Genomic DNA, 108,855 nt, shown 5'->3' on the forward strand with positions numbered 1-108,855 from the left:
CCACTGATGACTACTGTCTCCTATGGTTTTGCCTATTCCAAAATGTCATGTAGTTAGAATCATCTAGCATGTAGCCTCTTCAGACTGGTTTCTTCAACTTAGCAATATGCATTTAAGGTTATTCCATGTCTTTTTTTTTTCATCTCTTTTCATGGCTTGATAGCTCATTCTTTGTGTGTGGGAGGGCGGCATAAAATATACATAACACAAATTTTATCCTTTTTACCATTTTTAAGTGTACATTTCAGTGGAATTATGTATATTTGCATTGTTGTGCAACCATCACCACCATACTTCTCCAGAACTTAGCTTATCCCTGTTTATCACTGAATAATATTCCATTGTATGGACAGACCACAGTTTGTTTATCCATTCAATTCTTGAGAGAGTATTTGTGTTTAAATAAGAACACCGGCTGCCAGATGGAGGGCCAATTGGCCGGCAGCTAAGAATGCAGGCAGGGAAGCCAGGGAGGTGGCTAATACTGTCATCCAAGCAAGAAGTGACAGAGGCTTCAACTGGGGTGGTCTGAGTGCAAGTGGAGAGAAGGGGACAAATATGAGAGAATGAGCAGATGGAACTGGCAGAAATTGAAGACAGATGGGGTGTGGAGATGGAGGGAGAAGGAGGGGGTACGGTGAGGTCCAGCGCTGTCGTTGGAAATAAAAAGAGAAAGACAGGTTTGGGAGAAGACCACAAGTTCAGCTTTGGATCTGATGCTTTGAGTTTGAAGTGTCTGAGAGACAGCCAAGTGGAAATGTGAAGTGCCCATACCTCAGACCACTTTGCCCTCCCTTACCAAACAACCCAGCCCACTGACCTTGATTCCAATCCTGAACAGGCCAAGCTTCCTCCAGCCTCAGGGCCCGGAACACTTCACGCCACAGATGGCCATATAACTAGCTCCCTCTTAATGTTCAGACCTCAGGTCAAATATCACCTAATCAGAGACTCCTTCCTCGGACCCAAGCTAAAGGCAGCACAAGGAGTGAGCAAAGGACCCACTGGTCAGATTTTGCTGTGACAATGCTACATAAAAAACAACTTCTAGAAACTCCGTGCTTTCAACAGTACACATTCATTTCTCACCCAGGGGTCTGTAGGTCAGCTCGGATTTCTCAGGGTTTTCCGAGCTGGCGGGGCTCGGCTCCAGGCTCCAGGTGGAGTGCAGGGCTGCCTTGCGTGTCTTTCACTCTGAGTCCAGCCTGAAGGAGCCCCAGTAATGGGGACTCGTGGTTCTCATGGCCGAGGACAGTTGCTCAAGGAGGATGAATGGAAACACTTGGTGTCTTGGAGCTGGCTCCTGTCACTTCCACACATACTCTTGTGATCAACGCAAGTCACATGGCTAGGTCCAATATCAACAAAGTGGGGAAGTATATTCCTCCCACGATGAGGAGGGCTGAGGGAAGTAAATATTTGCTGAACAATCTACCACAAGACCCAACTCTTTTTTTCCTACATGGTCATGTTTATTGAGTTATCCCAGTACACTCACCATCCTGTATGAATGAATGAATGAATGAATGAATGAATGGGGGAATGTGCCTTTCAAGGCAGGAAGATTCTCCTCACTCTTCAAATGAGGAACCTGAGGCTCAGAGAAGGGAAGTCACTCTCCCGGGGTCACAGAAACCACCTGTGGCAAGCCCAGCCTGTCGGCCCAGTTCCCTACACACAGCGAGGCAGGAAAATGCCATTCTCTGGGCAGGGGGACCATATCACCCATCCTGCCCACTCTGAGGCTTGGTTGACATGCACACAGTCAGGAGACAAGTACACTGGAGGGTCTGTCCGCTAATTCAATCTCAGGTCTCCCTCCAAAGCAGGTAGGATCTTGATTTGTCATTTCCGGGTCCCAGATGGTAAGTGCATGCTAAGCAAATGAGTCATATGTACAATGGTGGCTTTAATTGCTGATTATGTGTTCCCTGAAATTCTGCGCCCCACCCTGACTGTACCTGCCCCTGGGGTACAGACAGACATCTCTACTTCTGTAGGGGCTCTGCAGTGTCTAACGCAGAATGGGGCACATAGCAGAGCTCAAAATCTGGGTACTGGCATAGGAAAAGTCTGGAAGGACATGCCTCAAATAAACAGTGGCACTTCTTTTGAAGCAGGCTTACTTAGGACTTTAACTCTCTGCTTTAAATCTCTATGTAACATTTGCACAGTTCACAATGAGCATAATTTGCTTCTGTAATCAGTGAGGACAAAGCAGTCTGGAAATATTTTAGAGTCTGTACTGGCGTGCAAAAAAGCAATCACTCGCTGGTTGATTGGGAAACCCCTGAAAATCATCTTCCTTCAGAATCCTCCTCCCACACGTTGTTAGAAGCCTGTTTTCAGGAACTGAGTCAATTCCCAACCACTCCTTCTGTCAACAAGCCAGTAAGCACCTACCATGCGTCAAGGGCTAAGTGAGCCACCAGGGTGACGAGTGACAAGCTGGGGAACAGGTGGCAGTCCGAGTCAGTGAGGTCTGCCCTCATACCACAGCCGACATGAATAGGGCTGGCCCACAGGCCAGACACTGTGCTAAGTGTTCCACATGGATTAGCACATTTAATCTGCACAGCAAGTCGATGTGGTAGGAGCTATAATTATCCTGCTTTACAGCTGTGGAAACTGAAGTGCAGAGAAGCGAAGGAACCTACCCAAGGTCACAGACTGGCAGATGGTAGAACTGACATTTGAGCCCAGAGCCTGTGCTCTTGACCATGACCCCACACCGCCTCCCGGAGGAGTCTGCCCACATTCCATAGGCCGGACGTGGCAGAGTCAGCATCCAAACCAGCCTCCATAAAGTATGCTCTTCAGTGAGCGGACGTCCTTTCCATTTCTCCCCCTCCCCCCTTCTGGATCCAACACCACCAACACGCTCCCCGAGCCTCAGTGTCCACAGCGGAAGATGGGAAGAATGTTGCTTACCCCGGGGGAGCTGAAGAGGCTCGTGTGAGAGGACGGTTCCTCCCATGGATCACGGCAGGCATGTTCCACGAGTTCCCTGCCGCTGGCCAAGTGGACCTGGGAGCAGGCCCGTCCCAGGAGCTCTACACCGGGGGGTGCATGAGGTGCAGTGAGGCCGGGGCTGGGCACAGGATGAAAAGTCTAGGGTTACTGTGTGTTCAGAAAACTCAGCTGAGGGAACCGTGAAATAAACAATCCCTAGAAGGGGGAGGGGAGGAGGTTGGTTCGTCATCTTTCCTGTTTTCCCAGTCTGGCGCAGTCCCAAAGCCTCTTCTTAATCTTGTCAGGATTTTGGCCCTCGGCCCGAGGAAGGAGCCGCCAGGAGGCCCACAGTGAGCCAAGTCTTCAAGGAAGTGATGTCTTCTCTGGGTCAGGAGAAGGGAAGAGGCTTTCTGGGAGAGAGGGGAAGGCAGGGGCAGAACAAGGGGAGGGCCCAGCTGGCAGGCCCCTCCTTGAATCAGTGGAGAAACCGAGGCTTAGAACAGGCAAGGTTTAGTCATTTGCTGGTGGCAGGAGTGGGGCAAGTAGCCTACAGCAGGTCCTCGAATAATTCCATCTCATACAAGGTCTCTTGTTATAACATCTCTGAGATGCCTTGGAACTTAACTCTTGTTTACATCAATCAGCATATGGCAAAATTGGTTTCATTATACGTCATTTTGCCCTGGTTCCAAGGACTTATTGAGGATGTTAAGTGAGGGCTTACTGTATACACCTGCCTCCCAGTCCTGAGCCTTCTCCAAGTGCTCAGAACCAAGTGCTCACTCCCTTCCTGTTCTTGGGCTACCCAGGCATGGGTAGCTGCCGCCACCCCCTTTTCCCCACAGATTTTCCCAGGCACATCTCTCCATAACTTCGAGGGACACTTACTAGTAAAAAAACAGGTGTGAGTCCTGTGGGGACTGCAAAATCTTGTTGGGTTTGACCACGTAGAAAATGGGGATGATAGACTCTCTGAAACAAAGAACCAATACTTCATGACCACCTACTGTGTGCCCACACAGTGCAAGCACATTCAATCATCACACTAACTGTGGGAAGTAGATCACATCCCTATTTTGCATATGCGAAACCGGGGGCTGATGGGAGGGATATTTCTGCCAACTCTATTTCCACCCCATAACTATCTTTTGAGCCCCAGACCCAGCTATCTACTTTGTCTTGGGCATCCCCATCTGTATACCCCACGCAATTCTCCAATTCAACTTGAACGGAGCCTGAACTCATGACCTCCTCTAACCACAGACCACTGCTTTCTCTCATCACTGTTCACTGTTCAGCCTTGACTCCACCCTCTCTCCCCTGGTCCCTTCTCCAAGCAGTCGCCTGGACCAGTGACCCCACTTCCGATTCTATTTCCCAGACATTGGATTTCCTTAATTCCAGGGTTGGTTGCATTGTCCAGACTTTCATCGCCTCACTCCTGATGACTCCCACGGCTTCTCATTAGGGCTTAGGCCATTCTGCCTCCGGGTTAGCCCTATGCTCATGTGCGCTTCACCCTTCACCCAAATGTCAAGGTAATTTTTTCTAAAATGCCAATCTTCCTAGCCTCACCCAATGAAAACACCTCGGTGGCTTCTCAGTGGCCTCAAGAGAAACCCCTTACATGGGCTTACCAGGCTCCCCAAATCGTGGCCCTTGCTGCTTACCTTGGTCTCAGGTTGGATGGCTCCCTTCCCCCTGAGTACCCAGCCCCCAAGACTCGGATGTCCTGGAATACTCAGTTCCTCTTTCACTCAGGGCCTTGGCACATGCCATTGTCTCTGCCTTCCCTGGCCAACTCCTTCTCATCTTTCAGGTCTCAGCTTAGTCACCACTTCCTGACTACCCTCCATTAAGCTTCGTGAGCTGTCACTCTGGTGAATTCCCACAGGCCCCCTGCCCTTCCTGCCCTGGGCTACTTGCCCCCTTTCTCTCACACGCCCCTGCATCGGCCAACAAAGCCTTGGAAATGGAACGCATGCCAGGGCCATGGATAACTATAAATTTTCTAGTAGCCACATTTTAAAAAGAAATAGATAAAATTAATTTTAATAGCGTGTTTTTACTTGATATTTCAAAAAACAGTCTTATTTCAACATATAATCAATATAAAAGTATTAATATTTTATTTTCTTCTCTTCTCATACTAAGACTTCAAATCTAGTGTCTATTTTACACTCACAGCATGTCTCTGCTTGGAGCTGCCACATTTTAAATGCTCAGCATTACCATGTGCTAGTAGCTACAAGATTAGACGGTGAAGTTTTACTTTTTAAAAAATTTGATTTGAGAGAGAGAAAGAGAAACATTGATTTGTTATTCCACTTATTTATGCATTCATTGGTTGATTCTTGTATGGGCCCTGACCAGGGATTGAATCCAAAACTGTGGCATAACAGGAAGATGCTCTAACTAACTGAGCCACCTGGCCAGGGTTGGACAGTGGTTTAGAGCAGTGATCACCAACCTTTCGGACCTCTCAGACCACCAGTGGTCCGCCGCCCACCGGTTGGTGACCGCTGGTTTAAAGGATGCTTAAAAACGAACTGGCCTGTATCATGTTGTGGGAGACACTAATCTTAAGAAATATTCCTAGGCATTCTGTAGAAAAAAAAAAGGGTTCTATGTCCAATAAGTCTTGAAAACACCAACAGAGTGAAACAGGGATTTTATGCTTCAGGACCTCCCAGAGTCTTATCTGTGCTAATGTATGATGTGATACTAGACACTGACCACAGAGCATGTAGCCTTTACACAACTCATCTGAGCTCAGAGCTGTTTTCGTAAAGCATCGCTGGGGATCAGTGTCCAGTGGAATGTGCCCTGGAAAATGCTGGTTTAGCCACATCCCAGGCAATTCTGGGATCCCCATGGGAAGAACCTGGGGTTCAGGGAGCCCACCTCATGTGCCTCTGAACCTGGTACAGAGGAAGCACCTAAAACCTGATTGAAATGACTAATTCTTGGAAGCTGTAAAAGTCAAGCTGAGAATCAGCAACCAAAAAAATTGCAGCATATTTGAGCTCAAACAAGAAAGTTTTGGGGGGTTTTGTGTGTATGTGAATGTTTTCAACAGTTTAAAGCAAACTTGCCAGATCTGTCTGGAAAATACAATTGGTGGCCTTGGAAGATGCTGATTTCTCCATCACTGGGAGTGATCAGGTTTGGCGTTCTGGGGGAGGGAGAAGGGAAGGGTCTTCCCCTGAGTCTCCAATTTCCTTCCTTCAGAACAAAAGGAAGGAGAGGAAGAAAGAAAAAAGAAAAGCAGCAGTGGGCACAAGAACTTGAACTTCAGAGGAAGTGATCAGAGGCGCATGCAGACATGTCTGAGCCCTTTATTAAGAACACACGTTGGGACTCTGGCAGCCCAGTGGAGGGTCAGTTTACAGCCAAAGCTCCTTTGAGGCTACAGGCCCTTGGTTGAATTCAGAAGAGTTTTTATCTAGTTTATAAGCAGTCAACATCTGGTCAATGACTATTTGAATCTATCAATCATCAACCAATCAAAATGTATGTCTGGGGGGTGGACAAGAGGATGGCCTGTTTTAAAATTGTTTCTGTGGGACAAACGCAGGCAAGACCAATCTGTGCTATGAGAAGTCATCAGAATGGCGGTTAACTTGGGGCTAATGACAGGAAGGAAGCACAGGGGAGCTTTCGGGGGGGTGGCAAATTCTGTTTCTTGATTAGGTGCAGGTTACACAGATGTGTTCAGCTGGTGAAAACTCACCATCTGCGAATCTGCATCCTTTCGATATGTGCACATTTCTGTGTATCTCACACTTGGGTCAACAGTTTTAGAAGTTGCTTTTGTGATGATATACGACTTAATCACACTAAGAACTAAAGTGTAATTGCGATTAACCTAACTAAAAATTATCAGGCTGGTCTGAGATTTGAGCTGAGGAGGAAGAGGTTAACCAACAGCCAGATGTTTCTCTTATAGAGTCTGAGCAGCAGTTTTGCTGGCTCAGAGGGCAGCTGAAGGTTAGCCATGCTGAGGTGGCCCCTACCCATCCACAGACAGGCAGCAGATGAATTCAGATCAATTGTTTTAGATCTGGAGTTGACCATCAATAGGACACTTAGAAGTGTCTGGAAACTGGAGCTTTAAAGATTGGGTTCTGTGTCCCCATGCCATGCAGGTGTCCTGGCACAAAGTAGGTGCTCAACTAGGTGTCCTTTTCCTTCCTCTTACATGGATTTCAGGTATGGCAGTCCCAGATGTGCCAAGGCCTTCTGTCAGAAGAGGCTGGAGGTCCCATTTAGAGCCAGCAACGATCTCAGAGGTGGGCACAGCTGGGCCGACAGTAGAAGAGGAAATGAAACCTTGCATGGCTCACATGTGCTCAAGTAACTGCAAAGAAGCCACCTGCGGTCAGTTGAAAGCATGGATGGGGGAGAAAGACGGAGCTTCAGAGAACTGGTGAAGGTGATGAAGAACGTGCATTTCAGGAGATAGAGGGGGGGGAGGTAAAAAAAACACACAGCAGTTAAGAATAGCAGATAACACACCATGGGTTTGGGGGTGGGGGAGGTAGTCTTCAGGTGGGAAATGTCAAAGTAAACAGCAGTTTATAATAGGCAATACACTATGGTGCCGAGGAAAGAGACCCTGGACTTAGAGCTCTGTGGTGTTGGCGAAACACCTAACTAAGCAGTTGTTTCATCTGTAAAAATGGGACAATAATAGTTCCATCTTCTAGACCAGTGGTTCTCAACCTTCCTAATGCCTCGACCCTTTAATACAGTTCCTCATGTTGTGGTGACCCCCAACCGTAAAATTATTTTCGTTGCTACTTCATAACTGTAATTTTGCTACTGTTAGGAATCGTCATGTAAATATCTGATATGCAGGATGTATTTTCATTGTTACAAATTGAACATAATTAAAGCATAGTGATTAATCACAAAAACAATATGTAATTATATATGTGTTTTCTGATGGTCTTAGGCGACCTCTGTGAAAGGGTCGATAGACCCCCAAAGGGGTCGCGACCCACAGGTTGGCGACCCACAGGTTGAGAACTGCTGCTCTAGGGGTTGTTGAGAGGATGAAATCAATGATGCATGTGAAAATATGGTACAAATCTCATAGCTGCTGTTCATAAAAATGGTATTGGCAAGAGCATGGCAGGGAGAAGCTCTGCTTCTGAAAGAAAACCAGGTGTACTGCTCTGGGAGCTACAAACCACCAGAAATAGAGGGGAGGGGGGAAGAAGAAAGACCTCCTAGAGGAGAAGCTCTTAATTAAGGTGCCCCTGCATTTCCATGCAAAATGCTGTATTTACAAGTATATGTATTTTTTTGAAGGGAGAAGGCCCATGGCCCACATCAGTGTCCTCAAAGGGGTCTGTGACACCACCGCACCAGTTGTTTAAGAATGACTGATCTAGAGAAATGAAGGGACACAAGAGGGAAGCAGATGAGGCAAGAGGCCCACCACCATCCATAGATGGAGGGAGGCGCCTCCATGAACCTAAGACCCGGGTTTGGGTTATGGAAGAGAGTCTAGAAAGAGGAGGCAAAGGAGAGAGAGTTTGCTGGAATGAAGACGCAGAGAACCAGCCAACTCACAGTGGGGCAGTGAGGATGGGGGTGGGGGTTCAGCTCAATCATCCCTGCAGCCCCCAGAAGGCTGGGTAAGTGAATGGATGGGCAGGCAGCCCAACCCAGCAGCTGAAGATTCGGAAACTAGTGGTGATGGTGGTGGGTGGCGGGTAGAATTAAGTGACCTTGGCTGTGTGTCTGGGGAACTGTGAAGGGATTGAGTGGAAAATTCTTTCCGTTTGACTGGTGTGATGGGAAAAAACTGTCAGCCAGTGTACAGTGTTCTCCACCTGAAATACTTCTGGCTCTGTGGATGAGGATGTGCAAGAAGGCACACTGCCAGGGTGGGGGAGGGGGGACTCTTAACTGCTATTTTATGGCTGTCTCAAGGACACCCCAGGGTGGAGTGGGGAGAGGCAGAGACTTTGCTATTTAACGTTTGTGAGTTTGTATCCCGATTTGGCCATTTCATACATTTATTCACGCAGCAAAGATTTCTTAAGCACCAACTATGTGCCCAGCTTTCCACCGGGTGATGGAGATGCCACAATGAGTAAGAATGGTCCTTGAGCTCAGAAGTCTTGCATCTAGTTGAGGAAATGGGCAATGACAGTGCAGAATGATAGGGACTGCACTGGTTGCTATGGGAACAGAGAGGAAGGGCACTCAGACTTCTCCAATCTCCAGCCTCTTCTGCAAAATGTGCCCCTCACTGCAAGGAGAAGTGAATCGTGTCACTCACGACAAGTTTCCTGGCACATTCCAGGCCCACTGCTCGACACATGGTAGGAGGAGCTCACTGCAACCCATTATTATATTTAAAAAGTATTCATTGAGCATCGTGTGTGTGCCAGGCACTGCTATAGATGCTAGAAATACAGCATGAGACTAAACAGACTTGTTTTAAATCCCTGCTTTCATCAAACATATTCCAGCAGGAGGAAAATGAACAATAAATAAGTAAAACATTCAGTATTTTGTGACTAAATACTGAAAAGTGCCTTGGAGACAAGCAAAGCAGGAATAAAAGGTGGGGACGTGATGAGGGAAGGGGGTTGTAATTTTTAAATAGAGTAGTCAGAAGAAGTATCACTGAAAAGGAGATATTTTAGGAAGGATCTGAAAGAGGTGAGAAAGTAGACCATGGAAGTATCTGGAGGGAGGATGTTCTAGGTAGAAAGGTCCTCCAATGAAAAGGTGCTGAGGCTGGAGGGTGAGTGGTGGGTGGTGGCTGGAGAGGGGTGATGGAGGTGGAGAGCATTAGCAGATGAAGCTGGAGAACCAGGGGTGGGGGAAACAGGTAGGGTGGCCTCTAAGGCATTGTAAGGACTTAAACATTTACCCTGAGTGAGATGGGAGCCACTGGAGAGGTCCATGCAGAAGAGTGGCAAGATCTCACATTCTCAAAGGATCACGGTCTTAAAGGATCACTTGTTCTGAGGATGTCCCATGGGAAGACAAGCGTCAAAACAGGGGATGTCAATGGGGTGGCTCCTGGTTAAGCCAGGTGGAGATGATGAGGCTTGGGTTAAAGTAGAAGCAGAGGGAATGGTGAGAAATGTTTAGCATCTGGATATGTGAAGATGGTGTCCCAAGGGTTTGCTGACAGATTGGATATGAGGGGTAGGCGGGTGAGAGGAAGAGTCAGGGATGATTCTGAGGCTTGGCCTGAGCATTCATTGTGATAAGGAAGACCAAGGGTAAGTGAGGTTTTGGAAGAAAGACAGAAGCTTGGTTTGAGGTGGTGTGTTTAAGAAGCCCATTGGAAATCCAAATAGTGATGTTGGGTAGAAAGTTAGACATACAAGCCTGAAGTTTACAGTTATAAACTTAGGACTCCTCAGTATGCAATGGGTATTTAAAGCCACAAGAGTGGATGGGATAGTGAATAAAGAGAACAAAGAGATCTGAGGACTGAGCCCAGGGGCTCTCCAACATCCGACAATGGTGGCCTCACCTGCTTGTAATTTGGAGATTCCAAGGCTAGTCTTGGACATTCTGTAAAGTTTTGTGTAAATATTTTCTCAGTGTTCTATCTCCCAGTTCTGAATACACATGCTCACTAGGAAGAAAAAAGTTTGCAGAAGGAAAAAAGAAAATCAGTTTGAAATAGATTGTGCTCCATGTTTCCAAAATAACAGGAGGGCTAAGCTCTGGGTCTTGAGGAGGATCTGAAACCCTCAGCTTTCTGCCATCAAACCCTGGAGGCTGGGCTCCGGTGGAAGAGTCTGTCCGATTTGCCAGGCCATGTCTTGTAATTTATGGTTAACGTGTTGGTCTCCTCTCCTGGACTGTGGGTTCCTCCAGGTGGAGGCTCTGTCTAATTCATCACAGTGCTACTACCAGGGCCTGGCACCAACAGGCATCAGAAAATGTTAGTGGAACTTAACCACATTGCAGAATCTGAGAAGGAACACCCATCCCCCCCGGGCTCTGGATGTCCTTCTCTGGCTCACCATGAGCTGGTGTCTGTTCTGCCGAGTTCTTTCCCTGACACATGCAGCTGAATCCTGCAAAGGCAGAGACAGATTCTGAAGGGCTGGACTCTGCCCTTTGGGAGGAGACTATCCCTAGGGGCCTTGATAAGCCATCCTGCAAAACGAGTTCCCTGAGTCAGTCCTCACCCTGGAGATGAGGTTTGAAGCAGCCTGTGGCCTCTTAGAGGCAAGGAGGAGTGTCTCCTCCAAGGGGACCTCTTACTGGAAATGTCCTTATTTGGAATTCTTGGCACGTCAACCCAGTGTGCTAGCACTTGGTCAGAGGGGTTGGGATTATCCAGAAGACCCTGAACTAGAAATTAACAGGCCCTCTTATTCACATGTCTTGTCCATCAGAAAACAAACAAAGAAACAAGCCAACAAACAAAAACCCTCTTAACCCCAGGGTACTCTAACTACTGCTTTATGTTCCTCCTCTTGTTTATAGCCAAACTTTTGAACAACTTGTCTAAACTTGCTAGCCTCTACTTCCTCACCTATTTACTTCGTAACTCAGGCCTGTCTCTAAAATTAGGCTTTCCTTCCAGGCCCTGCCAAGTTACCTCATCTAGTCTAAGTACTTCAGGTACCACCAGGATGTTGATAACTTTCCAGTCCCTCTCCAGAGCTCCAAACCCATATATACAACTGCCAACTAGATATCTTGACTTGGCTAACCCACAGATACTTCCAACTGGAATATATAGAGCTGAACTCATCATCTTTCCCCAAAACCAGGTCAGGTCATCCCCAAGTATTCCCTCCTTTGTGAATAGCATGTCTATCCATAGCCTCGATTCCTCCTCTCTTCCTTTCTCTGACATATATATTCAAACCCATTTTCTGCATTGTGGGTAATATTTACTAAAATGCATATTATGTTCCTCCATTGCTCAAAACTCATCAGTGGCTCCCCACTAGTCTCAGGATGAACTCCAAACTCTTTAACCAAAAGGCCCTGAGTGAGTTGGGCTTTGCTTACCCCTCCAGCCTCATCTCTCATCACCCCTTCTCACACTCTAACCCTCAGCCATACTGCAAGTTCCCCAATGAGCCATGCTCTACCCAATTTCCAAGTCTGTGCCCTCCGGCTCTAGTGCTCATCTCCCTCACTTGCCTTCTCTGTCTTCCCTAACCTTCACCCGACTAACTTTTGTTCCCACTTCAGGCCTCAGTTTAAATGTTATTTCCACTTGGAAGCCTGGTTGGACTCCTCAATTCTGGGATGGCAGCTCCTCTAAAGGGCTCTTCTAGCAAACACACTACTTTATCTCCAAAGCACTTCTAATATTAAGTGGCAATTACTTGTTCTTGTGTCTGTCCCACCTCCTAGGCCCTTGAGATCAGGCACCTTGTCTGTTGAGTTCACTGCTGAATCCCTAGCACCAGGCATGACACCTGGCTTACAGTTGGTGCAGTAAGAACTCTAGGGAAGGAAGGAGAGATAATTACAGAAGGAGGCTTGGCAGACTCTCAGAGGTAGTAGCCACAATGGGATATGGAGGAGGATAAGGTAAACTCAAGAGGCTCTAATTCTGTCTCTTGAGTTGAGCCTGTGAGACTGGGAGTAAGTAGAGCTATTCACCGAGCCGAGACCATAGAAGGAAAGGGTAGGTTCAGGGCAAAAGTTGAACTCAGGAGCAGAGGATTCTGGGGGCCATCAAGTGGACACATGCAATAGGTGGATGTAGCTCCAAAAAGAAGTCAAGGCTAGAGACATCCATTTGAGGAGCTATCTACATAAGTCAATATAGAATCCATAAAGCTTCCAAGAGGAGGGTGTGTAGAGAAAGAAGGTTGATGACAGAAGCTTTGGGACTGTTTACATTCTGCTGGGAGAAGAGGAGGCAGGAAAAAAAAAAGGCATTTCTGGAGGTAGGAGGAAAACCAAGAGAATTCATGTCGTTTGAGCCAAATGTAAAGGACCCAAAGAATGTGCCATCCACATCCTTGAGTGCTGCAGAAAGGCCCAGGAGAATAAGGCCGCTCTATTTGGAAACTGGGCAGTCTCTGATTAGAATAGAAGTCACATCAAAAGTTTAAGAGATGGGAAATAAGGCAGAAAAGGCAGCAAGCGTGGACGAACTATCCTTTCTGAATAATTCAAACAAGATGAGGGAAACTGACCTAAAGGCAACTTTGGAGGCAGTACAGGGACTCAGAGACTGGGCTCCACAGTGAGACTACTTCGGTTCAAATCATAGCCCTACCACTCAATAGCTGTGTGACTTTGGGCAAATTAACTTAGTCTTCTTAAGCTTCAGTTTTCTGGTGTGTATAATGGTAGAACGAGTAGTACCTGCTTCATAAGGTTATTGAGAAATAATGTAGGTGAAGTATTTAGCATAGGGCAGAGCACATGATAATTAATGTGAGATGTTATTTTTTTTAAGAAGGTCAAGGGGTAATTGGGAGAGGAAGCAAGTGGAGAAGTTGCTATGCAGGAGGAAGAGAAGATGCTGTAGTGAGTCAGGCTCTGTGGAGGTGAAGGCGATGGGATTGAGGACTTGGGGGGCTTGTTCGGGGTACAAGGAAGTAGAGCTTTTCAAAACCTGATCTGTCTAAGCTGTCACCTGCTGATTACTAAGTGCAGCTGCCACTTCTATTCCATTTTCTTGGAGAGTCATGCTGAGTCAGCTTGGGGTTCCTCTCCCAGAATTTTACAGTATTTCCTGGAGCCCCAGTTCCTACCTCTCTGCTTCCCCTGCCCACTGGTTCTCAAGTGGGAGGCAGCGGGTCTGAGCAGCAGTATGATGTCCCAGCAGCATACCCTGTGAGAGGAAGGTTTCAAGCAGCGGTTCTCAACCTGTGGGTCGCGACCCCTTTGGCGGTCGAACGACCCTTTCACAGGGGTCGCCTAAGACCATCCTGCATATCAGATATTTACATTATGATTCATAACAGTAGCAACATTACAGTTATGAACTAGCAATGAAAATAATTTTATGGTTGGGTCACAACATGAGGAACTGTATTTAAAGGGCCAGAAGGTTGAGAACCACTGGTTCAGAGAAAGCTGCTGTCATAGCATCTCCTTGGGCTGTACCCTGGACACAGGCCAATAGCCTCTGTGCCCTTCACAGTCTGCATCCTCACAGTCATTCCATGGTTAATGATGCTTCTGAAACACTTCCAGCAGTCTCCATAGGCCTCCTGAGTAATCCTCCCATTTCGAACTGTCCCCAACTCATGGTTGTTCTCAAACCCCTGGCATAGCTTACCCTGCAGTTGCTTGCTGTCACTGAGGAGGCCTCTCCACCTTTCCAGCCTCCTTATCTTCTCACTTCCCTTTATTCTATTCATGCCCATGACTTTGCCTTTGCATAGGATGCTCTTCTTCCTGCAATGCCTTCCATTCTCTTTCACAGGCCAGCCCCTCCTCATCTTTCAAGAATGGCATCCAACTGAAAGCCTTTCTTAATGTCCCACCCCCCCAACCGCTGGTGAGTTGGATATGCCTCCCCCACCCCAGTGTTCCCATAGCAACTGATGGCTGGCCATCTCATGCCTGTTATTCCTTGTACCGTATGGTAATAGTTGGGAAATGTCTATCTTCTGATCAGACTAGAAGCTCTTTCAAAATGATGATTAGGTCTTCTTAATATCTGTAGCATAGTACCCATCTACCACAATAGTTCCCCCTCCCTCATTCCTCAGGGAATATTGGTTGAATGAATAAATGTCCTCAGGGCAGAAAGGATGTCTTCTGGCGGGAAGACAAAGGAGGTATGTGAAAGTGGACTCCCTTCCTTGCTCTGAGCTACATGCCAGCTCCTACATCCTTGTTGCCTGTCCTCTCGTTCCATGACTCAAGGGTTGCCAGCTTTCCTGTTGGTTCTCTTCTTTGGCAAATGTCAACCTTTGCTGAGCCATTGAGGCAAAGGGCATTTCTGGTTGTTTCGGGGATTGCCAGCCATAGCCTCCTTTCTGGGTGTCAAGCAGATTCTTTTCTGAGGGTGTCCAAATCTCAAAAGGGCAGCAGGTCCTTAGACAGGGACAACTCTTTCAAAATGATGATTAGGTCTTCTTAATCATCAGGGACAACTGCCAGAAGTACTGCTGCCCCCAAACTGGCAAATTCGAGACTGTGCCAGGTGCCATTACACGAGGGGCGGTGGGGTAGGGCCAAAAGGAAAATAGAGGCCTTGAGAATGCCCAGGAGTCAAGTAGAGGCCTTGAGAATGCCCAGGAGTCAAGTATAGATTAGACTTGCATCACTTAGAGCTCTTGGTCTTAAGTGACCCATCAGAGCTCCATGAAATAAAAGGGGGGGATTTATTTAAAGGTACAGGAGCAGGAGTGAAATAAGGCCCCAGCAGGCAGTAGGAACCAGGGCTCTAAACTCCATCAGTGTCTTCTCTTTTTTCATTTACTTGTTGATTACACATCTGTTCTGTAGGCCCTGTTGCTGGGTGCTGAGGATTGAGTACTAAGCAAGATAGACGAGGTCCCCACCCTTCAATAGGGGAGACAGAAATAAAATCATTAATTACCCCCATTAGTAACTTAATAGCAATTGTGATAAATGTTGCAAAAGAAAAGGACTCTCCATGAGGGGCTCTTAATCAGCCTGGGGAAGAGGGAGACAGAGAGTAGGGGTGGGGAGGAGAATCACTTTGAGGAAATGATATTAAAATTGAGCTTTAAAGCATCCATATGAATTAATCCCAAAGTATTTACCAGTAGATGTGATAGGGACAATTTCAATGGTCCATGGGTGAACATTTTTGTATTTATTCATAAACTAGAGGCCTGGCGCATGAAATTCATGCATGGGTACAGTCCCTAGGCCTGGCCTGTGATCAGGGCCATCTTCCCTGGCTGCCCGCAGCCGCGCCCCGCCTCTCCCCCCCACCGACACCCACCCCCAGTTCCCTGTTCACCATTGGGCGATCAGAGCCTGCTGGCCGGGGAAAGGGACCGAGAGGTGGTCAGTGTGCCTCATAGTGACTGGTCAAGTGGTCATTCTGGTCATTCTGCTGTTAGGGTCAATTTGCATATTACCCTTTTATTATATAGGATGATTTCACAGACATTATTCCATATAGTATCATTTAGGATGAAAGTAAATAAAGAAGGGTACAATTTAAATATTAAGTAATAATAATGGAAGTGGTAATAGATAGGACAAAAGTCACAAAGGTCACACTTGAATTAAGCAGACCATGCAGGGCCTTGGCAGCTACTTTAAGTATTTTGAACTTTAGACTAAAAATGATAGGAAGTATTGTGGGAAAGGGATGACGGTTAGATTTCGGTGTTGAGAAGATCACTTTGGCTACTGCTGGTGAGCACTATGTGAGAGGGCCAGACCAAAGCGGGCACCCCTGTTAGGTGTATACTGTATTTTAATAATACAAGCAAGAGATAATGCCTACTCAGACAGGTGTGTGGGCAGGGGAGAGAAGTAGAAAAATTAAAGAAATGCTACCAGCTGGACTAATGAGAAATGAGGGAGAGGAAGATGTCCAGCGTGGAGCTTTTCTAGCCTGGTGGAGGAGGAAGATGGTGAGTTATCCAAGTGTAGATGTCAAGTAGGTGGTTGTAGGTCACATGTAATAGTTTAACTTCAGTAAAATAGGTGACTTCACAGAGCTAGTGTGTGTACTCACTCAGAAAGCAGAGGACACAGTCAATGTTCCATAAACTGCAGTTCAGCCCCGCTCTGTCCCATAGCGTGCTAGTGTTCCAGCGGTGGTCAACGCTTGGTTGCGGTTGTGTTTACTCCAGGCCTCCTTCCCCCTGACCCCTTGCATCACCCCCTTTCTCGTCACAATTCCTGGCTCACAGTGGATGCTCAATGTATGTAGAATGAACGAAAGGATTTTGCGCCTCTTGTGCCCCAGGGCTTCCTGGACCCGGCTGAAAACGGGAGCTGAACCAGATCTTTGGTTGGTTGTAAAATTAAATTTTAAGAAGTGTGCATGAAATAATACAGAAGTTGGAAAGCCTGGACAAAGGCCGGGGCGGGGGCTCCTCCCGCCAAGCGGCCTCCGAGTCTGGTGAATGAGTGAGGAAGCGCTGGTGGGAGCCCTGGGACCCCGGTCACCAAGGCAGAGCAGTCCTGGGGAGGTGCAGAAGCGGAATATCGCCTCCCGCCCGCCCGGCGCGGTCTGCCTTTAAAGGCCCACCACGTGGCCGCGCGGCCGGCCGGGTCCGGAGGCGGGTCCAGGCTGCGCCTGCGTACTGCCATCAGCGGGGACCGGGGTTCCGAGAAAAGGCTCCGGGAGAGGAAGAGTAGGTGTAGGCTGCTGAGGGTGGGCGGCCGTGGGAGGAGCCGGCTCCTTATGCAAATCACAGCGTCACGCGTGGGCTAGGGGCGGGGCCGTCGATGCAAAACCAGGTACTCCTTTGGAAGCGCGAGGGGGCGGTCCCCGCCACGCTCGGCCTCTTTCCACGAGTCTCTGACGTCGCAGACGTCCCGTTTAAAAGCGGCCGCGCAGGCGCAGTGAGTCGAAATGCGAACTTAGGCTGTTACACAACTGCTGGGGTCTGCTCTCGCCGCCGGCCCGGCAGTCTGAGCGTCGCCGCCGCCGCAGCCGCCGCCTCAGCGTTCCCGGAGGCTCGGACCCTCCGCCCCCGCCCCCGCTTACCCGCGCCTCCGGGAGCCTCCGAGAGCCCCCGTCCGCCCGCACAGGCCGGTCCTGACCGCCTGCGTCTCCTCGGCGCCCCTAGCCGCCCGCCGCGCTCGCCGCTCCGGCCGAAATGAGTGGGGACCATCTGCACAACGATTCCCAGGTACAGCCCGACCTCCGCGCCCCGCCTCGGCCCCCCGCGGTCTCCGGCCCCGGCCCCGACCTCCCGCTTTGACAGGCCGGAGCCCCCGGCCAGGGGCGGTCGGCCAGAGGACATCTGACCTCTAGGCCCCGGACGAAAGCTCCGAAGTTACGGTGTGGGGGGATGGCTGCCCCCTCGGGCCCTCCCCGGGGCCCCCACCCCTGGGGGGCGCAGGGAGGGCCAGGCCCCCGGTGCGCGCGCTCGCCGCCCGCGGGGTTCATGTCCCTGTTGTCTCATAGTCTCTCCTTTTCTCCCTCCAGATCGAAGCGGATTTCCGATTGAATGGTGAGTGTGCCCCCCGCCCCGACCCCGGACCCCCTCCCCTCCCCCCCTTCCCCCCGTCGCCGGCCGCCTGCCCCGCGCCCGCCGGCGCCGGCAGAGGACAGACATGGCGTCCCAGAGACTAAGTCCGGGCTCCTCGCTCACCGGCCCCATTGTTCCCATCGGGCCGCCTCTAGACCTGCTTTCCGGGAATCCCAGCCCCCCCAGATCGCAGCCCTCCCGAGAGGGGGCAACGGAGACCCCGTGTCGCCTGCAGCCAGGCCTCGGGCAGCCTGTGCGGGTCCGGATTTCTCCCGGGAAAGTCGCCTTGTCGACAGTCGGGACTTAGTCTCTGCGCCATTTTCTTTTTCTCTCTCCTCTCCTTTCAGTGCCTGAGCCTTTCTCTCCCTCCCTCGGCTCCTTCCCTGAGCTGCCCAGAGAGAGCTCTCTGCAGAGCAAAGCCGTGTACATCACAGCCCTCGCCGGGCAGGGAAGGGTGGGGGACGGAATTGTGACTTTTTTTTTTTTTCCCCAAAGTGAACTTTATTTTGGGGGTAATTCCCTTTCTGCTGCTTGTTTGTTTCCTTTTCTGCATCCAGAATGAAAGCTTCCCTCTGGCAACTGTTGATTTTTTTTTTGTAAGATGTTTATGATAGGAATTATGGCTGTAAAACTAAAGCCACCCTTTGTGGAGTTCTTCCTATTTTGAGATTGTTTTTCCCAAGTTGTGTTGTTTGCAAAGGTAGTAAGTAGTAGTACCTCCCTTCAAAAAGTTTACAAGTTCTCTATGGGCCACCCAATGTAAATGTTGAACTCAGGCATATTGATTTAAAAAAAATGAAGGTAAAGTGTGATTGACTAGAACTTTTCAAGTGGCTGAGGTTCCTAAGGCAGTGCTTTTTAAGAAATGCAGTTCAGTGTACTTGTCGGGGGGGAAAGGTTGTGGAGCATCTCATCATGGTCCTGGGGTATTGGCTTTTTCTTTTGGACTGTGGGGAAGGAAAAAAAAAATTTTATTTATTGAAACAAAGAGTGGCCAGCAACCCACCCTGCTTCCTGTTCATTCTTTTTCAAAAGCCGCTGTTTTTTTTTTCCAGGTATCAAGAGCTATTTGCTTCCCCCAGATCTTTATGTTTTCGAACTCGGTTCAGCCAAAGCAAGGCATTTATTCCTTGAATATTTTCACTTCAGTTACCCAGTGAAGATTCTCCCAATAAAAGGCTTACTCTTTGAGCCTTTTCAGCGTTCTTGGTTAAGGAGATCTGGTGTGCTGGGAATTCCCACAAATTCTGTTGGTACATAATCTTGTTCAGTTGAGTTGGGGTTCCAGGAACCTCTCCAATGGGAGAAGCTGATGAGTAGGTTTTCTGATGTTGTCATCAGCAGCCCATCATGTTAGCCTGCTCTACTGAGAGCAGCTGTATGTTCAGATTTTGAAGTGGGGCGTCCAGCAAGAGATGGTACTCTGGCAGGAGATAGGCCGGTTAAGTAAAAATGTGGCATTTCTTGAGCACCTAAAATGTGCCAAGCCCAGTGCTAGACCTCAGTGCTGCTCCTGCCCTCAATTCTGTCTATTGGGGGAGACATACTTAGTTAATTATAAGGTAGGTGCTGGGGCATATGTATACCCAAAGGGCTTTGGGGACTAGGGGACTTAATTTTGTCTGGGGGTGGGAAAGTTTCCCAGAAGGTGACTTCCGAGCTGGGTGTTATGCAAGACTACATAGATGCTAAGTGTCTTAACTATGTTTAGCCAGCCTAGGATTTTAAAAGAGGGTGATGAGACCCCTGGAGTTCAGAAAACTTCTGAGTATAAATATGCTTCTTTGGGATGTGGGAGCAAAGAAAGGATGTGGCAGGTAAGGATGTAAGACGTCCTTTTAAAACCTCTCTTGGAGAAAGGATCTTAATACAGAAAGAGTGTTCTTTTGACTTTCAGAATGGGGCTGAGTAGGTAATATATTTAGTAATGAAACAGAGTTTAGTACCTTCTCAGAAAGTTAACCTCCATGGTCGTCACTTAAATTATACAAAGGAAATATTGAATATGTGAGTGACTGTGGGCCATTTTTATAGAGGCTGGAGTAAACTGGCTGTATTGACTTTTAGAATGTGTTGACTTGTAATAACAATAATTGCTAATATTTACGGAATACATTCTATTTGCCAGGCGCAAATTGCAGCTCTTTCTATGGAGCATCTAATTTAATCTTCAGAAGGACACTTATGAGTTAGGTACTATCATCTCTATTTTACAGATGAGGAAATTGAGGCTTAAGTTTATTTACTAGCTTGCTCAGGGCAGTGAGTTGAGCACTCCAAAGCTCACAGGCTTTAGCCACAATGCTATATATGTGATTCTGAGATGATTCTGATGATTCTGTTTGAAGCTGCTCTACTTTCTTACAGAGCTGAAAAAGGCAAGAGAGGTGAATTGGATAGTTCGTCATTTGCTTACTTTTTCATCTAAATCTGCTCCTTCAAGAGAAAAAGCACTTTCATTGCCTCCCCATCCTAAGAGTCTGACAATGGAATGATTATCTTGTAGTGTGTAGAAGAAAGATGTAGAGTTAGTAACACTGTGCTTGCTCTATTAAGGAACACTGGTAATTAGCAATTGATATATGTAACTATAAAAGACAGTTTTGAAAAAATAAAAATCAATGTTTAATTATGCTCATGACATGTCATTATTGAACTTTGTATTAAGAGTTTGCTTAAGTTCAATTTTAAGTGGACCTAACTTAAAGCCATCTTACAGATTAACTATGCAAGTTCATATATTAAAGCAAACATCCCTCATTTTTCCTGCCCTCATCCCCTAAGATCTAGAAGGTTTTGCCCTTTGGAGCGCATTCTTTACATTAGTTAAAACTATTGGCTGTTCTTAGAAATTTAGAACATTCTGACCCATACTCAATTGTTGAGAAAATCTTTTATATATGAAATGTATTTATATTTAAAATATTGACCGTGAGCTGGGAGTTTCAGGAGTAGAAACTATATTCTCTTTTACCTAAGTTAAAAGACTTCCCTTCTAACTGTAATGGGCTGAGTCATGGTTACAGTACTGTCAGGCTATCAGTAGAGTTGATAGTGATAACATCAGGTTGTAGGGGTAGTGATCCTTTTGCTCTTTCAAAGACTTGAAGTCTGCCTATTTTGGAGTTGTGGGGTTCTTCCCTCCCCAGCATGAGCAAAGTAAGATGCTTGATTCCATCAGTGATTATTCTGAGGAATGTTATATGGGGTTGTAGTTTGACATCATCTTGTGTTGATTCTGGTTAGCTTAATGGATTCAAATGGGATGGGGGAATGAAATATAAATTGTTTCTGATGCTAGCAGGTAGTTGTACTTCTGTGCTGTTGGGTGCAGATTGGGGTGGGGGATGACTGATGATGTAGCTATCTGAAAGGTCCTATCACATTTTAAAAACGACAAACTTCTAATGAGAAGTCTGGCACATCTTCCTCCTCAATCCAAAAACACTTAAGCATCGGGCTCCAGTGTCGTCTTTCCCAGCGCTGTAGATTACTTGGGGCAATCTAATTTCAGAATTAGCAACCTGTTGTAGAATCTTTATACCACACTTAGATACAAAACTAAAGTTGCCTGTTAACACGTGTTTTTTATATTACCAGTATATCAGGACTCATAAACAAATTTTAGATTCTGATGTTCCGTGGTAAAACAAGAAAATCTAGGAGTTACTAAAGGAATCTGAAATACCTCATGGTTTGAAAGGTGAATACTGGATTAATACTAATTGTTATCAACTCACACTTTTCTTTGCTAAGTAAGGTAAAATGGAAAATATGAACCCAGGGTCAGTCCCCAAATCTCATTTTAACCAATAGTAGAAACAAATTTTTTGAATCTGATTATTTTCTTTAACATCAGCATAAAAATGGGTAATTGTGAGAGTTTGAAAAAGGGATTTGTTCATTTGTTCTGGGTCTTAGTGAATTAGTATTCATTTATACATTATACAGTGCCAAGGATTCCTAACATATCTTAAAAGCTTATATTCCAAAATTAAGCTCTTGGGTTTTATTGTTTTTGGCACGTGGGGATGGGGAGGTGTGCAAAAAAAAAAGCCTGCCTTTTTAGTCTGTAAGTATGTTAGAGAAAGCTTTGTGTTGTCTATTAATTATAATAACAGTTATCTTCTGCTGATGGTATGGGAAATGATTCTGTTGTACTTTCTAGATGTTATTTCACGTTAGGAGCCTTCAGATTATACTGAAATTGTTATTTCACATTAGTTGGGTGTGCAATGGGTGTGTATGTTACAGGTTTTTAACAACTTCTGCCATACTTTCAGTGCAAAATCTGGTTTTTCTCAAACCCATAGTTGTTTCCCCAGAAGCATGTTTTGTGAGGGATTGCATTCTTTCCATATGAAACTACATTGAGCACCAGTAAAGCTTTAGGTTCACTTAGAAAGTGGACAAAATTGTAATTATTTACGTTTGAATGAAGCTATGGAAATTATTGAAATGAGTATTTGATCTGGGACCCTGAGTTTAAAACCCTCTTGAAAGGTAAAATGTAATCAATTTGTTGCATTTAGAGGTGGAAGAAAGTCAGTTGAGTGACTTTTCTGTGTCCTGTGGTTTAGATGATCTGACTGCCCTTAATTTGAAACCATTAACTTCTCATAATAAAGGCATTGGAAAAAATGTTTGAGAATTTGGCTTCTTAAGGTAAAAAGTTGGGGATGGGAGAAGTTCCTAACTGGTCCTTAAGAAGTGAATGAGATACTGTGTTTAAAGGAAGCTTTCAATTGTGTTTAAACTTTGAGCAGTAATAGTTGGGACAAGTCTTTTCTATTTCCATGACTAGTAAATCTGAAGTTTGAGAAGCAGCTTTCCATCTCCATGGTTCCACACCAGTAGTTGAAGTAGGAAATCTAAAATAAAGTAGAGGCAAATAGCATGGAATGATTAGCATTTTGCCAACCCTCGCCCTTTCCCCACAACCTGCCTATCTAGGTGTCTGCAGTGTGCTCTGTGCTGATAGCCTAAGTCCTGGGAACGGGGGATAAAGATATGGGGAGTACGGTAGCCTCAACTATATTAGGTGGGAAAAGCTTTATAGTTTATAGTGGAATATCTGTTAGGTATTAATGGTATTTTTGGTAGTGTTATAGAAAGTGACTAATAGTTTGCTGAGGTGATTTAATAGCAAATAAATGTTTAACATGATTTTTATTCCATATGTTCAGGAAAGATTCTAAATTTTCTTTAAACTGGGAGAGAAGTGACTTTGCTGATTAAGTCAAGTATATCTCTGTGGTTTATGGGTTGTAATATCATCAAGCTAGATCACCCCTTATCAAAATCTGTATTAATGGCTGTCATTTATGTCTCCATATTTTAGAAAAGAAACTCCAAGTGAGCTAGGAAATTTAAGTTTTAAATTTATTTTTGGTAGCTATTCATTTTTAATTTGTTGTCTTAAGTTTTTAGATCCATTCAGTTATCTCCCTGCCACTTTTACCTTATATACTATTCTTGAAATATTTTCTGAAATGTCTAGCAAATTTTTATTTTTATTTTTTAAACATTTTTATTGATTTCAGAGAGGGAGATAGAGATAGAAACATCAATGATGAGAGAGAATCATTGATTGGCTGCCTCCTGCACAGCCTCCATGGGGATCGAGCCCAAAATCCAGGCATATGCCCTGACGGGGAATCTGTGACCTCCTGGTTCACAGGTTGATGCTCAACCACTGAGCCACATCGGCTGGGCAGATATTTTTATTTACATCTCCCTTCTGCCCTCCTGATTAGATTTGGGGTAAGGTGCATCTCTACCAGGCCTTCAATTCCTCTTTGAGCCTTTGAAGTTAACTTTGTGTCTTTGGATTTAAGGAGCCAAAGGACTCAGTTCATTAGCATTTCTGAAACACCTAGATAAGCTCCAACAAAAGGTGTTAAAGCAATCAGGGATGTTGGGGACTTTATTTCTCTTTGCTGTTGAATATGTTGAGAACAAGATAAGTAGATTCCTGGGTATTCTGACATTTTCCTGTATGTATTTTAACAACAAAAACAAATCAGTCAACCCTTGAACCCAGTAGTCTTTGTATTTTTCTTAGCACAGCCTAGCAAAGATAGATGCTTGGGAGATTTCTTGGAGGAGATATCCTTGGCGATTTGGTCCCCTCCCCTCACACCCCACCCAAAAATTTTATGTTGAAGGTTAGTCTTACAACAGAATACATTAGAAATGCACCCTTTGCTGTTTAGTAAAAGTTCAGATTTTGATCTTGCTACTATATATGAATGCCCAGATACATAAAGCTTCATAGGCAAAATACTGGTTGGGCAGAAGACTTACCTAGCAGGTGTCAGGATAGGTGGATTAGGGGATCTCATTGGCTAAGACCCCCTTACTTTACCCAATTCCTATAACCCCCTTTATTTCTTTTTTAAAAAATATATTTTATTGATTTTTTTACAGAGAGGAAGGGGGAGAGAGAGAGAGAGCCAGAAACATCGATGAGAGAGAAACATCGATCAGCCGCCTCCTGCACACCTCCCACTGGGGGTGCGCTCGCAACCAAGGTACATGCCCTTGACCGGAATTGAACCTGGGATCTTTCAGTCCGCAGGCCGACGCTCTATCCACTGAGCCAAACCGGTTATGGCCCCCTTTATTTCTTTTAAAAAAAGATATTTTTATTGGTTTCAGAGAGGAAGAGAAACATCAATGCTGAGAATCATTGATAGGCTGCCTCCTGCACGCCCCCTGCTGGGGATTGAGCCCACAACCTGGCATGTGCCCTGACCGGGATTGGAACTGTGACCTCCTGGTTCATAAGTCGACACTCAACCACTGAGCCACACCAGCCACGCCCCCCTTTATTTCTTTGTAGTTAGCTGTCAGAGCTCTTGCATAGCAGCAGAAGGGGAAATAAGAGGAAAGGAACTAATTTTGAGAGTTTCGCAAACACCACGTTTTTGTATTCATCAAATCTGAATTTAATGCAAATAATACAGATTACATAGGTTTGTGGGAGAACCAGGGACCAGGAAAGGAGACTTTCTTTTTACACCTTCTCACCTCCCCTTTTTGGTAGTATACTGCCTTTCAGATTCCAGAAATCCCACTCAGGTTGTAGTTTGTAAGCTTCTAGTACAGATGTCACAGCCTGCCCTTAATTATCTGCTGATAGAGATATCTTAGACCCCTTGCACCTGGAATGTTAGGTCTTCAGGAGATGCTTTGGTGTTAAGGCTGGAACCAGGTTGATATTGAAGGGTATAAGTGATGAAGAGGGAGGCTATGGGGAGATAGCATACTCTTGAGCAGCTGTGGTAAAGTAGAAAATTGGAATAGAAATCAGAAAAATCTAGATAAATCCCTGTTCTTACTATGAAACTTGCCCTGGCCACTATACTTTGTTTTGTCATGTACAAACAAGGATGTTATTTCTATTTTTCACAGACTATTGAGAAATAAATGAGTATGTGAACGTGCCTCTCTATTCACATTTTAAAATTTAAACGTTGGCAGACAGCTTCTACTTTGAAATGGATCTTTACTTTGAATATTAGGTTCGAAGTGGTGATGTTGGTAACTCCTTCCTTCACTGGTATTCCTTGTTAATGCTTTCAGTTCTTTCTGGCATTTACATAGTAAACAGTAGCATATAACAAGAGTTGGTTGAATCTTCACCTAACTGAACTGCATAGCCTACACTGATCTCTTCCACCTATCAAGCAATCACTGTGAAATAAGAGGTGGTGTATCTATGTCTAGGTTTGGGAAAGTAGGAGCCCAGTGTATATCTGGTTCCTACTTTTCTATAAGAACAAGTCTAAGGCAAGGTGGTCATCGCTAAAAAGAAGCTCTTCCAGCTATAGAGAAGACGGGTGTAGAAATGAAAGAAGTATATTGATGTGACTAATTTCTCAGTCCTTTCCTGTGGATTTTCAATAAAAGATACCCAGAGCTTTACCTTTTAGATACATTTAATAAATGAAATGCCAAATTCATTATTTGTGACTTTTTTTTAACCACAAAATACAGTGTATCTTGTGTCAACATGTTTTTTCAAAGGCCACTATTTTACCTCTCCCCTAACATTTTTAAAATGAGAAAATTCAAAGCATCCAAGTTACCTTAATTTTTCATTTATCCATATGGTTAAAGTGACCAACTCAACTTCCCATGAAGTAGTAATTCCTGGGAAAAAAGAACCCCTTAAATCAGTGGTTCTCAACCTTCTGGCTCTTTAAATACAGTTCCTCATGTTGTGACCCAACCATAAAATTATTTTCGTTGCTACTTCATAACTAATGTTGCTACTGTTATGAATCATAATGTAAATATCTGATATGCAGGATGGTCTTAGGCGACCCCTGTGAAAGGGTCGTTCAACCCCCAAAGGGGTCGCGACCCACAGGTTGAGAACCGCTGCCTTAAATAAAGCTGAGGTAGGTATGAGATTTTAAGTAGTGAAGACCATGTTAACAGTTGTGTATACTGTTGAGAGATTAAAAAAATGTAGTCAGCAGACATTTCAGTAATGGCTCATTATTTAATTGCCTTGAACATGTTATTTTGGAAGTGCTACTTGAAAATAAATCAGAGTCAGGGGTATGTTCACTAATGTCCATTAGATGAAGCCAAAAGGATCTTAGTAGAGGTCTTACACAAAGGATTATCAGATAAGCATCACAATAGGAGCAGACTTTAAAATTAATATTCAATCAAAGGTAGGCCAGAGAATTTAATTTTGTAGAATAGAAACTACAGAATAGGGTCTAATTTTAAAGAGTCTTCCAAGACTCTGGCTGGTGTGGCTCAGTTGATGGGTGTTGTCCTGTGTATGAAAGGTTGCCAGTTTGACCCCTGTTCAAGGGCACAACCTGGGTTGCCAGCTCAATCCCTTGTAGGGGGCCTACAGGAGGCAGATGATTGATGTGCTCTCACATCAATGTTTCCCTCTTCCTTCCTCTCTAAAAATCAATCAATAAAAAAATATATAAACATTTTAGGAATGTATGGTTCTTAAAGTATATGGGAAAAAACCTGTGGGAATGTGAATATTTGTTAATATTGCATGGCTATACTGCCCTCAGTATGAGTCCAAAATAGGATTGGATTTTTTAAAATACATTTTTATTGATTTCAGAGAGGAAAGGAGAGGGGGAGAGAGAAACATCAATGATGAGATAATCATTCATTGGCTGCCTCCTGCACATTACCTACTAGAGTCCAAGCCCACAATCCAGGCATGTGCCCTGACCAGGAATCAAACTGTGACGTGACCTCCTGGTTCATAGGTCCACGCTCAACCACGGAACCACACCAGCTGGATAGAATTGGATTTTTTAAAGTCTGCAAAACTTTGGCTTCTTTCTTTTATATAATTTTTCTGATTCAGGATGTTAATAGTTTTGGGGGGATTTGGGTGGGGCTACCCCTTTCCCCCCGCCCTGCCCCAAGTCAGGCATCCTGATATAGTGGAAAGGATAGAGACTCTGAGCCAAGGGGAAGTTAACCTCCGAGTCTTAGTTCTTCACCTGTGAACTGTCTAATACTTAACCTCACAAGGGAGGATTAAAGAGCATGTGAGGATCACTGTAGAAAGGTAAAGCTTAGAACAAAATTTTCAGTTCCTTGTCAGTCCTTAAAAAACCCCAAACACCTCTTTCAGAGATTGTTTCATTAGTCTTTTGTACAAAGGAAACTTCTTTAATTTCTTGAAATTTTGGTATTGTGAGATTGTACCCAAGGGGGGGCGGGGTCACTAGGGAGCCTGAGTATGCTACTATTGCTTTGAATCTGAGACGGGCTGGCTCAGGGTACAGACTTGCCTTGACTTTGTGGCCCTGTACAAATCACTTGTTACTTGTAAGTTAAATTACAGTTTAAGAATCTTTGGCAGTGAGTAACTTTCTCCCCTTTGAATTTGGGATAGTGCAAAAGGTTACTTATAAGCTAAGAATTTCATGTTTCATTACAAATGGAAAATTTAAGTTGCTGTATTCATTAATTCAAACATTCAGAACATAAATACTAGTAACGACTAGACACAGGTAAACAAGATAAACCCATATGGCTCTCAGAACAAACATTCTGAAGTTAGTCTGTTGTAGGTCTGTACAGTCACTTTCTCCATTGAGATTTCCATATTTTTCACTGGGCCATGGGACAAAGGCTCCTGTCATACCAGGGTGAATGGGGATGGAAGGTACTTTCTGGCAGTTAATGCTTTAGTGAAAGAGTGATGTAGAGAGAGTAGTTCCCAGTACTAGGAGGTTTTTTGTTGTTTTTTTCCTTAAAAAATTGGAAACCTAGGTTCTTACATTTCCAAAGATGTTCAAATTCGTAACTGTTCTAGAAAATCTTTATTTTTAGGATGCCTATAAGCTCATTAAACCTTTTCACATGTAATAGAAGAATAGTTTAAAGTTCTATACATTTATTTCTCAGTATTTCTTTGTATCAGACACCTGTACTGAATGAATTTTAGAATAGTAGTTTTCAGATAGATTTGTCAGAGTGACTAGAAATGTAATAAAGAGTGTGAAATCATCATCTTTGTAAATTTGAGAAACTAAAATCTTAGGGATTAGACTCAGTACTTAAACTCCTGGGAAACTAATTTTATGAAACACTTTGGATATACTTACTATTATAATTCCTTCCTAATCATGCAATATTTTGATATGGACAATACACTAAAGCTGTTAAACTCAGGAAGGGTCATAGTACATAGAGGTATTACTATATAGTGATTTGAGTACTGGAAAAGTGATTGAGACTAAATGTTAGACTTAACTGTACCTTATTCTTACAGTCAGTGTGTTTTCACCGGAATGGATGCAATGTCGGTAGTTCTTGCTATTTAACATTAGAAATAAAGAAACAAGAGCCTCGGGGAATTGATCATACCTCAGAACCTGTTTCATAATTTTTCATGGTTTCAGTTAACCCAAAAGGAACCAAAAAAGGAGAGGATGAACACAATTGACTAGTCTTTGTAACTGCCACTTGTTACACTTCCAAACAAGAAGCTCTCCAAGGCCAGATACCCCAACTCTGTGAAGTCTCCCTTAGCAGTGCAGAAGTCCTGGGCAGATGGGGTGGGCTCAGTGGAGGTTCAGCTGGTGATAGTTTGACGATAGTTATTACTTTTTCCCCTTAAAAATCAAATCACCTTCTTCCCTTGTGTGATATAAAAATAGGCATTTCAGCAGAACTAATCCTTTGTAGATGTTAGCACCAACTACCCTAATCTCGGAATGTTGGGAAAGTTGTCCGTTAGCAGAAGTATATTGTTTTCTCTGTGGGGAAATGGATTCAAGTTGGGCAAACAAGAAGTTAAAAATTTTCTCCTTGCCCTGGCTGGTTTGGATCAGTGGTTAGAGTGTCAGCCTGCAGACTGAAGGGTTGCAGGTTCGATTCTGGTCCAGGGCACGTACCTCAGTTGCAGGCTCTATCCCTGGCCTAGGTCAGGATACATGCAGGAAGCAACCATTAGGGAGGCAGCCAATCAATGTGTCCCTCTCACATCAATGTTTCCCTCCCTCCCACTCTCTCAAAATCAATGGAAAGAATATCCTTGAGTGAGGATTAACAAACAAAAAAAATTGTTTTTTTCTCCTTATAGTCCTGAAAATACTATAGAACTCCTTTAGGACTTGAGGTAACTCTAGAATTGAGATGTCAGATAATCTTGAGCTCAGATTTTTAGGGAAATAGTTTTAAAGTTATAATACAATATGATGAAATGTATCCATAAGTGACTGAAAACATACTAAAAGTGTTTGCATAAGACTGGAAGAACATCAAGCAGAATCCACACTGATTGCACATAGGTAAATATGTAGGCCAGTAGGTGCTATTGTACAAAAGTGGAGATACTTTGCTAAGTGCTTTTATTGAAAACATTTTGTTGTTTTTTAAAGGTCTTCTCCAGCCACCCTGTTTCCTGAAAATAAAGTTCAGTGTGCATTCTTTTCCCACAAATCTATGATCCTGTTTTGTTCTGTTCAAGTATTTCTTTTTACCTGGAGTGCCTCTTGGGTTTAAATAAGTATACCTAGGACTTCTCCAATTTATCACCTATTTTTAGGAAGGAAGGCAGTATTCTAAGCTCCTTAGAAATATCTCAGAGCCTGTTTTAGTATTGAAGGCATAGTCATAGATACTCTGTTTCCTTTCTAGTGATGTCTATCTGCAGTCACCACTAAACCCCATGCCAGAAGTGACCACTTTTCTCTGGCTTTCATGGAGTCCTTGTCCTGTTCCAGTTTTTCATTCTGGTCTGGAGAAATTTTCATGTTTTCTTACTTTATTAGGAAGTGGGCAAGATTATTATTTCATTCTGTATGTTCAATAAAGAGGCCTTCAACAAATATTGTGAAATGGGAAGCCCTTAGCTGATTGAAGATCAAATGAGAAACATTGAGAGCTTTCCACTAAATTTTCGTTGTAACATGTATAAGAATCACCTGGGAGTGTTTAGTAAAAATACATATAGTGGGGCCTTGACTTACGAATGTCCCGACTAACGAGTTTTTTGAGATACCAGCTGTCTCTCGGCTGATTTTTTGCATTGAGGTGACAGAGTAGTTTGAGTTAACGAGCTCGGTCTCGGAACGAATTAAACTCGTAAGTCAAGGCCCCACTGTATTCCTAGTCTTATGTCTCTAAGTTGATTCTGTAGTGAAGTATACTGAGAAATCTGCATTTTAAATATATGTTAACAATCTTAGGTGACTGATTAATTCAGGTGATCATAAGTGACCTTTGGAGAATCTGATTTATCTGGATTTTACTGTTGTAAATGGCTAAGATGGGTGTTTTGCCTCATTTGATTAAGGTACTCAATTGGTTGAGCTCTTAAGCTTATAGGATTTTAAAAAAAGGAACAGAATAGTATTTTCCAAAATATGTTTATTAAAGCTTGATAATTATCCCACTCTAATTTAAATAAATATCTTCTACCTTTCAATGAGCATTTACCTAAATAGCAGATACTTAACTGTCTTTGCAGCTGTTTACTATGTGTCTTGTCAGAATCTGAATCCTTTCTCCTACTTCCACGTTTAACAAGCTTATTTGATTCTGATGTCATCTTTTAGGATTGGGTGACTAAATGGAGCACAAAGTGAGAGGTTGTTTTCATGCTAATACAGTGGGGCCTTGACTTTAATTTGTTCTGAGACCGAGCTCGTTAAGGAGCTTGTTAACTCAAATTACTCTGTCAACTCAATGCAAAAAATCAGCCGGGAGACAGCTGGTATCTCAAAAAACTCGTTAGGACACTCTTAAGTCAAGGCCCCACTGTATTCCTAGGATGGTTAAGGCGGGGCTTTAGTGGAATGCTGAGGATCTAATCTTTGTAGGTCACTCACTCCCTTGAGATTAAGTTAGGGGTCTTTAAACTATTGATGGCAGTGATTGAAATGGTAGTATTTGAATAGAGCAGTGATTGTGGTTTCCTGATCACTAGCATTAGCATTGTCTAGGAACTTGGAAATGCAGTTTCATCCATACCTACCTCTGGGAGTGGGGGCTCAAACATCTAGGTTTTAAGGAGTCAAGTAGGTGCTCTGATGCACACTAAGGTTTCAGAACCAATGGAATAGAGTAAGATTTGAAGTTCTTTCTCCTGTTGAGCCTCACATTTTTAGGAAGAATGAAAGACAGTTGGCAAAGTCCACATGCTCCCCAGTGAAATATAACGTTGGGTTCAACTCTTTGTTAGCTGGGTGGCCTTGAGCAAATCACAACTCTATCCTAGTTTTCTCATCTGTAAAAATAGGGATAATAGCTACCTCAGAGTCATATGAAAGAGCACCTAGTACCTGGTCCTACTATTTCCCCAAAGTCAAATAATTGACAAGAATAAGATAAGTTGACTGATCAAATTCTTTAGTCACAACATTTATATGATGCCTAGAACTAGTATTATAGTGATTCAGCCTCTTTAAGCAGTGCTCTTTGTTTATTTTTTTCACAAGGTGGATAGCTGGGCCTCAGTAGTTGTTCAGTACTTGTACTTCCTTATAATTATGAAGTTGGAGTAATTCATAATGGGAGGAGGGTCCTCTGCAACATAAAAAGGAGCCAGTTACATAGCACCAGAAAGTCTTCTAAACAATCTGTGCTCAGGCTTAGTCTTTCTACACTTGTCCTCCAGAGACTGTCCTGTGCATGTCAAGCACCCTCCATAGTGGTACTCTAGACAGTGAAGGCCCCAGGTTTGAATTAGTAATAGGATGTATGAAGCAACACATCAACACACTTGACACCTTTATGGCTAGACAACTTGTGGACTTGTTGGCATTTTGAGGCCTATGTCCATTGGAAACAAGCTGCTTAAGCTGAGCTGTGGATTTCTGTGTAGCTTCGGCACAAGGTTTGTACTCACGTTCACGACTTCTCAGGCATTAAGGCCTCACTTAATTACAAGCAAAGGAGAACAAGTTGGCAGGAATGAACTTGTCCTAATTGAGCTGGTACATTTTCAGGTTAGACAAGTCCTTTTTCCCCTTTAAGTTCTGCCTCCTGGAAAAGCAGAAGCATTTTCAGTGCAGGGGTGTGCTTGTGACTCACTACAAAAGAGTATATGAAATGCAAATGCCCTCATAAGGGCTTTGTACTGCTTAATTACTTTAGGAGGCAAGAGTGAAAAATTCCAACTTTGTCTTCTATTTGAGAACAAAGATGTGTTGGTAAAATGGAATTTGTTTGCCATACTCCTGAAGCTTAAAATAATTGCTCTATCTAGGTTTAATTTCTACCTCGGTGGCCAGCACTCATTGAGGCTGTGATTCTCCAGGAGCCCTGTGCAGCAGTGGCCTGCTTTTTGAGATGGCCACTTTAGCCAGGCAAACTTCTGGCTGGCCATAAGGAACTACACACCATGTAGAGCTTTGCCATGTAGGCAAAAGGCCTCTGGGGTCCAGCAGGGGAGTTGGTGTAGGCAAGGCATTCAGACAAAGGAGGTCTCAACTGGACTTTATCAGCTGTGACCAGAGCAAAATCACACTACATGGTACCTCCTTCTCCCTACCAGTAAAAGGAAGGTGTTGACCTGGATCCAAGTGCTTGTCAGTCAGCACTGATTGAAATAGAACTTTCACTGACAGTAGAACTTTCTGTCATGATGGAAATGTTCTGTACCTGTGGTGTCCCATATGGTAGCTGTTAGTCATATGAGACTGTTGAGCCCTTGAAATGTGGCTAGTGTGGCCTAAGAGCTTAATTTTTAAATTTCATTTTACTTAAGATTAAAATAGCTACATATGTGGCTGGTAGCTACCATATTGGATAGCACAGTTCTAAATAAAATTTAGGTAAGAGTAGAGAGATTCAGGTTTATATTTTGCTTGGAATATGGATGGCTGGAGCTCTTGGAACTTAAAAATCCAAAACAGGTGTAAATTCAGTGTGTTACAAGTTTGAAAAACAGTCTTCCTTCTGTGTGCATACATTACCTTAGCTTGGGTGACATTCTAAGAGGACTTATGACTGGTAAGTTGTTTTTACTAAAGCAGTCGGAAGCCCAGACAGTTCTCCATTGTACTTTAGTGCTACACAAAGATGAACATTTAAGGCCTTTTGGATTGAATAAATTATCATTTTAGCAACCCTATCAGGTAGGCCATGTCCATTTTGTAGGTGACAAAACAGATTAACTTACATTTATATGCACCTTTATCCTTTAAAGTGGATGGATGATATTAGTTCACAACTTCATTTAAAATTGCAAGTTTTTAGCATGTTGCTATAACAAGTTAAATATGTATTTGTTAAATTGTACTCAAGTAATGAGTGAATGACTATAAGGATAAAGAATCTAAGATTGTATATGCAAGCAGACACACTCAAGAAGTTAAGTCATCCAAGATGTTGCTGATAGTAAAAGCAGGTCAGAACAGTGCTTTACACCCAACCTGGTGTCTTCCTCTCATTTGCATGCTTGAGGTGAATGTAGGCTGCCTCTTATAAGTCATCTAGCCCACAGTTAGCTAGACAGCAGTAGTCTGACGGAACAAATGGGATTGTATCCTTGGCCACTGTGCGAACACTGACATGGTGGATATAGTTGGCCTTAACACCTTAAATAAACTGTTTCAAGACCAGGAAATGTCCAGTTTCCTTCAGCTTTAGCTTCAATTATGATCAGTTATTTTAGATTGGGAAGAAGAAAGGGAAAGGAATGAAATAGCTGATAATTTGAATATTTACTGTCTCCACTTCACCTTTGAAGAAACTGAGGCTCAGAGGTTTATTTGGTTTACTTTTGAAGAATCTGAGGCTCAAGGCTGTGTGGGTTATAAGTAACCCACAGAGCTGGGAGGCTGATTAGGCCTATCTGATGCCACAGCCTGAGTTCTTAAATGTGACACAAAACAAGGTCAATCGGGGAGGCTGGGTGACTCAGTTGCCTCCTGGGGATTCTGGGTTAGTCTGATAATATATGAGTAGTGGAGCTACTACTAATATAGTATCAGCCTAAAGGCTCTCATTTCATAGAGCACTCGTCTGTACTTACAATGGATCCTTACCAAACTACTACCATTAACTAGTAGGCTCTGCTGCACTTCAGTGTGTAATCTTTTCCCTCTTGAGGAAAGCTTGCCTGCCTGTGCAGCAAAGACCCCTGGATAATTTATTTTTTAACACTTCAGCTTGGAGCCAGTTATTCCAGAAATCCGCGAAACCTCTCTTTATCTAAGTACTCAAGAAAAAGGATCTTTTCGTTAACCAGGGATTAACTAACACCCCCCATTTCAGAAGGATCTTTGAAGTCTGTATACTTTACTAAGGAATTTCATTGGAGGTGGTTTAGCAGTATGTGAACAACTATGATGTTGTTTCCACTTCAAGGGGGATAAATAACAAACTTAACCAGCTTGCTGCTTAAGAAGCAGAATTAGCAGTGGGCTCAGCATTGGCCTTCCCTTTGCACTCATGTGACTTAACTTTCTCTAGTTCTGCAGAGCAGGAGTAGATTTTTAACCGCTAATTCAAGTTGATGAATGGCTGCTCATGAGCTGTTTGGAGGAAGGTGAGGGTTGGGAGCCAGGCTTATCCTGGATATTGGTTAGGAGAAAGATTGAGTCAGAGAGGACTTATAGCAGTGATTCTCAACCTTCCTAATGCCACGACCCTTTAATACAGTTCCTCATGTTGTGGTGACCCCCAACCATAAAATTATTTTCGTTGCTACTTCATAACTGTAATTTTGCTACTGTTATGAATTGTAATGTAAATATCTGATATGCAGGATGTATTTTCATTGTTACAAATTGAACATAATGAAAGCATAGTGATTAATCACAAAAACAATATGTAATTATATATGTGTTTTCCGATGGTCTTAGGCGACCCCTGTGAAAGGGTCGTTCGACCCCCAAAGGGGTCGCAACCCACAGGTTGAGAACCGCTGCCTTATAGGTAAAGCAGGAAGGATATTTTCCACTCACACTGATTTGAGAAAGGCACCTCTCTTTATAGGGGACACAAGGGTTAGTTTCTAATCTATTAATTAGTGCAGTGTCCTGCAAACGGTGTCTCTTTTGTATAGCCCGTGAACTAAGAATGGTTTTTAAAGTTTTTACTGGTTGGGGGGAAGAATAAAATAAAGAATACTGTTAAGTATACCTGAAACTAACAATGTTATATATCAATTACACTTCAATTTTTAAAAAGAGAATGTTATTTCATGACATGGAAAAATGATGTGAAATTCAAATTTCAGTGTTCATAAATAAAGTTTTAGTGGAATGCAGCCATGCTCATTCATTTATATATAACCTGTGGCTGCTTTTGTGCCACACTGGCAGAGTTGAGTGCCTGCAACTGAGATCAAGTGTGCAGCAAAGCTTCAACTATTTACTACCTGTCCCTTTACAGAAAAATTTACTGACCTTTGAATTGGTAAGAAGTGCCAGTTGCTTACCTGATTGAGTGGTGCTTGTGTGTATCACTGGAGGTTCACAGCACTCCGTATTATCTGGTAGCCTCTAGCTCCCAAAGGAATCTGTAAGTCAAGTGTCAAAAGTGGACTGTGAGTTTGCAGCTTCATTAAGTCTTTATCCATTTTTTTCTCTAGTCATTTCCCCAACCGAGTTCCACTAGTAGGACTCAAGTTAACTGTTTCTGTCTAAGCATGGCTCTGCCCTCTGATGCACAAACAACAGAATTTCTATTCTAAAGAGCCTGACTACCCTGTTCCTTACCTAAGTTGGGGTAGCTGTGTAGATCTTGCTTCTCTTAAATAGGGCCTGGGATAATAGGTGAAAACACCTCTTCCTTCCTCAATTGTAGAGACTCAATATTCTCAGCTGTAAATTAAAAATAAAATCCTCAGGTATCACCTTGTGCCTGCCTTTTAAAGAAGAGAGAGACATAATTGAGGTAGAAACATTAAAATGAAATTAGTAGCATGTTTATTATTGCATGTGGCTGGTATTTGTTATTACTTACTGCTCAAAGTACCAAGAAACAACAAGGGATTCTGGGCGATGTAGATTATAGTCACCTGGAGAGCATGTGGTAAAATGCACATATCTGGTAAATCCCAGGTCTCATACACTGGAAAGTTTGAGAACCACTGCTCTTGAGCATTAAAACAATTTTTTTTTCCTTAATTTGTTTAAACTAAAAAATTTATATATATATATATATATATATATATATATATATATATATATATATATATATATTTTTTTTTTTTTTTTTTTTTTTTTTTTTTCCAGAGAGGACGGGAGAGGAAGAGAGAGATAGAAACATCAATGATGAGAGAGAATCATTGATTGGCTGCCTCCTGCACGCCCTACACTGGAGATCAAGCCTGCAACTCAGGCATGTGCCCTGACTGGGAATTGAAAAATGACCTCTTGGTTCATAGGTCAACGCTCAACCACTGAGTCATGCAGGCTGGGCTGACATAAAACAATTTTTAAAGGGCATAGAATTCTTGTGATTGGAAGTGTAAGGGGCCAGTGGAGATCATTTTACAAATTAGAAAACTGAGACCAGAGCAGAAAAATGAATAACCTAGGATCCCATCAGGACATTTTATATAAAAGATTTGGACTTGCTCTAAGGATGTCTTCTTACTGTTAGTGGAATTGACTTTTAAAATATTAGTATGTCATTTAGCCCTAGCCGGTTTGGCTCAGTGGATAGAGCATTGGCTTGCAGACCAAAGGGCCCCATGTTTGATTCTGGTCAAGGGAAAGTACCTTGGTTGCAGGCTCCTCCTCTGCCCCGGCCCCTGGTCAGGGCGCATGCAGGAGGCAACCAATTGATGTTTCTCTCACATCAGTGTTTCTCCCTGTCTTTCCCTCTCTCAAAAATCAATGGAAAAATATCCTCGGGTGAGGATTTAAAAAAAAAAAATTAGTTCTTGGCAAAATTAAATAACAGTGAGCATCTTGTTCCGGCCTGTAATTGTGTCTAGAAACATCAGTTCAGAAGACCTTATAGTTAGATAACATACTTTTTTTGAAGACAGTTTGGTAGTCCATCACTTAAATTGTAAAAAAAATACAATTAATTGGTTCCTGGGAATGAGAACCAGAAGAAGAAAGGAAGATGAACTTGAATTTCAGGAGAATAATGGAAGGAATGGGATGGGAGAGAAGGTTGTTGTAAAGTAAATGAAAATAGGGTGCATATACTGGGAGGGGCTGAAAAGAAAGATTAAGTTAATTGTAGTGTTGTAAAAGCATAAAAGGAGCCAAAGAAATTTAAATATGGAAGTGTATTGGAAGAGATAACATCCCCTGACCATTTAACCTTTTTTGTGTGGGATTGAGGCCTTAAAACAAACAAATTGGCTGCTTCTTGTGGTGTCTTTTGCTTGTCAAGGCCCTTAGGACAACATCTGGCCACTAATCTCAGGGTTGCTAATGTTTAGAAACCAAGGTAGGTTCTCAAATGTTTTTTAGTCCGTTTGTGGCATTTCTTCTGAATATGTAGACACTTTGGAAAATGTGACAGGTTTTAGAAATTTGAAATTGTGCTGCAGAGCTGATAAAAACAAAATTGAAAATGCTGGGCTTCTATCTTAGAGCAACTCTGAGTCTTTTAATGCAATGTACTTCTAAGTTTCTGATGTTGAAATTTTACCAAGCATTGAATATTAAGGAGAAAGACTTGAGCACTTTGCAAAATAATTGGCAACTTTTATGTGATTGTGTTTGACCCTTTCTTTGACTTGGCTTCCATAAGTTCTTATGAAGGTCTTTTCTAACTACAACATTAAACTCTGATTCTGGAACTTAAGTGGGGCCAAGTCCAAGGAAATGGGCAGTTATGGGAAATCCCTTTTTCCCTCGTTTTTCAAAGTTACTCATTGAACAGCTGCTGCTGTTGGGGTGGGTATTAATGCTTTATTATGGAACTTCATGAGGGCAGACTTGGTGTTGTTTTTTGCTGTATTCCTACACTTAGAACAATGTCTGGCCCAGAGTTGGCACTCAACAGGTATTTGAATGAATATTGTGAACCCAACTTCCTTAAGGAGAGAAGAAATATTTATAGTTCCAGATGTCTTCTCAGCTGGAGGTTTTGTTTGTTTTATTAGCCTGAGAATACTAGGTCCCTAATGGGTGAACCCCATTAGTTTTAATAATGAACAGATCAGGTCTATCCATGACAAAGGGTCTTGTTTATATAAAAAACACATTTGGGGAGAACAGATGATAATTTGGGCTTTGAAATTTGGAAATGTTACTAATTCCTTCTCTCATTCTTGAGTTTTAAGGTTTTTGTTGTTTGTTTTGTTTTGTTAAGAGCTGAATCCTACCAGCATTTTTCTTTTAAATTGTGGAGCTCTTTGAGCTTTTAGCCAGAACAGCCTCTGTCCTGCTTACTTTGAAAGGCTATTAACCATGCTCTGGAATTTTGGAAGTGTTCTCATTGAGAATCACTGTGGAATAGTGGTAAGTACTCTTCTGTGGGCCACAAATTAAAGTCATCCACCATTAAGATGGACATAGACAGGGTTTCCTGGATTGAAAGTGGACCAACATAGGTAAAGTCTAAATTTAGACAGCTATGTAGAGGAAGAGGGAAGGGTAGAATTCTTTCACCCTTCAACCCATCCCCCTTCCAGTTATGGGCTTTCAGGCTTCCTGACTGCTTTTAGTTTGGCATTAAGTTCCTGGGGAGATTTGCACACTCCTGATACTGACCACACTCCCGGATGCCAATCTTTATCACAGAGACCAGCTTGTTATCTGTCCTAGACAAAAACAGTCTTATTTTAAAGTGTAGAGTGTTAAGTAGAAATGTTGATTTTGTTTAAACTCCAGCTCCTGGGGATGTCGAAGGTCAGGGAGGAAGATGCAAGCATTATCCCGGTAGAAGTGATTTAATAATGAGTAGGTGATATCTTCTTTAGAAAATTAATTTCTTCACCCAGTGTTTTCACTTTCCTAATGCACTGGTTGTGTATTTGTGTGTCAGAGATTAGCAGGAGTTATCTTTGACAGAGTTGTGTTGTGAGTGCCTCTTTGGGAAATACAGCTTTGGTTGAGTAATTCTGTTCCCCATTCTCCACACACGACTTGATGACTGTCTTTGTAGGAGGAGCCCATCATATTACACATCTGCTTTAAGTCTCAAAAACCTGTTGTCAGAAGTCAGTGTAAAGAGGTCTGGCTCAAAGCATGGCAAAGAACCCCTCCTTTATACCAGAAAAGTCTGTCTCTCTGCTTTTGTTAAAAGGAAGCAAAAGACTCCTCTCTCTTGCTCTGATCTGATTGCCCCTAACCATTTAGAAGAATGGTGGAGTAACAAAATGCATAAGATCAAAGATTAGTTGATAAAATGATCAGTAATCTTTGCCATTCCTTAACCTTTCTCTCTTAAGAAAGTGTGAATGTTTATAGTACTTGGGTTGAAGTGTGATTGCAATAGAGACCATGGGTGGAATAGGTTTGGCAGCATTACTTAGCTACCTACTGATTGCAGCTAAACTAATGCAAGTGTTTTTTTATGTAGGAGGTGTAAATTGATTACCAGTGAATCCCTTGAAACCTGTAGGTTTTTTAGGCTTCTGGTTATCATTGTTAGAGCAGGCCAAAGTTTTACTTCTTTCTTCACAAGTGCTTTACTTTCCTGGGTTGGTGTATAGGAAAGAAAATCAGGTGGTCTTTTATCTGTGGTTGGCTGGTCGGGCAAGGTGAATGGGCATGGTTGCTGTCCTAAATGCATGATGCCTAAGTTATTTGGAATAATTGTGTAGTCTCAGTTCAGTTCTATGTAAATTAATCATGAAGAGGGTTCAGTAATAATTGTACTTTATTGACAGCTGTCAACATGTTTGTCATTTTGTAGAGATTAGTCAGGAATTCTACAACCATACACAAAGAATTTGACTTTTGAAATAAAATTCCTTAAGGTCACTTAAATATTCTGAGCTTTTTTTTTCCATCCAGAGGAGAGGTCACAGTTATCAAATCAATGATGAACAGAGATTTGAAGCTTTTAATCACTGACCTATGCTGCTTCTTTTAGACTCAATAGTTAAGTGACTTTTACCCAAGGTCACATAGTAAGTGGTAGAACAAGGATTTGAATTAGATCCTGTTCACTCTGTTGAACCAGCCGGCTTCCTTCAGAGGTCTTATAGCATCCTGTGCTACTCTGTACTGTCTCTAACTGACATTAGGGTTTAGCCATGGTCTTTTGTGCTAACTGCATCACTCTTGAACATGTTTAACGAAAGTGTTTTATGGATTTGACTTCCTGTTATGTATGTGTCTGGTTCCCCTGTGGGGAGTGAACTGGCCATCTTATGCCTGGTTTGACACTGATTTGGTGGCTACTTTGGGTTGACTCTCTACCTGGTTTCCAAACCTGCAGCTTCATTGTCATACTGGCATTATACCAGATTACAGGGACTTTATAATAGCTGGATCAAATTTTGCTGGACTTATTTGATACTGAAGTTTATTATTCCTAGGTGTTTTATTTCTCGTCTATCTAAGCAGAGAATTAGGACTCCAAAGCTACAAGAAGCATGAGTTTATCTGTATCTTTTTAAAAGAAACTGCTTTTGGGAATACATGCATTTAGAGTCAAATATAATATAATTTTGGGATTTCATTTCTTAATATGCCCCTGACAAAAATCAACTTGACCATTTCCTAGCTGGCAGGAAGTAGATCTGACTTAATTTTGCTCAGTCATGACAAGATCGATTTTTTTAGCAGCAACAATAATTATAGATAGTTGATTTTCATGGCTTATGGCCAAGGATGCCTTTCTCCTTCCCCTATTTTGCTGACTCCCTCTTAACCTTTAGTAAGACTTAGCTCAAACACTGCCTCCTCCAGGGAGCATCTCTTGGCTCCTCACTGCCCTCTTAGATACAGGCTCTTTATTTTTTGTTCTCTGGTGGAATCAGGCTGTTTTCCCTTGTTATATTACTTTTCACTTGGAAACAAAGGAGGCAGTTAACCCATATTAATTTTGTTTTTACTCTTAAGACTTTTTTAAAAAATGCCTATAAATTAAGTAATCCTGCTGCCTTCCTACCCTTACTGAAAAAATAACAGGGCAGGAAAGTAGAAAATTCTGCCATCTTGAAAGAGATGGAGATAAATGACACCCACATGTTTCATGTGTAGACATTTGAGAAAATGCCTATTACCTTCATAAAAATTTTTTCATAATTTCTAAATAATAGTAGCATCATGATGCAATAAAAACACTGTTACTTTAATGTCAATCATTTGACATTTGAGATTTTGGGAGTAGGAAAAGAATTTTAATCCATTCCAGCAAGGCTAAAATTAAAACAGTTTCTTTGACTTAATTTTCTCTGCTTTCATGTATATATAAACCAGTTTAAATTTTCTACCTTAGAAGTGTATCTTCAAGGTAAATTCTTAGATATAAATTGCTGGGTCAAAAGAGTGTGTAAATTGGTTTATTTTATTTTTATTATTATTATTATTATTATTATTATTATTATTATTATTATTTTGGTTAATTCTCACCCGAGGATATTTTTCCATTGATTTTTTTTTAGGGAGAGTGGAAGAGAGAGGGAAAGACAGAGAGAAACATCAGTGTGAGAGAAACACATTGATTGGTTGCCTCCTGCACGCGCCCCCCACCCCCACCCCCCACCAGGGCCCAGGCCGGGGAGGAGCCTGCAACCAAGGCACGTGCCCTTGACTAGAATTAAACCGCCCCCCCCCCCCCTTTAGTCTGCAAGCCAGTGCTCTATCTACTGAGCAAAACCGGCTAGGACTAAATTAGGTTTTTGGTTTTTTTAGATACTGTTAAATTCCCCCTCCATGGGGATTATATGAACTACATGCACCTTTTCAGAGATGTTAAAAGGCAAAACTGTGTCTTAGATTTGATGAAATTGGTACCACCCAGAGAGTTGTGAAACTAGAGGTAATACGAAAGTGTACTACTACCTTTTGCAGAGTACACACTAAATAAGGGACAACTATTACTAGTACCGTTTGTAAAATGGGGATGATATTTCCTTATCATGAGACTGGTAAGAAAATTGAATGTGGGACGATGTTTGTTAAATACTCTAGCATGGTCTGGCACCTATATTAGTGCCCTTTTTCTCTTGCATGCCTTGGGCCCTGGCTGTTTGGGTTCCACCTTAATTAGGACCTTCTTGGATTGTAAATTCATTGAGGGCAGAGTTCACGTCTGATAAATCTTTTGCAGGGAGCTTTGGATTTAAGAATATATTTTAAATGGTTGTAAATGGAATTAGACCTCAGAATATAATTCTGAATTGAGTAGTAAAAGGTTTCCTTTTCTTTTTCATGTTAACCAAGTGCTTGCATAATGCTAGCCAGCAACTGTTCGAGCACTCAGAGAAGACACTTATTGATACTTTCCTCTTTTGCCATTTGGAAATCTCTACTTAAAATCTTTGTTAGTCTCGAAGAACGCTTTAGGTAACAACAACAAAAGATGTTGATTCCTATTCTCTCTTTTCATTATGGAGTAACTCACTTATCCAGTTAAGTTAGAATGAAAGGAATTAGTTGTTACCTGTCCGCTGTCTTCTCAAGACTGCCTTATTTCAGGGGGTCTTCCTCCCATAAATTCATCTCAAATTTTTGAACGCTAGGATTTCAAACAATTGTTATTAGGTGACCTGAATTCGTAATGAATGAGGTTTCCTGGTGATTTAATATACAGTGGTTTTCATCTTTCATTTCTAAATCTGTCAGTCATGTTCAGTATAGTTCTTTTTGCATTTAACTGATACTTGAAATGGCAAGGTCCTTTCTCCAAAACATTTTAACAGTATCTATTCTTAGATGAATTCCAGTTAAGGGGAAAGGGTATGTACTAAAAGTAATCTTCAAGGCCATTAGTAAGCTGTCTACAAATATTTTCACCATGAGGGATATAGATCCATATGCCCTATTGGCTTCACTTTTTCACCTACTGGCTTCTCTTCTGACCAACATGTTTAGTTAGATGTCCCACTGTTACCTTAAATACAATATGACTTCAGTTAGTTGCATTATTTCTCCAGTCTTTTTCTTTTTCCCCACCTTTTGTCTGCACGACTTTCCTGTGTCTTCAAAGCCACTTTGTTCTCCTAATTACAGGGACCCAAAGTCTTTGAGCGTTTGACTCTTCTGGATTTATTTATTACACATGGCCAGTGAGTTCCTGAAACTGAGTTCTAATTCCAGTTTCCTTAACATGCTTTTTTTTTTTTTTACATTTCTTCCTTCCTTCGCAACCCTGCTGCTCTCATTTTTTTCTAGACTTCAAAAATCATCAGCTAGTTACTCTGCTTTTGCCTTTCTACCCACACTGTCCTCCAATTAATCTTTCTTAAGTATGGCTTTTATTGTGTGGGTGTGTGTGTGTGTGTTTCCTTTTCTGCTTGAAGTGTGGCTCCTTGTTATCCTTAGTGTAGGACACCCTGACTCTTGGGTTAATTTTATCTATCAAATTGTATCTCTTTCTACTCCTTAATACAAATTATCTCTTTGCTAGTCTTCTCCTTGATGTTCCCTTATATAATGAAAAAAAAATACCAGATTAGAAGGGAAGAAGGTTAAACTTTTTATTATGAAAAGTTTCAAGCATATATGGCAGTAGAGAGAGTAATGAACTCCTGTGTATCATATCTGCCCACTTCAATAACTTTCAACCTTTTGCCAATCTTGTTTTATCCATCTCTGTATCTCTTCCCCACTCCGATTTTTTTTTTTCTTGTGGGTATTTGAAACCTACCTAGAATTACTTTCAATTTATTTTTTATTTAATTTCCTTATTCTTTAAATTTAGTGCTTTTTAGTGAATTAAACTATACTAGTACTTGTCAAAGTAAAAAATTATAGCTTGGTAGTTTTAAAAATAACTTTTTTATTATAAAAGTGATTCACATGGGGAAAAGATTGGAAAAGAAGACAAAGTATATACCAAAAATCAACTTGCTCAGAAATTCACTACCCAAAGATAACTACTTTTAACATTTTGGCATCTGTCTTCTAATCTTTTTCTTACAAGTTTGTTTTTGTGTTTGTTGAGTTATACAAAAGAGTAATTAGAAAAAGATATGTCCCTGCCATACTCTTGAACCATAATAGCAGATCATAATATTCTGTTTCCTGTTTGCTAAATCTGGCCCATAAACAAAATCAAACAATACAGACATCATTCCAGGTTGTACTGCTGGAGGCATGTTTTGTCATTATTATGATTTTACCCATAAGTGCTTAGTTTAGAGCAGAAGTAATTGCAGGTTTTTATTACTGTCAGGTATTGGGGGCCACCAACTTGGTACATTGGATTGACTCAGCATTTTAAAGTTTTAGACTTGAGACTTTTAGAAGTTGGAGTCTTCTGTGTGTATTGCATGGAGGATTGCGTTCAAGTCCTGCTTCTGATACCGTATCATTTTATTCTTCCCATCTCTGTGGGATGAGAAATTCTTACAGGTAAGGGTACGATCATGTAAATTTCTGTCCCCATAGGGCCTGGCACAGAATACTTAGTGGATTATTCCAAATGTAGCTTCTTTTGACACATTTTGGGAGCCAGGAATGGGATGAACACATACATTGCCTATCCATTATTAGTTATCTATTCCTACGAAATATGCTACCTCAAAATTTAGCAGCTTAAAACAACAAACGCTTGTTTTCTCACACAGTTTCTGTGAGCCAGGAATCCAGGAGCAGCTTAGCTGGGTGGTTCAGCTCAGAGTGTTTGTGGTGTTGCAGTTATCTAAAGGTTTAACTGAGACTGGGGGGCCTACTCCAAGATGGTTCACCCACATGGCTCTTGTCGGAAGTTTCAAGTCCTCGCCATGTGGGCTTCTCCATAGGCTGCTTAAGTGTAACAATATGGCAGCTGGCTTCCCTCAGAGCAAGAAGAAAAATCCAGTGTCTTCTATGACCTGGTGTCAGAAGTTACATACCAACATTTCCATTTTATTCTGTTTTTTTAGGAGTGAATCTCAAGTCTAGTCTACTCAAGAAGGAAATTAGACTACACCTATTGAAAGGAAGAGTATCAAAGAATCTGTTAAACATATTTTAAAATCGCCACACATGTGTTACGTACATAAACTTCCAATTGATAAATATTCAACTTTGGGGTGACCTGACCCCAATGAACCTCATTTTTAGTAGGCTCTTGGATTAATTCTGATACACCCTATAATTTTGAGATTTACTGACTTAAATAAGTGGAGAGAGAGAACCCTGTTCATGGATTAAAAGACATGAGAGTGTTTCCAAATTGTCCTATGAACACAGTTCCCAGCTGGCCTTTTCTTTTTTTAAAAGAAATTGACAAAATGAATCTAAAACTTATATGGAAATGCAGAAGACATAGAATAGCCAAAATTACTTTTAAAAGAATAAAGCTAAAGTACTTAATATTATCTGATTTCAAAACTTCCTATGAACAAGAACCTTACTGTGAAGCTATAGTAGTAGATAGTGTCTGTGTAAAGATAGGATATAGTTGAGAAATAGGCCTGTGATTATATGGTCACTTCATTTTCATTAAAGAGGTCAAGGCAATTCAATGGGGAAAGGGCTATCTTTTCAAAAAATGGTGAAAGAGCAACTGGGTATCTTTATAGATTAAAAAATGTGCCCTGTGTGTCCCTTACCTCTGTAAAACTCTTAGAAAAAACCTATTCACAGTATATATAGCTAACCAAATAAGTCGTAATCCAGAATGTATAAAGAACTCTTACAACTCAGTAATAAGACAAATATTTTTAAAATGGGGGAGAGATTTGAAGATATACTACATTAAAGAAGATATATGAGTGGCCAATAAACACATGAGAAAATACTCATCATTTAATGGAATCTTCCAAGGAAAATTTCACAAAGCAGCCCAGACAAGGCCTCCCATTACCCTGCCTCTAAAACCAAGACGTGTTACAAATGCCATTAGAATCTTGTCATTGTGCTTTTTAAAAATATATATATATTGATTGATTTCAGAGAGGAAGGAAGAGAGAAAGAGAGAGAGAGAAACATTAATGATGAGAAAGAATCATTGATCGGCTGCCTCCTGCACACCACTGGGGATAGAGCCCACAACTTGGGCATGTGCCCTTAACTGGAATCAAACCCGGGACCCCTCATTCCACAGTCCCACACTCTATCCATTGAGCCAAACTGGCTAGGGCTGTGCTTTTTTTTTTTTTTAATCCTCACCCGAGGACATGCTTAGAGAAAGGAAAGGGGGTGGGGGGAAGAAACATTGGTGTGAGAGAAAAACATTGATCAGTTGCCTTCCATACGTGCCCTGAACAGGGATGGAACCTTTCAGTGCACAGGATGAAGCTCAACCCACTGAGCCACTCTAGCTGGGTGTCTTCTTGACTGGCCTGTCAAGGTGGGCAGGCAGGAGATAACTCATGACTCCTCTTAACTGACTCATCTCTTATGGTTGCAGATTCTCATAAACACAAAGATAAACACAAAGATCGGGAACACCGGCACAAAGAGCACAAGAAGGACAAGGAGAAGGACCGAGAAAAGTCCAAGCATAGCAACAGGTAAGGGTTGAACCAGCAAATCCTTCATTCCTCAGCTGGTTGGCTGTGCCTTGGCTCACCTAGACTAGGCTTTAACTTGAGCTACAGTTAGACGTCCTGGATAGCAAAGTAAGCAGAGACTGTATTTGATTCAAGTTTTTAAGAGATAGCCTTGATAATTCAGGCTTTACTGGTGATTCCATTGTTCAGATCAGGAAGTGTAAGGCAAGTATAGTGAATTTCCATTCAATATATATACCTCATTAAAAGTATAATTTTTAAGTAAGTCAGCTATGGCTTCATTGTAGTATGATGGAATTTAATCAAGTGTCCAGAGAAATTGTCTTGATTAAAGGTGACTAGATTGGAGACATGATCTACTTTTTCCTTCTTTCTATACTTTTAAAAGGGTATAAATTAAAAACTCTTAACTTGGGTTTCCATGGTCTGTGAGCTCCTGAAATCATATGCAAAAGATTGAATATATGAGATTCTCCTGGAGAGGGCATTCCTAGCTTTCATCAGGTTATCAGAGGAGTTCAGCTCTCATAAAAGCCGATGACCCACCAATATAAATGAAACTCAGTAGTGCTGCCCTCTGGGATCCAAGCCTCAGCAATATGTTTTTTTGTTTGTTTTGCGCCCATTTTTTTGGTGTAGGAGGCAAGTAGGTAAGCTCAAAGATGTGTAGGGTATCTTTGGATATAGTACTACTTGTTGAAAATGAGGACTTAGGCTTCTATTTTGAGTTAAAGGCAGTTGGTGAGAAAGTTGTATGGTATTCCCATGGTAGCTTAAGTTTTGTTAGAAGGGAATGTAAAGATTAAACATTTATTAGAACTAGTGCCTCCAGCCTAGAATCTCTTAGAACTACACTTGGTTCTTGAACAACTTGTTGGTCCACTTATATGCATTTTTTTTCCCAATAAATACTGTAAATGTATTTTCTTTATAACATTTTCGTTCCTCTGGGGGCTTACTTTATTATAAGACTAAGTATATAATGCATATAACATACAGAATATGTGCTAATTGACTGTTTGTGTTATTGATAAGGCTTCCAGTCAACAGTAGGCTATTAGTAGTTCAGTTTTTGTGGAGTCAAAAATTATACGTGGATTTTTGACTATGCATGGGGTGGAAGGTTGGTACCTCTACCCCCTCATTGTTCAAGGGTCAGTTATACTTCATTAGCTTGGTTTATTGGCTGTAGACAAGTTAAAGTGAGAATTGCTTTTAAAGTATGTTCTTTTTATGAATCATTAAAATTTAAAAATACTTTTCTTTTTATGAATACGTTTCTGAACCATTAAAATAAGTAGGTTAATTTTCTCTAGTGGGAATATTTCTTCATGAATCATCTCCCACTTCTGTGGTCTTTTTTTCTCCACTGTTAACTCATTTCTTGCTACCTGATCATCTAGTTTCCATTTTCATTACTCTAGTGAATTTAATCTTAGTAGATTAGGTGAAGAAATGCTCATTTTCATGTTACCAGAAATTTTGTCCATAAAGACTTTAAAAAGATAGAGGTTAATATTGAAAACTTGAAAAAATTGATCCCTTCTTCTCTGGTACATACTTCACCAATCATGATTTGCAATTGTGGTGGGAGAAAAGATTGGGTAAAAGTGGCATAAAAGGCTTTAGGACATAATTTTGGTCCTGCCCTGACGTCAGAATTTCCTTTTTAAAAATAAAGGATGTGATTTTGGTTTTATTTTTCTTGAAAAATCCACAGTAGCTTAATTACCTCTATCTGGCAGAAGGCCTCTTGTCTTGGTCCACCTGCTTTGGTCTCATGTGATGTTGGCTAGGTTAAATAGCCTTTCTTAACTCAGCTTTCTCACCTTCCTCAGTTTCCTCATATTACATGCTTCAGAGGGGACCAGTCAATAAGCATAAAAGCACTGTAACTGTGAACTGCTCTACAAATGTGGGAGATATTTTGTACATTCATCCTAGCATACTTTCCAAGATTATAGTATAGGCAAATTCAGGAATTTGTCCTGTGCAATTTTGTGTCTTTTAATATTTTCTTCATGTCTACTCAAAATGCTTAAGAAAATAATAGCCTGTTTGCAAGAGGCATTGGAAAACCTGGCCTGAGTTTCTGTTTACACATGACTACATGACTAAATCTAGCCCTGGATCTCTAATTCACATGTGAATAACTTTAAGACAGTTTAAGTGGATGATGTGTTGTAAGCAGACTTTTAAATACTTTCTGTTTGACCTCTATTGACACACTACCTCTTTGCAACAAAGGAAGTGTCTTGGTTATAGTCCATCAAAATCCTGTACACCGTGTTCCTTTTTTAAGTGGCTTCTAATCTTTCAAGTAGTTTTGGGTTTTTTCATTTTTCTTCTGTAGCAGATTAAGGAAACCTTGAGGCTTGTTAAGTCACCTGTGAAGCCCAGAATAATTAAGATTTCATATATTCTGTTTGAAAATGCTTCACTTTATTCTGATACTTTGTTAACAGTAATGTGTTTGTGTGTTCCTTTCTACTGTTAGATTTTAGCATCAGTCATTTTTCCTTGGGTTACACTAAGGACCCATATCCAGGAGGCATCTTTTTGCTATGTAGTAACATGTGCTGCATACTTGGAATGTCAGAGAATGGAAAACCAGCCTTTCTGTTGAGAGAATGGGATGTGGACCCACCCCTCAAGGGATCCCATCTTATTCCTGTGATTTTCCCTTTGTTCTCAAGGTGAAAATAAGGGAAAGGGTATTAAAGATTTTTCATCTTATCTCTTTGTGTATTCAGGAGTCTGAGGTGATATGCTCATAGTCACAGGGCAATAGGGTAGTAGAGAGAGGATGAGACCAGGGCTTCTGAATCCTCATGTTTTTCTTCCACTACATTATTCTTTCCAGTCAAAAACAAAACAAAACAAAAACTCCCTCCCCAAGGAAGGTTAGTTGTGTAACTCAACTGTCTGTGTTTAAATAATAAGCACCTCTTTCTCATTTGCATGTCATAAGCAGCTCAGCGTTTAAAATGCCAGAGCATTTCAGGCACGGCCTCTCACTTTGGGCCCCAAATCTCTAAAGTTTTTGGCACTAGTTGTATTAGTCTCATTAAATTCTGACCCAATGAAAACCCCTTCTCTGACTATCTCCTGTTTTGTCTGTAACATCACAGGAAGAGTTTATACCAAAGTCAAGTAAAAATAATTTCTTCTGTTTATCTCTGACACTGCTTCTTTCTGTTAGCATTAATATTTAGCACTTTAGATCCTTGTAAAAAAAATGTATATATAGATCCTCCCCCAAAAAACCCAAAAGGAATACTATTTCTTTTTAAGATGTTTAAAATGGATTTTTAGAGAGAGAGGAAGGGAGAGGGGAAGAGAGAGAGAAATATTGATGTGAGAGTGTATCATTGATTGCCTCCTGCATGCCATTCCCACCAGGATGAGTGTGAGGGGGCAATTGAGCCTGCAACTCAGGCATGTGCCCTGACCAGAAATCAAACTGGCAACCTTTTGGTGCATGGGACAACACCCCCACCCAACTGAGCCACACTGACCAGGGCAGGAATACTCTTACTAGATGCTAAAGAATCACTGGGCTTGTAGGCTCTCACGAAACACTTCTCTTGAAAGGTTGCATTATTTTTTTTTATCCTCACTTGAGGCTATGTTTATTAATTTTTAGAGAGAGAGGAAGGGGCATCAATCGGTTGCTTCCCACACATTCATCTGGGGATTGAACCTGCAACTTTTTGGTATGCAGAATGACTCCAATCAAGTGAACCAACTGCCCACGGTGAAAGGTTACATTCTTAGCCATAAATTATCTTTAATACTAGACCTCCTCTGTGAACAACATTATTAAAAGCAATTTTGGCCCCAGCCAGTGTGGCTTGGTTGGGCGTCAGTCTGTGTACCAAGAGGTTGCTGGTTTGATTCCTGGTCGGGGCACATGCCTGGGTTGCAGCCAGTCGATGTTATGTTCTCATATTAGTGTTTCTTTCTTCTCCCTTCCTCTCTCTAAAAATCAAACTATTTTTTTCTTTATTGAGTAAGGTATTACATATGTGTCCTTATTACCCCCCTACTCCTGCCCCCACCCCCCCACTCATGCTGCTGTAAGAAAGAAGGAATTCTTGCCATTTGAAACTATTTTTTTTAAGGCAATTGGGGAATGGATGGTGGTATTAGAAAATAAAGGCTATCACATATGTGAAAAACAAGATTCTTCCTGCTGGTTTATTTTTTATTTTTTAATTTTATTTTGTTTAAAGTATTATATATAGTAGTACATATGTCTCCTTTTTTCCCCCCCCCAATTGACCTTCCCCCGCCTCCCCGCCCCCACCCCCCCCCAGGGGCTTTGTCCCCATAAGAAAGGTTGCATACAAGTCCTTCAGTTGATCTCTTACCTACCCCCCACCCCCAACACTCCCCAGCCTTCCCACTGTAATTTGACAGTCTGTTCAATGCTTCTCTGCCTCTGTATCTATCATTTTGTTCATCAGGTTATAATGTTCTTTATTATCCATAAATGAGTGAGATCATGTGGTGTTTTTCTTTCACTTCCTGGCTTATTTCACTTAGCATAATGCTCTCCAGTTCTATCCATGCTGCTGCAAATGGTAAGAATTCCTTCTTTTTTTTTTTTTTATAGCAGCGTAGTATTCCATTGTGTAGATGTACCATAGTTTTCTAATCCACTCATCTGTTGATGGGCATTTAGGCTGTTTCCAAATCTTGGCTATTGTAAATTGTGCTGCTATGAACATAGGGGTGCATATATCCTTTCTGAAATGAATTTGGCAATATAGCAGGATACAAAATTAACACCCAGAAATCTATGGCCTTTTTATACACCAATAATGAACTCACAGAAAGAGAAATGAAAAAAACAATCCCATTTACCATTGCACCAAAAAAATTAAGATACCTAGGAATAAACTTAACCAAGGACGTAAAAGACTTGTACTTGGAAAATTACAGGACATTGAAAAAAGAGATAGAGGAAGACATAAACAAATGGAAGAACATACCATGTTCATGGATTGGTAGAATCAACATCATTATAATGTCCATACTACCCAAAGCAATCTATAGATTCAATGCAATACCTATTAAAATACCAATGGCATATTTCAAAGATCTAGAACAAACTCTCCAAAAATTCATCTGGAATAAAAAAAGACCCCAAATAGCCACAGCTATCCTAAGAAAGAAGAACAAAGTTGGAGGGATCACAATACCAGACATCAAACTATATTACCATGCCACGGTTCTCAAAACTGCCTGGTACTGGCACAAGAACAGACATATAGACCAATGGAAGAGAATAGAGGCCCCAAAATTGACCCAAGCCATTATACTCAATTAATATTCGACAAAGGAGGCAAGAGCATACAATGGAGTCAAAACAGCCTCTTTAATAAATGGTGCTGGGAAATTTGGTCAGATACATGCAAAAAAATGAAACCAAATCACCAACTTACACCACACACAAAAACAAACTCAAAATGGCTAAAGGACTTGAATATGAGACGGGAAGCCATAAAAATCCTACAAGACTCCATAGGCAACAAAATTGCAGACATATGTTGTAGCAATATCTTTACAGACATAGATCCTAGGGCAGGGGTCCTCAAACTACGGCCTGCGGGCCACATGCAAATACAAATACTGTATTTGTTCCCGTTTTGTTTTTTTACTTCAAAATAAGATATGTGCAATGTGCATAGGAATTTGTTCATAGTTTTTTTTTAATCTATAGTCCGGCCCTCCAACGGTCCGAGGGACAGTGAACTGGCCCCCTGTTTAAAAAGTTTGAGGACCCCTGTCCTAGGGCAATAGAGACTAAGGAGAAAATAAACAAATGGGATTACATCAAAATAAAAAGCTTCTGCACAGCAAAAGAAACCATCAACAAAACAACAAGAAAGCCCACTGCATGGGAGAACATATTTGCCAATGTTATCTCCGATAAGGGTTTAATCTCCAACATTTACAGGGAACTCATACAACTCAACAAAAGGAAAATAAACAATCCAATCAAAAAATGGGCAAAGGACCTAAATAGCCTCTTTTCAAAAGAGGACACTCAGAAAGCCAAGAGACACATGAAAACATGCTCAAAGTCACTAATTATCCGGAGATGCAAATCAAAACGACAATGAGGTACCACCTCACACCTGTCAGAATGGCTATCATCAAATCAACAAATGACAAGTGCTGGAGAGGATGCAGAGAAAAAGGAACCCTCCACTGCTGGTGGGAATGCAGACTGGTGCAGCCACTGTGGAAAACAGTATGGCGTTTCCTCAAAAATTTTAAAATGGAACTGCCATTTGACCCAGTAATACCACTTCTAGGAATATCTTCCTGCTGGCTTTTGACTGTGTGCCTCTCTTGCCAGTTTTAAACCCGACACTTAGGCTGAAGTGACAGATTTTGGAAAGCCAGGGAAGACAGAAAAGCACTGCTGTGAAATAGTAAACAAGTGCTTTTCCCGCCACGTTGGCCTTGCTGATCCATACAGTCAGTGTGAGAGACATTTGAGAGTAAGGATGCTTTGGATTCTGCTTTCCTTTCAGTTCCAGATCCTACTTGAAGTAGAATTAAGAGAATGTAGGATCTTAGGAAGATGTACTGGAATTAAGCAATTGTATTAGTGGAATTTCAGATTAGGGAAATTTTTCAGAAGGTAATCAAAATTTTTAAAAAATATATTTTTTTATTGATTTTAGAGAGGAAGGGAGAGGGAGAGAGAGAGAGAAACATCAGTGATGACAGAGAATTATTGATTGGCTGCCTCCTGCACACCCCTCACTGGGGATGGAGCCCACAACTGGGCACGTGCCCTGACCGGGAATCAAACTGTGACCTCCTGGTCTATAGTTCGAAGCTCAACCACTGAACCACACTGGCCGGGCTGAAGGTAATCAAATTTAAAAAGAGATGTTTACTCCTGTTTTTTGGGTTTTTTTGGTGAGCTGTTTGCTGAAGCCTTTTATTTATCTGCACATCCCTGTATCATCAACCTGTCTGGGGGAAATGAACAATTAACATAGGTAGGTAGAGAAGAGGGTTGGGTACTTTAGAAATGAGGAAACTGAGTACATCACCACCATTCACATGGGAATTAATGTGATGTAGTGAAAAGCACACTAAAGTAGAACTCAAGGCCAGGTTCTCCCATTTACTAACCTGTGTGCCCCACATTTACTAGCTGTGTGTCCTAATCCAAGCCACTTAACTTCCGGGTCTCATTTTCCATTTTGGTCAAGTGTTGAGAGCATTACTGGCCCAGTCATGTTTTCGAGTTTGTTATAACGTACTAAACAATTGAAATGATGGTGGTGGTGGTGATGACAGTGATGATTGCCACAAAGCCTGGTGAGTATCAATGAGATATATTGGAGCTGTCAATTTTGTTAGTTGAATCTAACTTATTAAAGATTTCATGGTGGAAACAGCATTTGCGTTAGTCATTGAAAGATGGTTAAAATCTTTTATATATATATATATATATATATGGAGAGAGAGAGAGAGAAAAGGAGAGGGAGAGAGATAGAAGAATCAATGATGAGAGAGAATCATTGATTGGCCGCCTCCTGCACACCCCCTCCTGGGGATTGAGCCCGAAACCTGGGCATGTGCCCTTGGTCAGAATCGAACCTGGGACCCTTCAGTCTGCAGGCTGACGCTGTATCCACTGAGCCAAACCGGCCAGGGCAAGATGGTTAAAATCTTGACAAAGAAAGGTGATGGCTAGAAAGAGGGGCATTTCAGACAATAAGAAAAGCATGAACAAATCATGGAAGCATTGTGTAATATACTTTGCTCTGAGAAGACTCCTGTTGGGTGGGTGCCTGGATTAACATGATGGAATGGTAGAAAATGAGGCCATAAAAGTGACTTGGGGCAAGAAGTTGGGACATTAAAAAAAAAAAGTTTGGGACTTGATTCTAAAGGGAACAAGAGGCCACTGAAAATAGTTGAGAAAGGGAGATAAAGAATTTAGCCACAAATGGCATGAGGGGTCTGAGAAAAATGGCTCCTAGTTTGGATAACTGGGTGGCTGTTTACCCTATTAATAGAGGTAAGGAACTTAGAGATAGGGGAGAAATGGAAGTTGAGTGTATGTATTGGCTTGGCACATCCCTTTATCCTTTCTGGCCTGCAAACAAAGAATTAAATAATTTCTGAGATTCCATTCAACTCAAAGTTCCAATAATTCTCGTGATTTTGAGCATTCAGTGATAAGCATTAAGAAATCTTTAATTCTGAAGAGTCTTTCAGAAACTGCTGTTGTGTTTTTCCCCCCAAGACAACAACTTAATTTACCTAGAATTTTTATTTAGCAAACATTTAAGCTTTAATTGTCTGCTTTCAAGGGGCTATGTATTTCCTCCTTTCACAGCCTTGAAGCTCTCTCAGCTCTCGGCTCTCCTTTAGAAATCCACTGGGATTCTATTGACCTGCAGTGAAGGATTTGCTGCCTTGAGCAGTCAGGTAGCTGAGATGAGTGCCTACCCTTAGCCATTAGTGGCTAAGTCCTGTCAGAAGATAAAGAGGCTCCTTCTGCCCCCTAGCAGTGCCTCATTTTTTTGTTTGTTTGCCTCACTTGATATTTTTCCATTGATTTTTAGAGAAAGTGGAAGGGAGGGTGGAAGGGAAAGGGAGAGACAGAGAAATATCGATGTGAGAGAGACACATTGATTGGTTGCCACTCACACGCACCCTAACCAGGGCCAGGAATTGAGCCTGCAACTAGTTACATGCTCTTAGCCGAAATTGAACCCAGGACCCTTCAGTCCACAGGCCGACACTCTATCCACTGAGCCAAACCGGCTAAGGCTAGCAGTGCTGCGTTTTTGCTTTATTTGGGAAGTATTGTAACACAGCTGTCCACTCTGGAGCCACACTGCCTAAGTTTAAATCCTACTTATCTCTCCTTAGATATGTCTCCTTGGGTGAGTTACTTAACCTTACCTGCCATGTCTCAGTTTCCACATCTGTAAAATGGAGATACTAGAACTTATCTCAGTCTTTTTATGGGAATTAAATTGCTTAGAAGAGTGCCAGGCACTTAGTGGTATTCAAGTATCTGTTAAATACTTTTATTGATGATAGAGGACAGATTGGGGTGTTTTTTTGTTTGTTTGTTTTCTTTAACAGCTTTAAATGGTTTCCCATAGCCAACATCCTAGCGTCCCAGAATATCAGACACGGGCTTTTTGTTTTGTTTTCTGAAGAGATAGCAAATGCTATCCCGGGGCAGAAGGAAAATAAATGCTTCTCCCTCCTGGCATCTCCCTTCCATCTTCTGCCCGAGTGCCTAAGAGTAATAACCCTGGTCAAACTTGTCTGCTCAGCTCCAGCAAGGGTCATAGACAAAGCTTTCACTGTCGTCAACTTTAAAAATAGTGTAGGTTACTTTTTCCTTAGTGGAATTTAGCTAATTGAAGCCTAAGACTGGCATGAACACTCTTGGAGAGGTGGCTTTGACTCTTGCCATTTGTTCTCTTTGGCATTGACTTCTGCTTATCCAGACTCTGCTGGTGTGGTGGATCTTATCCTCAGACAGACATGAGCCTTGAGCCCCAAGGAGTCAGCATGTGTGCATAGCCACTAATTGGGTGTTTTCTCATTCAGAGTTGCTGATGATGAAGTTCCTATTTCATCCCAAAGTGTGACCATTACAAAGGTTCTGAAATATTAGCTACCGTCAGTGCTTTGACCTTCAGTGTATCTCAGTCTAAATTCATTTTTTAAAATACATGTTCTTCAAATCTTTTGGTTCCATACTATGACCAGTTTTAAGCCTTTCTTCCAGTTTATTTTTCTTATTTATCCCTGCTGAAGTTTCTTCAATTTCTCCAACATCTGTTCTACAGCCTCTGAACTGGCTGGTATTTGTAGCCTTCAGTGGTATTTAGTGAGTTTGATATTGTGTATGTAAAAGTAGTGGATCACTATAAAGGCAAGAGTAACATCTCTTAAAACAGGCAGTCAACACATGAACTCCTGCACTGGTCTAAATTTCCATCATCTATCAGTGGGAAAGGTGCTGCTCTTTAAGCCACCATAAAAGCCAAGTTAGTTCTAAACATTTTGGAAAAGAGGTACATGCTAGGAAATCCTGAGTGATGATGAGTTGGCCTAACTCAGTGGTTGGCAAACCGCGGCTCGCGAGCCACATGCGGCTCTTTGTCCCCTTGAGTGTGGCTCTTCCACAAAATACCACGTGCGGGCACGCACATACAGTGCGATTGAAACTTCGTGGCCCGTGCGCAGAAATTGGTTTTCTGCCTGGGCGAGTCTATTTTGAAGAAGTGGTTCGGAAGTGGGGGTGTCGTCGGTCAGGCGGCGGGAAACACAGCGGCAGGCGGGCCGCGGGATACGCTGCGTGGGGGAGGCATGCACGATTCATGGACGAGTTGAGTGAGCCAATCAAGATGAGTGTGGCCCTAACTGGTTTGGCTCAGTGGATAGAGCATCGGCCTGCGAACTGAAAGGTCCCAGGTTCGATTCTGGTCAAGGGCATGTACCTTGGTTGCGGGCACATCCCCAGTGGGGGGTGTGCAGGAGGCAACTGATCGATGTTTCTAACTCTCTATCTCTGTCCCTTCTTCTCTGTAAAAAATCAATACAATATATTAAAAAAAAAAAAAAAGACGAGTGTGGATGGGAGAGTTGGAAGGGGTCGACCTCAGCGAACGTACCTCAATCAGATTGAGGACGTTTTTAGCAAAGGTCAGCATAGGAGTACCCTAATTAAGTTAACAATGTACCTACCTATATAGTTTAAGTTAAAAAAATTTGGCTCTCAAAAGATATTTCATTCGTTGTACTGTTGATATTTGGCTCTGTTGACTAATGAGTTTGCTGACCACTGGCTTAACTGATCCCAGATTTGCTCCATTTTCTACCACTGGCCAAATCCTGCTCCTAATTTCTGTGGCACAGCCCTAATTAGACATGTGTCTATCACAGGACTTTGTCTCCCAGATGCATTTGCTCCTTCAGGTAGATTCCTAGGAAGCACTGGCACCATGGTTTGCCCTTTGCCAGCACTTCTGCCCCTGTAGGGGTTATGGATGAGGGGTAGGACCTCAGACCTCTCTATTTCGGGAGATAGAGATAGGAACAGCAACTGACAAGTAGATATATTAACATTGTATTAAAAGGCCTAGTAGGGCTCCACAAACTCGAATTTCTAACAGTTCCAGTGAAATGCCTTGTATACCACAAGATGTCCTTACTCCTAAATCATCTGAGTTCACTTAATATAAAAATCCAAACCTGTTCTCTTACATCTAAACATTGGGAGAGAATTTCCTTTGGAAAGTCAAGTTGATAGTTTCATTTCATTCTGGTCTTTGTGTTTGATTATGACTACAACGGGGTTACTATTCTAACAGGGACTTTGAATTTCCTGAATCGATTTCCCTCTGGGTAGCAGGCAGAGGAAGTATCTGACTTTTTTTCACTTTCCTGGGTGGCCTGCATACTGTCTCACTGCCTTGTCATTTGTTGCCTTCTTTCCCCTTATCTCTGGTCAGTGTGATAATGAACAACAAAGCTGAAAGCTGGAGGGCTGTGTGCACTTACAAATTGCCTGTGCTGTGAATGCCAAAAGGCCAGAAAGCCAGTTTTGTAGTGAAATAGAGTAATGTTCTAAGAAATGCCTTCATTGAGGAAGAGAACAAGGGGGAACAGTGGAACATAAAGGAGGATAGAGTGTTTCTACATTTAGATTCCTGAATTGGCCATTTATAGTTTTGTGGGAAGACAAAATGAGGAGCAGCTATCTCAAAAGGTTTTATCATTTCAGTTATCCAAGATCTCTATTCTAGAAAGTTTCTACTTGGTGGTAAAATAAAGTCTTGACCTTAATATATCTCAGATTGGCTGTGCATTTGTCTCCTGCTCTAATCTGCCTTTAGTGGTAGGTATTAACTTCATGAAAATGTAATGGTATTGATTTAGTGGGAGGCACTCTGAACTTGGAGATGGAAACATGAGTTTAAATCTTAACTTTGCTTCTTTCTAACATATAACTTTGAATAAGACTGAACTCCAGGCTCCTCTGTTTCTTAATCAGTCTAAGGCAGCTGTTCTCAACCTGTGGGTCGCGACCCCTTTGGCGGTTGAACGACCCTTTCACAGGGGTCGCCCAAGACCATCCTGCATATCAGATATTTACGTTACGATCCATAACAGTAGCAAAATTACAGTTATGAAGTAGCAACGAAAATAATTTTATGGTTGGGGGTCACAACATGAGAAACTGTATTTAAAGGGCCAGAAGGTTGAGAACCACTGGAAGGGATTGAATGAAACAATGTGTGTGAGGATTGAATGAAACAATGTATGTGAACATACCAAGCACATTGCTTGCTTAGAGTTTTTCACTTTGTGGGGGGAAGTATATTCATCCAGTAATATCATGGATGTAATTGTTGCATATTTTTTGCTTTTAGGCAAAAACTTGTGTAGATGTCCATAAATATCTCCTACAGTTAATGTTAAAAAAAAACACACAGACAACTAAAACTACAATGCCTGTAGAATAGAATAGTGATAATTACCATACATTTTACTGGTAATATTAAAATCATGTGTAAACTCCTGAAGTGGATCAGTTGCAATTTTGGCAACTTTGCAATTTTACCCGTCATTCTAAACCTGGAGTGTTATGCAATTGAGAGCTATTTTTGTACAGAGTAAAGAATAAATTTTTTGATAAAACATTGCATTTTGGTAAAAACAGATTATGAGAGCACAGTGCATAGAGAATGACATCATAATGATGCTGAGAATAAAAAGCCCGGTGGGAAAGCTTGGTTGCCATGTGCCTCTAGGCACACAGGAACTAGACTCAGCTGTTATGAGTTCAAAAGAAAAGTTTGCTCAGGTGGAAACTTGTTATTTCAATATGTGGCACCTCTGAATAACCTAAGGAGGGCATAGTATATAAACAAGGGAAAATGGACTTTTTCCCCCCAGACATTTCCTAGATCTTCCCTATCCTGTAGTTGTGTGTTTCTATTAGGCCCCATATCCTCTGGCTAGATTTCATAGTTTCTCCTTATTACTCGACCCCCTATATCCATTTGGGGCTCCTTTTGTGTACAGAAATGTATGTGACAGCAGATGCTCTCCTGACCCAGGTTCTTTGGCTCTCACCTCACTAGATGCTATCATTTGTTTATCCATTTTTGGCCTTCAGTGTAGCTAAGTAAGCTGGCCGAATCTCTTTAGGACAAAATTCATGGGGTGAACATAACGTAATGAGCCCATTGCTGGTAAAATCTTTTTTTTTTTCTGGGCTGAAGGTGTTAAATGTGACAGATGGGAAATGCAGTCTGTGGTGGGAAAGGCAAGGTGCCCATAGGCCTGATTGTCCCTGTCAGCTGTTTTGTGTGTGGGATGAACCCCACCAATTCATAGCACTTGAGTTCAAACTTCCTTTTGTTAACTTGTGGAATATATTGGTGATGTAAGCAAGGATCCTAAATCATCTGCCTGGTGCACTGAAGAAAACAGTCATCCAGTGTTCTGCCACCTTAAACTACAGCATGTGGTTTTTGCTTATTGCCCGTCTGTCTTTGTTCACATCATGCTTTTTATGTTGTTGCAGTCATTTTATATGTGTATGTATGTATTGTTCTATACCTTTAATATAGGAACTTGAGCATCTGCAGGATTGGTATCTGTGCCTGGAAGAGATGGTGTTCCTGGAACCAGTCGCCCTTGGATACTGAGGGACGACTGTATCCCTTTTTTCCATTTGTGTCATAAACATTTCCCATGTATATTTGTAGGACTCATAAATTATAGCATATTAGCTACCTAATTTGATATATCACAGTTTTTTCCTGTTATTACTCACTAAGGTTATATGTAGTTTTTTGGTGGTTTGTTTATTTTTATTTGTTTCTTGTTATGGGAAGCATCAAAATAAACATTGTTTTGTAATGTTATTTTCCAAAGAGAAATTTCCAGGAGCTAGATGTCAGGGTGTGGACATTGTAATGGCTCTTGCTTTGTGATGTTGTATTTTGTTTTCCAGAGGCTCAGTGCCTTTCTACACGGCTGCCAGTGTGTTTACAACCCCTTTTAAAAGCAAGGCTTTTAAACGTTTTATATGCCTTGCTTTTAGATACGTCTTTTCTTATTGTAAAGAATGGACCAAGCAGCTCCATCTAGTAGTAGCTAACTTTTTCTAGTAAAAACTAGCAGGAAACATCTATTGCAGTGATTCTCAACCTTGACTGCACATTAGAATCACCTGGGAATCTTGTTAAAATCCTGATTTCTGGGCCTCATCATTAGTAACAAAGAAACAGAATTTTTGGAGGATGAGGCCCAGAAATCAGGATTTTAACAAGATTCCCAGGCGATTCTAATGTGCAGCCAAGGTTGAGAACCACTGATCTATTGTGTTGGACTGCTCACTGCACAAAGCCCTGGCTTGGCTACATATCTGATATATCTTAAGTCTGGCTCAGAGCTACCAAGTGCATTTTTGGTGAATTGTCTTTACTCCTCACATCAGATGTGAATGCTCAAGTTGAAGTTTTCATTATAGGTTTTTTGCTGGTAGAATATTGTAGAAGTACAAAGGAGCTTGCTGTATATTTTTAGTCACTGGTAAAAAAAAAAATGTCCTGGTTTGTTTAGAATGACTGTATTTCTCTATATGGTTCCTTTGCTCCTTTGAAAAAATAAAAACATCAAAATAAAGTCCCGTGTAGACAAAAGCATCTACTTGAACCTTCTGTCAGGACTGTTTACTTAACCATTGTAAGTTTCCATGGTTCATATGATCTTAAGTTATCTTGTGAGTTTATCTTGTGAAATGAACCCTCTCTGTTCCCTCCTCTGGGCTAACCATTTGTGTCTTGTTTTTCACAGTGAACATAAAGATTCTGAAAAGAAACACAAAGAGAAGGAAAAAACCAAGCACAAAGATGGAAGTTCAGAAAAACATAAAGACAAACATAAAGACAGAGACAAGGAAAAACGAAAGGAGGAAAAGGTACCCAACTTTCCAGTGAGAGAGGAAGAGATGGGATGTACTTTTCATTTTGTTTACCTTTTAAACAGATAATGAAAGTACCTTCATTGCATAGAAAGATCCCATGGCCTTTGAGTGAAAAGGTCTCAGTCAGGAGACTTTAGAGTCGACCATAGTCTTAAACTATGAAAACAAGGTCTGTTGCCACTGTGTAGCATATCTATTCAGGTCATTATTTTATATGGCAAGTGGATAAATTGAAGATGTAGTGTTCTGGAGATGTCAGTTTTACTTCATGGGGAAAATTAATTCTGTTTTGGGGGAAGGGCTTAATGCTACCTTGGTCCTCTGTTGAATGAAAGTTCTTGAGTGAAAATGTGGTGATGCTGGTGCCTTTGCTGACTTTTGGTTCTAGCAGAACCAGTGTAGCCGTCTTGAAACAGCTGGCCTCCTCTGGCTGCAGATGAGTAGTGCTGTGCATAGACTTTTTAAAAATTGTTTTAATTTTAGGTTTTAAAAAAGTAACATTTATATTTGCGAATATAGTGAAAAATACATTTCCCTTCTATCCATGGCTCACTAGCCTCCATCTTTCCCTTTCTGGAGGCAGCCACAACGCCAGGAGGCAGCCACAACGCCAACTATTCTTTTGTATTTTTCCAGAGATGTGTGTGTGTGTGTGTGTGTGTGTGTGTGAAGATTTTTGAAATACCCCTCTGACAAGTCTAGAAAATGGGAATTTGAAGAAGGGGAATGTGAGTACACTTTTCCAAACCAAAGAAAGCAGGAAATAGACTATTTTTTAAAAAATATATTTTTATTTATTTCAGAGAGGAAGGGAGAGGAAAAGAGAGATAGAAACATCAATGATGAGAAAGAATCATTGATCGGCTGCCTCCCACATACCCCCTACTGGAGTTGGAACCCGCAACCTGGGCATGTGCCCTGACCAGGAATCAAACCATGGCCTCCTGGTTCATAGGTCAATGTTCAACCACTGAGCCACACAGGCCAGGCTCATTTTGTTTTGTTTTTTATTTCCTCTCTGCACTGCGAAGGGCAAATCCTTGAGAGGTGGAGTATATTTACTGAGGGAGGGGGCCCTGCCATAATTTAAAGGTAAAAAGCTGTTATTTTGCACGGAAACTTTTCTCAGTGTATTGGACAGTTTATCCTGAAGAATTGTATAAAATGAGTCTTAGAAAAATATGAAGACCTTCAGTTCACCTGGTCAGCAAGAAGAAGTCCGTCTGTGATCAGGTGCCCCAAGGATTGAAGTCAAATGTTCTCTAATAAAGAGAGAGGCTTCTTTATTAGAGTCAAATGTAGCTTTCAAGGTACTAATCAGTTACTGTTGTTTGACCTTTCAGGTTAGAGCCTCTGGGGATGCAAAAGTAAAGAAGGAGAAGGAAAATGGCTTCTCGAGGTAAGAGTCCTCTGCTTCCTGTGGGTGCCCTGCAGGCCAGCTGCCCATGTGTCTGCTGCCGAAGTGTGCCTGTACCTAACACACACTGACCTGGCCACCTCCAGGTTTCCCAGGAAGTTGGCAGTGAGAGGACTTGGCCGAAGTCCTCTGAGCATTTCCAGAGTGCCCTTTAGTGGCCACCTCCAGGTTTCCCAGGAAGTTGGCAGTGAGAGGACTTGGCCGAAGTCCTCTGAGCATTTCCAGAGTGCCCTTTAGTGAGTCTGACCAGGATATTTTCCAGAAGTTATTTTGAGTGGAGAAGGTTGACAGGAAGAAATTTTTTTAAATTGCGATATAATTTACATACCATAAAACTCACCCTTTTAAAGTGTATAGTTTATTGGGTTTTAGTATATTCACAGAGTTGTGCATCTTTCCCACTATTGCACTATCTGATTTCTGAACCTTTTCAACAGCCCAAAAGAAACGCCATACTTAGTCAGTAGTAATTAATAGTATTCTGAGGCTCATATATAGATGCCTTCTTGACCTACATTTTAGGAATGGGTGTAGACTTGAGTAGATACAGGGTGTGGCAAAAGTAGATGTACAGTTGTGAGTACTGGAAATACAATCTGCACAGTCTAGAGGTCACTTTTCCTGTGCTATTTTTGTTATGATTCTGTTTTCCTTATCAACCTCAACTTTTTAAAATAAGTCTAAGAATTCCCTCTAGCTTCAAAAAACTACAAATTTGCCGTAACCGGTTTGGCTTAGTGGATAGAGCATCGGCCTGCGGACCCAAAGGTCCCAGGTTCGATTTCGGTCAAGGGCATGTACCTGGGTTGCGGGCACATCCCCAGTAGGAGGTGTGCAGGAGGCGGCTGATCGATGTTTCTCTCTCATCGATGTTTCTAACTCTCTATCTCTCTCCCTTCCTCTCTGTAAAAAATCAATAAAATATATATTTTAAAAAAAACACACCCAAAATCCCTACAAATTTATGGTCATATATTCTCATTCGCCTCCACAAAACATCAGAATGGATTTACTAGGAGTTGTTGGTAGTAAACATTATTGACTTGGACAAAGTGTTTTGAGAGATTTGCTTCTTTGAAACTTCGAACTTCCAATTCGTTTGAGAACATATTTGAAAACTGTGGCATGTCCTCGAGGTCCTTTAGACTAGGAGCAGCAGGAGCCCTCTTCAGGCATGTTTTATAACTGTTCTAGGAATGCTGAATAATACAATTCACTATAAGCTACCCTAGGCATTCTGATTTCTTAGATAAAGTGACTGAGCACAGGGAGGCTATTTTCTGCCAAGAAACTGACTGAGTGGATTTTTATTAAACTAATACGTACTAAGAAAAAATGGACTCTTTGGACTTGGAGTAGTTTTATTAAACTAATACGTACTAAGAAAATAATGGATTCTTTGAAACTTGGGTTCAGTTTCAGACTTTCTGGGTTAGAAGGTTAGGAACACACCTTTTCAGGCAGTGGGCTCTGCTTTCGCTTTGCTGGACTGCTTATTTGCTTGCATTTGTATCTGCAGAGAATCACTGGATGGAACCCAGTTTTCTGAGACATTATTTTTAACTTCACCTGTGATGATAATAGGATCTAGCATTTACTGGCTGGGTAAATGGCAGTGTTTCTTTCTTTCTGGCACAAAGCTTGTGGAGATTTTGGACTCTTGGATCTATGTTAGTCACTTTTGTAGTTGGGGGGAACAGCTTAAAGGCTGGCATTTGGGGAGTGTGCAGAAATAAGGAAGGAAAGCTAATTGCTTTAAACATTCAAATTCTTCTGCAAGCAAGGCGATCCAGTATGCTTAAGGGGATGAGGTAATGTGGAGGTGGCATTATCTACTCTTAAAACCCTGTGAATATCCTGACTTTTCTTTGCAGCTGAGTCTGTGTAAGCTTATCCCCTGGGTGTCTTAGAGATGAAGCTTCATGTCCAGAGACCATTCCCTGTACCAAGTTAGTTAGCTCTGTAAGTGCTTCTGGCTGTAAGCAGTGAGGTTCTGATCAGATGTGTTAAGCCAGGGAACATCCCAAGGCTGTGGTGATTGTTGGTTTCATGGCTTTCTCTCTTCTTCCTTCTGCTTTTTGGTCCAACATAGTTGTCTAACAGAATTATCTTTTTATATTCAAAAGACAAAATCTTAATAAAGATAAGGCAAGGCACTCTTCTTTATGTCAAGTAAATAAAACTAAGGAGGACATTGAAAAATGTCTAAACTTGGCTTAGAATGAATTGAATTTGTCCTGGGCCTCTCATTTAGCATGTGCCCTTCTTTTGTTGTGATGTCATCTTGGTTGTTTTCCCATGTAACTAAGGTTATTTTCCTTAGACCTTTAAGGTACCAAGTTTGGGAAATAAAATTTTATTCCTTTCCTTGTAAAAACTATATATTAGGTTTTGGAGCACTAGAATGATCAGTTCGAATCATTCCTGGAGTCAGATACATAGTCTATCCTTCATGTGAAGTGAGGAAACAATTCAGTTTAAGTTTGTTCCTGTTATGGTTTGGGTCATGCTGGCAAAGGCAGCTAAGATGTAGGGGAGATGAAGACTGACTTAGAGTAAGGAGTCCTGATCCCAGATCTTGATGTGCCCGTTCATCTGTAAAGTGAGGACAATACTATCTACTTCACAGGGTTGAAGTGAGAATTAAGTGAGAAAAGTGCTCATGGAAACCTTTATAATAGATACAAGTGTATGTTGTTGTTCTTATATTAACTGCTTGTCAGTGCAGTAATTTATCCCTGCTTTGGATTACTTGATGTGTAGATGTTCCAACACTCATTAACAATTTTTTTCTCTCTAGTCCACCACGAATTAAAGATGAACCTGAAGATGATGGCTATTTTGCTCCTCCTAAAGAAGATATTAAGCCGTTGAAGAGACCTAGAGATGAGGATGAGTGAGTATATCTCATTACTTTGTTTTTGTTTTTTTAAACAAAAAAGGAGTTGTTTAAAGGATAAATGTGATGTATGTCTCTGCAGTACACAGAGAAACTGCATTAATTGACTTTTACTCATTTGGAATTTGTGATTAATGGACTGACTGGGTGACTGATTTCTGTTTGAATTATGAGAAGTAGGGTTTGCTGAGCAAATAAGTAGTGTACCTGAGGCTTAAATGGAGAATATATATTTCTATTTTTCTTATTAAAAAGGCAGTGCATATTGTAGGAATGTCAAATAAAACAGAATTCATGAAGAATATTTAAATTAATTTAGGTTTATCATCACTTATCACAGATAAGTTTTCACTGGTAAACCAATTCCTCCTGGGATCTGTTCCTGTCAATACATTCTAAGTGAAGTTTCCGTGTGTAGGATTTTGCTCTGAATTAAGACAGGTATTTGAGACTTACAGGTACCTCTTTCTCAGATTCAATCAGTGATGTTAAATTCTATTCATTATTTTCGATCTTGTATAGCTTATTATGTTCCAGGAATCTACAAAGGATTTATGGTAGAAAGTTGTAGGTGGGAAGAGAAGAAGGAAATATTTAGTGAACTCATTCAGAATTCATACAGAATTTCTTTTCTGTCCTTTTGAGCCAGTCATTACTTTGTGGCAGTCATTGTTGCACTGTAGGTTCCCAGATTTCCATCTTCTAGTGGTGTCATTTATGCATATGTCCCTCCATTCCACTTCCCTCCCAGGCCTGCGTGTAGTATATGGTTGTTTGTTTTGTTCTATCTAGGGCTATAATGATTGGGCCTTGGTCTGGCCTTCTTTCTCTGTCCCATTCTTGACAAGAATGCTCAGCCTAGAATAATAGCAAACACTCCTACCTTGGAAGCCTCCAGGAGGAGTTAAGAGGTCCTAATCCTATTGGTAAGAACTATTGAGTCACAGTTGTGTTAATTGCATATTCATGTTCCCCTTTCTAGTGCTGATTTTAAACCTAAGAAAATTAAAACAGAAGATATCAAGAAAGAGAAGAAACGAAAACTAGAGGAAGAAGAGGTTAGTAAAGAGACTTAGGCCCTTTGGGGCTTGAGTTTGGAATAGGGAGTTTTACATAAAACTTTTGAAGGCAAATGGGTTTTAGGGATTTAATTGGTCTGTAGAGGAAAAACTCTTACATGTGTACAGTGACTGTGCACTGTTGGTGTGAAGATCTCTCCTAGCCTTCCTGGGTGTCTGTCCATAGCTATGGTGCCAACTGACCCTTTTAGGGAAACTACCCTCATCATACATACAGAGGGAGGTGTAAACAAGAAATCATATTTGCTTACAACCCAGAATAGTTTTCCCTAAGAATGTTTCTTAGTACTCTCCTATATATAACAAGGCTTGCTCATCTCTCACTTTGGGTAACCATTCCTATTTAGCGACCTTTAATTGGTGCCGCTTGGATGTAGGATGAAATCCAGGCTCTTTACCACAGCTCCACCCAGTCTGGCTCTTGCATCTTGTGCCTCTGTTCATCTTGTTCCTCTTCTCTCATTTGCTTTGTTCCAGCCACACTGATCTCCTGTGTTTCTTTTCCACACAGTTCTTTTGTGCTTTGGAGCTTTCTGTAGCATCTACTGTTCCCTGTGTCAGGAACACCAATGCTCATCCTCCCTTCTTCTCCTGACTTATAAACCTCCCCTAAAAATCTCAGTTCAAGTACTTTTCTAAGGGTTCTATTCATGTTTGTGGTAGATTAAACATATGATGTTATGGTTCCTTCTTTTGACACTTTGTATTTCTTATACTAAAAAGTGGTTAGCAAGTAATTCAAGTAAAACCTGCCAGCATTTCACAGGGGTCTTAATCCTCCACTCTCCTATAAGAAGGAGGTGAGTGGTTTTTCACTTTTATGCTGCATTTGAGGTTAGCCATTGTCTTAGGCAGAATGGATTCACAAGTGTAAAGACAATAGCTTTAAGCATCACCAGTAAAGATAGTGATAGTGAGGGTCAATGACTCTTCAGAGTGTAATCTATCATAGCAATAAGAATAAAAGTAATAATTAAAGTTAAATGCAATAGGTGCTTACTATGTGTCAGACACTGTTCTTTAGATATTTCATTTAATCCTAAGAAAAACCCTTAGAGACAAATATTGCTACTATTAGCTCCATTTTACAGATGCAGAAGCTGAAGTATAGAGAGGTCAAATCATTTGCCTAAGTTCACCCAACTACTAAGTGGTAAAGCCGGATTTGATCCCATGCAGTATGATTCCAGAGCCAGCACAATAGCTACCATATTATCCGGCCTCTTGGGGGACTTTTTTTCCCCACAAGAAAGGAGAAGAAGCGTCTTTAATGAAATCATATTAAGAATATTAATGAGTAAGTGAGCCATAGAGAGATGATTGGGTCCTGGATTTTTAGGGTATTGTAGTTTTTCTGACAATCTGTTCTTGGCAGAAGTTGAAGTTTAGAGCCAACTCAAGGAATTGAGAGCGAGGTGTTGAATAGTGATTATGGTAGTCACTCCACTTTCGTGTAGATCAGGTGGGGAACGTTTTTTCTGTCAAGGGCCATTTGGATATTTATAACATCAGTTGAGGGCCACACAAAATTATCAAGTTAAAAAATTAGCCTGCTATATTTGGTCATTTAATTAACTCACCCCTAATACCTTTTCAGTGCCAGACCAAATGATTTCACGGGCCTTATACAGTGCAGGCCAGACATTTCCCACCCCTGGTGTAGATCATTAGACTAGTCAATAAAGAGTTGTAAAACTTAGCTCTCCGTGCTTTCTGTATTGCCTTAATGCTGATATTGCATTTATGCACAATAGTACCTTTCTTGGAGCTTGGAAGAGGTTAGTCATAACTGTTAGGCCATTTGGAAAAAAGAACAATTGACTCCTCCTCTCCCCTTCTTTTTTAAAATTGTTTTTTAGCAACCCCTCTCTCTACACGGGGAGAAAACAATTTCAGGCTGAAAGACTGAAGTAATACAGTCTTATTGTGGCAAGGACCCCAAATGGCAAGACCGGTCATGAAACCACTTGCTGGCTATGTTTTTTTCATTTCTGGGAATTGGTCAGAAGTCTCTGATTATCCCATTGTAAGGCTTGAAGCGCATACAGTAGACAGTAGTTCACTGATGGGACATGCCTGTTCAGAAACTATTCAGAGAATGTCTTCACTGAAAAACATTTCCCTTTCCTGTGGTGTGTTTCAGCCTAAATAGTAAACATTCTCTGAATTATGTGATCCTCCAGTACTTTCTACTCACAAACATACTTATACATTCCTATTTTCAAATATATATGGTGTGTAGTCTTTCTTTTCTTCTACCCCAAAGGTCATTTGCTTAGCGATGCTGAGTTTGTCTTGATTTCCATCTTATCACATAGTCCCGGAATAGTATCTATTCCAGTCATTCCCATGAGTCACATTCTTTTATTTTTCTGGTCAACTTGGGCTTTCATCATGGTCAATATTAGTAATATGACGTTGAGGAAGTAACAAAACCTCTGTTTCAGACTTTCCTTAATAATAACTGGAAGAAGTCAAACCAAACTGTCTATAGAGCTCTTTCACGCTCTCGCATTCTGTAATTGCTTTTAAGATAGTGCAAAACCACCTTTCAGAGCTACATATAAAATGTGTTGACTTAAATTATCTTGAATAGTAGAACAAAGGAACATTTTTCTTCAGAAGAGTTTCAGTTCTCTTGAGTGGTAGCCCCACCTTGAACAGCACATATTTGCCTGATGTGTGTATGTTTTGATATTTATCTCCTCCTGTATTGGTGAATTGCCCTTGTTTATGTTTGATGATCTTTTTCTGTGATACTGTGATAGTCATCTAGGGTCAGAGCCATAAAGAAATGCCACCATAAGAAGCAGTAATCATTTTAGGACCTTCCAAATACTTGCTTACTGTTTTGTGACTGTGTGTATGCAAACAGTAGTAATAGAAATTTCCCCACTAGACTCAATCAGGAATTTCCTTTCCAGTTGTATATTAAGCACCTAATAGCTTCATGTACTCATTATTTGGTGGTGTTAGAAGAGGTTTAAAGATGAGTCGATTAAAACTAAGTGAGGATAAACACTGGGATTACTCTCTACAGAAGCAGTACTTTCCCAGTCTTTCCTGAGGTTAAAAAATACACTTTCCTAGGCTCTTCCTCCACAGAATGAATGTTTTTAACTGCTTTCTTGAGCAATTATATGTCGGAGATTTGGGAATTACTGCTCTAGAGAAAAGTACTAGTAAATTTTTATTGGGGGGATTGGACCTAAGAAAGTCTCTAGTTCTAATGTTCTATGATTCCAGTTTTCTTCCTAATGGTCCCCCAAAACTACTTCTAGAAAAGCAGCTAGTCCTTTCCTTTTTTAAGTGCTTTGTCACCATGTTTCTTTGTAGGATGGTAAATTGAAAAAGCCCAAGAATAAAGATAAAGATAAAAAAGTTCCTGAGCCAGATAGCAAGAAAAAGAAGCCGAAGAAAGAAGAGGAGCAGAAGTGGAAATGGTAAGATCTCAGATGGGGTTAAAATGTCAGCTCTTTGATTCCACAGCCTAATTAAGCAATAGTGTTGAGTTATTAAATTAATACCTTGATATCTGAGGGAAGAGGGAAGTACTTAAAAGAATCTCTCTAGAATAACATTCTGAAATAAGTTTCCCAGGTCCTAGTGAAAGCATTAACTAGCTCTTAACCTATTGAATCTCAAAACTAGGTCCCAGTCTATTGAACAGAATGAACTATAGAAGTAGACTTATGCATATATGGGAACTTAGCATATGAAGAATACTGCATTTAAAATGATAGGGATTATTTTAAATAAGATGCATTATTACATAAATAGTGCCGGGGAAACCACCTGTTTAAAAAAAAATAATCTCCCCAAGAAAACCTGGGTGAATATTTTTATAATTATAGAATAGTGAAGTCCCTTTAAAGCATGTCATAATCAGAGCCATAAGGAAAAGCTTTATAAATTTGATACATCAAAGTTAAATCTACCCTGGCTGGGTGGCTAAGTTGGTACACCAAAAGGTTGCAGGTCCGATTCCTGGTCAGGGCACATGCCCAGGTGTGGGCTCGATCCTCAGTAGCGTGCAGCTGGTCAATGATTCTCGCTCATTGTTGATGTTTCTAACTCTCCCTCTCTTTTCCTCTCTCTGAAGTCAATAAAAACATATTTAAAAAAAAAAATGATTAGTAAATGTCTTAAAATATGGTCAACCATACAAGTAACAAAGGCACAAAGAGAAATAATCAGTGATACATCTTTTTGTTTAATGTCTCAGACTGGGAAAGATTAGTAAGTATCAAAATATCTAGGGTTGAGAGTATGAGAAAACAGGCATTCCCCTTCACTATGGATGAAGAACCACGCAGTCTTATGGAGGACAATTTAGCAATAACAGGTTACTTTTGAAAAGTGTATTTAAATGGGAAATTTCATTTTCTACTTAATAAGTTTGGGTATTTAAAATTTTGAAATAAACATGTATTTTTAATACTGATTTTACTTAAAACTTGGTTTTGGGTGTATTGTTTTGTTTTCCAATTAATCTTTACCCGAGGATATTTTTCCCATTGCTCTTCAGAGAGAGTGGAAGGGAGGGAGAAAGCAAAGGGGAGAGGTAGAGAAAGAGAGAGAAACATTGATGTGAGAGAGACACATTGATTGATTGCCTTCTGAGTATGCCCCAACGGGGATGGGGATCAAACCTGCAACCCAGGTATGTGCCCTTGACCGGGAATCAAACCAGTGACGACCCTTTAGTGCAATGGTTCTCAACCTTCTGGCCCTTTAAAACAGTTCCTCATGTTGTGATCCCCAACCATAAAATTATTTTCGTTGCTACTTCATAACTGTAATGTTGCTACTGTTATGAATCGTAATGTAAATATCTGATATGCAGGATGGCCTTAGGCGACCCCTGTGAAAGGGTCGTTCGACCACCAAAGGGGTCTCGACCCACAGGTTGAGAACCTCTGCTTTAGTGTGTAGGCCAACACTCTCACCATTGAGCCACATTGGCCAGGGCAAAACTTTGTATATTTAACTTCTACATCAGTAATATATGATTTGTATTTATGTTGAAAAATTCAAATGATCCAGAGGCATAGGAGTCAGAAAAAAAATGACAGTTCTCTTTCCCTCTCTCCTGTTTCCATTTGTCCTTTCCAGCTTTGGGACAACCGCTGTTTGTAGTTTGGTGTGTAGAGTTCCAGACCCATTTATATGCATTTACTCTATGGCTTTTATGACTTAGAAAAATAATCTCCTCTGAACCTGAGAGATGGGGAAGTATCAGTGATTAGGTGGTGGCGGAGAGGAGCAGAGCTGCAGTAGCAGAACTGCTGCTATGTAATTGTGGGTGTGAAAACATGGGGGTAAAAGGAAAATGTAGGAAAAAATTAGAGTCAAGAAATCCTGGGCCTGTGCAGAGGTCAGAGTCAGAAAGCAAAATATGTATTTTTGCTCTTTTCATTTTTTTCTTTGGAGCTAATTGAAAATTTTCAGTGATAGAATATTGAAAAGGTGTTATGACCTTCAATAAAATGATTTTTTTTTTTTAGATAAAGTGATTTTGTAAATCAGGGGTTATTATTGGGAATTGTGAAGAAGGGTTAGTGATTCATCAGTCTGTTGTCTCTCCAGGTTCTGTGATGGGAGCTCGTATTTGTTGAATGAACAAGTTCCTTGTCATAACTAGCTCCTTGCTGTCTTCACCCTTACTTGGCCCTAATGTTCTTATTGGGCCCTAATGTATTCTTTTCCTGGCTCAGCCTTGTGTGTGTGTGTGTGTGTGTGTGTACCCTGGAAAAGTCTAATAGCCTAATTTTGCTTCCATGGTTGAAATCCTTATTGGTGTTGCCACACATTAATTCTGAGAGACTAGCTTCTGTGTTTGTTTGTTTGTTTGTTTGTTTTGTTTTGTTTTTAAATATATTTTACTGATTTTTTACAGAGAGGAAGGGAGAGAGATAGAGAGTTAGAAACATCAATGAGAGAGAAACATCGATCAGCTGCCTCCTGCACATCTCCCACTGGGGATGTGCCCACAACCCAGGTACATGCCCTTGACCGGAATCGAACCTGGGACCTTTCAGTCCGCAGGCCGACGCTCTATCCACTGAGCCAAACCGGTTTCGGCTGTTTGTTTGTTTTTACATATATTTTATTGATTTTTTACAGAGAGGAAGGGAGAGAGATAGAGAGTTAGAAACATCGATGAGAGAGAAACGCTGATCAGCTGCCTCCTGCACACCTCCTACTGGGGATGTGCCCGCAACCAAGGTACATGCCCTTGACCGGAATCGAACCTGGGACCCTTCAGTCCGCAGGCTGACGCTCCATCCACCGAGCCAAACCGGCTAGGGCTGTTTGTTTGTTTGTTTGTTTGTTTGTTTGTTTGTTTGTTCAAGTGTGGGACTGGTTAGTCTTGAACTGAAGATGGTTGGTTTGGAGGAAAGCAATGTTTGCTATAGTCTCCTTGCATGCTTTTCTCAAGTCTGATTGTTAAGTCCTGCCCATTCTTAAGCACAGTGCTTTGTGGTGGTGCAGTATAAGTTTTAGAAGTAGAGAACAGGAATGATTAGTTTCTTACGTGAGAGGTTGCCTTTTCCTTCTGTAACTATTGGCTCCTATTACACCCTGAAGTAAGTGGTTCAGACCTCTCACAGCGTAGTCAGGGAACTTTGATGACAGATACTCTCACTTGTACTATCCTCTTGATATTCCACTAAAAGAATTACACACTTTACCAGCTTGGCTTGTGTGCAGATCTTTTGTTTCCACCTGGAGCCTACAGACTTGTTCATCTTGCTGAAAACAAACTTTGATCCCTATTTCCCTCTCTTTGGTAATTGTGGGGATGGGGAAATGGTCAGGATCCCTCTAGGTTTCTTCACTGTATTTCATTTCCCCCATGGAAAAAATGTTACAAGTGGGGGCAATATGCTCAGGCTTAGTTCCATGAGGATCTCTTTAACCCAGATCCCCCTATTTTAACTGGTACCCATTGTAGCTGTATAGGATTTCAGCTTGTCCTCAGTTAAGTACACTTTTGTGTCAGGGCTGACCTGTTGAAACATCGGTCCCATGTTTATACTACAAAGAAGACTTCACCAGAAGACCTGAGACTGGAGTTTGTTGCTGGTGTTAGGTGTGACTTTAAATGGAGTTTTGAGGGGTTTTTTTAGCAAAGAAACTCAAAAGATTATAATGTAGGGAATTTGTGTTGAAAGACTGGGACTCATGAATACAATCAGTATTAATGATAAGAAATTTATGAAATATGGATTGACATTCTCCTCAAACCATAGAAACTGTCCTTGATTCCATAGATTAGCTTCCAGAAAGCTGTAGCATGTGACCTTTATTTCTGAGATTTAAAAGTTAAATGTTCATTTTACAGTGTACTATGAGGTGTTCGTTAACTATAAGGGAATATGATTTCAGAGAATATGTGGATGTTTACTTTCCTATCTTACATTTCTAGCACTTTTCCATTTTGTTTACTCAAGCACATTTTATTGTCACATATATACCTAACGAGTTAGTAAGTTAAGTCTGACATAGAGAAGTCATTTCGATGTCTACATGTTTTCCTCTTTATTTTTTAAAAATATATTTTTATTTATTTCAGAGAGGAAGGGAGAGAGATAGAAACATCATTGATGAGAGAGAATCATTGATTGGCTGTCTCCTACATGCCTCACACTGGGGATTGAGCAGGCAATTCAGGCATGTGCCTTGACTGGGACTCGAATTGTGACCTCCTGGTTCATAGGTTGATACTTAGCCACTGAGCCACACTGGCCGGGCCTACATGTCTTTCTTAATTCTGATGATGAACCACTGATTGGGGAATAAAGGGCATCAGTAGTGTCAGAGACATTTTGGACAGGGTGAGTTGCTGATCTAATAATATCAGCCTTTGGGAGTATACGTTCTATCTGGAGAGTAATAGACTTGGCGGTTTGGACGGGTTCGGCTTCTATGCCAACGAAGAGTTGGGAGATCCTGCCAGTTTCACATCTATAAAAGTGGTAGGTTGGTCATAGAGGATCTTTAATGTTCCTTCTAGGTCTAACATTTTATTACATCTTGACCTTGACTTTTATTTTTTTAATTATCTTTAATTGTAGTAAAATAACATAAAATGTATCATCTTAACTATTTTTTAAGTGTTCAGTTGAGTGGTTGTACATTCCCATTGTTGTACAACCGTCACCACCACCATCCATCTCCAGAACTCTCTTCATCTCACAAAACTGAAACTGTTAAACAATAACTCTCCCTCATGTGACCCTTTCCCCCTAGCTGTTGGTAACCACCGTTCTACTTTCTGTCTTTCTGAGTTGATTAGTCTAGGGTACCTCATATAAGTGGAACTATACTGTTTCTGTCCTTTTGCGACAAGCTTATTTCACTTAGCTTGTCTTTGAAGTTCATCCATGTTGTACATGTGTCAGAATTTCTTTCCTTTATAAGGCTGAATAATAATTAATTTTATGTATATACTACACTTTGTTCATCCATTCATCTACTGATGGATACTTAGCTTGTTTCTACTTCTTGGCAGTTCAGTGCTGCTATGAATGTTCGTGTACAAGTATTTGCTTGAATACCTGCTTTCAAGTATTTTGGGTATATTCCTAGGAGTGAAATTGCTGGATCATGTGGTAATTTTTTTTTTAACTTTTGAGGACCTGCCATGCTGTTTTCCACAGTAGCTCTACGTGTTCACATTCCTACCAGGGCACAAGAGTTTCAATATCTCCACATCCTCGTGCACACTTACTATTTGTAGTTGTTTTTTTTTAAAAAAATAAATAAATAAAGCCATCCTAATGGATGTGAGCGGTATCTCATGGCTCTGACTTATATTTTCCTAATTATAGGTAATGTTGAATATTTTTTCAGATGCTCATTGAGCACATGTGTATCTTTGGAGAAATGTCTATTCATGTCCTTTGCCTGTTTTTTAATTGGGTTGTTTATTTTGTTGTTGTTGAGTTTGTGGTTCTTTATATATTCTGGATATTATCTCCTTATCAAAATTTTTGCTCTGCAAGTTATTTGTCAATGCATGGGTTGGTTTTTCCCTCTGTTGGTTGTGTCCTAAATTTTGTAGTCCAGTTTACCTAATTTTTCTCTTGTCTGTATTTTTGTGTCATATCTAAGAAATCATTGCTATATCCAATGTTATGAAGCTTTTGCTTTATGTTTTCTTATAGCGTTTTATAATTTTAGGTTTTACATTGGGTCTTTGATACAATTTGAGTTTATTTTTGTATATAGTATAAGACAAGAGACCAACTTCATTCTTTTGGTGTAAATATCCAGTTTTCCCAAAACCATTTGCTGAAAACACTGTCCTTTCTCCATTGAATGGTCTTGGTACCCTTATCACAAATCATATGACCATATATGTTGACTTTGGTTATATAGTATACTACTATTACAGCACGGTTTGATACATGTAATTTTTATTTGATATTTCTAATCTTCATTTAAAATATTGGAATTGGAAGATAATAGGAAGTAATAGAATGTGAATAATTGGCCTTTGGAATGATTCTGTAGAACTGTAGGGCTTTTTACTTAAGGTAGAAATAGTGAAGATTAAAATATGAAGTTTTAAAATATTCTCTCTGTAAGACAACTGAGTGACTCTTAAACAAAGTGATAGTGTGAGGTCTGTCTAATTCTCGAGAAGCAAAGACTTGGAGACATAAACAACCAATTGCAGTACCTGGCCCTTAATTAGATTCAAGTTTATAAAATATATTTTAGATTTAATTGGGAAATTTATAATATGATCCAGATAGTAGAATGCTACTAGGGAATTATTAATTTTGTTACTTGTAGTAATTGTTTTATAGCTAAATAAGAGAACATCCTTATTTTTATAGAGATGTTTGTTGAAATATTTAGGGGTGAGGTGGTATATCTGCAATTTATTTTGAAAGGGTTCAGCAAAATAATGAAAATTTAGTATAATATTAACAATTATACATAGGTGATGGTATATGGTGTTCTGTATATTCTGTTTTCCCCCCATGTTTGATCATTTTTAAAATAAGGTTTTTAAAAGCTGTTTCCACTAAGTTTTACATTTCAGTTATCATTGTCTGCGAGATAGCTCTAGATCAGCGGTCACCAACCGGTAGTCCACGGACCACTGGTGGTCCGTGAGGTCTGAAAGGTTGGCAACAGCTGCTCTAGATAATCCAATGCCAATCCAGTATAACCCAACTGAACTATTATTTCCCAGTCTTCTATTCCATTATGTATTTTCTCTTATGGTTGTTTTCCCCTAAACCTCCAACTGGCATCTCCACTCCCAGGAGGCCTTTTCCTATGTACCAACAGCATAAATGTTATATATTTCATTGTTACTTACTTTCATACCATAGTGATAAAACAACGGTTTTATTTCCATTTCCCCACTTGTTGCCAAGCTTCTTTATTGATGACCTCTTGTATCTAATATCTTTAAACTGAACTGTTGAAATATATTTTCCTCTATTTCATCTTATTTGTTGTATTGGGTTTTTCAAAGTGAAAGACACTGGTTATTTTAATCTAGGCCTTGAATATAGGGCTCCGAGTCATTCTAAAGCACCAGTCAATTGAGCAGATAATACTTTTGTTTTTTAATAGGTGATAATCTCTATAATAGATAAAGTGGCCACTAAATGAGGTTGTACCTTGTCTTCTAAAGGTGGGAAGAAGAGCGTTATCCTGAGGGCATCAAGTGGAAATTCCTAGAACATAAAGGTCCTGTATTTGCTCCACCATATGAGCCTCTTCCAGAGAGTGTCAAGTTTTACTATGATGGTGAGTTGTTCAAGGTTATCCAATTCTTGGACAAGAAAAGAGACTGATTCTATTTAGGAATAGAAAGTGAGGAAGGATCCTGTGCTGTATATCCTTTTGTGTATTTCATTGTGTTTTATTCTCTACATAGCTCACAGCACTGGGCCCACAGTCTGACCTTTTATCTGAACTTTATTTCTAAGGAGCCACTCTGCAAAAATTATTAGAAAATCCTTACTTGAATGATAGTGTTTTATTATAGCAATATAATGCAAACTTGACAAGCTGTGCATCACTGGAAATAGTACTAATATTTGGTTGAGGATTAGTGTGTCATCAACCTCTAGGTGTAGGCCCGGTAGGTGTCTGTCATTCATTCTACATAGCAGAACACTATGCCTTTGCTATATGTGCATTCTAGTCTGATGAGCTGCTTTGAAAAAATGCCTTGCCTAGTTCTCATAGAACCCTTAGAAGTGTCCGTTGACTCTCATAGATATTTCTGTCCTTCGGTTGAAGAATTTGAGAATAGTCTTTGACTCTCCTTCTATTGGCAGTATAGCAGTATGAAGATAATAATGTTCAATTGATTTCCCTGGTTCCAAGATTTATATCCAGAAGTGGCTAGAGCATTATTTTTCAAACCCTTATGTGCTTGACCACAGGTGGATCTGGGCCATTAAATAGGTGTGAAAGTAGTATTGGGTGCTTCTGAAGCAGTTGGTCTGCTGACCAAACTTTGAGAAACACTCAGCAGAAGAACTGAAAGCATCGGTAGTGAACACTCAAAGTTCTTAGGCATCTCTTTCTACTAGCAGTGGCCTCAGGGCCATGGATGCTTACAGGTCAAGGCAGTAGTTTATATTGAAAGGCTGGGTCTTGCAAGTAAGTAACTTGGTAAACTGGAATTTGTTTTTAAAAACTATATTTCTTCAATGTGTCTGTGTTCAGATACCGAGATCAGCAGTGGCCAGTATTGACTATTCCTCAATCGCGTAGTGTTTGCAGTCTACTGGGACCTCATAGCCTCAATGACAAATGCTTACATCAAATAAACATTCTGACCTGTGTTCACCAGAGAGCACAGGACAAAGTTCTGTTAGCCCTCACAGTGGGTCATTTCTGGAGATTCTTAAATGTGACTCAAAGCCAAAAATACAAAGGAAAGAAAGAGCCAACGACCTTGAAAAAGACCGTCATAAAAATACAGTTATTCTGTAGCCCTAGTCTGGGTTTACCAAGGGCTTTAGAAGGCCAACTGGTAAAGCCTCACTTTGAGATTCACAGTGATTTGAGGGGAAGCTAGATTGCTTAGTCTTTGGGTTTCTTTTCTCAGGACTGGAAGCCAGGGCCTGAACAGTCATCACTTGTCACCATGTCCCTCCCCCACCTCTTGCCCAGTTCTCCGTTATAGGAGCTCCAGTTCCAGGGCTATAGTATTTTCTCAGTTGGTCTTTCTCTGGAATTCTTTCCTTTGATTACGTAAGCTCCCACTGCAGTAAGCCAGGAAGTCACAGTTCTCTTGCTAGTCCAAATTGATTCTGTAAGTCCTGCCTACTCTCTAGGGAAGAGAATTCTCAGATTCTTTTAGCCTGCCAGGGAGGTGGAGCATGGGCTCGCTGAAGCAGTGAATTGCCTCTAAGAACCTCGTTTTCAGCTCTGACTCAGCAATTTCTTCTTCCTGGAGCTCAGCCTCTTCCACAAAGCGCTGTCATTGCCAGGAACCTTCGAGTCATCCACCACCACCTGCTGCTGGAAGCTGTCATTTCATCTTTTGACAGCTCATCTAAAACAGGAGGTGTCAAAATTGCTTTCTCTAATGAGATAGAATTCAATAAAATTGTTCAGTCTTCATTTAACAGAAAATACTGTTGTTTGTTTAGTTTATACCAAACAGACCCGAGAGAACAGTTCACATTCTTTCTTGCCATTTATTTTATTTTTAGTGACTTAATGTTTTCCTTTATATTGGAAGCATGTTACACCTTTACTGGCAAATCTGGTTCAGACCTGAATGGGGGAGTTCTGAAGAAGTGCAGGAAACCCTTGAAAGCCAGCCTATTTGTTGCCCTCAGTCTCTCTTCCAAAGGCTGGAGCTTGGGAGGTTGATGGGGAAGCAGCGCCACCTGTCGGCCTTTTAAGTTACAGATTCCAAGTAGGTTCTTTCTGTCTACCATGGCAGTTTCAATTTTGTGCTATGATTCCTTGTATCCCTACAATCAGGAACAATAACCTGCCAATCATCATGAGATGAGATGTCTTCTGATTTTTGAAATGACTGGATTTCTAGTTAAGTTAGTTTTCTATAATACATGTGAAAATCCCTGGTGAATTATTAGTACTTATGTAGTAGTAACGTAGTGGTATGGTATTTAACCCAATTTTTAAGTATAGCCAAATTATGCCATGGATAGCATTGTAAAGTTGGATTTTCAAGGGAGAAAATGGAAATGGGCCCTAAGAGTACTGTTAAAAGTACTCTATTTAAAAAGTAGATTAAACTCCCAAGTACTTTTATTAACTACTTGAGGTCCACAAAACCCCAAGAACCCATTCAGATTTACTCTACGCTGTATAACATCAGGACTCCTTTAGAAGGGCTTTTATTAAACGTGGGCAATATGTCGAGGACCCAGTCATCCCTTGTATTCTCACTGAGTCCTAATGCCCTGAATGAGGCAACCTCATAAGGCCTGTTCCAGGGCAATGCATCTCAAACTCTGCTGTGCACACAAGCCACTTGGGTCTCGTTAAAATGCACTTACTAATTCAGTAGGTCTGGTGTGGGGCCTAAGATTCTGTATTTCTAACAAACTTCCACTTGATGCCAATGCTGTTGGTCTGTGAGCCACACTTTGAGTAGCAACATTCTAGAGGAAGGTCTTACTTAGACTTTGCATAAGGGATATCTGGGCTTGCCTGCTATGGATATATTTCTTTATTCATATTCCACCCACCTAACTTGAAAGAAGAAAGTAGCCTATTTCTTTTCTCCACAATTCCTTTCTTCTGCTCCCTGCCCTATCCTTTCCTCCCCTTCTTGAACAGAAGCTGCTTAGCTTAGCAGTGGCAGGTATCCCTTGAGGATTTCGTTTTTAAAAAATCATTGAAGAGGTGTAAAGGACCCTGCTTGCTGAAAGGAAAAGGAAGAGTGACTGGGCCTCCCCCAGGTCATCCCAGTCTTGAGCAGGCCCCTGGGAACAATTTACTGACTCACATAGTCTCCAGAAAAATGACTCAGGTAAATATCTGCTAAAGAGAAGGAACATTTATACAAGTAGATATAAGTCAGAATATTATCTTTGTTGTTGTTGTTACCATGTGTCACCAGACCTCTAGATATCTTGGGAAGGTAAACCCTTATTAAAGTAGATTTCTCCAGAGCTCAGTGTTTATACTCAGAACATGAATGTTATACCTTATTTTTTGGAACCACTTTTTTTTCTAGGTAAAGTCATGAAGCTGAGCCCCAAAGCAGAAGAAGTAGCTACGTTCTTTGCAAAAATGCTCGACCATGAATATACTACTAAGGAAATATTTAGGAAAAATTTCTTTAAAGACTGGAGAAAGGTATTGTAGCTCATGTATTAATATCCTAGCATCTTGCAAAAATATTGATCAAATACTAAGTAAGAAACTAATTTTACAGCAAATCCCTGGATATAACATTTGAGTTTATGAATTGTATTATGTTAAAGGTTTTTTTTTTCTACTTATTTACTTTATTATATAGGATTTCTATCCAACAAGAATGCTTACATTTCTTCCCTCCCACTGTCATATGGCTGCAGGAGGGAGTTAATTGGATTTGGCCAAAAGAAACCTCAGCTCCAGTTGTGCAAGGGAGAATTTGTCTCAGAGGCTTGCATTCTGTCTGCTGTTGCAGAGAGATGTTAGTGTGATGCCCCATCCTTCTTGATTCTTATTTGCGTTAGGTACTTTCTGCTCTTAAAACCATGTATCCTGTATCTGCCTAGGTGATTTTAAACAATCTGATTCTCAATTTGGATAATGTAGGCAGAGGCCGAGCTGAAGTTTACATTCTGAATAGCTCTGGAAATAAGGTTTAATAAGTGAATAGAGTAGGGATAATGTTTCTAAAGGAGACTGGGTATGGGAATAGTTCTTTATTTCTGTTTTTCCAACTGTGGTATTCATATGCCTAGAAAGGATTGTGGCGATGTGCCAAGGAGTCCAAGATACTACATAAGAGTTACCTTTTCTAATGATAACTGATTTTAAACATTTTACTATCAGATAAATATTTATCTATATCCTATATAATAAGAGAGGGATATGCTAATTAGCCTGGATATGCTAATTAGTCATGTATGCAAATTGACTAGCACTCCAACACACAAGATGGCTGCCCCCATGTGGCCACAAGATGGTTGGCAGGGGAGGGCAGTTGGGGGCGATCGGGCCGGCAGGCAGGAGCGGTTAGGGGCAATCAGGCAGGCAGGCGAGCGGTTGGGAGCTGCAGTCCTGGATTGAGAGAGGGATGTCCGACTGCCCGTTTAAAGGGGCAGTCGGATATCCCTTGAGCGGTCCCAGATTGGAGAGGGTGCAGGCTGGTCTGAGGGACACCCCCCCCCCCCCCACCCCAGTGCATGTATTTTGTGCACCGGGCCTCTAGTATACATATATATATATATATATAAAAGCCTAAACAACCGGCTGGTAGCTATGATGTGCAATGACCAATGCAGGAGCTGCCGAGCGGACAGCAACTTTGCAGAGTGCCCTCTCGCACTCTGGGACCCCTCGGGGGATGTCGGACTGCCAGTTTTGGCCCGATTCCTGCAGTCCAGGCCAAGGGACCCCACCTGCCTGAGGGACCCCACTCACTCCATAGATGCCCTTCAAGCCCCAGCGCCGCCCCAGTTGTGGCAGGCCAGGGAGAGACCGTGGGAGGTTGGCTCCAGGGTGTGTCAGGCCCGTCTCACCCAGCCCTGCCCCGCTGGCCACCTTCTAATTAACTTTTTTTTCAATGTGCATGAATCCGTGCACTGGGCCTCTAGTCCTATCTAATAAAAGAGTAATATGCAAATTAAACGTAACTGTGACAAAGATGGCGGCACCCATAGCGGCGGGGCAGGACGCTGGCGGCATCACCCTGGCAACGTGAGCCCAGTAGGCATTGCGTCGGCGACCCGCGAGCAGGCAAGCACGACTGCAGGCAGCCCCCAGCAGGGCCTGCTCCCGGGTCGCCGCGGCGATCCACGAGCAGGAAAGCGCGGCCTGCAGGCAGTCCCCAGCAGGCAGCCCCCAGCAGGGCCTGCTCCCGGGTCGCCGCGGCGATCTGCGAGCAGGCAAGCGCGGCCTGCAGGCACCACCCCACCCTGGCCGCAGCTCAAGGGAGAGAACAACATGCAGGCGAGGTCAGGAGCCTGAGAGATCAACACAGAGGGGCGCCTGCTCCAAGCCTCCACGGTGTGGCTGGGGGCATGTCCCCAGCAGATACACACACACACACACACACACACACACACACACACGGGCTCACTCACACACACACGGGGTGCCTGCTCTGAGCCTCCGATGTGGCTGGGGGCAGGCCCCCAGTGGACACACACATGCACACACACACACACACGGGGCGCCTGCTCCGAGCCTCTGCTGCCAGACTGTGGCCGTCAGTAGGGCATCCACTGAGGGCTCCCAGACTGTGAGAGGGGCAGGCTGGGCTGAGGGACCCCCACTCCCCAGTGCACGAATTTCGTGCACTGGGCCTCTAGTTTTATAATAAAAGGAAATAATAAAATTAGATATTTTTTTCAAATCTCACTAATTTAGATCGACTACCTATCCAGACACCTTTGACTGAAGAAATGATGCTTTGCTATAATTGCAGGGAAATCTGAGGGCTTATAGAGTATTTACCTTTTTCTATCTCCCCGTTTTCTTTTGACTAGGAAATGACTAATGAAGAGAAGAATATTATCACCAACCTAAGCAAATGTGATTTTACGCAGATGAGCCAGTATTTCAAAGCCCAGTCAGAAGCTCGGAAACAGATGAGCAAGGAAGAGAAACTGGTACCATTTTTTTAAATTTCTGAGGAGTTTGGAATAGGGATTGGTTCAGCCATTTTTCTTCTTGGTTCTTATAAGACAGCTTTGACTTGAGTAATCTCACATGGCTCTGTACTAAAGATTTAGGATTCTCAACCTAGTGGAGTAGATTTTCTTCAAGGTTTTGTGTAGACTGATGTGAATAAGCACTTTGATGGTTCAGTATAAAAACCCTGGTGCTGCTGACCTAAAAACTCCCAACAATATAGTTTTTAAGGATTGACAGATCTGTCTCACTCACAGTGGCTTCTGGATGTTAGAGAGCTATGATAGATCAAATACTACTGGCCATGTACCTCCCTCTTCTCTGATCTACTTTACACTAGAATCTAGCCATGCTTATTTATATGCATCTTCCAGCCTTGACCATCCTTTTTCCTGAAGGATCTTTTCAATATCCAGCTGGGATGTCATTTTTTTCTAGAGCAGTGATGGCGAACCTGTTGAGCTCGGCGTGTCAGCATTTTGAAAAACCCTAACTTAACTATGGTGCAGTGTCACATATAGAAATTTTTTGATATTTGCAACCATAGTAAAACAAAGATATTTTTTATATTTATATTTTTAAATGCCATTTAACAAAGAAAAATCAACCAAAAAAATGAGTTCATAGGTTCAGTGGATAGAGTGTCGGCCTGTGGGTCACAGGTTAGATTCTGGTCAAGGGCACCTACTTCAGTTGCAGGCTCCATCTCAGCCCTAGTTGGGGTGCATGCGGGAAGCAACCAATTGATGTGCGTCTCTCCCCCTCCTTTTCACTCTCTCTAAAAATCAATGGAAAAATACCCTCCTGTGAGGATTAACAACAACAAACTACCAAGGTAATCTATATATGAAAGAGTAATATGCTAATCAGACCGGATGTCCTTCTGGACAACCTTCCTGACAAAGCTGGGGCTGCAAGTGCCAGCCAGTGGTCGAAGGGAAGCCCCGGTCCTGGGTGCCAGAGGGAAGCCGGTGCCAGCAGCCAGGGGAAGGAAGGCCTACTCTTGCATGAATTTCATGCATCTGGCCTCTGGTATATTTATAAACATATATCCTTAAAGATGACAGAATCAGTTTTGAATTTACAGTTGAATTAGTCCTTATAGGTAGATATTTAGAGAAATTTTATTGTATTTAAGTTTAAAAATTCTATTAGAGGTTTTTCCGTAATTGAATTCATTTCTTAGCAATTTTTAGACTTTACTTTGACCTGTTCTCACACAAGAGATAAGAATAAGTAGAGAACAGCCATTTGAACCCATTTTGAGTATTTTCTTTCTCTCTTCCAGAAAATCAAAGAGGAGAATGAAAAAATACTAAAAGAATATGGTTTCTGTATTATGGATAACCACAGAGAGAGAATTGCCAACTTCAAGATAGAACCGCCTGGGCTTTTCCGTGGCCGTGGCAACCACCCCAAGATGGGCATGTTGAAGAGACGGATCATGCCTGAGGACATAATCATCAACTGTAGCAAGTGAGCCCGGTTCATCTTTTGGGCCAGAAATGAAGTGGGGGCTTCCTTTGTTCTTAGTAGTTGGGAATATTTCCCACGTTAGAGAACTGATTAGGGCAGCTCAGTATTTCCATGTGTACATCTCCAAGTGTGTTTAATGTATTGATTGGTGAGGAAGAAACTTGGACGTATATGCTCAGCAGATTAATCCACATTAGGTCAAGAAAGGTGAAATTGTTCCTCATGTGTCATTTCACTGCCCTCCTGTTTTGTTATTTCCACAGAGATGCCAAGGTTCCTTCTCCTCCTCCGGGTCATAAATGGAAAGAAGTCCGACATGATAATAAGGTTACTTGGCTGGTCTCCTGGACAGAGAACATCCAGGGTTCCATTAAATACATCATGTTGAACCCCAGTTCAAGAATTAAGGTAAGGGGTGGCTCAGAGCTGCCCCAGTTAGTGGGTAGTTTCTTTTTGTTGAAATGTAATGTTTTCAGACTTTAGAATCACTTGGACAAATTAAAAACCCTTCCCACAAAAAGAAAGCAAGTACTTTCATGGTTAGCATTATCCAGTGACCTCCCTAACATGTATCCGTTTTTGCATCACATTGTAATCTTGCTCATTTATTCACAGATATTTGCTGAAATCCCAGTATGTGCCTGACACAGTATGTACATGGTGCTAGGAATGGTATTAGTAAACAAGGTAGCTGCCTTCACATTGCCTGCTAGCCAGTGTTCAGAATGTACATGTATTTTGGCTTCTACAGCTCCTTTCCTTTTCCTCACCTTTCCTGGCTCTGAAGAAGGGAATGTAATTGCTCTGAATCCAAAAAAAAGTTGTAAAATCTTACATAATCTGACTTGTCAAGGTTTCAGGTGAGTAGGTTCCACCAGGACCAAGTGGGATAATGCATATGAAAGCATGTCACCAACTGCTGAACACCCACATGCTGTTATTGAAAGGGGAAAACTGGGAAGGGCAGTCAGTTCTTGTTAGCCGGCAGGAATATCCTGCTTGGGAGAGTCCCACAAACTTCCTTCCTTAGATATATTATGGAAATGTGATCAGCAGACTGAAAGAGAGATGAGCTCCATAAGAAAACAGTCAAGGAATTAGTTCCATGTAGACTGTGACTGTTTACATGCAGGGGACTGGGACTAAAGACCTTCTTAATCTTGGTTTATAGGTCATTGAACGTTTGTTTAACCAGTAAGGCCATAGCTCAAAAGGCCATGTATCTTAGACTAAACTGCACCGTTTTTAGCTCATAATCCTGCGTTCTAATGAAAATTGCCCATTTATGTTTTCTTCATTTTGAAAATGTCACTTTTTCTAGTTTAGAGTAAGTAGAGAATCAGAAAGAGAACCTCATGGTGAGCAAAAGTGAATTCATGTAAAGAAATGTATTATATTGTATTCCCTTTTGAAATCCCACACAGGTGGATAAACAGCGGTTTTAGCCCTCAAAGAACTTGTGGTCTGGTGGGCAAATTCAGTAAGAATTCAGTTATACTAGAAGAAAGGCATATATTAAATGCTTTAGATAAATAGAGCAGTTATTCTCAGCAGTTAAGAGGCCAGGAACAACTTTATGAAGGAAATTCAAGGAAGGCTAGAGAGGGATGCAGGCCAAATCTTCAGACATTTCCTGAAGGTTTTTTATATTATCCTAAGTCCAATAGGAGGCCAATGGGTCTTAAAGAGGGTGAGTAATACCAGGTTTGTGTTTTAGGAACCTGTGACATAATTGATCATTCTGACTGCTGCTCTGTGGATTAGATGCAAACAAGTAGGGAGACTCTTTAGTATTCCAGGCAAGAAATGGTGATGACCTAAAATAAGTGATGGCAGTACTTCAAGGGCAGAGATTTGTGAGGTTTCTGGATGATGGTTATGGCAGTGAACCTAGAAGTCACCCACATGTAGGTCCTGCCTAGAACCTTATATCCAGTGGCTGACTCTAGTCAGCTGGGTTGTGATCCTAAGAGTCAAGAAGATGGTTAAAGACTTGGCAAGTGGTATTTGTTGAGGGGAAAAGAAATGTGAATCCTTCAGCTTTTACAAGAGGCCCAGTGCACGAAATTTGTACACTGGGGTGGGGGGAGGTGTCCCTCAGCCCACCCTCTCGCAGTCTGGGAGTCCTCGGGGGATGTCCGACTGATGGTCAGCTGCTGTGGAGGCGGGAGAGGCTCCCACCACTGTTGCTGCGCTCGCCAGCCATGAGCCCGGCTTCTTGCTGAGCAGTGCTCCCCCTATTGGAGCGCTCGCCAGCCATGAGCCCGGCTTCTTGCTGAGCGGTGCTCCCCCTATTGGAGCGCACTGACCACCAGGGGGCAGCTCCTGCGTTGAGCGTCTGCCCCCTGGTGGTCAGTGCACGTCATAGCTACTGGTCGTTTCGCCATTAGGTTGATTTACATATTAGCCTTTTATTTTATAGGATAGGATTGATTTCAGAGAGGAAGGGAGAGGGGGAGAGAGAGAGAAACATCAGTGATGAAAGAGACTCATTGATAGGCTGCCTCCTGCATGCCCCAGATGGGATCAAGCCTGCAACCTAGGCCCGTGCACTGACCAGGAATTGAACTGTAACCTCATGGTTCATATGTCAGTGTTCAGCCACTGAGCCACACCAGCTGGGCAGTGGATTCTTTTCCATTACAGAGGGTTGACTGAGTAGGGGAAGAGGACAGGGTGTTAAAGGCAGCCCCTCTACAGTGGACACCTTGTTTTACTGAGATGGTTTTGATAAAAACCTTGGCTTGGAAGACCAAAACAGATACTTTATTTTTTACAAGTATTCTGAAACTTGCTCAAGTGCATTTTACTCTGGATTCTGTTCAGGGACACTGAAGGCAGCAAATATAAACATACTTCCTGGAGGCCCGCCCTCCCCTGCTGGACCTAGACAAGGTGGCTTCTGCCTCATCCCCATCGCTGGGTCCTTATTTGAGAGAATCCTGGATCCCTGTACCAGAAGCCCAACCAACATATGAGGAAAAGTTGGTCTTGTGGTAGCCTCTGTGAATGAATTATTTGTTGGGTTTTCTAAACCTTGTTTCAGTGGCATGACTAAGGGACTGAGGAAATAAATTCTACAGGACTTGGAAGAGTCAGAGTCAGGCTGTGGTAGACCTCTGTGCCTTTTAGAGTATGGGGAGAGAAGCCCACTTCTGAGCTGGAGACTGTATTGTTGTAGATGAGCCTTCCGTGTCTAATCTTATGTGTTATGTCACGGAGATGTATTACTGACTTGTTCACAAGGACAGTTTATATCACACCTGTTCTTACTCTTAAATGTCAAAATGTACTGAGAAAAATCTGTGAGAAATTTTCAGCTTTCCATTGTCTGGAAATAGAACTTAGATATTTCTTCTGTATCACCAAACGACTAAATCACCCACCCACAACAACATATAGCTACTGAACCTCTTGTTTTATTGCCAAACAAATACATATAGCTAGTCCACACTCAGTGTGGGAGGGTGCTGACAACTCCTTAGTATACTTGAGTGAGCTTTCATTTCTGAGTGTTTGTTAGGAGAAGTAGAAGACATTTCTTGTTCTATGTACCTCCCACTCCTATGTGCTCGGGCCAGTTACATTGATCACAGTTCTTACATCTCAAGGACCACGTGTCATAGGCAGGAAGCAGGCATATGTGGTTTAAAATCACTACTCCTCTTTTGTTGTGGGGTAGGGGGATTAAGAGCATATTCTTGGGTTCTGAAATTCCATCCTTGCATTCATGTCCATATAGTGTGTTTTAGGCCTGGTAATACTTCTGATGCTCTTAGATTTCTTGGATATTTTTTCTCTCCTTACCTTTCTGACTTGATACTAATTGATGCAAGATTTCAGCCTTTTCACACCCTTTTAAAAGTCTTTAATTTGCTTTAGAATTCAATTTTTAAACCTTCCACAAAAAGCTCTAATGTTTACAAAGAAAAGACTTCCCAGTAACATTATTTCCCTCAGTCTAATCAAGAATACTTTTAAATGCAGAAGTTAGAAAATGGTGCTTAATTACGGCTCTTCCTAGAAATCATTGTGTTCCTTCATAATTACATGTTGTAATCTTTGGTTCTGCTTCCTTCACAGTCTCTTCCATCAAACTAAATGGTTGTCTTGAATTTAATGAAATTCAGTTCCAGTGGAAAACTGCTGTTGGGTCACAGATTCCATAGTAAAGCTGTGATGGGGGTGTTTATACCCTTTGTGTTGACAGAAGTCAGTTTGGGGACATGCCATGTGGGCCTTTCCCAAGAATGTAAACATTTCAAAAAGTGAAAGCCAGAGGCTTTCTTAGTAATTAGGAGTCAGTTGAGCTCGATAGTAAAACGGGACCGCATGAGTTCTCATCAGGTTAAAGGCCTGAAAATTTTTCTTTAGTACTCTGCTTTTCTCCCTTGCTTAAAAGCTCAAGTTTCTTCTCTTTGGTGCAGAGCCCTGAACTTGGGTATTTACAGTCTATCATTACTCACCATCCCTAAGCAATCCACCTTTGGGGTTGGGTCTTTGCAGGGTGAGAAAGACTGGCAGAAATATGAGACCGCTCGGAGGCTGAAGAAGTGTGTGGACAAGATCCGGAACCAGTATCGAGAAGACTGGAAGTCCAAAGAGATGAAAGTCAGGCAGAGAGCTGTTGCCCTGTACTTCATCGACAAGGTGAGAGCATCTGCCTGTCACATTGCCTGATGTGTTCAGCTTAACAAAGATGTAGGGAGAGTTGACTCCTCTGGGCCCCATGCTAAGTACTGGAGAGGTGGTGACAAGCCAACACCCGGGGTCCTGCTCATCCAGTCTCTGGTCCAATAGGGAGGGTAGAAATGGAGAGAGAGTCAGTCCATGTCTGGTGCTGTCTGAACAGTCTACCTGAAAAGATTCCATGTTTTTTCCCACAAGTTTTATACTTTATATATTTGAGCACAAATTCTAAATTGTCTCAAAAATTAAGCAAAATTAAGAAACTAACTTTTTGAGTCTGATTGCCAAGACTAGAAACACTCCCTCAGTTGCTGCTTAAAAAAAAAAAAAAGTCCTTCCTTTCCTCCATTCCCAGTTGAGAAGACACAGTAAAGAGGTTGGATTTATAGGAAGTTTAATATCCCCGTGACTCTTCATACTTCATTTTATAGAGAAAGAAGCAACAATGCAGAATCCAGAATTCCCAGGCCTTGCAGAATAATGCTCTGTCCCCAAAGAGAATTGAGAGGATTCTGATTTTGGTTTCATAGAGATCTTGTGAGACTGAAGTTTCTTCATTCATGCTAATCTTTATATCTTCTCTCACTTTCTCTTCCTGGGACAGCTTGCTCTGAGAGCAGGCAATGAGAAAGAGGAAGGAGAAACAGCGGACACTGTGGGTTGCTGCTCGCTGCGCGTGGAGCATATCAATCTGCACCCGGAGTTGGATGGCCAGGAATATGTGGTCGAGTTTGACTTCCTTGGGAAGGACTCAATCAGATACTATAACAAAGTCCCTGTTGAGAAACGAGTAAGTTAATGTGGCCTATTTTTTATTCGTTCATCCATCCATTCAACAAGCATTTTTGTTGAGTGCTTTTTGTGTGCTCTGTGCTTTGCTGGGCACTAGAAAAACACTCAAAAGAGAGGAGAGAGGTATTGTTTGGTGTCCCTGCCCTCACCCCCAATTCCTGGGAATGAGGGCCATCTCCCATAGCAGTATTCAACAGAGTATGCTGTAGAGGTTGGCCCTCACAACAAACTCAGCATAAGATTGAACCCACGATGTCATTTTAATGATGTAACCACATTTCCATATCCCTTGGTCATGTTGCACATTTGTTATTTGTTGCTTGGCTCAACTTCTCCCCAGGTCCTGATTGAGTGAAAAAGTAGCCTTTTGGTGCTTAGATCTCTAAGCCTATAGCTGAAGAGGTATTGCAGCTCAGTGCATCTCCCCTCCCCCCATATTGGGCTTTAACCAGAGACCTAGAGTGTAGGATCCCAGTAATACAGCCCTTCGGGCTGAGGTTTCATCAGTAATGTGGGCTTTACTGGCGGTTGCAATGCTCCAGATGAAATAAAGCTAAAGGGACCTGGCCGTTAAATGTAAATCCTGAGCTTAGATTGGATTCCACATTGGGAGTGGTTGGAGGGTGAGGATATCATTAGGTCAGCTGAAAGAATTGGAGTATGAACAGTAGATTAGATAAAAAGGTATCACTGTAAATTTATGAAGCTGATAAATACTGTGAACCTCCATCCTGTGTAAGTACCCACAGATTGTTCAAAACAGATAATTAGCGCACACGTAGAGAGAAAGAGCCAGCAGACATGCACACTGCACAAATGGTAAATGAGTTTGGGTAAAGAATGTGGTGCCCCTAGTGCTTTGTGGGTTTTTTTTAAAGTTATAATTGTTTCCAAAGTAAAGGTCTTAAAAATTATTATTTCTTGTAGGTTTTTAAGAACTTACAACTATTTATGGAGAACAAACAGCCTGAGGATGATCTTTTTGATAGACTCAATGTGAGTGGACAAAGTGCACTGGGTTGAAGAGGGGCCCAGCCAGAGCCCACAAGCTCCTAAAGGAGAGGTTTGCCTGGGGTGACTTGGGCTCTCCCCTCAGCTTATCCTGTGGCTTCCTCTATGCTCTTCCTCCCTCGGGGCATACAGTGAATCCAGGGCCAAAGCCCTAAGACGAGGGTAAACAGACCCTGCTTTTATCCTCCTCTGATTCCTGCAAGCCTTCCCTTGGCTAGATGCCAGCCACCTCTGGAGACCCCAGACCTGTCCTTCATATCCTATCAGGGAAGATGTTAACAAGGAAGGACACATTTGCTTTATGGGCCTGCTTAAGATTGAAGTACATCTTAGGGAGGTATCATGAACCCTACATTCCAGAATTCTATTTCACTTTTCCTACCTTCCGTCTGGCAGAGCAGTAAACTTGGCAAGGTCGTGATGCACTGGCATCAGTGTCCTCGAGCTTGCCAGAATGGGTGGGGTTGTGTGGCTTTTACCATAAATTCCAACATCCTCGTTGCTTTATCTCATCCAGACTGCTATTTTAAATAAGCATCTTCAGGATCTCATGGAGGGCTTGACTGCCAAGGTGTTCCGTACCTACAATGCCTCCATCACGCTACAGCAGCAGCTAAAAGAACTCACAGCCCGTAAGTACTGCTTGGCCACCCAGGTCCCACACCCTGCTGGTGATGCCCAGTGCCCTTGTCCCACTAAATCCTAGGTCTGTTCCACATTTTCTCTTAACATTGTGACTGGAAACTTTTCCCTCTATCCCTCCAGTAGAGAGCTAAGGCTTAGTCTGTATAAACATAAGACCAGTGCCATTTCCCCCATTCCTACCCCAGCTTCTAGTTTCGATTTATGGAATGCTGACAGGGGCTTTCTATCTGCTCTGAAAATGCCTGCACTTTGTTTTATATGTATGTTATTTTAAAGCTCACAGAGAAAAGACATAGTGCTGTAATGTTCTGTTAAATTGGAGAGTAGGTTGTCATGGTTACTAAAAATAATATCAGAGCAAATCCTTTCCTTGAGGTTTCTGTCAATTTTTTCCCTTATGAGTAGGTTGAATTCTAAAAACCAGCTGCAGAAGGTATCACCACATTCTGCAAGCTTTTTTCCTGGAGCCCAGTCACTGCTAAATTCCTACTGTCCTCTATAAATATGTTCAATGGTTTTAGAATATGAGCCAGAAAAGCCAAAGATGGATATGTAGAAGGTCAGTATTTTAGGGCAGGATAAAGAATGACACAAGTAAGAAAATTCCTTGGCTAACACTTTTTATTGTACTTAAAAAAATATATTGCCTTGGGGTTTTAAAATGTAAAATTTATGGTCCCTTTGTCTTCTCTACCTTGGCTTCTTTCTGTCCCAAGTCCCTATTTTCTTCAGGTTACATTGGGTGGGGTAGGTTGGGGAAGCGGGCATTGCAGCAAGCAGATGAGTGTGTAGACTTTTGATTTTGAACTGATTGGTGGTTTGGGGAAACTTGATCATTGGAGTGACATGAGAGCCAGTAAAATCATGAGGATGGAGCACTAGGGAAGGCACATGGGTATTTTCTCTGGTTGTACAAATTCACTCTTTTTTACTGTCACGTTTCTTTCTGTACAGCGGATGAGAACATCCCAGCAAAGATCCTATCTTATAACCGTGCCAACCGAGCTGTTGCAATTCTTTGTAACCATCAGAGGGCACCACCAAAAACTTTTGAGAAGTCCATGATGAACTTGCAATCTAAGGTATTTTGAATCTGGATGGTGGAGTAGCAAAATGAAGAGAACTGTCTGCCATGAGTTGATATTCTGAAAACAAAAGGCATTTTTAATTCAGCCTTCCAGGCTGGGATATCAGAAGGCCAGTTCTGGGTCTGTTCTGGAAGAAAGGTCTACACTAGAGCTAAACAAATGGAACTACTGATAGCAGTCATCCCTGAGGAAGACACTGAGTGCCTGGTACCCACTGTTCAGAAGGTGCTCATTCTGTGTGCACAAGTTCTGCATTGGCCACTTCCCATTTTGAAAAGCTCAGGTTGAAATATTGCCAATTGTCTTTATTATACACGAGGATAATAGATAAAGTCTTCACAATTCCTTGCCACAGCCCAGAAATACAATTATTTCCAAATTAGATTGTATCAAATTGAAAAGATGAAACAATGATAGTTAATTTCCCCCCAATTCCAGCACAGCTATTTTTATTTTTGCACATTCCACAGGGAATCATATTTTATGTAGCTCTTCTTCAAACATCTTTTGAATGCTAGGGAGAAACTGACATGCAAACAAATAGATACTGTTTCTCTTCTATGTGCCTTTCTCCTTCCTCTGACTCTGCCTGGTACTGAGCTTTTAAGCCACAAGACACACTGCACGTTTGACGATGAGCTTTTTTGTGTGAGCAGTGGTTGCAGATCTAATTCATTCTTATGTACTAACCCACAGTGAGAATTTTCATTGCTGACAGACACATAGGGTTATAAAGGAAACCAACTATCATGAAATATACTTACCAAATATATTTTAAAGTCTGATATAGTAATAAATGTGCTTCCTTATTAACTTGTTAAAATCGTAAGGTGGTTCTAATAACCTATAAATTTCAAGGTAGTCATGAATATAAATGATACTTTAAGAGATCTGCAATAATTATTGATATGAAAATATCTGTACTATCTATTGCTGATAAAATCATAGGTACTACTTGTATCACATCACTATAGTTTGTTGCCCACATAATTGGAGGAGAAATGATGAATTTCAACTAGAGGTGATGAAATTACAGATGTGATATTTTTCCATCCATGTTCACAGAATTCTGTACTTGGACAACTGGAGTTTAAAAACTGCTATAGAGTGAGACCACATACATATTTTCAGGCCCATCATGAAGTTTTGTTCTGTTGAAATGTCTTCAAGATAAATACCTAGTAGTAGTACATCTGGGTCAAAAGATACGCACAACCAATGGTACTATCTAGCTTACCTGAAGGGATGCATACGTCCACAGTAAATTAATGTGTCCACAGAGCTCTCAAATCCTTGGACCATATGGTTGGCAGGCAAAGAACCCTACAGACCACCCTTCCTAGCAGCTCCCGTTTCCTGCCACTCTGTTAAATGGCTGTCACCTGGTATCATTTACTCTGCTCATGTTGTTCTGAGCCAGAAATAAAAGCATGAATATTCAGGTGTTTACCTAATTCAGGAGACCCCTCCCTGGAGTATGAGGAGGTCTTTTGTTGACCTCACTCTGGAACCACTGCTTGGGCAGCCCAGGCTGCCTGCCAGACGAGCCCTCCAAGCCCAGGAACCCTCTCCTGTGTGCCCACAAAGCAAACACACGCCCCTTTGCCAAGTGAATCAATGAAGTCTTTGATGCTTTGAGAGAATTTGACATAGTCTGCCAACTTAGCATTCACAGAAATGGTTAAAAGATTGTGGTGTGTGGCATTTTTAGCCTAAGAAGAATCTGGCTAATGGTGTCTGTGATGCTTTTGTGTATAGAATCAGTTCCTTCAGCTTGCCTTTGGACAACATAAATGTTGGAAGTAAGCCATTCATAGTAAAATGCATTTAATGATTGTCTCACAATGGTAGCCTCTGTTTCCAATCTGGGGCTGTGTATGTGCATCTAATAGGCAATTCTAGGCTGAGAGCAACAGCCCAGTGTGTTTGAATCAGGCATGCATTTACTCTGCAGCGGTCCCCTTGACCTCCAGGTAAGCAAGGTGAGCAGGTCTGGGGTACCTGCACTCAGCAGCGAGAGCTCACAGGTTTGGGTTCTAGTTCCATGGTGTTGCCTTCTGCCATCCTCAAACAGGAACTCAGAGAAAAGCTTAGGTTCTCGAGGTGTTTTTCAAGGGCTCTATCAAGCAAGAAAAGTTGCAACTGCCTGGTCTTTTTATTGACTGGGACTCCATGAGATTCATTTGGAAAAAGAGGTCCACTGCTAAAAATGTTTTCAAATCTCTGTTTCTGCGGAAATACTACTTTGTCTTCCCGTCTCAGCTCCCTCTATCTTTTTTTACAAATCTTAACCAGAGGATATGTTTATTGATTTTAAAGAGGGGAGAGAGAGAAACATCAATGTGAGAAAAATCTATTGGTTGCCTCCAGTACAGGCCCTGAACCTGCAACCTAGGTTTGTGCCCTGACTTGGAATTGCACCCGTGACCTTTTGATGTATGGGACAACGCCCCAACCAACTGAGCCACCTGGCCAGGGCTCAGCTCCCTCTCCTTTTGAAAACAGAATGCCAAGGGCAGGACATGCCATATATCAGCTTGGAATGGACTAGCTGACCTTTTAGTTGCCATTTTTTAGTCCCTTGGATATTCTCTTCACACATCCTTTTTTCTCTAGAAGCTGACAGCTCCTTCCCAGAGTGCTGGCAGAATCTAAGAAATGAAGTGGGCTCAGTCAATGCAAGGATTCTGTCTCAGCTGCAGCATTCTTGGAATGAAGGCTGGGGCCTGGCTCAGGTTCCATTGGATAAACAGCTTGTCTATAGCCCTCTTGTCAGGTGTCTATGGCCACATTCATCTAAAAGATTAGCACCCACATTCCTAGTCCCAGCTGGTTCTCTTCCTGAACATCTGGATTAATGGAGCCCTGGATCTCTGCTTATAGAATGCTCATTTCTTGGTGGGTCACTGAAGAACATAAATGGCCAAGTAGCAGTTGAATTCAGCAGTCACTGTGCACCTACTCTGTGCTTTCATGAAGCCACCCTTGGGTGTTTTTACCTGGCAGACCACCAAGAGAGACTGCCTGCCTGGTGGAGACGTCTAGGTTTCATCTTCTGTGATACAGTAGTTCTTTTCTTCTCTCTAGGCGTCTTGTATTCCTAAAACTGATTGATGTTCTTCCCCCACCCAGATTGATGCCAAGAAGGAACAGCTGGCAGATGCCCGGAGAGACCTGAAAAGTGCTAAAGCTGATGCCAAGGTCATGAAGGATACAAAGACCAAAAAGTATGTGCTTGGTGGTGTGCAAAGCTGGGGGTTGGTTGAGAGAAAAAAGCATGTGTAATATGGGCCAGGTTTCTGGGCTCCAGCTTTTCTAGGGTTTCAGAATGATGCTTTTTGGAAATCTCTGTACTTGGGACTTTTCTGCTTTTACTGCCCCCTAAGTGGCAGGGTGGGGTTGCAGTGTTCTTGCCAGAGGCCAGGTCTGGTTCTTGATGACATCCATTCTCCCAGGGTGGTAGAGTCAAAGAAGAAGGCTGTGCAGAGACTGGAGGAACAGTTGATGAAGCTTGAAGTTCAGGCCACAGACCGAGAGGAGAATAAACAGATTGCTTTGGGAACCTCCAAACTCAATTATCTGGACCCAAGGATCTCAGTGGCTTGGTAAGCATTGAGCCCTTTGCTACTGGCTTGAGAAGGGTGGCGGGATTATGAGAGAACTGTGCACTTCTAGTGCTCTGGGAAACCTCTGCCAGCCTGTGCGTACTGCAAAGGCATCAGAACATTCTGGATGGACTTCAGTGGTCAATGCTGTTACAGTGCCTTTCAGTGTATTTACGTATGTTTTAAAAAGGCAGGTGCAGTCCCCATCCTAGATAAGAATAGAAACTCTTCACCTGTATTGAAGGAAAAATATAAAAGAGCCCCTCACTTCAACAAAATCTCATATATATAAAAGGCTAATATACAAAGTGTCCCCTCAGGAGTTCTACCCGGAGTTCAGTTGCTCGCTATGATGTGCGCTGACCACCAGGGGGCGGTGTGGAACAAAGGAAGGCAAGGCCCCGATCGGCCCTGCTTGTCCGCCAAGCCTAGAGACCCTACTCGGGCACAAATTTCATGCACTGGGCCGCTAGTGTTTCAATAAAATAATTTACAAGGAGAAAAAACAAAAATGAGAACACAAGATTTGAGCAACCTATACAAAGAGTTAGAGGGACCTTTTAACAAAGGCAGATAAATTTTTATGGTTTGCTCACTTCCTCCATCCCCTACCACACACACACACACACACACACACACACACACACACACACTCACTCACTCATAAAATAATATCCCCAAATAAGTGGCTTTTATGAAGATGCTTATTAGTTACCTTGAGTTGCTAAGTTCTGGGACTAGGTAGAAGAATCATCCCTTGTGGCACCTACTTTTCTAGGCCTTTTTCCATCCTACTCTTGTACCCTATCTACTCTTTTGCCCTGTTTGGTGTCAGGGGATTGGTTAGTTTGCAAGGCACTATGGACTTGAGCCAGATGCTTGGGTTCAGTTTTCAGCTCTGTGCTCATTAGCTGCATGAGAACATAATTGTTCTACCTTGGTCTTTTTATCTGTATCTTTCTCATTTGTGCATTTGTAGTAGCACCTACTTTCTCGTTCTCACCAGATGCATGTGAAGGAGAAGGCAGCACATCCAAGCCTTGGCCCCAGGTCTGGGCTATTGCTCCCAGAGACACTAAACCCCCCTTTTTCTCCCTTGTTTGCAGGTGCAAGAAGTGGGGGGTCCCAATTGAGAAAATTTACAACAAAACCCAGCGGGAGAAGTTTGCCTGGGCTATCGACATGGCTGACGAGGACTATGAGTTCTAGCCAGTCTTGAGGAGCAGTTCTGTGAAAAGGAACAGTGTGGTTTGGAGAAGATGGATAAACTGTGAGCCTCGCTTGCCCTCACACCTGATGGGGGAGAGGCAGCAAGTCTTAACAAACCAACATCTTTGAGAAAAGATAAACCTGAAGATATTATAAGGGAGAGCTGAGCCAGTTGTCCTATGGACAACTTATTTAAAAATATTTCAGATATCAAAATTCTAGCTGTATGATTTGTTTTGAATTTTGTTTTTATTTTCAAGAGGGCAAGTGGATGGGAATTTGTCAGAGTTCTGCCAGGCAAATTCACTGTTTCACTGACACATTTGGATTCTCTTAGCTACTGTATACAAAATCCGATTATATTGGTGCGTTTTTACAGTTAGGGTTTTGCAATAACTTCTATATTTTAATAGAAATGAATTCCTAAACTCCCTCCCCTCTCCCCCATTTCAGGAATTTAAAATTAAGTAGAACAAAAACCCGGCGCACCTGTTAAGAGTTGTCAATATCTATTGTCATGGGAATCAATTTTCATTAAACTTGAAGCAGTTGTGACATCGGCAGTGTTTTGGTTCAGACACCTGTTCACAGAAAAGCATGATGGGAAAATATTTCCTGACTTGAGTGTTCCTTTTTAAATGTGAATTTTTATTTCTTTTTAATTATTTTAAAATATTTAAACCTTTTTCTTGATCTTAAAGATCGTGTAGATTGGGGTCGGGGAGGGATGAGGGGTGAGTGAGTCTAAGGATAATGAAATAATCAGTGACTGAAACCATTTTCCCATCATCCTTTGTTCTGAGCATTTTCTGTACCCTTTCAGATAACATCTTTTTCATTTTAAACCCCAGTCTTTCACCTGAAAGATTTTATTGTATAAAAAGTGTCACAGGTCAATAAGTCTAGAGGAAAATGAGTATTTGGTCCAAAAAAAGAAAAATAATCAAGATTTTAGGGCTTTTATTTTTTTCTTTTGTAATTGTGTAAAAAAAATGGAAAAAAAGAACACATAAAAAGCAGAATTTTAATGTGAAAACATTTTTTGCTATAATCATTAGTTTTAGAGGCATTGTTAGTTTAGTGTGCGTGCAGAGTCATTTCCCACATCTCTCCTCAAGTATCTTCTATTTTTATCATGAATTCCCTTTTAATCAACTGTAGGTTATTTAAAATAAATTCCTACAACCTAACGGAAACTAAGTGTCTGCCTCTTTGTTACCTAGGGCTCCAGGCCAGAGTGGGACTCTGGGGTTGGGACTTACTTGGTACGGAAGTGGTCTGGTCTGGCTACTCTGGTCAGCAAGGGTGGGTCCCTCCCCAGGAGTCCTGCTGCCATGGGTGTAGGTCAAAGGAGAGTCAAAGTCCACACCCTTAGAATGAAGGCAGGCCCAGGAAGTGAGGGAGAGTGCAGAAAGTCTACAAGAACAGATGGGGTGCAGGGACTGTATTAGAAGGCTAGAGCAAGTGTATTTGGGAGGCAGATTTTGGGAACACTTTCCATGTGTGCTGGCCAGAAGCAGTAGGGAGCTTTGCGTTTGCTTGTGTGGCTAGACTTAACAGGAGGGCAGGAATTGAGGGTACTAAGCCAGTTAGGACACTGGATCCCAGAAGCCCTCTCCCTGGTGGAATGCAGACTTCTCCCTGCATTGATTGATTGATTGATTGATTGATTGAAAGACAGAGTGATCTGTGACCATTTCCCAGTGCTCTGGTACCCAGGCTGACCAGGGACCCTACAAAAATTGTTCCTTTCCTCATCCTAGGTTACAGCGAAGTCTGGAATTCAGGGTGAAGGATGAGATCTCTGGGTCCAATGGAGCAGGAAGGCCAGAGTGGTCAGAATTGCTCACTTAGCTGTATGCCCTCCTGCTAGCAAGTGCAAGTATGTTCTGGAGCAGAGCCATCTCCTTGATAGGCTCTCAACTCCCAGGGCTGGGCCCCCTGCAGATAATTGGGGGAGGGCGGGGCTCCTTTTTTGGCCAGTGGTGGGGGGGGGGGGGGAGTAGCATTCACCCCAGGGAATAAAGGAGGTTAACACTTGGAGTGCGGGGAAACGGTCGGCTTGCGTGAATTGCGCGTACTCCGCGGGAGCCGTCTTAAAACTCGGTTCATATAGATTTGCGGTGGAGTGCGGGAAACGTGTAAACTCGGGCCGATTGTAACTGCGTATTACCAAATATTTGTTTGTAATCCACCCTTTTGGTGGATGGAACAAAACCAAAAGACAGAGCCATCTTATATTTTGGCGGGAAATTCACCCGCACTCCAAGTGTTAAGTAGCCACCATGGCTTTGGAGCTAGAGATTGCAGCCAGGTTTTTTGTTTGTTTTTCCAGCCAGGTATTTTTTAATTTGGCGGTGTAGCTAGACCACTGAGTGTAAGGAACAGCAACAGAGAGGATCTTTCAGTGCCTAACTGATAAGCTTTAAGCTTTATGACTGGTGGGTGGGTGATGAGAAAGTAGACCTCAAGTTTGGGATTTGAGCAGGACCTGCCACAACTAGGACACAAACTTTGGTCCACAACCAGAAATCAGGGACAGGAGGCCTTGCAGGCAGAAGATTTTATTAATGAGCAGGAACTTGTGCCTATCTTTTCCAGTCTTCTGAGGGCAGGTGCAGGGCAACTAGGTGCTGGTTAAGAACAACTGTGAAGAGCATCCTGAATGGTGGCAACAGGCCTCAAAGAGGAAGCCAGAGAATGGGAAGCTGGCCTGGCTACTGGGCATGAGGGAAGAGGCTGAACAGGTAGGGAAAGGCCAGATGTGAAGGGCCCTGAAGGATGCTTGAGCATGGAGTCGGGAGACTGCCTCCCTTGCCTGTTTAGCCACTGATTGGTTCCCTCCTCCCAGTTATGTTTTTTTATAACAACTTCCTCCTGTCAGGCCTTTCTGTGATGCTTGAGTCCGGCTGTGAGCAAAGGGAGATTGGGTATATGTGCTGTGCTTCCCGCGCCAGACAGCTTGGTGCTTCCTTGGCTACTCTCCCTCTTACCCCCCACATCTGGTCAGCAGGTCCTGTCCGTTCTCCCTGCCAAATCTACCTGAGGCCTCTTACACACATTTAAAACATGAAAAAAGAAACCACAACTCCCAGCCCTTTCCAGCTACCACCTCCTCCCTCTCCATTTCACAAACAAGCACCTGGAATGAGTCATGGACACAACCCTGTCATTCCCCACCCACTGCAACTAGCTTCTGCTCCATCTTGCCCCCAATTCCCCTCTCCATCTGACCACATTCACCAATGAATAAGGGACCAAACCAGTAAATGGGCAGTTGACTACTATTTTTTAAACTGCTCTGTTGAAGTATATTTTACGTATCATAAAAACACCAAATACACCTATTTCAAATGAGTGGTGCAGACATCACTATAAATCAGTTTTTGAATATCTGCCCAGTAAGATCCCTCCCCACCCCCCACCTCCAACCTTCACTAGTCTACTTTCTCTGTAAATTATCTTTACTGGACATCTCACATAATGTGAAATTATACAATACGTGACCACCCCCTTTAAAGCACTTCTCTCTGGCTCCCACAACACCATCTTCTGGTTTTGCTCCTACCTCTATCAGGCTGTTGCTTCTCAGTTACTCCTCTTGTCACACGGCCTGGTTTCATTCACACCTGAACGTGAAGGCTCCAGCCTAGACCCCTTTCCTGAGCTCCAGACACATTGCCAACTACATCTTTGCGGGGGTGTCACGGGCTACTCAATCTCAAATCTCTAGAACTGAGCTCAGTACCTACTACAAGCTGGATGGTGAAACCCATCCACTGTCCCTCAACCGGAACCCAGGGGAGCCATCACCCTTCATTCCTTTCTCACAAGTCCAATAAATTAATGACTCTGAAATCATCTGAGAAAAGAGTTTACTTACATTTGGGTCCTTACAAAATCCCTCCTATAATAGGATGCTCTCTAAACTTGTTGTGAACCAAAAAGCACTTTTTTGGAGAAAACACATTACCCTGAAATGACCTCAGCCAAGCTACTTTTGGATGATTATAAGTAGTCCCATGACGGAATCAGTAAACAAGGAGGCAAAGAAATTGACCACACACTTAGTAATTATTTCTCACAATCATAAGTATTACGTGTAAACAAACCTCTCAATGGTCATTTTAAATAGCAATATGGTGTTGATTTTTTTTAGGTTTGATAATAGTACTATAGTTCTATATATAGTTTTTAAAAAACTCTTAGAAAAAAAGCACTGAAATATTTATGGATAACATAGAGTTAAAATTTGTGTTAAAACATTATAGAAGGGGTCTGTGGGTAGTCTGACCAACTGAATACTAATATATAGCTATGGGAGAATGGAAAAAAAACCTGTTTTGTACAAATGCTATACAAAAAGGCTTAGTTAAAATTCCCAGTGATAGCATCACATAATTCAAAAAGTATTCTCTCTACATCAATGTGTACAAATCTCCAAAACTTTATGCTGGACTTAGACACAATGGTGCATATACTAAGGATTTCATGTATATGAAATTCTAGAATGGGCAAAACTAATCTGTAGTAACAGAAAGTAGATTAGTGATGGCCAAATCGGGGGCAGGGGAATGTTCTACATCTTGATTGGGTGGTATACATTTGCCAAAGCTCACCAAACTTTACACTTGAAATGGATGCATTTTATTATAGGTAAATTATTTCTCAGTAAAGTTGATTTTTCAAAAGTGCTCTCTCTCAACTTAGAAGGCAGCAAAGTGATGTGCTTCAGAAATTAGATGACTCAAAAGTGGCTCTAGTGATTTCTACAAAGAAATGAAAGATTCATATAAAGAGTTCGAACATTATCACTGCAAAAGTAAGAGCAAGAAAGTAACATTCACAATATATTGTTTCAAATAATATGTGATTTAAGATATGTGTAACTAAAACTTATATGTGGTCATTTGAATCCTGCATCTCTAAAAATGTTTATATTTTAGTTGCAAAAAAGCCACAGAACACCTGAAGTGACATTTTTGGAAAAACAAGTGATCACCTTATATTTGGACCTGCCATATATTCAGGCATATACTCTGTCTCTCACTTTTCTCCAACCCCTCAGCCATAAAAGGGCTAGGTCAGGTAAGGTCTGTGTCCCTTCTCAAGGTTCCAGGGGCCTTTATCACAATGAACTGTCCTGTTTGGCATTTCTGTGACTCTACTGGAGTGGAAACTTGGTCTGATCCATCTCTGCTGTGTTACTGCTATAGAGGAGGCACCAGGAGTATTTGTTAGGAGAAAAGCAGAAAAATAGGTCTGCCCTGGCCTGGGCCAGTGGCTAGCAAGGACTCTCCCCTTCTCTTCCTTTAGTGAAGCAATTACATATCCCTGCCACCTCCCTGAAGAAGGTACATCTGGAGCCCAGCTCTCCTGCCTCTCTGGGTCCCAGTATAGAGACCCATCAGCAGAGGCAACGAAGGGTCTGCAGAGAGAGCAGAGTCCCTGGAAGTGGCTGGGCCAGGCCTCGTTTTGCCTTGAATGATAGAAAACATGAGGTTCTTAAGGGGCTGAGAGTACATTCCAGGTGAGGAGGAAAGCAGGACATCACCGAAGAAGTGTCAGGTCCAACAACTAAGTAGGAGGCATAGATAGATATTGGGGCCAGAGGTCAAGGAGCCTAGACCAAAGGTGGGGTGGAGCTCAAGGTGCACTGAGGTGAGTACGTACTAAGTAAGTACTGGCTGTACACCAAGGTGCAGGCTGGCTCAAAAACCCTTGAGAAGGGCTGGTTAGACATCTAACAAACTACTGAGTAAAATTTAAAGATTACTTTAAAGAAAAGGGATAAAGTTTTATGTATGGATCAAATTAGACACTGCCAATCTATAAATCAATGGTGGAAGGGGCTCCACTAAGCTATACCGTTATATTATACCTTCTATATTTATTCAAGGTTATTACCAGAAACAAACTGGCAGCATTTGCTGTAAATTTGTTGAGAACATTCTCCACTATTTCAAACAAATAAGTGTCCATATGAGAAACTTCTTTTATAGTTTATCCCTAGGAGAATTTTTCTCCCCTAAGTTATTAGTTATCAGAATAGAAAGAATTTTTGCTTTGGCTACGAAGAAGCTCAGCTACATCTGATTCTCAGTCACAGGAGCTATGTTAACCCATATTAACCATACTATAGTTCTTTTATAACTGCAAACCCCATTTCTGTACTACAATATTTTTGCCCTTTAAGTACCCTAAATTTTTTTAAAGGGCTGGAAAAGAATACATTTGTGGTGGGCACAGTGATGTGTACCACCCAGATTCCCCAACAAGGAAGCACTTATTGCCCCAACTGCTGAGAGTGCTGTCAGCTCCCTAAGGTCACCTCAGCAGCAGAGAGCCATTTGGCCAGGGCTCCCTGGGGACTCTCCCTGTGCCTCTTCCTTACACAGCGCGCTAACCAACTGCGCCACCGGAGCTCCATTCCAGAGTGCTGATCCCAGCCAAGGGCACTCCCTAATAAACATTCTGCACACTAACCTCTGTAGAATCTGCTTCCCAAAGAAACTCAACCTGTGACAGCACTTCACCAAATAACTAAAAATAGAAAGCGGGTATGGGTATTATGCAAAGGGGTGAGGATATATAATAGAATGTTCATACCTACATGGGAGGTAACACATAATTGACTCGAGCCAGGCTGCCTGGGTTTGAATCCCATCTCTGCCACCTCCTAGCTGTGTTTTTGGACATATCTCTCCGTGTGTTGGTTTTTCATCTGTAGGATGGGGATAATGAGAGTACTTACCTCAATGAGGAGTAAATGAGACAATGTGAGTACAGCTGTTCTATTAGGCTTACTATATGCTAAGTACTGTTCTAAATGTTTAGTAAGTGAATACCTGGGAGGTCAGGCCCACAACGCCAGAGGGTCATGTGGGCTGAGACACCTCCCCAGACCTCAGGCACAGGTATTGGTGGGGGGCGGGCATATTGAAGCATGAGTGTTGGCAGAAACAGGCCCAAGCAGGACTAGCCTGGGTGATGTCACGGGCATGTGCCTTGAGTGGGTGCTAGGCTGCTCCCTCCCAGCCAGCGCAGCTGCACGCATTGCCAATGACACCCACGTACCCATATACTAGTATATGCTGAGCTGGGGAAAGCCCATATCAGCCACACCCTTTGAGCGCCCTGATTTTCCTGAAACTGCTTTGGTGGAGGGAGGCACCTGAGGCCTGGGATGCTGGCTCAGAAGTCCCAGGAGGAAGTGGGGCCCTGTTTCCTGAAGGAGGGCCTGGCAGCCGACTGAAAATATGAGCTTCTGTTGGCAGGCATTTCTGAAGCCCCTGGGGGCCCGGCCCCAGAGACCAAAACACAAGTAAAAGCAAGGAAGCATGAGCTGCATTATGGAAGCGTCAGAAAATAGAAAAGCCGACTTTAAAAGTACATCACAGCCCACAGGCTGCCAAGTTGGCATAAGAAGCTCGAGGAGAGCTGCAGCACTTAGGAGGGGTCCTCCTAGAAAAATGGACAAAGTCAGATAGGCAGGGAGGGTCCCCATTCAGCCCGCACCTGTCTTCCTTACTTCAAATGCTCTCCAAGTGCTCCCCCATTACTTAGTAAACTCTAGCCTTCTTTCTATTCCTCAATCCACTAAGCTCTTTCTAACCTCAGGGCCTTTGTACATGCTGTTACCTCTAGAAAGTACTTTCTTACCCCTAAAAATTCACCTGGCCATCTACTCACATCCTTTGGGCCTTTGTTCGGTCCTAGAGTGGTCCTCCTTACCTACTAGATCTGAAGTAGGGCTCTCTAATGTTTATCTCATAGCCCTCTGTTCTTTTCCTCTGTAGCTCTCATCCCAATTTACCTTACATAACAAGTGTTTGTCTGTTTAATGCCTATGAATTCCTGGAGGGCTGGTGCTGGGTTTCTCTTCTTTTCCCAACTCATGCCACCAAGGGCCACACAGCGAAGCTCAGGGGCTGCAGACAGGGGCAGCACCATCTTAAGCCCAAGCTACCTCAAGCCACACTTTATGAGCACTTATGTTTTCTGAGTTCTATGTGCCCTGGGCCAGCCATACCCAAGGCCTCCCCTCACCTACACCGATTAGCCAGCTAGCCTCCATGCCCACTGACTACTGACCTACTTAAGCCAGTGGCTCTCTTTGAGGCAGCAAATGCATGGAGTCAGACAGACTTGGGTTCAAATCACCTCTTGTTAGTTGTGTGGCCTTGGGGCAAGTTACAGAACTCCAAGTCTCAGTTTCCTCATCATTAAACTGGGGACAATAATCCCTGACTCCCTTTGTAATTATGAGGATCAGGTGAGACACGTGTGTATGCTCTTCTCACTGGGTCCGGCATTAGGTCAACTTCAGTTCCCTCCCTCCCACTTTAAAGGCTTGTCGCTAGGTGGCAGTCCATCTCAGCAGCTTGCCTCCTCCTCAGGTGGCTGAAGCCTCCTAGCACCAGGCACTGGACGTCAGCTGAATACTCAGCTTCATTAGGGGCTGCATTCGAGGGAATCAAAACACACATACACACACGTTACTACTACAACAAGACACAGTCAGAGGCAGCGCGCCACCATCACCACCCAGCTGGGTGGGCTGCCTGAGCGGTCACTGCTACACACACACATCCCAGGAGACCGGGATCTTTCTCTGGCACCTGCTGCACGCTCTGCTGGGCCTCACCTCTGAAATGTGGTAAATAATCCTGCTTGGCTCAATCTCTGGTTGTCCGGCTCCACTGTGATCTCAGATGTCTTTGGTTTGGGCAGTTCTCTGTGACAGGGGCAGCTAGATTGCAGGGGCGAATCTAGAGAATGGCCTCAGGAAGACAAAGAGTATGAATTATTCAGATACAGGTATATCTCAGAGATATTGCAGGTTCCGGTCCAGACCACCTTAATAAAGCAGGTATCATGATAAAGCGACTCACCGAGGGTCTTGCCTTCGGTTTGTAAAAAATCACAACACCTGTGAAGCACAATGAAGTCAAGTGCACTAAGATGAGGTCCACCTGTAACACAAAAAGGCCTTGTGGCTGGAGATGGAGAGTGAAGGGGAGGTGGTGAGAGAGGAAGTGGGAGAGCAAGGGACCGGGCCACACAGAACTTGCTGGGCCAGGTAGGGAGTGTGGATTTTAGGAGCAATGAGAAGTCACGGAGGGTTTGAGGCTGGAGCTAGGAAATCATTTAATTTCCTTTAGAAGACCAAAGAGGGTCAAGTTTGGGTGAGAAAGATGGGCCTTGGGCTTGTGGGTGGAGTGGAGATACCTGAGAGCAGAATGAACTGGACTCGATGTGGGGTTGAGGCAGAGAGGAATCAAGAACACCCCCAAGGGTTTGGCCTAAGCACCTTAGAGTTTCGTGCCATGTTCTAAGAAAGTGGAGACTGTAAGAGGAGCAGTTTGAGGAGGGAGCGAGGTGCCTGTAAAGTGGGGACGTGGAGCAGGCAGTGGGATGCAGGGGAGACACAGATGGGGCGCTGCGGGGGCCAGGGTCAGGGCGGGGGCGGGCTGTGAAGCCTCGGGAAAGGTCAGGGCGTCTTGGGAACTGGCTCAGGACCCGGCCCGCAGGAGACTTCTGAGGTTGAAAGGCAGCGGCCGGAGTGAGAGGAGGACAACAAGGGAGTCAGGCCGGGAAGGCCAAGGCGCAGGGGAGCATTTGCAGGAGGGGCGCCTTAAAGGAGGACCTGTACCGTGTGCTACCGCGCGGACGCGGAGAGCGCGGGGTGGCGGGCAGCGGCTGATGCCAAGGCCAGAGCCGCAGGCCGCCGGGGCCGCAGGTGCAAAGGCCCCGTAGGGGCTGCTCGGCCTGGGATGCTTCTCCCCACGGCCAGACCCTCGCAGGCCGGACCCACGGGCCGCAGGGGCGGGACAAGCGTGGGTCTGCGGCCTGTGGGCCAGCCCTGCGCGGCCAGAAAGGCGGGGCGGGACAGCCCTGCTGTCCATCAGAGCCCGGCGGCCAATCCGCAGGCGGCCCCGCCCACCCCTCCCGGGAGAGGGGGCGGGAGGACCCGCAGCCGCCGGGAGAGGCGGCCCGCCTGGCTCACCGCGCCGGGCAGCCCGCCCAGCGACTAGGTTTGACTGGCGGGCGCGGGGGCCG

At 42.1% G+C, this 108,855-nt stretch overlaps 1 protein-coding gene and 1 long non-coding RNA gene across 6 annotated transcripts; one reads left to right on the forward strand and one right to left on the reverse strand.

Moving 5' to 3' along the window:
• Positions 1 to 17,438: 17,438 nt before the first annotated feature.
• Positions 17,439 to 99,989, forward strand: TOP1 (DNA topoisomerase I). 3 transcript variants are annotated; one of them, XM_006085178.3, is made up of 21 exons: positions 17,439 to 17,720; positions 18,020 to 18,044; positions 46,953 to 47,055; positions 61,936 to 62,059; positions 63,409 to 63,464; positions 66,283 to 66,378; positions 67,364 to 67,439; positions 70,797 to 70,903; positions 78,124 to 78,239; positions 81,667 to 81,788; positions 84,134 to 84,256; positions 85,567 to 85,754; positions 86,018 to 86,162; positions 90,261 to 90,404; positions 91,048 to 91,233; positions 92,163 to 92,231; positions 92,764 to 92,878; positions 93,846 to 93,973; positions 97,112 to 97,206; positions 97,435 to 97,584; positions 98,691 to 99,989. In XM_006085178.3, exons 1-21 carry the CDS (start codon positions 17,688 to 17,690, stop codon positions 98,791 to 98,793), a joined length of 2,304 nt encoding a protein of 767 aa, XP_006085240.1. In that variant the 5' UTR covers positions 17,439 to 17,687; the 3' UTR covers positions 98,794 to 99,989. The 3 variants fall into 3 exon arrangements, with proteins under 3 accessions (XP_006085240.1, XP_023606648.1, XP_023606649.1); XM_023750880.1 differs by lacking the exon at positions 63,409 to 63,464 and having other exon boundaries at positions 17,444 to 17,720; XM_023750881.1 differs by lacking the exons at positions 17,439 to 17,720; positions 18,020 to 18,044; positions 46,953 to 47,055; ... (4 more) ...; positions 70,797 to 70,903; positions 78,124 to 78,239 and adding an exon at positions 81,287 to 81,459.
• Positions 99,990 to 103,424: 3,435 nt separating this feature from the next.
• Positions 103,425 to 108,607, reverse strand: LOC106696452. 3 transcript variants are annotated; one of them, XR_002828326.1, is made up of 5 exons: positions 108,449 to 108,607; positions 107,688 to 107,768; positions 107,441 to 107,576; positions 105,407 to 107,254; positions 103,425 to 103,562 (listed from the first exon to the last, which is right to left on the reverse strand). It is a non-coding gene; the product is annotated as an uncharacterized LOC106696452 (long non-coding RNA). The 3 variants fall into 3 exon arrangements; XR_002828325.1 differs by having other exon boundaries at positions 105,403 to 107,254; XR_001347400.2 differs by having other exon boundaries at positions 103,425 to 107,254; positions 108,449 to 108,606.
• Positions 108,608 to 108,855: the final 248 nt, after the last annotated feature.

The sequence above is a fragment of the Myotis lucifugus genome, unplaced genomic scaffold (assembly GCF_000147115.1).
Source record: "Myotis lucifugus unplaced genomic scaffold, Myoluc2.0 scaffold_16, whole genome shotgun sequence".
NCBI classification, from domain to species: domain Eukaryota; kingdom Metazoa; phylum Chordata; class Mammalia; order Chiroptera; family Vespertilionidae; genus Myotis; species Myotis lucifugus.

What these genes read in the sequence shown, in the direction of transcription:
- TOP1 (XM_006085178.3), top strand. Translation starts at nt 17,688, where the DNA reads ATGAGTGGGGACCATCTGCACAACGATTCCCAG. An exon ending in AAGTCCAAGCATAGCAACAG is followed by an intron (nt 47,056 to 61,935) that starts GTAAGGGTTGAA and finishes TGTTTTTCACAG; the next exon opens with TGAACATAAAGATTCTGAAA. An exon ending in AGACCTAGAGATGAGGATGA is followed by an intron (nt 66,379 to 67,363) that starts GTGAGTATATCT and finishes TCCCCTTTCTAG; the next exon opens with TGCTGATTTTAAACCTAAGA.